The sequence below is a fragment of the Ostrinia nubilalis genome, chromosome 10, assembly GCF_963855985.1.
Source record: "Ostrinia nubilalis chromosome 10, ilOstNubi1.1, whole genome shotgun sequence".
Lineage (NCBI taxonomy): Eukaryota > Metazoa > Arthropoda > Insecta > Lepidoptera > Crambidae > Ostrinia > Ostrinia nubilalis.
The window spans coordinates 7,361,746-7,505,924 of NC_087097.1; the positions used below are offsets into that span (position 1 = coordinate 7,361,746).

Here is a 144,179-nt window from a genome sequence, read left to right on the forward strand (position 1 = left end):
CAACTTGGACTGGAGTAATGGGCATTATTCTCAAATTATGGAAATGAGAATAACCACAAGATTAATTTAAAAACAAAAAACAAAACGCCAAACCCTTACAACATTTAATATCTAATTTAAACTTACCCGTACTCTTTACGCTCCAACAACGGAATGCGTTTCTAGAGTCAAAAACGTTAAACAGAAGCATTTTTTTAAATTAATTTAGCCTCTTAACCCATATATGCCCAGAGGCACGAAAACGACCCAATGGTACATGTTCTCTTGCGATGCTAATTAAAAAAAAACTGTACGTTTGTTTTCTGTTTTAATGTCATAAATATAATCTTGAAAGATCTTCCTAGTCAAATATAACAGTTAATAAGTTTATTCGCCTCCAGTTTTTTTCGAATTTGACATTGAACTTCAAAGATTTTTTTGTTGTTGAAATTAGTGCACCCAGTCTCACAAAACTGTAAGTATTCTTTTGTGTATTCTGTTTTGAACGATTATTGCGATTGAAATAATGAAATGAATATATTTCCAAGGTAAATAAGTAAGAAGTATTGTGAAAATATAAATATGTGCTTTGTTATTTGTTACAAGAGTTCTGTTGGTCGAAAACGACCGCATGGGCATATATGAGACCAGAATGTAGGTTTTGGTAGTATAAAGTATTTCAAATAAAAGTAGTGTTTATTATATAATTAGTTTATAATTTCATTAAATTATAGCAAATAGTGTAAAATAATGATATTTGGTTAATTTAGGAACTTGTATAATTACACAGTTAGTACAATTTAGCCATGAAATGCTGCAAAATACTTGTTTGTTTTTGCATACTGCACATTTTCTACGAATCTGACCGGTGAGGATCAAATGCTAAGCACACACACCGCCTTTTAGTGGTATATTAGAGGGCATTGTGCGTGTTGAAGGTCCAGGCTGAGTTCGAGGAGATCCATTTGTTAGAAGCAAATTTCTAGCATTTACCTTCGAATCTCTAAAGCGATTACAAATTCTCCAAGTGATCTCGCTATCATGGCAGAGTTATTGATGAGAAGGAAAAAAACGGTTTATGGTATTCTCACATGGTTGATTGATGTCACCGTCAATAATAACTCTGAAGTTTCGAAGGTAAATTGCTAGAAATTTGCTTCCAAAATATGGATCTCCTTGAACTCAGCCTGGACCTTCAACACGCCCAGTGCCGTCTAATATACCACTAAGTGTAAGGAGGTATGATGCTGAGCATTTGATCCTCACCGGTGAGATTCATAGAAATTATGCAGTATGCAAAAACATTACTGTGAAGAAATGCAGTAAGTGCGGTATAAATCTCCATGAAAAATGTTTTACATCCTAAATTGTACTAACTGTATTATTATTCAAGTTCCTAAATCAACCAAATATGATTATTATACATAATTATGCTATAATCTGTTCAAATTTGTGAACTAATTATATGATGAATACGACTATTATTTGAAAATACATTATACCACGAACATCTACGAGGGGCGGCTGAAAATTTCGCGGCCTAAGGTACTTAGCGATGAGTAATTAGCTTGTTACTCATATCACTAGTTGCGACACTCAGTAGTACCTATTATAAAAAGCAACCACTAATTAAGTTTGCACTGATAGTTCAATTTCTATCGAACAAATGACATCACCATGTCCGCCGAATCTGGAGATTTGCGGAATTTCGACACCGCGCGCCGCGGACATAATTCCTCGTAAAGAAGGAAAATAGACCGAAAGACATTTTTGAAGAGATGTCATTGGTTCTTCAGGATTCTGGACCTTCATATACTATGGTTAAAAAATGGGCCCGACTATTTCAACACGGACGAGAGACCTGTGAAAACGACCCCCGCCCTGTCACGATACTGAGTGAAGGAAACGTTCAAAAGTCGAAAAAATCGTGCCGGCTGACCAAAGAATTAAATCGTGGCAGATAGCTGAAGAATATTTCTTTATGTTCGCGAGGCTATTGTACAGAAATGACGGGGGAAACTGACACGCGGATTGCTCTTTCCGCAAGACAACGCGCCCGTTCACGCCGCACGTGTTGCGAGGCCAAGCCCTGAAAGACACCGGGTTCTCAGAGATTGACCACCCACCATATAGCCAAGACCTATTACCTAGCGATATTTTCCTGTTTTTCGATTTGAAAAAGGACTTACGGGGCCGGAGATATGCAGATGACAACGAAATTAAAGGTGCGGTTGGTCGTCATTTTGAAAAAAATTTTTTTGGGTGGGTAAAAGGCATTGTATGCGAGATTTAAGAAATGAATTTCTTTTGAGGGAGATTATATTACAAAATAAAAAATAGAAACCATTTATTTTATTTCATTAAGTACCTTAGGCCGCGAACTTATCAGCCGGCCCTCGTATATTCTAGTCTCATATATGCCCAGGCGGTCGTTTTCGACCAACTGAAAAAAAAAATAGTTCCAAGTACTGAAATCTAAAAACTCATCGTGGTTCATGATTAGGGGCCTATATAGAGTAAATATACCAAATTACATAAAAATCTGGGACCTAAATAGTTCTGGGCATATATAAGGTGTTATTTTTTATACTGATCATACTTTAACAACGCATCTAATAAAATCATACAAATACAACCCAAGTGTTTTTAAAAAAAAATTCAGGCTAGTTTTTGTTTTTACTTTTCCTAACAAAAAAAGATATTATTTTTACAACCATCCTTCCTTCACTCACTGCCTCTCTCTCTTTCTTTACTCATTTCATTCATACGAGTACGAACAATGGCCGCGCGCGTTCATTCAACGTTCACACACATAAAGGTTAGATTACACTAAACCTACGTTACTAAAAATTATCACTCGTGAGTATGTACGATGTTACGTCATGTTAATAGGTACTACGCGCTGGGAGAAACAAAATCTAGCCACATAAGTAGGTAAATAAGTGTATTTTCATTAGTGTAATAGCGGGGGACTTTTCCAACGAACCGAGGCGAATCATCCTTCTTTAAACTAGAAAACTAGAAATTTAAAAAAGGATAGAAATTGGAATTCAATATCTACGGTTTCGTAATGCCAACGCAATTTATTTAGAGACGTAATAAAAAATTGATAGGTACATACCTATTACTACTTCGCTTCGCGTCAGTGGAAATGCACCCTAATATTGAATATGAATAAGTGTTGTAAATAAAACTCACTGATCAATTTTCCTGGTTTTAATTCCTAAATTATGCATTGATTTTACTTATTCACACATTTACCTATTTTGAATGATGTTATTTAAAGTTTCTAGGTTATTATTACACTAATCACAATACATTTTGAACGTCAAGCCTTTGTTGAATGTTCACGTAAACACTGTCTTGCACTGTCTAATCTAGCCACGATCGAATTGAGGTAATGCTTCTGGGCTGCACACTTGCTTGCTGTTCACTAGACACCACGTCGGATGTTGTATTCACAATTCGCGCACTAACTTTTTTACGGAAAAAGTCCCTTTCGCGTAAACAAGCACTCATCTGTCCAAATCACACTGTAGGTATGTAGGTACCTAGGTAGACTTCGCAATATCCATCGATAGAACTCGGTCGCAGTCGTGGCCCTCTGGCAACAACTCCTTGTTAAGGCATTCCGTATTTTTACGCAAAAGCCGCCGTCTGCGGCGCTCGCATCTGGGTACCGCCAGCACTGTGCCGGTGATTGAAATTGAAATCCAGAACTTCGTCCTCGAAGCGCACGGGATCTCGTCAAGTCAGGATACGGCTGCGCTCCCTGAAGCGCTGCGCGGCTCCAAACAAGCAAGGTGTGAAGGTTTTCGACTCGTCAATGTTTCTCGTCGGCCAGTTAGTGTGCCCGAAACATAATTTCACCTGCGTTTTGTTATTTATCAAGCGCGGCATTGTAATAACTCGCACACACACACTGCAATACGTTTGGGCACAACATTGGACTGACTGGGACGATTGTTTATGTTGTTGCGCTCCCGCATGCCGATCGGAGGCTCGGCGCGGGCTGTGGGCGCGGAGCGACTGGCAGCGATATCAATATGGCCGACTCACGCGGCGCGGCACGTGGCAGCGGTCGTTGCCCTCGGCCGGCTACTACGATAGTGCATAGAGAAAAGTATATAGTGCGTAAACGAATACTCACCGCGCTCAAAGGATGATTTATTTTTTTCGAAACATTCTTTGTCGTTTTACTCGAAAACTAGCCTGAATTTTTTTTTTAAAAACACTTGGGTTGTATTTGTATGATTTTATTAGATGCGTTGGTAAAGTATGATCAGTATAAAAAATAACACCTTATATAGGTTAAATTAACAAAATCAAATGTTCTGTTAACATGTCACACGAAACTTAGGTATACAACACCTATTTGGCCTCATATCTGGTTGTTTAGGCTTGGGCCAAATTCCGTGCCGCTGAGTGTAGTTATTATATTATGTATGTAGTCCTCGTCAAAATATGTGTTTTGTTATGATAAACATGTGACATGCTGTCTAGTCAGACGTTATAAAATATTCTTAACTCCAGCATTTTGCATAAATTGGTTTTCGTAAATTAATACACAGAAACAAATTATGTATCTTAACAGCTTGCCTAATAACATGATCAAGAAAACCATGAAAAAAATAATTCAATCTTGATGTTTGTCAGACATTATGAAATGTTGTTTTGTTTATACAATTTACAGATCATACCTACTTAAAAATCATAATAATTAATTAATTAATATTAAGTAAATAAACCTATTTTAAGGTTTTGACTTAGCAAATCCTAGATTCATTAAATTATTATAATGTTAGATAGGTACCCTAAAATGTGCACAAGTTGCTAAAAAACTTCATAAGGAAAAAATAGCTGATAAACTTGAATTCTAAGCCTTTTTTGCTTGCTAAAAATATGCAAAACTTGTAATCTAAAATTATCTGTGTATAAAAAAACTATATTTGAAATGTCACAAAAATTATTTACTTTGACTTCAAATCTTGTTTTCTACAGTTAATAATGCTGTTTATATTGATTTATATTTTCCAATTTAACTCAGAATTCGTTCACACATTCCATCAATTTTGTGGTATGTATTAAATAGCACATATTATTATTTGGTAATATTCGGCCACATTCCAAAGATAAGTGTTGGAGATGAGATGACATTATTTCTTTGTAGTTGCCCTTGCTTATCATTGGCGTATCTAGTTTGTATTGCGCCACCAGAACTGTAAAACTGATATGCATCCCACCTACTCATATGTATAGACGGTGGGCAAAAAAGATCAAGACACGCATAGCTTGTCTATAGGACAAATGATCATTATACATTGCTAGATGCTGATTAATTCAAATAGTAACACTATTCATTCATTTCATACTTTTGTTTAATATAAGTCATAAAATTATAGATGAAAAGTCAGCATCGAACAAATTCAGTGGCTAATGTTTAAATGTGGATTAGTAACAAATACATACTCACATGTCTACCCAGAATTGTGAACAAACTCTGAGGGTTATAACAACTCAGCAAGAGCCAAAAATGGCAGGATATCTTGTTTATTGTATAACTTGACATTAATATATTTTTTAATGTAAATAAGGCAACTAGTTCTATGTAAAATTAGGCTGTGATGTCACTAATATCTTGTCCAGTTTCTTGTTATTAAGACACTTATTCTTTGGCCTTATTTATAATAAATTATTATCTAATTAATTCACTAAACAGTAACAGCGTGTTGGTGTCTCTTGATTTAGTAAATTTCATGCTATAAGACTAAGTATAAAATTGGGTATACCTATAATTTTAGTTTTTACCCTTAGCTAGTCTGGACTTCTACTTCTAGGCAGTTCTTGGCCAAAGCAATGTTTATGTGTTGGGTCCTTGTAGGAATTTTCATGTAGAACACTATGGGAACTGGTGCGGCATTTTGTAAGGCACAATTCATAATCATCGCTCAAAGTTCGGAATAATACACTCTCTTCTGCGGAGAGTTTTGATAATACCACCTCCAATAGGTCTCTCTGAAAACATATTTAAATATTATTGATATTTCTAGGTATAATTAATAATCCATTAAATTTTGCTCTTTGTATTTATGTCATACCTTTTTTGGATCCAAACAGCACGACACGCAGTATTCATAAATAATACAGCAATTTGTGTCTGTGCAAGTATCACAGCTGTATCTCTGTGAAGAATCTGCATAGTGATCACAACATCCATTCCTCATCACATCATTTCTGTGACATACATACCCTGAAATAACAAATTAGTCTACTATTAACAAACTATTGAAAAACTTGTACAAATCAAAATGTCTCTACCAATGAGGTACGCAATAAGAGTTGTCCAGAATGAAGAATGTTCACTAATTTTGTTTTTTAGCTTTCTGTATTCTCTGTTAAAAATAAAAAATATACGTGAAAGAATTATTTCGATACGTTAATTAGTTTCCAAGATATTGAATTTTAAAAGTGCGGGCGGCGGCCGGCCCGCCATTTTATGCGCGTGACGTCATATTACAACGACTGGCTCATATTTGTATGGGTGGAATCTTGCAAACTGAATTAAGACCCACTTCCAGGCAACCGATTAAGCTGAAATTTCGCAAACACATGTGATTTGGATGACCATGCAATATTATGATGACATGGAGCTGATCTGATGATGGAGCTGGAAGGTGGCCATAGGAACTCTATAATAAAACGACTTAAATGCATCGAGTTTGGGCTCGTTCGTTTTGTATTGATGAGTATTTTAATTCTATATAGTAATCGGGGTCTAATGATGGAGCTGGAAGGTAATTCGCAATAAAACGACACAATCGCATCAAGTTTGGGTTTGGTTCAATTTTAATTTCTGTGATGGGTCTGGGTGTTAATATGTATAATAAGTTTGTATTTACAAAAAAAAAATATTTAAGTATGTTTATATCCGTTTTCTAGTGAGCGGACGCTGTGAATGTACGTCACACGGGGTCACGTGACCGTCGGCGGGACTCAATATTTAAGCGAACTTTGAATGCCTATAAAATCATAACTACTGGGTATTTTTGAATGAAATAAAAACTAATGTATTTGTAAATGTAAAAGCTTAACTGTAACATAGGTTTCAAGTGATTTTGCATACCTAGTAACATTCTCAATTACCTCTATCATCAACCAATAATGATCTGCCTTGCACTGAGTTCCTACAAATGATACTGTCATTTGAGTCCTTGTGTTCCTGCAGGGCTCGCCAAACAAAGGGCTTTCGTTCGATCATAGTCTCTTGGTACATCATATTCCTGCTGCTGCCCTAAAAATATCAAAGACATTACCGGCATGTTCTAAAAAATTGTAAGGGTTTATTTATAAAGTAAATTACCAAATAAATATTTTTTCTTTCTTTAAAGTAAATTAGGTTTTTTATTTTGCTATTACTAACCTCTCGAAGGAAGCTCACGATACAATAAGTGAGTGAAGAGGCGAATATAATGCCCAGGACAAGTCTCCGTCTTATAAACCTTACCAAAGCGGCGTACCACATTTTATAACGAAAGGAATAGCCATTCAGAACTAAACAACATAAATTACAAGTATGGGGGCATGCATCATTAATTAATATCATCTTCAAGCGTAGCACTGACGCGTTGTTTTCGGCACTTTCTCTAGACTCATTTTAACTAATGTCTTTGTACGTATACCATACAAAAATCTCGTGTTGTTGAGATTGTTTCAATTTAATTATGAAATCTTTTTATCATAATAATATTGTTATTTGTTTTGTACAGAAGGAAAGATTTTAACAAAAACTTTCGTAGGCTGGCTGGCGTACGCGTATTTCTGCTGACTGACTGACAGCGGTGACAGTGACAGATATCAAAAAAGGCTAACAGTATTTGACATTGACAGCTTGAACAGCTGCGAGGCCAAAGATTGTATAAATCTATCTACATCCACCAGGCTTGCCTGTATTCCCCTGTCTCATCTGTGCTGTATTTAACGAGTCAACGACTGCAAATGGCGAATATAAAGAATTTTGTTTAATCAAATCAATATACAGGGTGTCCCAAAAACAATGGATAACCTTGTAACCATCGATAGGCCTCGCCATGATCTCCCTAACGTCCATTTTTGACCCCGGTAAAAATATCACCGATTTCAAGATTTTCAAGTTTTTGTGCATTTTTAGAAAATTGCCACCTGCGATTACTTTTTCTCATGCCATTTCTACAAATGAGGATACTTTTCAATCTAGTTTTTTTCCTTATTTATCACAAGGGATAGTTGGGCTATCAAAAGAAAAGATCAAAGTTCAACAAACTAGTTTTAAAGTATGAAAATTTTAAGAAATTGCAGAAGAGGAAAAATTAATTCATTGTCTTGCACTTTTGATCAGCCATCGTGTAAAAAAAATGTAGGAAGACCATCGTGCCCATTACCTTAAAAACTTCCTTGGTTAATTGAGATTTTAAAAAGGTATCACAAGCCTATGTATCCTGTATTATTTTTATCTTATGGCTACTTGAATAGCAACTAGTATGAAAACTGCAAAAATGAGTTTTTCTCGTAATAGTTATGTGAATGAATTAATTTTTCCTTCTTCTCTGCAATTTCTTAAAATTTTCATACTTTTAAACTAGTTTGTTGAACTTTAATCTTTTCTTTTGATAGCCCAACTATCCCTTGCGATAAGGAAAAAAACTAGATTGAAAAGTATCCTCATTTGTAGAAATGGCACGAGAAAAAGTAATCGCAGCTGGCAATTTTCTAAAAATGCACAAAAACTTAAAAATCTTGAAAACGGTGATATTTTTACTGGGGTCAAAATTGGACGTTAGGGAGACCATGGCGAGGCCTATCGATGGTTACAGGGTTATCCATTGTTTTTGGGACACCCTGTATTTTATCAATGTCAAAAATATGAATGCTGACTTTCCTTTCCTTCTTTCCTTGCACAAAGGCCTTGCTATCCAGCGAGGAAATGCAGCCAGCATCCTCGCCTCTTTGCTTCGCGGACACTCTTTTATTTTTGAGTAGGTAAGTAGGTACACATTCAATAAGGTTTTTGTTTTTATCTTTGTTTAGTTAAATGGCAATGCCAGATTTTGTATGGAAAGTGGCGTCTTTTTTTTTTCGCGCGGCCATCGACCAAACTTTGTTTTTTGATTACAAAATAGTATAATAAACCAAACTTACTATGGCATGTATACCTCTAAACTCAGTCTGAACTGAGTTACGAGCATTAGAAGTTTGATGATTTTCATACTAGATTTGCTTTTTGTGCGCAAGTTTTGTAAGAAATTGCAACAAAATATTGCGCTATTTTTTTATTGCGCTGATTCTGCTCCATATTGATGTCTGGAGCCTTTAATGGATGATATTGTTTGTTTACACATACAATCTCACTATTTTGTTGCAATTTCTTACAAAACTTTGCGCGCAAAAAGCAAATCTAGTATGAAAATCATCAAACTTCTAATGCTCGTAACTCAGTTCAGACTGAGTTTAGAGGTATACATGTCATAGTAAGTTTGGTTTATTACACTATTTTGTAATCAAAAAACAAAGTTTAGCCGATGGCCGCGCGAAAAAAAAAAGACGCCAATTTCCGGCATTGTCTTTTGCATTTGTTGTAAAAATATCTGTTTAAAAGTTTTCAGTTCTACTGAAAGCGTGTTTAGGCTTATTGTCAACAAACACTACATTTTTGTTGCAATGCTATTCAGAATTAAATGTGCGAATCACAATGTTAAAGCGGTTGTTGAATCTAAAAACTACTGGGGCAAAGAACATGTTTAAATTTTTACATTCAATGAGGGTTTTCGCGAATGAAAAATCCGCCAGATGGCAATACGTAGACGCGAGGTCCAAATGCTGCATGATTGGTTATTTTTGACATGACATTGACAGATATGTCAAAATCCACCAATCACGCAGCAGTCAGACCCCACATCCACGTCCCGCCTTCTAGCGGATCTTTCATTCGCGAAAACCCTCATTGTCACAGAATAGTGCTGTAGTGCAAGATATTCAAGAGACTCAGGGCAGATTTTGATAATTAAAAATTAATCTAGCCAGGATTCGAACCTGGGAACAACTTAAGTAAACACTATTAATGACACTAATCATCATCATCATCATCATCATTTCAGCCATAGGACGTCCACTGCTGAACATAGGCTTTCCCTAATGCTTTCCACGTTGATCGATTGGTAGCGGCCTGCGTCCAGCGCTTCCCTGCTACCTTTACGATGTCGTTGGTCCACCTTGTAGGTGGACGTCTCACGCTGCGTTTTCCGGTACGCGGCCTCCAGAACCTTGCTGCCCCATCGGCCGTCAGTTCTGCGTACTATGTGCCCTGCCCATTGCCACTTCAGCTTGCTAATCCGTGAATGACACTAATGATAGTTACAAACTGATGATAATTTTAATAATAAGTAGGTCCCAACCCAACCTCGTATTATTATGCCTACCTACATAATAGGTATGTCACATAGGTACCTAAGTGCCAACAACGGCACGGCACATACCTACCTATGTGCCAACCACCACTCCGGTGGCAAGCCCGAAGGGGGTAGATGTGATAGGACTAGTTAGAGGTCTTCGTCGTAGAATTCCTTTAAATTCATTACCGCAAATGCTTCCACAGCAAACTAAAATTACTGTTGCCTTACAATTTCTTCAAGGGTTTATTTTAAGGGTTACCTAAATTATAGCATAGGTACATTACTTTAAATGAGGTATAAGTAAATAAAATATTCTCATCCAGATCAACGATAATTTAATTCACGGTAGTATCGAAGACAGCCACGGTAGCTTTCCCGTAGCTTTAAAGTTTCGCCAGTCGTATAAGAACTTCCCTAACACCATCATGATTAAAGCTAGAAGCACCAAATTGACGACGTTGATGGTGCTAATGGGCATCTCCATCTCGCTATTGCAAACGTTTCCCAAAGGCATCGTGCTGATCTGGAATAAAACAATGTTATCGTTAATTTTTAATCAAGAAAGCTATGTAAACTTTTATAAAAGATTGCCCTTGCCTATTCATAGCTTTTCGAAATTCCACCATTTACTTAATTTCGCGAAAAGCTGTAATACCAAATGAAAGCTACGATTTAAGAAAATTAAATAATACTAAGTTATAGGTAAATAGTTATATTTCAAAATTCAGTTGGTTACAGCAAGATTACTTATGAAGGAGGACTTTTAAACAAAAGCGATCCAAGTGATCCTCAGAAATAGACCCGTTACTTCTAACTTAACTTTTTTAAGAAAAACAAAGCCAATAAAACTAGGGAGTTTTTAATATTAAATAGCACGCTTTCAGAGCCACTGTAATATGATCGGCAACATAACATTATCCCTGGTATTCTGAATAGGTACCAGGGCCGCGGGCAAAATGTGAATACCGTGTAACAAAAGGCTTTTGCCCGCAGCTCCGCGGTTTTTCACAAAATAAAAAAGTTATCGTGAATATGTACTTCGTGTCGAAACTTCGTAATTATGTATTTTGCTGTAACAAATTATATCGCCTACTTTAATCAGAGACAATAGAAATTAAAGCACCCTGCGGTATATTAGACAACCTGCTTTTGCCTGCGGATTTGCTCGCGACGTAGTCTTCAGTGTGCCATTGAAAGGTGCTGAAGAAAGGTTGAATAGCACGCGCTATTTCCTGTCCCATACAATACTACGTACTACTAGTGCTGTGTGGGGACGGCCGTAAAAGAATACTTTTCCCCACCGCCAACAGGAGGCGTGTCGTAAGAGGCGACAAACTCCTGTAGCACCGGACGGGCAGCAGCGTCTGCGTGCGAAACCAAGCAAAAAAACTGCGATCGCCAACCCGCCTGCCAAGCGTGGCGATTAGGGCAAAACCCTCCAAATGGTGGTAAAAACAAAAAAACGGCCCCTAGTCCCCGGCGGCCCCACTATCCCGGACCACGGTAGCGGTCACGGTAACGGTGAGGCAAGGGGTGCGAAGAATCCCCGGGGGATGCCAGGCTACCAACACCGACGACCTCTGGCCCTGGCAACCTATAACGCTCGCACACTGCGTACAGACGTGAAGCTAATGGAACTCGAGGAAGAGTTGAGCAGGTTACGGTGGGATATCGTAGGATTATGTGAAGTCCGAAGAGAGGGGGAGGACACCATAATTCTTAAATCCGGAAACCTGCTCTATTTCCGGGAGGGCGACCAGCAGTCCCAGGGTGGTGTCGGGTTTATCGTCCACAAGTCCCTTGTCAACAACGTGGTCCAGATCGAGAGTGTTTCGGCGAGGGTAGTGTACCTGATACTCAGAATCACCAAACGGTATTCGCTGAAGGTCATACAGGTATACGCACCGACCACGGAACACCCCGACGACGAAGTGGAGACCATGTATGAGGATATTTCCAGAGCCATACATGGCTCCCGGTCCCATTTTACCGTTGTGATGGGGGACTTCAACGCGAAGCTAGGTAAACGAAGCGATAATGAGCCGAAAGTGGGGCAATTTGGGTACGGAGAGAGGAACGCACGTGGCCAACTGCTGGCTGGCTTTATGGAGAGGGAGGGCCTCTTTATGATGAACTCCTTCTTCAGAAAGCCAAAACAGCGAAAGTGGACATGGCTGCATCCCAATGGCGCTACAAAAAATGAGATAGACTTCATCTTGTCGACGAAGAAGCATATATTCAATGATGTCTCTGTGATCAATTCGGTCAAAACAGGAAGCGATCACCGAATGGTAAGAGGCACATTGAATATCAGACCCAAGCTCGAGAGATGTCGACTGATGAAGTCTACGCTCCGCCCAGCGCCCATCCAACTCCAAAACCCCGAAAGCTTTCAGCTCGAGTTGCAAAATCGTTTCGAATGCCTAGGAGACTGCGAAAATGTGGACAAATACAATGACAGGTTCGTGGAAATTGTCCAAACGACTGGGTCTAAGTTCTTTAAAACCCGTCGTTCAAAAGGAACCAAAAAGATCTCTGACCTCACCAATCAACTCATGGAAGAGAGACGGAACTTGGTTCTGCAGTCCTCTGAAGATGCTGCTCAGTATCGGCGCCTTAACAGACAGATCTCCAAGTCTTTGACTCGCGACCTACGCCAATTTAATACAGACCGTATTAAAGAGGCGATTGAGCGAAACAAGGGCTCTAAAGTGTTCGCAAGAGATCTGTCTGTTGGCCAAAGTCAACTGACCAAGCTGAAGACAGAGGATGGCAGAGCCATTTCGTCGGGGCCGGAGATATTGGAAGAGGTCGAGAAGTTCTACGGACAATTATACACGAGTGTACGTGCACCTGTCACAAATCTAGCCGAAGACCCAAGAGCTAGACTGACCCGACACTATACCGAAGATATCCCGGACGTCAGTCTGTACGAGATTAGAATGGCTCTCAAACAGCTGAAGAACAACAAGGCACCGGGTGATGATGGAATCACGGCTGAGCTTTTGAAGGCAGGCGGAACGCCGGTACTGAGGGCTCTTCAGAAGCTGTTCAATTCCGTCACCCTCGAAGGAAAAACGCCTACGACATGGCACAGAAGTGTGGTGGTACTCTTCTTCAAAAAAGGTGACAAAACCTTATTGAAGAATTATAGACCCATCTCACTTCTGAGCCATGTCTACAAGCTGTTTTCAAGAGTCATTACGAATCGTCTCGCTCGCAGGCTCGACGACTTCCAGCCTCCCGAACAAGCCGGTTTCCGAAAAGGCTTTAGTACCATAGACCACATACATACGCTAAGGCAGATTATACAGAAGACCGAGGAGTATAATCAACCACTTTGCCTGGCGTTTGTGGATTATGAGAAAGCCTTCGATTCGGTCGAGACCTGGGCAGTGCTACAGTCTCTCCAAAGGTGCCAAATTGACTATCGATATATCGAAGTGTTGAGGGGTTTGTACAAAAACGCCACAATGTCGGTCCGCCTTCAGGATCGGGATTCGAAACCTATCCAGTTGCAGCGAGGGGTAAGACAGGGAGACGTCATATCTCCAAAACTGTTTACCACCGCCCTGGAAGATGTCTTCAAGCTTCTGGACTGGAACGGATTTGGCATAAATATCAACGGCGAGTACATCACCCACCTTCGATTCGCGGACGATATCGTAGTCATGGCTGAGACCTTGGAGGATCTAGGCACAATGCTCGATGGCCTCAGTAGAGCCTCTCAACAAGTGGGCCTCAGAATGAACATGGACAAGACAAAAATCATGTCTAATGTCCGTGTTGCACCCACTCCTCTGAAGGTTGGAGACTCTACACTCGAAGTTGTCGACAATTATGTATACCTGGGACAAACAGTCCAGTTAGGTAGGTCCAACTTCGAGAAAGAGGTCAATCGTCGAATCCAACTCGGATGGGCAGCGTTCGGGAAGCTTCGCCATATACTCATGTCCGAAATACCGCAGTGTCTCAAGACGAAAGTCTTCGAGCAGTGTGTGTTGCCAGTGTTGACATATGGATCCGAAACGTGGTCGCTTACTATGGGCCTCATAAGAAGGCTCAAGGTCACCCAAAGGGCGATGGAGCGGGCTATGCTCGGAGTTTCCCTGCGTGATCGAATCAGAAATGAGGAGATCCGTAGGAGAACCAAAGTAACCGACATAGCTCGCAGAATTGCTAAAATCAAGTGGCAGTGGGCGGGGCACATAGCTCGTAGAGACGATGGCCGTTGGGGCAGGAAAGTTCTCGAGTGGCGACCACGGGCTGGAAAACGTAGCGTGGGCAGGCCTCCTACTAGGTGGACCGACGATCTGGTAAGGGTCGCGGGAAGAGCCTGGATGCGGGCAGCGCAGGACCGTTCATTGTGGAAAACCTTGGGGGAGGCCTTTGTCCAGCAGTGGACGTCATTTGGCTGAAACGAACGAACGACAATACTACGATCGAAAGAACGAAAAATTTGTTTTAAGTATATATAAGTTTAATGGTAAAGGCTGATTGCTGGTTTTGGCGTCAACAAGTAGCCTGATCCTTCACCCGTCCTCGTGTTCGCTAACTAAGTATTTAAGACGCTTTAATCAGAGATTTCGGTGATCTAATTCGGGTACTACCTAAGTAGTAACAACACAAGTGTGTTGTTTAATTTTTAAATAGTCTTTTTGAAATAGCTTTTGTTTTAGTAGGTACTAAGAATTTAAAGTAATTTCAATATTGGATTTCCGTAATTAACACCAATATAGGTAGTCCGCTATTGTTTCCATTAATTAAAGTCTTTCAAGAATGATAGAGTGTAATACACGCTTAGATGGTTGCCTTGATTGATTTACGAAGGGTCCCACTTTCAAATCTTTGGTGATAGTCACGGGTCTTCGATCTTTGAAGATATCGTATAATTTAATATTGAAAATGTTTGAAGATATTAAAGTAAATTAATAGAGTAGTAAAGAAATACGGAGCGGTTATCTTCAAAGTTCGTAACCGTTGAAGCTGAAGCCCATTATTTATGAAGGATCGTACACGAACAAAACAAAGACTACTTATATTTTTTCGAGAGAAAGAAAATGTCATTCTCGGAAAGGAAAATGGCTAGAGTTCACTGTAGGTATAACCTTGCCGCGAATAGCTAAAAATGTGGTCGTCAGGTCGTATGAATTTTTTTGACTGACTGTTTAGGTTTAAAATTATTATTTTCATTAAATATTACTTCAATAGAGGTCGTATGTCTATACTTATAGAATAGGTATTTCAAAAGCAAATCAAACCAGAGGTGACGGGAAGTCGTAAGCTTTTAATTACAACATTTATATGATTGCGTTTGAACCGATTTTACGGTTAGTCCTACATCAAAGAGATCTTCGAGAAATTTATCGAACATTGAACAAACGTCAGAATCGTAGAAACTACGAGTAGGTACTTAGCTTGAACACTCGTACATTTTCGTAAACTTAACTACTTAATAATTTGTTTAATCTTTATTTTAGGAATTAGGATTAAGACCAACATTACTATTTGTAAAGATGTCAGTTCATTTGAAGTTGATAAAACAGAATGATAAAATTTCATCCAGGGCCCCGATTGCGCTAAATATTTTCAACAACAACGCGACTAGACGACGAATGAAAATCACAAATTCGTATCGCGGTGTCGCTTTGACAGCTAGTTCAAACGAAAACAAAACCCAACTGCTTCTTTGTGTAATAGCTGAAAGAAAGCTACTTTTTCTCAAACTCAAGTCAAACGCCTTCACGTACATTAAATTTTGCTGTTTTTTAGTAAAAAAATAAGGTTCTACTACTTTTATTGGAAAGTGATTAAATCCGTTATTTTGTCTTTGTTTGCGCGTGAACTTTACCGCGATACTGAATTTGCACCTCAGCTGGAATGAAAAACGGAGCACAACTGGTGAAAAAGCGCCAATGTATTGGAGACGTTAAAAATTAGCGCAATCGGCACTGATTTTATACGAAATTCGGGTAAAAAAACCATTTTGTAAAAATAAGCTGTGTGAAAATGAAAGTGGGAAGAGTGAATGTAATAAGAGGTAGTTACAATTACAACGAAATACCAACTCAATGGGATTCATTTTCCTACCTGGCATTTCAAATAAATTATGAATAAGCAATACAATTTACCTGTACGAAAGATGTCGTTTTGTCATCTGATTTCGAGCACCTGATGTCGGGCAAGTCTCGTATCACCCTTCTGTACTTCAATAGGAGCCCTTGGAAGCGCGGGATGAAGTGGCAGTCACACCTCCAAGGGTTGTGACCGAGGAACACGTGCATTATGTTGTTGTTCACCTGAAACGCCTTGTCGAAGGCGTACACAGGTATCTGAAAAAATATTTTTCTCGTAACCTCAGTCTTTATAAAGACACGCAGGAACTTTGGCAAGGAAAAACGTACCTACTACAGTTAGTTATGCAGGGATTGTGTGTAAGTAGAGAGCAAAGAGTCTACGATATATTTTATACGAGTATGAGCAAGTGCTTCTTACCATGCCACGAAAATGGACAAAAACTTTAATCCCCTATTTCAATCGAGCATAATGGGGCATTTCTAAAAATAAATTTTTATAACCTTTTTATAAGCCGAAATACCAGTATAAGTTATCTTGGAGTGATGGATTTATAAACAAACTTTAAGCCCCGCTTTCCCCCTTAATTCAGCACTCTCTTCAAATCCATTCTTACCTTCCGATCCTATCTATAGATAAATGTAAATAAACTGCCTGCGTACACATAAAATGCTGTTCTAGTTACTGACAATATTGTATGTCTGTTGTTAAGTCATCAAGATCGTTTAAAGGTATTTAGCTCACATCAGCAACTACGCAATCATCCTTTATGTCGAAACGCAAGGTGCCGATTTAGCTATTTCTGTCCCGAATAAGTAATAGTTAGTTTAAGTAATTAGGCAAGTAGGTAGACGAATTTAATGTTTTAAAACGATTTCTTGGGCTACTATTCTGTAACCACCTAAGTATTTTATTATTATTACTTAAAAATATATGTGTGAGTAAATAATCTTAAGGTTACAGTTTTATCTTTCTGTGATCCTTTTGAGTTAAAATGCGAGATTTTGGTCTCATACTTATAAAAGGAAAATCCATTTTCAATTTTCTCTTCAAACGGCTTATGCGATATTTAGGATCTTTTGAGCAATAAAAGCAACAACGTCTTCGTACTGTACAACTCAGTTAGGTTGCTCTATTAGTTAATAGAGGAGAGATCTCTTGAAAATTTCAAATATTGGTGCGATCATATTTTATTTATTACCCAATTTTACGAGTAAGATGTATCTTTGAGTTAATTTTACGGATTTCCTAGATTTTGGCGTAACTCCGAAATAACTACTAACCGCTGTAATAGAGTTATAGAGTCTCATACTGCACCTGTTTTAGCAGATTCCCACGGAGACTCAGCACGCGAAACGTGGTGAACCACTCAGATCCTTCCAGCTCTTTCACAGCTGATATGCTGTTATTGTCCAGCACGAGGTCTGCCAGTTTTCTGTACTGGGGATTTTGGACTATAGACCGTATTGTGTTTATCTGTGGAAGAGAAAAAATACTTTAAAAGCTTAATTAAATTAATCTAACTATGTATACTGACTTGATTTTTTTATTATCCCAAATTTTCTCTCCTTCTCCTTTACTCTTCTTTACCTATTATTGAACGAAATGAAGAGGTTTATTAAAGATAAAGGTAGAAAACTAAATTATGCAATTGATTTTCTGTACCTGTACCTGGCCGTACCATCCTTTTCTCGAAGCAATTCAGGCCATTTTCGACCCCCTGTATCATCGTTGTGGATAAAACTAGAAGACTGAATTTTCAGTATCCATGCAGGCATTGTAAAGACACGGTATATTTCAAATTTCATTCAATTTGAACCAGTAGTTTAAGAATTATAACGGGTCAAAGTTTCTTAATTTTGTCACTCACTGACTGACTGACTGACTCACCGATCATCAAAATTCTAAGGCACTTCTAGCAGACCTAGAAGCTTCAAATTTGGAATATAAGTAGTGTTTGGTGTATGAATCAAGGAAAAACTAAAATATTTGGGGGCACGGTAGTGCAACCGCTAAGTCTAGCAAAATTTTTCAATTTCGGTCCAGTTTTATAAATATTTAACTACTTACCTAAATAAGTTTGTAATATCATATAAAATTAAATATAAAGGCACACGGTAGTGTCCCCGCCAAGTCGTGTAACATTTTTCAATTTCGGTCCAGTTTTCAGCTCAAGAAGTAGAACCGGAAAAGAGAATCCCATCAAAAACAATACTTGTCCAGGCCAGGAAATCTTTAACGTTTTACATAAATATATTGACTTGGCCATCGCATGAAAACACGTGTAAATTAAATTATTTAGTGCGATGGCCAAGTCAATAATTTATGTAAAACGTTAAAGATTTCCTGGCCTGGACTTGGTATTACATGGATCTCACAACTTTTTACCGTAGAACAAGTGAGTTGCGAGACTTGGTTTTTTTGACAAGTAATGTTTTTGATGGGATCTCATTTCTTTTTGTATTTTGTAGACAGCAGTTATGTATCTAGAAAACTGGACCGAAATTGAAAAATTTTACTCGACTTGGCGGTTGCACTACCGTGCCCCCAAATTTTAGTTTTTCCTTGATTCATACACCAAACACTACTTATATTCCAAATTTGAAGCTTCTAGGTCTGCTAGAAGTGCCTTAGAATTTTGATGATCGGTGAGTCAGTCAGTCAGTCAGTCAGTCAGTCAGTGAGTGACAAAATTAAGTAACTTTGATCCGTTATAATTCCCAAACTACTGGTTCAAATTGAATGAAATTTTAAATATACCGTGTCTTTACAATGCCTGCATAGCTAATGAAAATTCAGCCTACTAGTTTTATCCACGACGAAGTTACAGGCGGTCGAAAATGGCCTGAATTGCTTCGAGAAAAGGATGGTACGGCCGTGCCGCTTTTTTGCTCGACTTGGTGGGGGCACTGCTGTGCCCCCAGAAAAAACGGAAGGCTACCTACAAAAATAAGAAAATTTCATAAGTCAGAGAGAGGACTTTAAGAAAATTCGTTGCTGGTTAGATATACATATACAATAAGTAGAAGGTACCGAAAAGGAAAAAAGTAGAACTGTTTACAAAATACAAAAAGAAATGAGATCCCATCAAAAACAATACTTGTCAAAAAAACCAAGTCTCGCAACTCAGTTGTTCTACGGTAAAAAGTTGTGAGATCCATGTAAATACCAAGTCCAGGCCAGGAAATCTTTAACGTTTTACATAAATATATTGACTTGGCCATCGCATGAAAACACGTGTAAATTAAATTATTTAGTGCGATGGCCAAGTCAATAATTTATGTAAAACGTTAAAGATTTCCTGGCCTGGACTTGGTATTACATGGATCTCACAACTTTTTACCGTAGAACAAGTGAGTTGCGAGACTTGGTTTTTTTGACAAGTAGGTATTGTTTTTGATGGGATTTATGTTTTCCCAGAATGCTGTGCTTAAAAGCTTGGTTTATATGTATTCCTTAACGATGAAGATTATTAGTATATTACATTATTAATTATTACGTTACAAATTAGGCGTTAGGTATCATTTCCTAGAAAAAGTATAAGCTGCAGATCCTAATGCGAAGCCTAAATTATAATTAGTATGTTGCGTAACTTGAAACTAATTGAGTAATTATCCCCTATGGATTATGGGTGGTAACTAAATCGTGTCCCCTCATTAACATGACTCCACCTCTACAAAATCAAGTAAGTAGGTAGAACTTATTATGTATAGTATTGTTACATTCACGAAGGCGAGTGAGCTTTACATGTGTGGTGGCTCGCTACTATTCGTTTTTTCAAAAGTTTTGATAGACATTAAACTATCGTATGTGCATGTACACATTCATACACAAGTAAAGCTCACTCGCCTTCGTGAGTTGCAAGAACTATAATGGAAATGATCCTCACACATTTATTCATCAAATGTTTTCCATACTTTATAGTCCGCTTCAAATGGACCATAACTTTAGTGACCATTATTAATATTAATGGAATATTAAACTAATCATGTAAACCCAACTCATCTTGTTATGTAATTCGAAACTGCCAATAACAATGGTCTGAAACTGTCAGCTTTCTATTTACACCTAAAATGGATTTTAGATTTTTGGGGACAAGTCGAGGAAATTTAATTATTATTTAAATGGAAATAGCATTCAAATCTAAAGGTTTGGTTGTAAGGCTTTTATTTATTAACAGAAACCGTTGAGACTTTTGTAGATTAAAATTGTATAAAAGCTGGCTTACTCTTTAGAGTAGGAATTTTCTTTTGATCTGCGACAAGTATGGGTCACGATCCCAACAATGTTTTAATTAAATTCAAGAATTTTAATACTAAAGTTGACGATTATTGCTACGATACAAGATTTCCGATTCACGAGTTTTCCAATTAACGTAAAATGTATGATGGCCGACGCTAAACACGCGTGGTTGCCGCGCTTGTTCGTTTCCCGCCGAAGTATAATATGGGCGTAATTACGTGGCGGTTTTGATAAGGTGCTGTTACGAGAAGACCGCAGACCGTTTTGACAGTGGGATAACGATTAACTGCTTTCTAATCTAGTACATATTTTCATGGCACTATACTCGTAAGTATGAGTTTCTCTACCCTACATATGGTAGCATAAACCATTTGTGCCGCAAAAAGATCAATTTTAGGCTAAAGACAAATGCTTCATGGTTATTGGTTACTATCATCAACAACCACTGATTTGTTGCAACCAAAGACTGTAGCGACTGTGCCACCCACCCACCACCATATCGCTGCAGTCGAGAACGGTTTAGAATCTTTGGATGTGTATTCAGAAATGAGTAATGTTGCTCAAGATTATCTTAAAAGTGTGATGGCGGCAGGTCAAACACAAAATATAGGACCTTATTTAATTACACTCTTTCTCAGGTGCTGCCAATGGTCTGTGGTCATCTTCCAAGTAAGATATAATCTGCGACTCGATTATTCAGGGCTCTGGGCGCGACATTTAGCGTGGGCCGCAAATCCTTGAAACTTCGTACCATTTTACCTTGTTGCCCTCGAGTCGCAACGTGGTGGTGTTGGGAGGCAGCGACGCCGGCGGCGCTGCAAGCTGCTTGCTGGCACAGTTCACGGTTATCAGCGGAATGACGGCCCCTGCTGCGTCGGACACGACGTGGGTCATGGTGCATGCGCATGGCTCTGGACACGTTTGGTGCATTGTCTGGAAAAATAAGCTTATTGTGATTGAGAATTCATCATCAATCGATCGATCATCAGGTCATTTATTTAGTCACCACAGCAGGAGCACGACCCTCTCTAATTTACCAGAGGCTAATGGCGGTTTTTGACATTCTCCATGCTGACAGTACGGGTTGTGAAGGGAGAAACTCATATTGTTGGAGAAAAATCATGAACAAAAGTCATCATTGTGTCGTTCTGAAATAAGTTTACTTCTTTTCATAAAACATCGTCGAAATACTCGCAAATATACTCGTAATATTGTTTAGTGTTCTTCACTACCTTTTATTTCTTTCCTGAAATGTTTCATTTTGTAGGAAAGTCAGTCTTCCGACAAAAGCAATTTTGATGGATGGTAATCAAGGACGTTGGCTCACTGGATATTAAGAAAAAGTATTACAAAAGGAATCCTATAGCTTAAAGTTTCATTGTGTTAAATTTAATTTGAGTAACAACAGTAATACCTTATTTATTATTAACAACTGTTCCTTAGACTAAAATCGTGCTTGTTAAGATTTGGTTCACATTATGCTAGAAAGTACCTTTGCTTACTCCAAACATAGACAAGGTTTTTACGTTGAGTAAACTAAGCACAAAACTAAGATTCCTGAGATACGAAAAGTCATGTAAACGTGTCTGAAAAAGAAGACATTATAATCTGGGCCTTTTCAAGGCGAGAGTGAATATGTACCTACTTACAGGGCAGATATGTTCCACCCAGACTGTATCTCACTTAACACCAGGTGCGATTGCGATCAAATACTTGCCTTGTTATGCATAAAAAAACATATTTACGGACGCAACTAAATGTTATATGTATAAAGTTATAGTTCCGAGCAGAAAGTGCCGGGTTCAATGAGTCGAATATTATTAAGCCAGTGAGGACAGAAAAATACCGAAAGTCACACAATATTGAAACTTACTGTATTATAATAAAAGCGGAATCTGTATATTTTCCGCGCAACGCAAGATGAGCTGTGAGATTTGTGGGCCCGCATGGAATGCTCAAAAGGCTCGTGTTGTAAACAACGAAATAATTCCTAGCGAGGTGGTTTTTGTTATACAAACAAATTTAAAGTCTATTTCTCACATCCTAAAGCTCATTTCGCTGAGTACCGAGCGATCCAATAAACTCAAGTGCTGACAATTTGATGAAGGTGAATAATTACGCCTTATTTATGTATTACATCTCATTCACGAGGAGAACCTTTTAATTGGTTATGTCAACGTATAGATACAGGATGAGAAGGAATGGTTGGCAAAATTATAAACATTTAACTCAATGAGGGCTATCGTTTTTATACTTAACAGTTGGCACCCCTGACGATTGACAGGACCTTACTCTACAGTGGCGCCATCTTGATGAGTGCAAATACGATAGTCCTCCTACCACTTTCGCGCTCACCAGTTGGTGCCACTGTCTTCGCTACTAGCAAGTGACAGGACCTTACTCTACAGTGCCGCTAACTGGTGAGCGCTAAAACGATAGCCCTCATTGCACACACCTCGAAGTCTACATTATTTGTTTTTGTTCCAGGGTAAAAGTCGAACCTCTTTTAATATTTTTATATACCGCAGTACCTGTTACCTACTTTTCCGTTCGATAAAATTATTTATTATGTATAGTAGAGTCACGTATGAATGACACGTTATTTAATTTTCCTGTACTTTCATAGATTACATAACCATATTAACTAGGTACGGGCACCATGGTACGGGCACAATAGAAAGAAAAGGGAGTTAATTTCGTGAAATTGCTATCGTCTTCAGATTTTCGTCAATCTGATCTCTTACCCTGTATCATATTGAAATTAGAATATTACAAAACATTGAGGGTTCACAAGCCTCTATGTGTTACAATATCAAAAATACTTGAAATAACTTTTACACAACATAATATGTTTTTAAATAGATCATGTTCATTATTTGTAAAATTCAGACATCTTGTGAAGTGGGCAGGCAATTCAATCCTTTCATTGGCATTTCGAGATAGTAAAGATAAGATTAGAATCAACATCTGGATTTGGAATGATCGAAGATTTAAGTCAATAAATCCAAAATAAATAGACTCAACAGTCAAGAGAGTTCTGAAATCTATCTCCATGAATTGTATAATTAGAGACTACTCAGATACCTACCTAAGTACAGTAGAGATTTAGTTAAGTACCTACTACTTATTTTGTACATTCTTTGTTTGTTTCACGCCAAATTCCGATTTCTACTTAGATAGCCACAGAATTGAAATTCCCAAAAGCAAAACTAGGTTAAACGTGTGTAGGTTTTGTGCCAAGAAAATCCCTTGGTGTTAGATAGATTGGACTGTCATATTTTAGACAGGAACATTATGTTACAAGTTACGATAAAAATGTTTAGGTAGTGAATCTTAGACAAAACAACACTGACCATCAATGTTCTAGTCGGGATTTTTGCAGTGATTTAATTAACTTGAACATTTAAAATTAAAATTTTGCTCTTGTCTTTTTCATCTCCTAAAACGCTCACCAAAATCCGAATAATACGTCTTTAAACTGTGCAAAAGTGGCTTCTGTCACTTGGCGAAATGCCTTTCATTTATAAAATAGATTTTAAATTATAACAAATTCCAATAAAATATGTCTTGTGGGGTTCATAATTAAATTATGTCGAAGAATAATACGGCAGACACAGAGTTTTGATGGAGACGTGATTATGGCCATTCCTCTCTTGTATATTTTTAATCCAGTTTCACAGTTTTATTCGTTAGCAGATTTCATAAAATTTAGAAAAACAGACACCCGTATTCACAAGCATTATTATGAGGTCTCCCACTAAGCTTAGATGTTTGGTATGTCATTGGTGACACACGAACCAATCACAGAGCTCTATTCAACGCTGTGCGTTGTGCGTTCGATTTGCAAGTATCGTTTGTGAATACGGTCGAGAGTAATTTATGATTACTGTAGTAACTTCAAATGTAACAGAAATAATATGACATTCCAAGAAATATTATTAAGTTCTTAGTTGTTCCTTCGTTTCAGTTACTGCTTAGTTTAATTCAGGCAAAACTTAATAAAGCATTATTAAACTTTGAATAGGCTGAGTTTCCAATTAATGACAAGGAAAAATATCGAGTAAATTAAAGTAAGCGTTGTTTTGCTAAATACTTAATTTGTTTGTAGAGGAACCAGCGTTTATTGCTACAAATATTATTCTTTATGATTTATGAAAACAATATTGTACTCGTAAAATTTCTTCTTGTTTTGAAAAAAGATTTCATTAATACAACAATTCGGACCTTAAGTCCGAATTTTTGTAGCCAGAATTGGTATACATCAACGAAGAAGTGCGTTCAATATGTCGTATGGTGCTCATTGACTTGAATCGTAAAACAACAAAAGTGACATTTCTAACACGTTGAAAAAGAGCAACACAAGGGTTACCTTTATAATATCCATGACTTTGTGCAGCGGTTTCCCTCTATACAGCTGTTGGTGGCAGACGAGCTGCTCGTAGTCTACGATCCTTTTTCTAGCTGCACTGTGCTCGTCCTGCATGGCTAGCCAGTCCAGTCCTCCGTCACTGCAGTCCCATTGGTTATCTAAAAACATAAGAAGAAGTTATAGTAAGAACAAATTAATCTGAACTGGATGGGCACACCATACAAAAAGTTACTTAGAATTACTATTGAAAATATTGGTACCGCTCTATTAAGGCGGTATATTTTTAACAGATTTCCTTTTTCTCAATAAGAGTAATTTTCAATTGAAAACATTGATGTTACTGAAATCTAGTTTTATTTTCCTTCGCAACACGCTCGTATCGAAAAACGTCACACTCTGTGTGAAACACGTGTACACCTACATTGCTTATTACGTAGAAGTACTTTTGCTCCATTACAATTTTAACTTGAATTGAGATTTCCTCTTACTGTTAGAAATTGAAATCAAAGGAAACGAGAAGAACAACAAAGTCAAAAAACCTAAAAATTCGTGGCACGTGTTAATTACAACTGTAATGACCTAATTATACAGGGTGACTGGAACTGAACCCGCCATAGCTAATACGCGTATAGAGGAGGTCATTTGCTAATTATTGAACCTTACTTTCTATGACTAAAGTTTTATAGTTTAGGAGATATGTAAATTTTTATACTTTTTCCTAAATTTTACCTAAAAACGGCTTAAATTTTTTTTCTCGCATGATTTTAACCGATTTTTTTATTTGATACTAATATCGAATAAACCTTTAGTCAAATAAAATAAATTTCAGATCCAGATACTGATTGAATAACTAGTTACGAGCCGCCAAAGTTTAACAAAAGTACAAACCACGATAAAAAAATCAAGTTCGAATTCGATTAAAAAAAAAACTAATGGTGATAATGGATTGCCAATGATCTTAAAAATATCTTTACCTTCTCTTCTTTCCAATGATATATCACACGTAGTAATTAGATATTGAAATTTATTAAAAATTCGAAGTTTATGGAAGAAAATGGAGTAATAATACGAAAATTATCCATACAAAGTTTCTTCAAACATCTCATATTTTGTGCTATACTGAGTCTCATACCTATTTTTGTGTGTTTTTTGAAAAATTAATTTAAAATCATAATCACATTATGAAGAAAACAGTTTACAAAAATTCAAAATCAACTTTGTATGGATAATTTTTGTATTATTACTCCATTTTCTTCCATAAACTTTGAATTTTTGTCAAATTTCAATATCTAATTACAACGCGTGATATATCATTGGAAAGAAGAGAAGCTAGAGATATTTTTAAGATTATTGGCAATCCATTATCACCATTATTTTTTTTTAAATCGAATTCGAAGTAGAATTTTTTATCGTGGTTTGTACTTTTGTTAGACTTTGGCGGCTCGTAACTAGTTATTCAATCATAATCTGGATCAGAAATTTATTTTATTTAAATAAAGAAATATTCTATATTAATATCTAATAAAAAAAACTTGAAATCACGCGAGAAAAAAAAATTAAGCAGTTCTTAGGTCAAATTTCGGAAAAATCTGAAAAAGTTTAAAAATTGACATATCTCCTAAACTATAAAACTTTAGACATAGAAAGTAAGGTTCAATAATTAGCAAATGACCTCCTCTATACGCGTATTAGCTATGGCGGGTTCAGTTCCAGTCACCCTGTATAGTTCTGACCCAGTTTAAGAGCGTTTACGCGAAGCGCGGCGTTTCAAGAGGCATCATTGGAAATGATTCGCGCGCGGCGTTTTTTAATAGTTTTCAAATGTTTATAGCAAAACAATAACAATGAATTAAATATCGTTTCAAAGTAAATATTTTAAAGAAGATGTTGTTTTATTATATTGAGCTATTTTTATGTTGAATAAAGGAAGAATATTGGTGAAAAAATCACTTTGATTTTTGGGTATTTCACGTTCTTTTAATTTGTGATTTCTTATTGTAAAATGCTTAAATCTAAAAACTTTCTCAGATAACTATTTGCCCAAGGATCTATGCTATAGGATATAAATGTTTTTTAAATCGTTTTCACAGTATTTTTATAAAAATTTCAGCTTGTAAACTAACGCTAAAGTGGAAATTTACAAAACCTGTGTGGACTTATCTTGATAGAATTCTTAAATACTAAAGTAATCGCAATATTTTCTCAATTAACCTTTAACTATGGACGTCGGGTCTCAGAGGCCCACCCCCCTTTCCAATTTCTCGGTTTAAACACCTTCCCGCCACGTGCTGCTCTCGACTATCTCAGTAGCTTCAGTTTTAACTGTATTTGGACCGAGGAGGCATAAAGTCGCGTCTTCCGGCACTTATTACGTGAGTAATAACCATTCAAAATTTTGTCCGGGTCTCGGAGACCCGATGACTATAATTTCCATACAAACATACTTGTATGGATGTGACTTGTCAACTATAATTTTTTAATATTATATTATTATAATATTAAGTAAATTGCTCTAGTTTAAGAATACTTAATGGCAGAAAGTATCTGAGTACATCAGCTATATTATTAGCCCAACTATCTAAAGAACATTTCAGGAGTAAGGTATTACTTGTAGACGATTCTTCTTTTGAGTTTAGATGTCTTAGAATTCACCATTGCTGCAGATTCCGATTCTGAATAGTGTACATTTTGTCTATCAAAGCTCTCAAAGAAAGATAACACATGCCTGTAGAGAAAATCTGTTTTTAGTGTTCTAGGCCACTGTGTATAATTTTAGTAACTTTAACCCTTGTCAAAATTTTTAATTTAGGTCCTTCAGAAATTTTATTCATGTTTTTATGTTACATGGCTATTAATTAGCAAGGAAAAAAATATTACTTTCATTTATTAATAATCGACTGTAATCAAGGAGCCTATATGTGATGGCAAGTCAATTAACACTGAAAATTGTCTAAGTTTTTTAAATTTGCAAAAAAGTAATTAAATTATGGTTAAAATTTGATTACATTTACCACTAAATCCTTTATTAATAGTTATTAGATATATATCAACTCTTTAATAAATTCAAATTAATTCAGATATGAAAATAAGAAGAATTTTAGATAGGGGTCTGTGAGACCCGACGTCCATGGGAGTGTGATTATTTTTTCACGTCCATAGTTATTAACTATTTAGACGACGAAATTGTCTAACTATTTATACCTATAACATATTTGTAGTATTACTGGTTAATGATTGTAACGAGTTGAAAAAGTACTGTTTTTGCGCCAAACGGCAAATGAGAGAATTTAATTTATGTAGTTATACCACTGGGTATTTTGGTCGAGAAGACATAAGTAAAATTAAGACTCAATACGTTTAAGTACGGAAATAAATGCTATTCTAGACCCTTTTTATCTGTAAGTTATCAATTCTATTTTCAACACCATAGATTTTCCTTGCTGTTAATAAAGATCACCCTTGTCAGATGTCCGGAGCAGTTACACGACGGTTTAATAGAGATAATAGTGTTAAGCAAATAACAGACGCTTTCAGTGTATTTTGTGTTTATTCAATGATGTTAGGCACGTAACGGGATGTTTCATTTTGCTCTTTGGAAAAACGTTACTATTTTGGTTTTGTACTTATTTGTGCTGTGAACATTCTCTTTAATTTATTATTGAGAGATAAGAAAATAGAAGTGAAAAACACCTAAAACACGTTTCTTGTATGGGGGCCGACCGTAATTTTATTGGTTAGCAATAGTAATCCTGAATTTTCAAGTATCTTCATCGTCTAAAAGTAACTTATTATTTTCCGATGCGTTGTGTACGAGTAATATAGGCAAATCAATAGAGTGCTGCATTGCAATCCCTAATTTTTAAGTGACCCCTATGGTGAATTTTGTTTCATAAGAGTCACTTAAAAATTAAGGGTTGATGGTGATCGGGCATTAAACTATTTAAACGTGTTCACAAAGTGTATCTACACGAGTAGGTATACTTTATGTACGTGTACCTACCTCAAGTACGAACTTGAGGTATGTATTTCAAACATTGGTGCGAGTGGGAAACGCTTTACACCCGAAGTATAATAGGTATTGTTGTGATTCTTAGCCTTGTTTTGAGGTAAAGAAAAACCAAAATATTGTTTTCTAAAAGGTAAGTCTTAATTAGGGCGATGGTCGACACAAACATTTGTATTTGTATAGGCGCGGCCACTTAGACGAATTGTTGCCTGTGTACTCAGGGTCTAGCCTACTAAAATATTAGTTTCAAAATAGACCGTATTTCAGCTATTGAGGAAAAGATACGCGTATCACGCGTATTGACTTATAATTTAGTACTCGCAAACATTTAAATTAAATTGGTACGTAGGCCCTTTTCTCGGCACTTGATCTTACATGTCCCAAATATGAGTATAGATTGCTCTACCACGACAAGACATTACACTATCGTTATGTGCATAATGCATATACACGTACACACACAAGTAAAGCTCACTCGCCTTCGTGAGTTGAAAGAACTATGTACACTTTGTATTACAGTAGATACTGCAATTTACAAGAATTATTGTGTTATAGGTGTGAAACCGGCTTTCTAAAGTCTGCGCAATTTTACGGTAAAAATATCAATGGTGGTTTGCATACCACCTCTTGTAACATTATGGATGCAATGAAATTTAGCGTTGAGTAGGTATTGAAAGTTAACACTATACTTAATTAAACAATATGACAATAAGGTACCCGATTCCATTTTCACACTGTGGACTGTTATTAAGCTTCATTTTGTGTATTCTTAGGCTGGGTTGCACCATCTTACTTTAACTTTGACAAACGTCAAAAATCTGTCAAAATCCATACAAAAAACACCGGTTATCGTCAAAGTTACGGTCAAAGTTAGGTGGTGCAACTCAGCCTTAGAATTCGTTTTAAACTACGTTTATTACAATTTAAAATTGGAGGGGATGGGATGAATGATGGACAAATCTAGACATTGAATGCGAGATAAGCTCTTAAAAGGAATTGGTTTAACAATTTTTTCATAAAAAAATTAAAAAGAGGAGAAAAATTGGTTGTAGGTAACGAAGATCCATTAAGAAGTAGTTTTACATAAAATATGAGTTCGAAATAAACGACATAAAAAGAAAAAAAGTACCTATTACGTGTGATAAGATGTTTTTCACGTTACGTAAATCTAATAAGGTTATAAGTTACGTGTCACTCCCACGAAATAAATAGGAACGCCCATATTCATTGATAGTAGCTGCTTACTTGGATGTTTATTTTTATGAATCGTATCTTACGCTGTCAGACCGATCTGCGCGCCTCACTGAACACAGAATGCTTTCTACTAAGTACCTACCCTTCTGATTACAACCCGAGTACACTAAATACAAACATGTTAAACGCTGCTGGCTTGGTACCTATCTTATCGTCGGTTATGTTCTTTTCACCACGTAAGTCATTTTGGCGGTTTTGACACTTTGATGCCATTCGATAGAGAATCGAAAGACGCGTGTCGTTTCGTCTAATCTCCTAAAAAGTTAAAACTACCTTACGTGGCGTGGTGGTGATAGAACTTAAACGACGTTTAAATGTGATTTTGTGTTATTTTGCAATAATCTGGTTGTTTAATTTAACTGACTGTTGAAAAATCGGCCCCAAGTACTATATTTTGGTTACGTTAGTAAGTTATATTTCGGTAGTATCAAGTTCTAATATAAAAGCGCCAAAATCCTAAGACTTACCTAACAGTAGGTATTTAGGTACTCGTACTATATCAAAGATGACTTTAATATAAAATAAAGATTATTTTTATTATCAACGTAAAGAAAGCTTCCAGAAAACACTATATTTTAGTTAGATCTACATAATTCAGGCGATCTATCGGCAAAGAACATAGCTGGGCACCGTTAATCAAATAGTTAACTTCGTTAATCGTTAAACCGTTAATAAAAAAATTAACTTCGTTAAACGTTAAATCGTTACATTTCGTAAGATTTAACGCAAGTTAACGTTAATCGTTAATCCGTTAACACATGATAATAAAACGAAAAAAATAATTGTATGCAAGGTTCAAATAATTTCGAAAGCTTGTATCGCGCATGGAATTTATTCCACTTTTATATTTGCGCTACAAGCTTTCGAAATTATTTGAACCTTGCATAAATAAATAATTTTGATTTTTTTAAATTATTTTTTTCGTTTTAGTACAACTGCATTTCAGAATAAAAGCTTGTTTTTAAAAGTTTTTTAATTAATATAATTTTATTTTACACTTTTTAGTAGTATCTCAATCTCAGAGCCTTGGTTCAATTACAATACAATTTAGCACCAAAGTGCTCGAAAAGACAAATCCAGCAAACCCAAACTCGATAAGTTTCCACCGTTTCGTTTAGGAATTCCTATGGCCACCTCCTGACTCCATCATCAGGACCCTGGACATCATCTAGTACTAAAGTGCTCGATAAGACAAATCCAACGAACCCAAATTTGATGCGATGCCGCCGTTTCATTTAGGAGTTCCTATGGCCACCTCATGACTCCATCATCAGACCAGCTCAATGGTACCATAACATTGCATTGTCATCGTACTTACATAAGTATATCAAATTTCATCTCAATCGGTTCAGGAAAACTGGTCTTAAATTCAGTTCCAAGAGTTGTCCCACACACACATACTAACAAGTGTCGTTAGTGATTGTTGTTTTGGGTTCTGGAAGTTCTGGAAGCCCGAACGTACTTGTCAGAACGCGTTTTTCTAGCGTTTTTCAGCGTGCCTGCTGTATCTTTTTGGTAAATAGTAGGTATAGGTGTACCAGAAACTCATGGCAAATGGGGAAAATAAACTTTGTTGAGTGCAATACTGGGGAAATTGGATTAAATGATCTTGATACTGTTTAATTTTTATTTATGACTAATATTAATGAACATGAAGTACGAATGCCTACCTATACATTTTAGGTATGTGTATGAAGAATGTTGTTATACATCGGGTTTTTAACATAGGAACATGGTCTTGAAAAATAAGTAAACCGTATATTAATGTAAATAATTTTATTAAGTATCATACTTATAACTTATCACTTCATTCAGAACTAGAAAACGATTCTAAAAACTCCACTTGCATTTCTTGTTCTTCAAATAGATGATCAAGTTAAAGAGGTATTAATATAATATAAATAGCTTTTTCAGCATTTCAATTACTCAAACTTGCTTGATGAAATCTTTTTCAATTTTCTTTACATGGTCATAACATTTTCACCATTCCTCTGCACCAATGCATGAAATACACCTGAAAACCCCGATAAAGCAGCTATTAGGTAAGAATAATATAAAAATAAACATACCTAACCCTCCTTCTGACTGTAATAAACTAAATGTAGGTAAGTATCAAAACATTTCACTCCAACTTACTGTCAACTCAACGACGCGCTTTAAAATCAAAGATTGACTTTGAATTATGCCTTATTTTACAATACACTTTGAAAACAATATGACTTGCTTGAGTTTTTTCGTCTTTTTCACAAAAATAACAAATAGGCATGAAGAGATTACAAAATTTCTGCAGCGGCTGACAGATCTCTTGATTTACTTTGACAGGTGACAATAAAGCCATAGACAATGGCCATATGAAAAACACACTTTTCCAATATTTTTGTTTGCCATGAGATTCTGGTACACCTATACCGGATTAACGATTAACGGACTTAGGATAATTTAACGGAAGTTAACGAGTCCGTTAACATTTTTTAAAGTTAACTTAAAAGTTAATCCGTTAATAGAAATGTTAACTTCGTTAATTAACGATTAACGGATTAACGAGTTAATGCCCAGCTATGGCAAAGAACTATATTTTACAAGCAACCCAGGGACAGGAGAGTTGTTTAAAGTAAAAGGGAAAAGCTGAAGAATATCGAATTACAGTGTTGCACGGACTCATCAAATATCTACTGTGGCATCTTGTATTTTGCAACAAAAAAGTAGGCTATAATTTGATGTGATGACAACTCTACGTAATAATATCAGATTAAAAAGGTGGCATGTCCCGCATGTAGTATACCTTTTGCAAAATACGAGTAGGATTATGTTACGTAAGATGCCATAGAGTTCGTGTGCGATCTTGCACCATCATCGTTCATAATTTATTTATTTAGGTAAGTATATGAAAGAATTTACTATACATTTTTGGTAAGTATAGTATTGCGAATAATTGAGTAGGCTCCTGCGGTAGTGGATCATTGTGGGAAAGGTGACATGTGACGTCACACTGTTACGATATAAGCCTGAAGCAATCTGAAGTCTCGCTTAAAACCACCGTTGCCGCAAGAAGATACAAAATACTCAGTTTATTCGCTATTTATTTATAGTATTTGAACATTCAACATGATGGAAAGGCAAACTTAATGACGTAATATGGCATATTCTCTCAATCAATCTTAGGGCTAAACTAAAATTAGAGTGGGCTATATTAGTCTTAGATTATTAACACCTAGATAGATAGTCTTACGCGCTTATTATTCATCTCAGCCTGTCTGTAGTAGCTATTATACTGTTATGTAACCCACCACTCAAATGCTCCCGTTCTAAAGATAGGGGTCCGCTCAGTAGGTCCTTTGGGATGTGCCTAATACCGTTCCCTAGGAGGGCCAGCACCTTGAACTTCGGCAAAATAATGTTTCTGGTGGGATCTATTAAGTATTAAGTCTTACCACTCAAATACACCCTTTCCAAAGCTGGGGCCCGCTCAGTAGGTCCTCTCGCATGTGCCTAATGCCGTTCCCTCGGAGGTCCAGTACTCACAGCTTCGGCATTAATAATGTTTCTGTTGGGATCTATTAAGTATTAAGTCTTACCACTCAAATACACCCTTTCCATAGCTGGGGGCCCGCTCAGTAGGTCCTCTCGCATGTGCCTAATGCCATTTCCTCGGAGGGCCAGCACTAGAAGCTTCGGCAAAATAATGTCTCTGGTGGGAGCTATTAAGTATTAAGTCTTACCACTCAAATGCACCCTTTCCAAAGCTGGGGGCCCGCTCAGTAGGTCCTCTCGCATGTGCCTAATGCCGTTCCCTCGGAGGGCCAGCACTAGAAGCTTCGACAAAATAATGTCTCTGGTGGGGATCTATTAAGTTTTGAGTCTTACCACTCAAATGCACCCTTTCCAAAGCAGGGGGCCCGCTCAGTAGGTCCTCTCGCATGTGCCTGATGCCGTTCCCTCGGAGGTCTAGGTCTCGCAGTTCAGGCATATGCATGATGACTCCAGCCGGCATCTCCCATAGCGAGGGAGAGCCGCGAATCACAAGCTCCTATAACAATAGAAATGATCAGGGTAGAAATACCGGTTTTAGGTATTATTACTGTTTTTAGCCACTAAAAGTTTAATATCATATGATATTATGCTGCGTACATGCTATCCCATAACGAATAAATAAATAATACCTGGCTATGTAGAAAATTATGAAATTGCTACAGTGGGTGGTTCTCGCCACAATCGAGGTCGAAAGAAAAGCAAGGCATGCTGGTTAGGTCGTGGGCTCTCCTTTAACTTAACTAGAGTTGAAAATACAATAACAGACATTGATCGAAACCGCAAATTTTTCGCAAACGAATATTATTGGAAGACGTTTCTCACAATTTCTATAATTATTCAATCCTAATCCAAATCCGCCCGTCAATTGTCAAATTTTAATGTTTTTGGTAAAAAAAATATCTGCGGTTTTCGATGTTTTTACTCTTTTGTATTATTTATAAGACTATTTAAACAATATTAAAATGTAAACGCATCGAAAATATTGTGAATATTTAATTTAAAACTGAATTAAATTTGATAGTTGAAATCCGGATTTGGACAAGGATTGATTAAGGAAAACGGGCATAAAAACGTGCGGGCTTTAAATGATAATACATTATGGCTGGGTTGCACGGTGCACCATCTTACTTTAACTTTGACAAAGGTCAAAAATCAAACTCCATACAAAAACACCGGTTATCGTTATAGTTACTGTTAAAGTTAGGTGATGCAACTCAGCCTAAATGTAATAAAAGATCGTTTTCAAGACACACCCGTATCTCAGTGAATGTTAAGTGATGCTGACGATGAGTCTAATAAAGAGCTCGCTTACAGAGTAATTGTAGGTACATTTGTTCGTGGCTTTAAGGCTAATCAAATAAAGGAGCGAAATATTTTGGAAACGTGATGTTAGTGTTTTAATGAGTTCCATTTGACGTGTTATTTTTAACAGAGGTCTGGAAAATACCATTAAGATTAATATAAATACAGGGAGGAAACGATAAGTGATCTCACTCGATTATTTCTAAATTATACAAGATATCGAAAAACTAGTTACTGATCCTGAAAGGGCTTGACGAGTTCTTTCAAACGGTACCAATAATAGGTTACAGAATAAACTGGAACTATCAGAAAATTCAATGTTTCCAGCTTCCATACATTTGGTAAAGTTACATAATATTAAAAACTACACAAGATATCGCAAAACTAGTTACTGATCCTAAAATGCTTCACAAGCTCTATCCAGCAGTATCAACAATAGCTTACAGAATAAATTGGATCTATCCAAAAATTCAATGTTTCCATCTTCCATACATTTAGTACTATCACAGTCATGGCACTCATCTCTTGATAATATTATAGCAAGTACAGCCTAAAACTAATGTTTTCCACAAATTATCCTGCTTTCGCCTCCGAGATTTATTTTACCATGTAGTACCCCTGTACGACAAGCCAATCCGCACACAATATTCAGCGCAGTAGTAGTAAAAAACAAAAGAGCGGGCAACCCCACCCCTACCACGCTGTGGGCTCGGTGTCCGAGCGGTCTCATTCCTTTGTGCGCACGCGCAACGACCGCACGCAGTATAAGAAAAATGCTTAAGTGACGTCACCAGGACGTTTTTACCGACAAAAAACGTAATTATTTTAAGTTGTGCAGTGTAGTGACGAGAATTAGACCCAACACAAGGTTGGTTGTAACAACTATTTTGTGCAAGTGCTCGTACATTTTTATTATAAGCGTTGTGACACGACGCGTAACTTTGACCCATTTTTAGCTCCAAGTTAACGCGCGATGTTAACCAGTAGCCATTTTTTGCTCCGAGGTAATGCGAGATGTTACCCAGTAGCCATTCTTTTGCTCCGAGGTAATGCGAGATGTTACCCAGTAGCCATTTTTTTTCTCCGAGGTAATGCGAGATGTTACCCAGTAGCCATTTTCTGCTCTAGCGAGTTAATACGAGATATTAACCAGCAACCACTTTATATTCGGTCATTTTTGCGGGTCATTTTTTAACCAGTAGCGTTAATACGAGATATTAACCAGCAGCCACTTTATGTTCGGTTATTTTTTAACCAGTAGCCGTTTTTTGCTCTAGCGAGTAAAAACGAGATATTAACTACCGAGATAACCAGGTATTGTAATATTATTCACTTTTACGAGTTAAGTATCTTCTTTTCGGCCATTTTAAAAAGCCGTAAAAACAGAACATAATGAGCTCATACAGAAAAATGTTGCGTTTGTACGAAACTACCCACATTAAGAGCTTGCCTTCTTGGCCTTACACCTTATGAACCATCAACCGTCTTGGAGCCTGATGACCCGGCGCCGCGGACGCACTCGCCCCAGTCGAGCCTCCGCCTGCTTTTATAACGACCGATGACCCTGTGGCCATACACATTGTTCAATGCTACAAAGGGTAACTGAATAATTTTGTTGTTTCGTATTTTTATACATTACACCAATCGATATTGGTCTAAATACAAAGGCTAGTAAGAAAGAAATAAGTATCAGATCAAAATTCAAAGTGCATTTATGTAGATTCATTACTTGCTATTATAAGGTCAGAATAAAAGATCCTAAATAAACCTTAGGCCGGTTTGTTGACCGAACCGAGTCGAAGTGGAAATAAATGCCTACTTTATATATGAAGTATGACAATATGTCGTTTTTTCTATGCAACGACTCATATTAACTGACATTGTGATTTTGAGTACTTATCAGTCTCACATTTTTTTTGTTAGAAACTTACAAAGATCTTTCTACATTTCCGGTCCGTCGACCAATTACATCGACGGTCGACAACTATAACTCATTATAATCCTCTAAAACGGGAAAAGAGGTATTTATTTGATATGACAACTAATCCAGGCTGCTGCACTGAATATATAATTAAGCTTTAGCCGTTCGCATAACTGTGTGAATCGAGGCTTTATACAGAGGCCGTACCGACAAGCTACGCCCTGCTGTATGGTATGATGGGCTAAGACCTATCACCCGCCCGCGGCGCAACCACGCCACCTTCCACAAGCGCAGGCGCCGTTATTTACGCCGCAGCGCCGCGCCGCCGCTGCCGCATGCCCAGCGCTGCCAGCGCAACGCGGGAAGCGCCATTAAAGACCGACCAGAACACCAAGGTAACCCGCGTCCCTAGACGACGCGCCATCTATGTACAGGTATGTGCTGGCCGCTTAAAATATTGTTATTTTAAATGCAATGTACCTAATATCCGGTTACAGAATTTATTGTACCGAGATACCTATTCGATTCCCGATTCGAACCCAGATGATTTTTTTCATAATCATCATAACCATGCGAGTAAACATAATTAATTATACATAACAAACAATTATACACGTCGGCGCAGAGACGTTGATATTAAAAATATTCTTAATCGCACCCGTCGACACGAGTACATTCTGAGATTACCCACTTGTTAAAAAAAAAAAAAATGTTCCTAGATGGTGGACTTAGATAGCGTTTATATAAGATGCTAAACAAAGTTTATGTGGTTTAAGCACTTCAAAAGGGATGATATTTTAACCGCAATTAAACTTTTAACAAAAGATTCATTTATGGTTTAAAGAAACTTATTACTAATATAATATGTTTATTACATAAACACGATAACCACTGAAAAGCAAATAGAATTATGGTCTTATTTTAACGGATGCTTGTTTTGTATCTGAACAAACAGGCAACATTTTTGTTTGTCTCTTTGCGGCCTTTCTTTAGCCCTGATATTTTTACAAAGTTTATTTTTTTATTCATGACGTCTCACCAGCTTGTATCTATAAATAATAGATAAAATCTAAGAGCTTCCTTAAACTGTATCGGTATCGGTACATAAGATGACGTCATTTTTTCTTGTATTGGAAAAATATTATTATGTAGGTTTGTACCTACTAATCAATGTATGATTAATGCTAATAATACTATTGATAGTCTTACAAAGTAAGGCTTCATCATCATTATTATTATTTATTTACTAAAAAAAAAAAAAAAAAAAAGGTCAGTTTTAACTCCATGTACTGTTTTACAATTGGTTCGTATAAATTATTTATGTATAACGTTAGAATTCTCATAAGAAGAGATGCGACATCATGAAATACATTGAATCATTTCTTATCTTGCTAAATCTTTTAGACAAGCAAAGTATCTTATTATGCGTTAAAGCGATAATAACTATGCCTTTATAAATATAACACAATAATAATTACATTGTAATCAATGTAATAGAAAATTATTGACGCATCAAAAAATAAATCGGGCCGCTTGTAATAACAACCGGACTAGTGGACTTTGGTCAGTCAAAGAACGAATCAACCACATAAAATAAACTATGTATTATGTAGGTACCTACCAGTACTACCACTACTTGTAACCTTTAGTTTAGATTAAGGACATTTTTCAATAATACCAAAAAATAATGCGATATTATTTTACGAATTGATAACGCTGCCACAAACTCATAATAATGAATGAGTCTTTCTTCCCTTTCTATGAAGTATAAATTGAGAATTAGTATTTTGTTATTTTTTCTTAGCATGATTATAAAAATTCAATCATCACAGTTATAATACTGAAGCTGACTGAATCAAGGTGTCTGAATAAAGACACGGAGTAGGAGCTTGGTTTAATATTGTCTCAGAAAATGTTAGACGCTTTGGTTTCTGTACATGACATAAACCTATTTTTTGTTTCTTGAACTTTGTTTGATATTTAGTCATAATTCATATTTTATCGTCTGGCGTAGAGATTTCTACACGATTAACATGAATTAATTCCAATTAATTCGCCTTAGAATGGCGACCATTTTTTTTTAGACGTTAATACGTTTTTCACTAAAAAATAAATAAATAAAAAAAAAAAAAATAATAATAAAAAAAAATTAAAATTAAATAGAATGCTGGGGCAACAGGTACATCAGTAGTACCATATTGCCCATTTAAGCTTACCTTTCCTTTGCAGTAAGTTTTGTATTTGGCAGTCGTGGATCAAACAAAACGTACCAGACTCCGCTATACACTCCGCAAATAATAAATAAATATCCTTCCTTCGACATTTTACACTACGCTCCTAGTCCCAAACACTGAGCAAAGCTATGGGTCCTAGACAACGGATATAAACATACTTAAATACCGTTTTTATATACATAAGTACATATTATACATAGTAACACCTAGACCCATCACAGAAATTAAAATGTATCAATTCAATTTCTGCCCGGCCGGGGATCGAACCCGGGACCTCTCGGCATAGTAGTCCGTTTTGAAACCACTACACTAAATGACTGACAAATAAATATTTTTACAATGCTCAATTACATCATTGTACCTACCTTACTCTATTTTCTTAGCATATTCTAAAGTCGGGTGCATGCTATAATAACATTAAATAACCACCGCTTAGCAATATCGTTAGTGAAATCATATAATTTATTGAAATATATAATTATTTAAATAAATAATATAATTTATAGGTCAGGTTTCAAGAATCAAAAGATTGCTATTAAAAGGTGCTATTAAATAGAAACCAAACTTTTTCCTCGCAACAGTGTTACTTGGAATCCAAATTAATACTGTTTTGGAATACTGGTCAAACTGTATCCAAATAAATTAATAAGTTTTAATTAACCACATTATTTATTTATTAATTAAAATGCAAGTGAACTTATGTTTTACAACAATCAGAGTGTTAGCCTTGCAGTCACTGTGATCGATTCGGTGTTAACCACTACCGTCGTCAAGCTCAGTTCTGAGATGAAACTGGATAAATATAGGAAAGGAGTGTCGACACGAGGGTGTTCGGCCCACACAGCACGCGACACGCGGCAGTATTGCCTGCGGTTTGCGCCGCTGTCAACGTTGATACAATTAGCCAGTGTGCTGGATAGACAGGATGCTCTGTCAACTGTCTTGGCAACTTTTTACAATCAGTAGTCGTACTTAACAGTTAATAGAAGTACAAATAAATGTATATAATAATACTCTATAATGAACAAAATCTTGTCGAGACCGTGATACTTGTTATTGTATGAATAAGTGATGCAATACGATTATAATACAAAAATATTGCTTTATTATGTATTTAGTACATTGACATTTACTCTCTTAACCATTTAACATGGACATTGATCCATGCTCTAAACATCTACATGGTAAAATAAATCTCGGAGGCGAAAGCAGGATAATTGAATGATCAAACGAACTTACCAAGTGAAGTTCGATCTAAATTATCCTGTTTTCGCCGAAGAGATTTAAGGTCCCTCCCAACCCGAAGATTTCTATATCTTCTTCCCTGGAGGTAAACGTCAATGTCATCTCTTCTCTAAATATAATGAGACCGCTCGGACACCGAGCCCACAGCGTGGTAGGGGTGGGGTTGCCCGCTCTTTTGTTTTTTACTACTACTGCGCTGAATATTGTGTGCGGATTGGCTTGTCGTACAGGGGTACTACATGGTAAAATAAATCTCTTCGGCGAAAACAGGATAATTTAGATCGAACTTCACTTGGTAAGTTCGTTTGATCATTCAATTATTGTAAATAAGATGCAAGTTACGAGTTTATTTAACCGACTTTTGAAGTTTATTATTTAACAAAAAATAAATGACATTTCTAATATTGTGTGGTTGGCATACAATTTAGTATGGAAGCTGGAAACATTGAATTTTCGGATAGTTCCAGTATATTCTGTAACCTATTATTGGTACCGTTTGAAAGAACTCATGAAACACTTTCAGGATCAGTAACCAGCTTTTCAATATCTTGTATAGTTTAGAAATAATCGAGTGAGATCACTTATCGTTTCCACCCTGTATACCTCCTTCCATGAACAAGCATAAAATTACAGTGAAAATTTCATAGACATGGTTTATGTTTGAAAGCAGTTTTTGAGAGGCAAGTAAAAAGTTTATAATGTTATCAAAACCAGCCAGACACAAATAAAACAGCCAAAGAGATTTTATTATAAGTTTATACGTAGGACTTTATGTACGCCCAAAGAGTTTTTCCCCGACACAAAATTCAAATCCACACTCTTTCTACATATTTCAATATATTATTTTATGTGAATAGAAGACCAGCATGGCAGGTACTTTTTAGGCAGACTGTATAATTGAAACAAGGATTCTATAATCTATGAGTTCAGTAAAATCTGTGGGTCTAGACAATGTGCAAATTATAATCGCAAACCAGTCGAAAAGTGGTCGAAAAGCCCCTTTTTTGTATGGAGTTTTGACGGATTCTATTTTCGATTCGATCAAAAAGTGCGTTTTGTCTAGGGGGGCCGGTCTAGACAAAACTAATTAAATTATCTTTCAAAGGTTCAGGTAAAAAATATTTGTTGTGGAAAACATGAGGTGTAATTAAAAGAGCGCCAAAATTGTAGATCATTAATTTTATCATTTTATCTAGATTTAATAAACCTTCGTCGCTATTATTATTACTGTGTACTACAGAAAAAAGAGCTAAGTATTACATTACCTACCTACTTTAGGCACAACTGTTACAAAATATTGCTTGCACAGCTACCTTAAAGTTTGAGTTGAGAAATACTCGTATATCAAAATTGTTGAGTGTTCCTATATTATATTTGTCAACACAGCACTTGTCGAGTAGTTATTTGAGCTGAATATTAATTTTGTAGTAGGTAAATGTAATTTCTTAAAGTTAAGCGTAAAATGTTTGCCGATGCCACAGAATTCCAATAAAACGCAAGTACACGTGCTGAAACAAAATGCTGATTTAATTACCAAAATCTGCGCTACATACTTACCTAATGCTTACAGCCACGGAAAATCGTTTCATTATTTCCCAATGGTGGTTTAAATATTATAATAACATAATAGGCTGATACATTTATAAAATAAGGTCAACATGTCTCAAGAGTATCTTTACCAAGCTCTAATACCCTTATCAAGTGTACTTATATCACAAAAACCTAGATGTTTTTAGAGTTTTATAAATAAAATCGGATCAAAAACAGGTAACGAACAGAAATAGACAAAGTAAGCTTTAAATGGAACCCTCTTAAAAGACGTCTGCTGAAATTAGAATAAAAATGTATATTGTAAATTATTATAATTTGGAAAGGGCCGAAACACATGTTAGTGACGAATTTCGATAAGAAGATAATATTGATGGTGAAAATCAAGAGAGATAACTTGATCGCCTGTGCAAAACAGTAGGCGAAACTATATTGTTTCGACAGTTTGAGATAAGGTCAGGTTAGTATATATTTTTTCTGTATTCTTGTTTTTTTAATAATGATTTCTAAGCATAACATTTATTGGCATCTAAACCAATGCCATAAATATTACCATTCATAATATACAAAATACCATAATGTTAACAAATATAAATAGACAAGCAAGCATGCAAACAAGCATGCAAGCAAGCTGCAAGGAAGCATGTAAACATGCATGCAAGCAAGGATGCAAACAAGCAAGCCTGCAAGCAAGCAGCAAGCAAGCAAGCAAGCCTGCAAGCAAGCAGCAAGCATGCAAGCAAGCAGCAAGCAAGCATGCAAGCAAGCAAGCAGCAAGCATGCAATCAAGCAGCAAGCATGCAAGCAAGCAGCAAGCAAGCATGCAAGCAAGCAGCAAGGAAGCATGCATGCAAGCAAGGATGCAAGCATGCAAGCAAGGATGCAAGCATGCGAGCATGCAAGCAAGCATTAGGATTGCCTTATCTCCGGCGCTGCGGGAAGTGCGGTCCTTCCGCTCTGGCGTAACATATACCCGGCATGCCATGCTCGCTTCCGCAGTTTCGGTTTGCTGGTCGCCTTCGGCGCCCAGCCTCAGCCGCTCCAGCTCGCACGGCTGCCGGATATATGTTACAGCGAGCGAGGACCGCACTCCCTCCGCGCCTCCGGCTTTTAAATTACACTCTAGTATAGGGCAGACTAGTACCACGTGGAAGAGACCACGGCCAGTCGGAATCTACATAATTCCAGACCAGGCAAGCTTAATGTTGTAAAAGAAATGTGGACTGTATAATATGTGCGTTATAATAGATAAGAGGGATTCGAGACAAACAGAATGTATTTTCACGAGCTTAAGTTTTCTAAGAGACAGGTCAAAAATTAAGAACAAAAATGACAATGACACAGAGAATTTACTTTTTACAAATCTATAGGCCGAAAGAGTATAAATAAAGGTGGAGGGATCCTCCCTTTCGCAACATCACAAATACATAATTATTTACTCTTCAATTTTGGTTGCTCTTATAGACAATATTTAATTTTATGACTTTAAATGTTATAAATAATTACATTATGTTATCGTATTTTATTAAAAACAAACTTTAGGAATATAAAAACTATGTTCTTTACATTTATGATTATTTAAATTATGGTTTTGAAAATTAGAGAAAGTTATTATTATGCCTAAGAAACCATTATGCATTTAGAAAACTATGCATATCAAAGTTTATGCGAAAAAACTTTATGCAAATACTGTTATGCCAAACTAAATTATGATGAAAAATGTTATGCGTCTGAGAGGGCACCCCTGTCAAGGTTAGGCGCAATTCCATCTAATCCACTTAACTACAGTAAGAGCTGAACCAGATAGCGGACTTAAACGAAATTAGGCTGTCACGCATACAATGGCCATTTCATTTCGCTGTTGATTTTGTGGTGACTTCACACTAGAGCTCCTTCGTCCGTGTAATTCAGCACTCCTTATTTAGTTGAAAAGAGCACGCAGGAAGATTTCTATTGACAACGTCACTTTTGTCGTAGAGTTTTGGACTGGCACTGTATACTTTTGCTGTCGATACGACAAGAAGAAGAACTTTAAATAAAGAATTTTTTAGTGGGACTCCTTGATTGTTGAAATATAAATTGTACGTTGCGACGAAAGCTCAACGCCGTCGTAAGTGAGTCATGTCGAAAAGTCAAAATATTCGGTAGAGCAAGAATCTTTACCTAATGTTTTAGTCATACTCATGTAGTACTCGATAATATAAGAAAAAAAAACGTAACCTTCAATATTCAAGCGAGTAATAAACCTACCTTTATCGAGGATCGTCTTTAATGTTTGGTTTGTGAAAAGGTAAGAAATACAAATAGCGTATGCTCTAGAGAGTAGTCACCTTAAGACATTTTGGCCTAAGGCAACTTGTAAATGTTACATGAGTCCAAAGGTCGAATTCATTTGGACTCGGCTAAATTAGTCTCGCTACAGGTATGCCGTGTAATTTTAGAGCGATCGTATAAAATTTCATGAAACATAATATTTGCTGAAAACGAAAGTTTGTAACAAATAAACTAGCACTAATTTACTCAGACGTAAAGCTATTGTTTATTTCTGTACTCTACATAGGTACGAGCTCTATGGGTACGAGGTATTTACTTACTAAATGAGCATTTCATGATTACATAATTATTATTATTAACAATTCTGCATGGTTATGGAAAAGTTGATGCTTTATATCCGAAAAACAAGCCAAAGTAATGGACATAGTCCAAAAAATTTTGATTACGTTTGAAATTGAGTTTTAATTTTTTATTTTATACAATACAATATAGGTAGGTAATAGAAACCTACATGTTACTTTGTTGCTTTAAAATTTGCGGTATTTCACTATGTGTATAATACCTATGTCACCTTAAAATTGTGAATTCTGTCAGATTATAAATCTGACGTAGAGACGTTATTTGAATGATCAAACGAACTTACCAAGTGAAGTTCGATCTAAATTATCCTGTTTTCGCCGAAGAGATTTATTTTACCATGTAGTACCCCTGTACGACAAGCCAATCCGCACACAATATTCAGCGCAGTAGTAGTAAAAAACAAAAGAGCGGGCAACCCCACCCCTACCACGCTGTGGGCTCGGTGTCCGAGCGGTCTCATTATATTTAGAGAAGAGATGACATTGACGTTTACCTCCAGGGAAGAAGATATAGAAATCTTCGGGTTGGGAGGGACCTTAAATCTCTTCGGCGAAAACAGGATAATTTAGATCGAACTTCACTTGGTAAGTTCGTTTGATCATTCAATTATCCTGCTTTCGCCTCCGAGATTTATTTTACCATGTAGATGTTTAGAGCATGGATCAATGTCCATGTTAAATGGTTAAGAGAGTAAATGTCAATGTACTAATTACATAATAAAGCAATATTTTTGTATTATAATCGTATTGCATCACTTATTCGTAACAATAACAAGTATCACGGTCTCAACAAGATTTTGTTCATTATAGAGTATTATTATATACATTTATTTGTACTTCTATTAACTGTTAAGTACGACTACTGATTGTAAAAAGTTGCCAAGACAGTTGACAGAGCATCCTGTCTATCCAGCACACTGGCTAATTGTATCAACGTTGACAGCGGCGCAAACCGCAGGCAATACTGCCGCGTGTCGCGTGCTGTGTGGGCCGAACACCCTCGTGTCGACACTCCTTTCCTATATTTATCCAGTTTCATCTCAGAACTGAGCTTGACGACGGTAGTGGTTAACACCGAATCGATCACAGTGATTGCAAGGCTAACACTCTGATTGTTGTAAAACATAAGCTCACTTGCATTTTAATTAAATAAATAAATAATGTGGTTAATTAAAACTTATTAATTTATTTGGATACAGTTTGACCAGTATTCCAAAACAGTATTAATTTGGATTCCAAGTAACACTGTTGCGAGGAAAAAGTTTGGTTTCTATTTAATAGCACCTTTTAATAGCAATCTTTTGATTCTTGAAACCTGACCTATAAATTATAATATTTATTTAAATAATTATATATTTCAATAAATTATATGATTTCACTAACGATATTGCTAAGCGGTGGTTATTTAATGTTATTATAGGATGCACCCGACTTTAGAATATGCTAAGAAAATAGAGTAAGGTAGGTACAATGATGTAATTGAGCATTGTAAAAATATTTATTTGTCAGTCATTTGGTGTAGTGGTTTCGAAACGGACTACTATGCCGAGAGGTCCCGGGTTCGATCCCCGGCCAGGCAGAAATTGAATTGATACATTTTAATTTCTGTGATGGGTCTAGGTGTTACTATGTATAATATGTACTTATGTATATAAAAACGGTATTTAAGTATGTTTATATCCGTTGTCTAGGACCCATAGCTTTGCTCAGTTTGGGACTAGGAGCGTAGTGTAAAATGTCGAAGGAAGGATATTTATGTATTATTTGCGGAGTGTATAGCGGAGTCTGGTACGTTTTGTTTGATCCGCGACTGCCAAATACAAAACTCACTGCCAAAGAAAGGTAAGCTTAAATGGGCATAAATGGGCAATATGGTACTACTGATGTACCTGTTGCCCCAGCATTCAATTTTTTTTATTTTTTTATTTTTTATTTATTTATTTTTTAGTGAAAAAACGTATTAACGTCTAAAAAAAATGGTCGCCATTCTAAGGCGAATTAATTGGAATTAATTCATGTTAATCGTGTAGAAATCTCTACGCCAGACGATAAAATATGAATTATGACTAAATATCAAACAAAGTTCAAGAAACAAAAAATAGGTTTATGTCATGTACTGAAACCAAAGCGTCTAACATTTTCTGAGACAATATTGAACCAAGCTCCTACTCCGTGTCTTTATTCAGACACCTTGATTCAGTCAGCTTCAGTATTATGACTGTGATGATTGAATTTTTATAATCATGCTAAGAAAAAATAACAAATACTAATTCTCAATTTATACTTCATAGAAAGGGAAGAAAGACTCATTCATTATTATGAGTTTGTGGCAGCGTTATCGATTCGTAAAATAATATCGCATTATTTTTTGGTATTATTAAAAAATGTCCTTAATCTAAACTAAAGGTTACAAGTAGTGGTAGTACTGGTAGGTACCTACATAATACATAGTTTATTTTATGTGGTTGATTCGTTCTTTGACTGACCAAAGTCCACTAGTCCGGTTGTTATTACAAGCGGCCCGATTTCTTTTTTGATGCGTCAATAATTTTCTATTACATTGATTACAATGTAATTATTATTGAATTAAATTTATAAAGGCATAGTTATTATCGCCTTAACGCATAATAAGATACTTTGCTTGTCTAAAAGATTTAGCAAGAGAAATGATTCAATGTATTTCATGATGTCGCATCTCTTCTTATGAGAATTATAACGTTATAACATAAATAATTTATACGAACCAATTGTAAAACAGTACATGGGAGTTAAAACTGACCTCTTTTTTTTTTTTTTTTTTTAGTAAATAAATAATAATAATGATGATGAAGGCTTACTTCGTAAGACTATCAATAGTATTATTAGCATTAATCATACATTGATTAGTAGGTACAAACCTACATAAAAATGTTTTTTCAATACAAGAAAAAAAATGACGTCATCTTATGTACCGATACCGATACAGTTTAAGGAAGCTCTTAGATTTTATCTATTATTTATTTATAGATACAAGCTGGTGAGACGTCATGAATAAAAAAATAAACTTTGTAAAAATATCAGGGCTAAATAAAGAAAGGCCGCAAAGAGACAAACAAAAATGTTGCCTGTTTGTTCAGATACAAAACAAACATCCGTTAAAATAAGACCATAATTCTATTTGCTTTTCAGTGGCTATCGTGTTTATGTAATAAACATAAAATATTTTATATTAATAAGTTTCTTTAAACCATAAATGAATCTTTTGTTAAAAGTTTAATTGCGGTTAAAATATCATCCCTTTTGAAGTGCTTAAACCACATAAACTTTGTTTAGCATCTTATATAAACGCTATCTAAGTCCACCATCTAGGAACATTTTTTTTTTTTTTTTTTTAACAAGTGGGTAATCTCAGAATGTACTCGTGTCGACGGATGCGATTAAGAATATTCTTAATATCAACGTCTCTGCGCCGACGTGTATAATTATTTGTTATGTATAATTAATTATGTTTACTCGCATGGTTATGATGATTATGAAAAAAAACATCTGGGTTCGAATCGGGAATCGAATAGGTATCTCGGTACAATAAATTCTGTAACCGAATATTAGGTACATTGCATTTAAAATAACAATATTTTAAGCGGCCAGCACATACCTGTACATAGATGGCGCGTCGTCTAGGGACGCGGGTTACCTTGGTGTTCTGGTCGGTCTTTAATGGCGCTTCCCGCGGTGCTCTGGCAGCGCTGGGCATGCGGCGGCGGCGGCGCGGCGCTGCGGCGTAAATAACGGCGCCTGCGCTTGTGGAAGGCGGCGTGGTTGCGCCGCGGGCGGGTGATAGGTCTTAGCCCATCATACCATACAGCAGGGCGTAGCTTGTCGGTACGGCCTCTGTATAAAGCCTCGATTCACACAGTTATGCGAACGGCTAAAGCTTAAATTATATATTCAGTGCAGCAGCCTGGATTAGTTGTCATATCAAATAAATACCTCTTTTCCCGTTTTAGAGGATTATAATGAGTTATAGTTGTCGACCGTCGATGTAATTGGTCGACCGACCGGAAATGTAGAAAGATCTTTGTAAGTTTCCAACAAAAAAATGTGAGACTGATAAGTACTCACAATCACAATGTCAGTTAATATGAGTCGTTGCATAGAAAAAACGACATATTGTCATACTTCATATATAAAGTAGGCATTTATTTCCACTTCGACTCGGTTCGGTCAACAAACCGGCCTAAGGTTTATTTAGGATCATTTATTCTGACCTTATAATAGCAAGTAACGAATCTACATAAATGCACTTTGAATTTTGATCTGATACTTATTTCTTTCTTACTAGCCTTTGTATTTAGACCAATATCGATTGGTGTAATGTATAAAAATACGAAACAACAAAATTATTCAGTTACCCTTTGTAGCATTGAACAATGTGTATGGCCACAGGGTCATCGGTCGTTATAAAAGCAGGCGGAGGCTCGACTGGGGCGAGTGCGTCCGCGGCGCCGGGTCATCATGCTCCAAGATGGTTGATGGTTCATAAGGTGTAAGGCCAAGAAGGCAAGCTCTTAATGTGGGTAGTTTCGTACAAACGCAACATTTTTCTGTATGAGCTCATTATGTTCTGTTTTTACGGCTTTTAAAAATGGCCGAAAAGAAGATACTTAAAAACTCGTAAAAGTGAATAATATTACAATACCTGGCTATCTCGGTAGTTAATATCTCGTTTTTACTCGCTAGAGCAAAAAACGGCTACTGGTTAAAAAATCACCGAACATAAAGTGGCTGCTGGTTAATATCTCGTATTAACGCTACTGGTTAAAAAATGACCCGCAAATATGACCGAATATAAAGTGGTTGCTGGTTAATATCTCGTATTAACTCGCTAGAGCAGATAATGGCTACTGGGTAACATCTCGCATTACCTCGGAGAAAAAAATGGCTACTGGGTAACATCTCGCATTACCTCGGAGCAAAAGAATGGCTACTGGGTAACATCTCGCATTACCTCGGAGCAAAAAATGGCTACTAGTTAACATCGCGCGTTAACTTGGAGCTAAAAATGGGTCAAAGTTACGCGTCGTGTCACAACGCTTATAATAAAAATGTACGAGCACTTGCACAAAATAGTTGTTACAACCAACCTTGTGTTGGGTCTAATTCTCGTCACTACACTGCACAACTTAAAATAATTACGTTTTTTGTCGGTAAAAACGTCCTTGGTGACGTCACTTAAGCATTTTTCTTATACTGCGTGCGGTCGTTGCGCGTGCGCACAAAGGAATGAGACCGCTCGGACACCGAGCCCACAGCGTGGTAGGGGTGGGGTTGCCCGCTCTTTTGTTTTTTACTACTACTGCGCTGAATATTGTGTGCGGATTGGCTTGTCGTACAGGGGTACTACATGGTAAAATAAATCTCGGAGGCGAAAGCAGGATAATAGTTACAATCACTTACATTTTATTATAAACTGACGGAGTTCACAATTTCACCAGTACATTTACTAATCTTACTAATAGGTACTTATTATAAATGCGGAAGTTTGTATGGATGTCTGGATGTCTGAATGTTAACATGTTTGTTGCAAACACTACTGATTTTGATGAAACTTTACAGTATTGTTGTTTATAACCCAGAATAACATATTTATGACGATCTATGACAAACTAAATCTCACGCGGGTGAAGCCGCGGGCAAAAGCTAGTAATAACATATTGTTGAGAATTGCTTAGATGTTAAAGGAAACAATATAGATTACTTGTAATTTAGTTTGTCTTTCTAGATCAATGGTTCCATTGAATTCGATAGAAACGATAAGAGCTTCGACTTGTGATCGATGTAGCGTATCTATGAACGAGACGTATTTATGAACCAATCGAATTCTATTCGTACACGAAATATATACGGTATTGCTTTGCATTCTTCCCACATTTACAGAGGTAACGACTATATCACTGACACTGAACACAAATCAGTAAAAAAGAATGCCCTATAATTTTGTTTCTTAATCTTGAGTATTTTATTTTATTGACAATTTATTATAAACATCGCTAATTAACGTACCTATCACATGCACATCACTTGTTGGCGACGGCGACGGAGACTCTTTTTACTTTTTATTGTATTTTTTTAAATTCTATTGAAATCTATTGTTTTTCAAATTCTTTTTGACAGTTTTGTAAAAAGCTGACGCCCACTAGGTTGAACGTGCGAGACAAAATGGGCTTATTCCAATTATTTGAACTGCAAAACCAAAACTAATAACTTAGTGTGCTTTTTTATAGGAGTCTCTTGTTTATTTAAAATAATAGGTATTGTTCGCTACTTTTATCTATGTGAATATGGCAAGGATGCGGCAAGGATACGTGTATATCATAAACATTTTGTGCACATTTTATTGTTATAGAAAGTGAAGAAACAAAAAGACGATTCTAAACAAAAGAGCATAGCCTTATTGTATTTATTAATTTAATTAAACAACTGCCAATATTTTATGACAGTTACTTTAAAGCGGTATAAACTATGTTGATGGTATCAGAATGAAATAAATTGGTAAATGTTTAAAAATAGTAATCAAATAAATAAGCAAAAATTTGCAGTTCAACGACACGAAATGAATATTGTCTCCAACAACTGGGAAATGCTTTATTTAGTGAAAATATTCTCGTAGGTGTAGTACCTATCTGAAGTACAGCTTGTACTACTAGCAGTGCATTTAATTGTGGCTTACTCTTATAAATCTCAAGCCATACAATGAAGCAATACGCTATGTTACTTCTATCCTAATTTTTCAAACATACCTTAATTTTACTAAGAGTCCCGAAGTGTCCCTTAAAGGTATACAGGGAAGTGCAGTTGATGAGTTCCAGAATCCTTAGCTCTGGGAACTGTTGCTGTATTCTGGTTATATTGACGCAGGGGCCTGGACAGTCCAGCACCCTGAGATGTGATATGTCATGTCTGTGAACAAAACAGAGAACTTGAGAAACGGAAAGTTACACTAGTGACTTACAAAAAGAAATTAACACCCGTTTTCATAAACGAAGCTTGATTAAGTGAAGCAGTCGAACGCACAGCGTTGAGTAGAGCTCTGTGATTGGTTCGTGTGTGACCTTGTGCGTCCACGCGCACTGTGAGACCTCATAGTAATGTTTGTGAATACGAGTGCTAATTTCATCTAGATAGCTTTCCATTTAAAAATGCTTCGTATTGCTCTTGGCCCTCGCAGAAATGTACTACACAAAGAACAGAATATACTTCTGGCGCCTATTATTTAGCCTAAAGTCTATAGCTAAGGCTTTTCTTATCACAAACTGGTTAAATTCTTGCAGTAATTGTCTTTTACAAACACTCTTTATCAAAAGATGACGATTATACGAAATAAACATTAGATTTTACTACCTTTACCAGAGTATTGTTGACAAATAATAAAGCGGTGTCTTTGAAGATAGATCCTTAGAGCTCAGGATTCAGGCATTTTTGTGTATTGATGTAAGAGCGTACAATATGTCTCTTATAAGAATATTAAACTGTATGAGTTTTGTAACGTATTCCTAAAAATAAATAAATGCATTTCTTTATAAATGGTAGACTTGTAAGTAGTTTCATAGTATCTAATGAAACATTATAATTCTGATTACCTTAATCATTATTATTATTGCTTCATGTACTTAAATTTAAATATGCCTACAGGTCCATCAAGTACTATTATGGGAGTTAATATTTAAGTTAGACATTAAGATCTTAATGAAATACTTAATTAAAAAGACTGATTGTAATCCAATTTGATTATCTTCAGTTCCAGCAATCGTGGAATATTTTAGATTAAAAGAATTCCGAGTATCTAGATTGTAAACTACGTGAATTTCAGAATTCTTCAGTTATATACAGGGTGGAATTTTGTAATGCCACCTGGAGGGAAAGTGCTCTTAATATTGTAGATAGAAAACTTTACTCAAAGAAAACATTCCTTTATTTTTTTTAAGAAAGAAAACTGTATTCAACGATTTACGAAAATTCTCTTCCAACACCCGGGAATTGAACCGACCAAAATCTGTTAATAATTAAAGAAAGAAAGAAAAAATATTATTTTGGTATCAAAGATATTACAAATTACACTCTGTATTTTTATTGCATCGATGGCTAGGGTTAATTATGAGGATAAAACCTCTCTCACAAACTTGATAAAGCAAATGAAAGGAAAATCATGAAAAATTAAATTATTTTAATTATGTACAAAGAATGGTTGGTATGATGGTGAATTTTCGGAAATCTTTGAATGCAGTTCACTTTGTTTTCAAAAATAAAGCAATGTTTTCTTTGAGTAAAAATTTTACGTACTTTCCCTTCAGATGGCATTACAAAATTCCACCCTGTATATAGTGAAGTAAAGTAAGTTGGAAAATGCGAAGCGAGGACTCTTAAGAATTCTTGAATGGTATCTCCGGTTCTCTTGACTTTATTGAGATGCTTTTTGGTACATTATATGTATTGTTAAGTTACATTTTAATATTCCGGGAAAAATACAAATTTTTCAAAATGTGATTAAATATCTTGTCATATTGCTACATTGTAGAGTTAGAGAGTACAATAGGATATTTTTTTTTAGTTTGAGCTAATTTTCATTAAAACAATGTTGCATGGTCTTTATTGAACAACAATATGTGACAAATGTTTTTTGAAAGATTTATAATTTGAGAATTTAATGTAAGGCACTCATGTTCAATAAGCGTTTACGCTACCAAGTGGTTTAGGTAGAGCTGTGTTTGAAGTCGTGGCGGCTTTGTGATTGTGCTTTTCTTTCATAATGTTCAATTTCGTAAGGAGAAACTATTTTACAAACGTTCACAAAAATGGCAGCAAAATAAATAAATTGTTTTTGCTTACAAAAAGCTTATGATAAACCAATTTACCTATCCGTAGTTCGTAGCGCTTCTCGTAGTATCACGTAGCACTGTAGGGCGCTTTTCCATTACAGTAATAGGATCTGAAAGGCACGCGGTCAAACACATTTTGAGACGCCGTTCAATTTTGTTACTGCCGTATGGTTTTGGCTGAGTAGAATAGAGTTTATGAATTCGTGAAATGTTAGTTTACATTTTACTATAGATTCATAGAACCTACCCTAGAATAGAACCTACTCTTTCCGTGTAGTGGTCACGTAAGGGCCCTTTCTCACGGAAATCCAGTTATTATGGTTATAATAATATTGTTGCCATCGGAGATTTATCCACTCCTTTTGATATTTCTTATTTATTTTTCAAATACACACTGTTGATATTTGATGAATTAAAGACGGTTTTTGAGAATAAAAATATACTTTTATTTAACTACGCCATGACAGGACGCTTACATGTTCGAGAAGAGCGCGAAAAGCAAAAATGACCACAGACAATGAACTTAAGAAAAACAAAGTTTGGCAACCTACGCCAATAGATGGCGCTATGCGTCCATTATATCAATTAAGCATTAGAAATTTATCCTAAAATACAACACGCCTCCTTAAATTTATAATCTTAATTAAGAAGACTAAACAATACTTTTACATTCTTAATGTAGACTAAACTAATCTTAACTCTAATCTATTTTTCAAGAACTTTGTCTTGTCTAAACTTTTGGTTAACATGTCTGCTAAGTTAAATTCTGAATCAATTTTAACAATATCAATTATTCCTTTTTCATAGTTTTCATTTATATAATGGTACTGCACTTCAATGTGCTTTGAATTTTTTGTGAAATTACCAAATTTAGCAATCGAAATTGCACCTGAATTGTCTTCATATAATTTAATTGGTTTACAAAACTTTACATCAAATGATTCAATTAGTAAGTTTCTAATAAAAAGTACTTCTGTCACTGCCTCTGACATTGCAATATATTCTGCAAAAGTTGAACATTTCGTTACAGTACTTTGTTTATGTGTTTTCCAAAAAATTAAGTTACCGAACAATCTGATTATAAAACCTGATGTAGATTTTCGATCCACATTATCTCCTGCATAGTCAGAATCTACCATACAATCTAATACTTCAGTAATTACATTATCATAATAAGTTAACTTCAAATCCTTTGTTTTATACAGATATTTTAAGATTCTCATAGCATATTTGTAATGAGTTCGGTTGTAACAACTTTGGTATCTACTCAGATAATTAACACTGTACGCTACATCTGGCCTTGTGCCTGTACTAATATACAATAATTCACCTATTAAATTCCTGTACTTAATACTTTCATCTATTTCCTCAGCCTGTTCTAATTTCAAATTTGTTTCCATTGGAGTATCATATAATTTAGTATTTTCCAGATCATATTTTGCAGCCAAAGATTCAATATATTTTGTTTGATTTAGAGTCATTACATTTTTATCATCACTATAGTCAATATCTATTCCAATATAACTTTTAATTTTTCCTAAATCTTTCATTACAAATCTTTCCATTAAACAAGTTTTTACCTCTTCTATTTTACTTTTATCTTTGCAACAGATTAATAGGTCATCAACAAATATTAATATGTATATTGGATCTTTGCTTGTTCTATTCACATATAAACAGTAATCATAGTTACTTTTAACAAAATTCAACTTTTTAATATATTCATCAAAACAATCATACCATACTCTAGGACTTTCTTTCAGACCATAGAGAGCTTTTTGCAATTTATAAACTTTATTGTCTCCAGTTTCATACCCTTCTGGTTGATTTATAAAAACTTCTGACTTTACATGACCATTCAAAAAAGCTGTTTCGACATCCATCTGTTCGATAAATAGATTATTTTTACAACTGAATGACAATAAAATTTTTAATGTTTGCATTTTTCCTACTGGTGAGTAAACATTTTCAATGTAATCTTTTTGCTGAAACCCTCTTACAACTAATCTCGCTTTATAAACATCATTGCTTTTCTTTCTAAAAACCCATTTAACATCTAAAACCTTTTTAGTTTGTGGCTTTTCAACAATTTGCCAAGTATTATTTTTATTTAAGCTACTCATTTCTGAGTCCATAGCCTTTTGCCATTGCTTATAATCATGAGAGTTCATCGCCTCCTCAAAGGTATTAGGTACATTAGCATCAATATAGTTTACATAAATAAAATGTGAAACTGGATTACCATATCTAGAAACTGGATTTCTTTTTCTTTTTGACGTGCCCTCTTCTACATACTTGTCCCTATTATCATTTTTCACAAAATCTTTCATATCATTATTAGAAATAGTCTCACCTGAATCTACATAATTTTCATCACTTTCATACTCTGTTTTACACTTATCATTTGACACATTTGAGGTTGGGTCACTGTCTGAATCTATACATTTTTCTCTTAGATCATCATGTTTTTCTAAGCAAATTAACATAGTATTTTCTTCAACAACTTGTACATGTCTAGCATTAATTATTCTGTTATTCAAAAGAACTCTGTAACCATTTTCATTATAACCCACTAAAACTCCTAATTTGGCTTTGTCATCCCATTTACCTTTTCTTAAAACTTCAGGAACCCTGACAAAAACTCTACTTCCATAAATTTTCAAATGCTCAACATTAGGTTTTATTCCAAAAAATATCTCGTAGGGAGTCTTGTTTTCTACTGTATTAGCAATTGTCCTATTTTTCAGATATGCTGCTGTTTTTATTACTTCAGGCCAATACCTCCTGTGAATTTTAGCTTCTCTCATTAAGCACCTACCTATATCCATAGCAGATCTGTTGTATCTTTCCGCTACTCCATTTAATTCATGGACGTAGGGAGGACATGGTAACAACTCTATACCCTTTTCCTTTATGAAATTATAAATTTCTTTGTTCAAATATTCCTTGCCATTATCGCACTGTAATTTCTTAACTTTTTTATTAAATTTGTTCTCTACTAAATTTACAAACTCTTTAAAACAAGCAGCAGTTTCATCTTTACTTTTAATACAAAAAATTCGTGTACATTTACTATAGTCATCGATGAATGTCAAGAAATATTTTTCTCCACCATAACCAGTTGTGTTATGTGGGCCATTCAAATCAGTATGAATTAGTTCTAAAATTTCTGTAGACTTAGTTCTATTATTTTCAAAAGGTACATTAGCCATTTTACTCTGGATACAATTCGAACATTTCATTTCCGTGCTTTCAATCTTGTCTGGCAAACCATCTACTAATTTATCTTTTATTATCTTGTTTAAATATTGAAAATTTACATGACCAAGTGCCCTATGCCATTTCTCTTTGTGAGTCAATTTAATTGAATGTACATACATCTCATTATTACAGTTGTTTGTTAAGAAACTTTTTATACAATACAAATTATTTATTTTGTCAGCAACAACTATGAGTTCTCTAGCCTGATTATAAATCTTTGCATTTTCATCTTTTGCCACTATTGTACAATTTCTGGTTATCTTTGAAAAACTCAACAAATTTTGCTTAATACCTTTCACAAAATAAACATTCTTTAATTCCACATGTTTTTGGTTGTAATAATTCTGAAAATAGATTTTAACAGTACCTACTTTAGTGGCTTTTAACATTTTTCCATCTGGCAGTTTGACATCAACAGGGATTTTCAAGTCTATATAATTATAATAATAGGTATCATCATTTATTATGTGATCAGTACACCCACTATCTAAAAGCCAGTTTATTTCACAGTTAATATTACTTTCTTCATTTTGAATACACCCAAATACCTGATTTATTTCCGGATTACATACTTCAGCTGTCCATGACTCCGATGAGTTGTTGGATGTTTCACCTCTCGAATGACCTTGTCCTCTGCCACGGCTGCGTCCCCTGGAGAATGCGCCTCTGTTGTAACCTCTCAGATGTCCTCGCTGACCTTGACCGTGTTGATATCTTTCTTGGTAACTCTGTTGTCCTTGGTGACTCTGCTGTCCTTGATTATTTCTCTGCCCATGCCAACAATCCTTCTTGAGATGTCCAGTCTTTCCACAGATGAAACATTGTGGTTTGGTTTTAGCTGCAAATGTACTCATATTCTTCCTTTTGTCTAAGTCATTAGTAGTCATGTTCTTCTCTTTTATTTTAGACTGTACGTAATCAACTGTTCTCTGTTCTTCTGGTATGACATCAAGAAAGTCTCCAATATAGCTATAGCTTGGTGGTAGTGCTTTGAGCAGATATCTTAGTTTCTCAGATTCATCTATTTTTCCTCCGGCCGCTTTGAACTCATTTGTAGTTTTCTCAAAGTCGACAAAAAATTCTTCAATTGTGCTGTAGTTGTTCAATTTAATTTCCTCAATTTTACCTCTGCATATTATTTGCATGGCTGTAGACTGCGTTAGATACATCTTGTCAAACTTATTTACCATTTCAAATGCTGTTTTGCATTCACTGACATACTCCAGTTGTTTATCTGAGATTGTACTCATAATTATTGTTCTTGCCTTCAGATCTTTCTTTTTCCAGTCCGCCTCTTCTTTCTCAGTCTTAACACACACAGGTTTCATGCCAATAGCTGGTTCATTGCATTCTTTGTACTCAAGTAATGTCAACAACCTTAATTTCCAACTCGAATAACTTGCCCCATCAAATATAGGCAGCGTGATGTCTTCTATTCTGGCTTGTTTAGCCATCTTGATGATTATGATAATAACTTCCTTGTATGAAAATGTATTTTCACGTTATTTCTTGCTTCACATATCAAATAGGTTACCTCAACCTTATTTTGTTTGTTCTCGACTTGATTTATGTTTTACATAACACACTGAGTTTTTACTCGCAACTACGCTCTGCTACCATGTTGATATTTGATGAATTAAAGACGGTTTTTGAGAATAAAAATATACTTTTATTTAACTACGCCATGACAGGACGCTTACATGTTCGAGAAGAGCGCGAAAAGCAAAAATGACCACAGACAATGAACTTAAGAAAAACAAAGTTTGGCAACCTACGCCAATAGATGGCGCTATGCGTCCATTATATCAATTAAGCATTAGAAATTTATCCTAAAATACAACACACACGAAATAAAGATGTGTATTATTTTCTAGATTGTTATTGTTTTATTATTATTACACTTAAGGCCTCGTTCACCATCTCCGAGTAAAGTGTCAATATGCTATTCGCTGCTTAAAGTCACGAGTAGCAATATATCGAATTTCAACATCTCTGAGTACCTAACGCTAAAATACTCTTTATTTTACTTGCTAATTAGTCGTAATCAGGAACTTAACTGATTGGAATTTACTCGGGGGTGGTGAAAGAGCCCTTATCACAACAAATATTTATTCAAAAATTATTTCACTCTTTTTGGGAATATGTGGGTGTGGGTTTTTAACTATGTCAATGCATTTAGGTCACAGTTAGGCAGGTAGGTAGAAGATTCATTACAGCGATATTTCATATCGCCTTTGATAACGTAACTATGGAGAAGTTTAATCAAAGAGTCGCGACCGAGTTTGTCTTTACTTATTGTTAAACGAGAATGCTCTCAAATTGCTTCCGTAATGTAACATTATTCTTAGAATAAAGACAATTATCGGCACCCTTCTTATAACCTCCAGGAAATATTTTTGTTTAACAATAAAATTATAAATGAAACGCTCATGTAGGTATTTACACGAAGCCAAATGCAAGCTCGTGTGACTCGTGTTGACGTTGTGACTTGTAAGTTCACTCAAATGCCATTAATTAGCAATTGTAGAATACAAGGTTTTTTTTAAATAGCACAAAATACTTTTTAATCTATACTTATAATAAATCTGTAGAGAGGTCAATTCTGTACATGAAATATATTTTCAAAATAACTATCAGGGGGTGATTAGTTATCGATACTGATGCCAAAAATGCAATTAGTAAAATTTTTGTCTGTCTGTCTGTCTGTATGTTCCTTATAGAAACAAAAACTACTCGACGGATTTTAACGAAACTTGGTACAATTATTTTTCATACTCCTGGGCAGGTTATAGTATACTTAGGGATTCCCACGGAAACGGGAATTAGCGGGAAAATTCTTTTGTATGAAAAATCTAAACCGCTTAAGTTAGACGCTTGAAATTTGGCATGTAGGTACCTTAGTAAACTTAAAGCTTAGTTACAACAAGGAATTTCCGAAATTCTCACGGGAACGGGAATTAGCGGGAAAATCCTTTTGTATGAAAAATCTAAGCCGCTTAAGTTAGACGCTTGAAATTTGGCATGAAGGTACCTTAGTAAACTTACAGCTTAGTTACAACAGGATATTGCAAAATTCCCACGGGAACGGGAGTTAGCGGGAAAAAACATTTGTATGAAAAAATCTAAACCGCGTAAGATAGACGCTTGAAATTTGGCATGCAGGTACCTTAGTAAACTTAAAGCTTAGTTACAACAGGATATTGCAAAATTCCCACGGGAACGGGAGTTAGCGGGAAAAAACATTTTATGAAAAAATCTAAACTGCGTAAGATAGATGAAGAGGGTAAAACGGGATCCACGCGTACGAAGTCGCGGGCGGCCACTAGTAATAAATAATAATAAAATGGTATTTATTTCTCACCACAAATAAGTAGATACAATATGCTTACAATTAGGTATAGAATAAATACATGTAACTTGTTTGTGGAGACTGGTGATCTATGGTAAGTAAAAAATACTTGTGTTACAGACCACAGACCTTATAGCCCCGTTAACCTCTTCAGCTAGGCTAAATAAATGTTTGTTTAGGAGTAGTTGTAACGTAACAAGATGTTAATTTGGCCACAAATTGAACCGACAACCGAATTTCAACTTCTACGGAATCTTTGATTTCACTGCGCTACTCTGTGGCTTTGCCCAAATACAACGGAAAATTCAGCACAAAGGAAAATCCAATTCACAATAATAAGGATTTCCGAATTTTTCCCTTTTACTTACTTTTTTTTCACTTTTATCTTTAAACGAATAGGTATACAGAATTCAGATCATAAAAGTTACTTGTTTAAATCCCTAATTGTTTGCTGTTCGTAATGTTCGAATGAATGAAGAGCCCAGTCCCATTCAAAATCGGCTTCAGTTCGTGTTTAGGACGGAACCTATTATTAATGTCAGACAGAAGATATACAGGGTGTTAGGTAAATGGGTATATGAGCCGACACTAGCCCATGTTAACATGGTCATATAAATGGTATGGTGAAGTCAGAAATTTGATATTATCACTTAATTTTTTTAAATTTTCATACAAAATAAATTTTATAAAATCCGATTTGTATGAAAATTAAAATCATTAAAATGAAGATATCAAATTTCTGACTTCACCATACCATTTATATGACCATGTTAACATGGGCTAGTGTCGGCTCATATACCCATTTACCTAACACCCTGTATAGGTACATTTTAAGCACTTGTATGTTAGTAAGACAATGACTATGTATAACATTTGGAGTATAATCGTCAGGGACTAAAGTTAATAAATGTCTGTCCATGAAATAGAAATATGTCTGTCTATAAAACACGATATATGAATCAAATTCGACGTAAAATCAAGCGGACCGGTTAATTGATATATTTTTGCTGGACCTAGTATTTTTATAGTTTGGATGTTTTTTATTCGTTCATTAGTAATTTTCTGGATATACATATAAATACGATGCGTATAAGTAGGTAACCTAAGGAGGTTTTTGAGTAGTGTTGTACAAGATATAGCACAGAGCTTTTTTTGCTCTACGTCATGGGAAAATGCAATAATGGTGTTCTAGTAAATACATGAATTTGTATACCCACCAGCCGCACGGTGGGCTGATATTAGAGCTTCATAGACTTAGCGTCGCTCAAAAATCAAGTGCCTAATTTTGAAAAAATAAATATGCCAATGTGTTCATTTACCAAAAAGGAATATTTTATGTTATGTAACGTTTCTTGATAAAGTTATTATTTAATAAGTTATTGACAATTTCCTTTTTTTTTGTATGGAGCTCAATATTTATTTTTATTTTACTCGTTATTCTTAAGCTTTCTTAAGAAATTGACTTTTGTATTATGTAATGCAGCATATAAGCTATGCTATCACCAAGTGTCGCATTTCGGAAATCTTCGGAACATTGTCATTTTGGACTTTAAAATAAAAAAAATAAAAAATTTAAATAACTGCCAAATTTTGTAAAAATAACTACGCCAATGTGTTCCTTTGCCAAAAAGAAATATTTTATGTTATGTAACTTTTCTTGGTAAAGTTATTATTTAATAAGTTATTGACAATAATAACTTTTTTTTGTATGGAGCTCAACATTTATTTTTATTTTATTCGTTATTCTTAAGCTTTCTTAAGAAATTGCTTTTTTTATTATGTAATGCATCATAAAAGCTATATTATCACCAAGGAACGAATCCCGGAAACCCTCAGAACATTGTCATTTTCGACTTTAAAATAAAAAAAAAAACAAAAAAAAATAACTGCAATGTTATGTACTTTCTTCCGTACTACCCTAACGAGGTGAAGAACTAAGCACGTTTTTTATAGTGGTGTTCCCAGGAGGCCTAATCCACTTGTAAGATTATTAAAATATGTTTATGGAAGTTAAGCCAGTGTGAAGTTAAGTTTATTGGTTATTCAGAGTCAGTTTCTGAACCGTGAAATAGGCTAATATCTACAAAAGTAAAGCTTTCTTTCAGTATCAGTATCAGTATCAGCCTCATCATCAAATTGATCATTTATTAATTAACTTTTTGCTGCTGTTGATAAAACTTTGTGTTTTCTATGAAGTTTATATTATTATCTATATCTGAGAATCAGATTTTAAAAATAAATTGTGTAAAATATCTTCATTAGTTGCTCTCCTGCAAAATTCGAGCGTGGTGTAGTACTTTCTGATTATAAGTAAATATCTTTTCCGTAAGCAATAATTTTGTATGCTTGCAGGCATAAATATAGGTGTACCAGAATCTCATGGCAAACAAAAATATTGGAAAAGTGTGTTTTTCATATGGCAATTGTCTATGGTTTAATTGTCACCTGTCAAAGAAAATTATGAAATCTGTCAGCCGCTGCAAAAATTTTGTAATCTCTTCTTGACTATTTGTTATTTTTGTGAAAAAATCGAAAAAGCTCAAGCAAGTCATATTGTTTTCAATGTGAATTGTAAAATAAGGCATAATTCAAAGTCAATCTTTGATTCTAAAGCGCGTCGTCGAGTTGACAGTAAGTTGGACTGAAATATTTTGATACATTTAGTTTATTACCCAATTACGTCACAAGGAGGGTTATGTTTTTTTTATATTATTCTTAATTGCTGCTTTATCGGGGTTTTCAGGTATATCTCACAAATTGGTGCAGGGGAATGGTCAAAATGTTATGACCATGTAAAGAAAATTGAAAAATATTTAATTTTTATCTCTTTATTTTGATCATCTATTGAAGAACAAGAAATTGCAAGTGGAGTTCTTAGAATCGTTTTCTAGTTCTGAATGAAGTGATAAGTTAAAAGTATGATGCATAATAAAATTAGTTACTTAAATTAATAATACGATTTATTTATTTTTCAAGACACTTTCCCGATGTATAACAATATTCTTCATACACATACCTACCTAAAATGTATATTCGTACTTCATGTTCATTAATATTAAAGTCATAAAAGTAAAAAATTAAACAGTATCAAGATCGTTTATTCCAATTTCCCCAGTATTGCTCTCAACAAAGTTTATTTTCCCTATTTGCCATGAGATTCTGGTACACCTATACGTATGTAGAGCTCCATGTACGTAGTATAGTTTGGTCTGCGAAACAAAATTTGCGAAAATGATGATTCTAGCGTTTTAGGGCAACTTGTAAGTGCCCAAATGAACGTTCGGTTTGATGCCTCCAGATAAAATGGATAAGGGAAAATAAGGTTTCTAGCTCCACTTTTTACTATCGACTCATTTCTTTTTCAAATTTATGAAGGAGACCCATTATTTTTATTCAAAATAAGCTGCATTTAATTATTGTCGACCTATTTTAATGTTATCAATGAAAAAAACTTAATGGACGCGGAAATTGAAAATTTAATAGATCGTAATTCTGGAAGCAAAACAATCTCGTAATAACTGATTCTCACTTGATAGATAGAAAAATAATATCGTTGATAAATGGCAGCTCTGCACAAGCAGCGATGTGATATTTGTAAAGCCATATCAAAAGAAATGAATAATTTAGACGTAATTGCCATCAAGAAAGGTTTTCAACACCAGCAAAAAGTTCATTATAAGTGATCAATTTGATGTCTAGGCTGATACTGAGAAAGAAAGTTTTACTTTTGTAGATTCAGAAAGTCGCTCTTGAGTCTAACCAATAAACTTAACTTAAAACTGGCTTAATTTCTGGCTTATTATTTTAGTAAAATATTATATTTTAGTAATCATGTGGATTAGGCCTCCTGGGAACACCACTATAAAAAACGCGCTTAGTTCTTCACCTCGTTAGGGTAGTACGGAAGAAAGTACATAACATTGCAGTTTTCTTTTTCGTTTTTTTTTATGTTCCGAGGGTTTCCGGGATTCGTCCCTAGGTGATAATATAGCTTATATGATGCATTACATAATAAAAAAAGCAATTTCTTGAGAAAGCTTAAGAATAACGAATAAAATAAAAATAAATGTTGAGCTCCATACAAAAAAAAGTAATTATTGTCAATAACTTATTAAATAATAACTTTACCAAGAAAAGTTACATAACATAAAATATTTCTTTTTGGCAAAGGAACACATTGGCGTAGTTATTTTTACAAAATTTGGCAGTTATTTAAATTTTTTATTTTTTTTTATTTTAAAGTCCAAAATGACAATGTTCCGAAGATTTCCGAAATGCGACACTTGGTGATAGCATAGCTTATATGCTGCATTACATAATACAAAAGTCAATTTCTTAAGAAAGCTTAAGAATAACGAGTAAAATAAAAATAAATGTTGAGCTCCATACAAAAAAAAAGGAAATTGTCAATAACTTATTAAATAATAACTTTATCAAGAAACGTTACATAACATAAAATATTCCTTTTTGGTAAATGAACACATTGGCATATTTATTTTTTCAAAATTAGGCACTTGATTTTTGAGCGACGCTAAGTCTATGAAGCTCTAATATCAGCCCACCGTGAGCCGTAGGCCAGCTAGTGGGTTATGTGGGGTTATCCCTGCCAGAAGTGCAGGGCCTACCCACTTAAGACCTGACGTTGCCCTCGGTAAGCCAGGACACCACTATCGGCGTTTTGCCTTAAACATTCGTCCGCGTTATAACAGAAAAGACAAGAGTTACTCACTTGACCTGCCTCATCCACTCTCTGGTCAAGCCGCCTCTGCAGAGCAGCCGGTACTGTGTCTGCACACACTGGGTGCTTAACGAGTGGTCTACCAGGCTGCAGTGTTTGTTGAGTGAGCCCGTGGTGTTCCGCCGGTGCCAGTTGCCTGGTGTTACTACTGAGACTGCACTGAGGAACAGTATGACTTGAGCGGGGACTGTAACAAAGAGAATGTGTTACGGGAGTATCGATAAATGTCGAGGCTGTTGTTAATCATATTACGCTTGTATAAAGTACTAGTGGGTTCATCATAATGGTCCACCGGCGGCGGCGACGTTCGAACCAGCGTTGCTTGGATCTCGACCGAACGACACCGTTGGACTAATAACGCTTCTTTAAGAAGGTATTTATGAGGTAAACTGTATTTTAAGTAGATAGTAGCAATCCTTTTCGTATTTTAAGGCTAAGAAATGAAGTATGTGTCTAATATTTACAGCATTTTAAAAGCAACCTTTTGGGAGAGGTTTTAAAACGGTACCTAAGCATACCTATTATGAATAATAAATGAAAGCCAAAAACATCAACGCCCACGGTCACTCCACAACGCTGAATTTAGTTTATCGGAAATATAACAATCTGAAGAAGGTAGACCAATATTATTTATTTACTGATTATTACAGGTGAGCTTTATTTCAGAAGTTATAATTCCCCGAAAATGGTACGGGTAGAAAACACATAGGTACCTATCAAAGGTAAAAGGCAATCACTGAACTCAAAGGGACATTGTTATACAACGTTGTAGGTACATTAAGGAGTGAAATAAACCTCCTTCTGGCGCAGTCGGGTAAAAAGAAATCAATAAGAAAATTGGGCTTTCATTTCCGAGAAAACGACCACTGATACTGAATTCAGGATGATGAAAGTTTGAATTCACTGATAAGAAATGAATTCGTTGTTAAACTTTTGTCAAAGTTTTTCTGTATAATTTTATTAAAGAATGGCATTTCGAATGCTTTAATGCACTCTGTCAGAACCAGAACAGATGGACAATAATGCTTAGTTGAGCAGAACATTAATTTTGTCTATTTTAATCTTAGTTTAAAGGGTTTCCACACAAGAATCGTCTGAGTTTATCGTAAAAGTTTTTCGCTTTTATTAAAAAATACTATAGGGTCTTTTATTGTCTAATATCTATATCTACTCAAAAGGTCACTGATTGACTGACTTATTCATCACGGAATCTCAGAAACTACAAGTGCTAGAAGTCTCAAATGTTGCATGGGGGTTCCTTTTAGAACGTAGGATTTTGCTAAATTCTCGCTAAGGGGGTAAAACGGGATCCACGCGTACGAAGTCGCGGACGGCTGCTAGTTTCTTATAAACATGTACTAAGGCACTAAGTAACTTCTAAATATAAACCTGGTATATTTACGTTTCTATTGTCATATAAGGCGTAATTGTGTTAACATGTATGTGAAACTCGAGTGTATTCTCGACTTGGGTCGTGACAATATAATTTACGGGAAATCATATTCGTTGAGCGACCTTGGCAATACATTCAACAATGTATCGATAACTGATACTCATTATGTATACCATTTCAAAATATAGCGACATGAATAAACATACTATTTTTAACCTTTTTTGTCTGTGAAATGTTTTTGTGTGGCTCCTCCCATTGAAATTAGAGCAAATTTAATAAATACTAAAACTGCATCAGTCTCACAGCACAATTAATAGGTAACATTCAAATGATTTTGTAAACATAACGATTATTGAGACATGGTAATGTAATATAGTAACATAGTTAATGTAATGAAATTGTGTATAACGGATAACAAAACTAAAAAATAATTCGGTTTTCTGTAACCCCCTACATTTATTTAAAAACTAGCGGCCGCCCGCGACTTCGTACGCGTGGATCCCGTTTTACCCCCTTCATCTATCTTACGCGGTTTAGATTTTTTCATACAAATGTTTTTTCCCGCTAACTCCCGTTCCCGTTGGAATTTCGCAATATCCTGTTGTAACTAAGCTTTAAGTTTACTAAGGGACCTGCATGCCAAATTTCAAGCGTCTAACTTAAGCGGTTTAGATTTTTCATACAAAAGGATTTTCCCGGTAATTCCTGTTCTTGTGGGAATTTCGGGAATTCCTTTCTTAGTGCACCTCTACGGTACCTAAGCTACGTCCCTTATAAATTTCAAGTGCCTACGTTTAGCCGTTTAGGCTGTGCGTGGGTATGTCAGTGAGTCAGTCATACAAAAGGAATTTCCCGCTAATTCCAGTTCCCGTGGGAATTTTGCAATATCCTGTTGTAACTAAGCTTTAAGTTTACTAAGGTACCTGCATGCCAAATTTCAAGCGTCTAACTTAAGCGGTTTAGATTTTTCATACAAAAGGATTTTCCCGGTAATTCCTGTTCTTGTGGGAATTTCGGGAATTCCTTTCTTAGTGCACCTCTACGGTACCTAAGCTACGTCCCTTATAAATTTCAAGTGCCTACGTTTAGCCGTTTAGGCTGTGCGTGGGTATGTCAGTGAGTCAGTCATACAAAAGGAATTTCCCGCTAATTCCAGTTCCCGTGGGAATTTTGCAATATCCTGTTATAACTAAGCTTTAAGTTTACTAAGGTACCTGCTTGCCAAATTTCAAGCGTCTAACGCTAATGCCCGTTCCCGTGGGAATTCTTAAGTATCCTATAACCTGCCCAGGAGTATGAAGAATAATTGTACCAAGTTTCGTTAAAATCCGTCGAGTAGTTTTTGTTTCTATAAGGAACATACAGACAGACAGACAGACAAAAATTTTACTGATTGCATTTTTGGCATCAGTATCGATCACTAATCACCCCCTGATAGTTATTTTGAAAATATATTTCATGTACAGAATTGACCTCTCTACAGATTTATTATAAGTAATAGATAACATTTGTAATTTGTAAATGCAAATTACTAACCTATTAACCCTTCGTGGTAATGTGTTAAAAGTGGGCGCACGACACGACATACAATTTTAGTCTAGCGGACGACTCCTCTGAAATAATAATTGTATAATACTACTACTAAAATACTAATAGACTCCTAGCACGAGATTTCGTGATGAGTGAGTCTGTCAATCAGTGACCTTTCGCTTTTATAGATATTGGATTTTACAAGTTTTTTCGATCAATCGGAAATTGTCCTAAGTTTTTTTATCATGATTTTGCGAAGCAAAATTTATACGCAAAACAAAGGGCGGTAGAAGAATATTTTAAAAAGTCAGTGCACGTTTTCAATCTATAGACGAAGCCTTTGTGTTTCAAAAAACGTTTGTAATAGGAAATGCGGTACTGGACAATATTTAGTTTGCATGTGTTGCTGGGGTCAAAATTCTATTGAAAGTATTATTTTTATGTTTGGCTTGCAAAACTGTAACTACATCTTTAAAATTTCAATTTTTAATTCAATAGAAATTAAAGACTTAAAATATAAAACGTTTTATAGTTTTAAACTTTTTTAAAGTAATCGGGAGTACAAGCACATAATATCTTGTGTACTTAAAAAGTTATTGCAATTTTAAAAGTGTGACACTTTGTTTGGCAAAGGTACAGGATGTAATAATAACAAACACGTTAATAAAAATTGCGTTTTTTTTCAACCTTATGCAGTGATACACACCACTGCTGGGCAAAGGTTGTTTTGTAATATGGACTTTATAATCCCGGGTAAATTGGCCTGCTCACCATCCTACTCGCATAAATATAACACAGTCAACCTTAAACTGATTTGCGCACGGAAGTTTTGATTGTTCTGGCTTAAGGCGATTAGAGTCCTCAATCCGCGCCAAATGGGCATTTTGTAAAGCCTACTCCTCTTTTACTGCTGGATAGAAATAGTTGGAAAAAATATATGTTATACAACAGTTCAAGGACTACATTTGTGACGTTTGAATTTTCGCTACGTCTCTTTGTTTTGGATTAAAAAAATAAATACGGGACATCGATTTTTTACTTAAATTCCCTACTCCTCCAAAACGGCTATGTTAAATTAAAAGATTTTTGCACGAATAGATTAGGAATTCTTTAATCTTTAAATGACACGTTGCGTTTTTCAATCGAACATTACTTTCATTCATAAATTTTACTTTTGATAAATTCCGAACGTTTTGCTGTTGAGGGGGCCTTCGCGGGGTGCGGGCGGCAGTCGGCCGCTGGCCTTCAGACGGGGAGGTTGTGTCACTCGCTGCAAACTGACATTAGCGATCAAAATGAATTTTTTCTTTGGCTGAGTTGCACCACCTGACGTGACCTAACTTTGACCGTAGCTTTGGCGATAACCGGTGTTTTTTGTATGGAGTTAGACAGACTTTTGACGCTTGTCAAAGTTGAAGTAAGATGGTGCAACCCAGCTTTTGTTCGACAATAGATTTTATGTCAGAATTGTTCATAGAGTACGTGCAGTCAGATGATACAATTGAATTATGACGCGCTCAGACGCTATTTTCTACCTGAATAGAATCTAATAGTGTAAAAAAACTATAATTGACTCCAAAACAACTGCACTAGATAAATACAAGTAGAAAAATTATTACGTTATTTATTTACTAGGCCTTTGCAATCAGTATAGTCCAGTAGAATTAGCTTTTAAATCGGAAATAATTCCTACAAAAGACTTTATTGTTTTAATGGCTTCATTGGTTGCCTATTAAGACTCTCCTAAGTTTTCGACTTCGACGGAGTTGTGCTTAAGTGGTGGGGGCCCCCGAAAGGGGCGTTTTTTCGGTTTTCCGGTTATACCGCGTAAAGGACTTACCCTATCAAAAAGTGGTCTTCATGACGGTTGAAGGGCACTTAATCCTGCATTGAATAAGACCAAATTCATATGTTTTGGACAAACCGTTCTCGCGCTAAAGTTCGGCAAAGTAGAAAATATACGTATAATTAATGACCCTCTCCACGTCCAATGGTTTGTTACCCAAAGGCTTCCAAGTCTTGAAAAGGGCCACCTCAACCAGTGTAACCCTATCAAGGCTTACGAGCTTGATGCGCCTATCCTTGTTCGTCCCAGCCGTTCCTTAACTGCGGTTGCTGCACCTCTTCCTGGCACTCACCTGAACGACTCTGTGTTACCTACTGTGGCTGCCCCTCTTCCTTGTATCCTCCTGCATGACTACGTTGCCTAGCCGTATGCCTGGTCTAAGGTTCGACGCCAAAAATCAACAACAACAAGTTCATATTAAAACGCTGAAGAGTTTTTTGTTTGTTTGTTTGAACGCGCTAATCTTAAGAATTACTAGTTTGATTGAAATCATTATTTTTGTGTTGAATAGCTCATACATTGAGAAAGGCTATAGGATATATACAATCACTCTTCGACTAATAGAGGCGAAGCAGTAAAGAAAAATGTTGCAAGCACGGGAAATAGTATTTAAACTATTTTCACTCGTACGAAGTTGATTTTGTGGCGTCGAACCTTGGACCAGGCATATGGCTAAGCAATGAAATCGTACAGGAGAGTACAAGGAAGAGGGGCAGCCACATTAGGTAACACAGAGTCGTTCAGGAGAGTGCCAGGAAGAGGTGCAGCAACCGCAGTTAAGGAACGGCTGGGACGAACAAGGATAAGCGAATCAAACTCGTGAGCCTTGTTAGGGTTACACTGGTTAAGGCGACCCTTTACAAGGCTTGGAAGCATGTGGATAACAAGCCATTGGACGTGGAGAGGATCATTAATTATACGTATATTTTCTACTTTGCCGAACTTTAGCGCGAGAACGGTTTGTCCAAAACATATGAATTTGGTCTTATTCAATGCAGGATTAAGTGCCCTTTAACCGTCATGAAGACCACTTTTCGATAGGGTAAGTCCTTTACGCGGTATAACCGGAAAACCGAAAAAACGCCCCTTTCGGGGGCCCCCACCACTTAAGCACAACTCCGTCGAAGTCGAAAACTTAGGAGAGTCATGGGCAACCAATGAAGCCATTAAAGCAAAAAAATCTTTTGTAGGAATTATTTCCGATTTAATCAATTTTTGTGTTTAATTCTACTGGCCTAGTATCCAAATTCTATAGGGCTGTATAAATATTATAGCGCTGGACGCAGGCCGCTACCAATCGATCAACATGGAAAGCATTGGGGGAGGCCTATGTTCAGCAGTGGACGTCCTGTGGCTGAAATGATGATGATGATGATGATGATGAGTATCCAAATTAGGAGCTAGTCAGAATCTGTAACTTAATCGATTTACGTGAAGAAAACAATTTATATTTTCAATAAATGTTTCTTCGCGAAAATACCACAATTAAAAATAACACCTGTAACGCCCCTGGGTCTGCGGGTGTCTATGGGCGACGGTAATCATTTACCAATAGGTGATCCGTTTGCTCGTTTGCCTCCTGTCACATTAAAAAAATTTAAGATAAAGTGATATTGAATTGTTCTATAGAGCTTATTAAAAAATTTGGATACTGATTACAAAATTAGCCATTTTCGGAGTCGGTGGCAGCCTACCTTTTGGTGAGTCGTTTTGGAGTTGGTTTTAATTTTTAGTGAAATTAATCTATTTCATGCCTTTAGTAGACTATAGGTACTCAGTAGACCTTGTTGTTGCCACTGAAGGTGCATAGGTACACAGTACATTGATACCATATTTTTCATGTTAAGTGCAAATAAACTTCCCTAAATTACCAAACCATGAAACGTACCTATAATATTAAAAAGTTTCGCAGATAATAACTGAAATCCTCTTATAAGGTGATGAATTTTAGGAGCATGTCATGAAACCAAAATTATTAGCATACAAGAGCTTGTTTTAAAAAAAATCTTTTTATTTTTGATGGGGAATTTACTGCGGCGTAGTAGCAGAGATTTTCCGTTTGTAGATCGTAATAATTTCGAAGAATAGGGATGTTTCGTGGATAAAGCAAGAAAGTAGCAAGAGTTTGAATTAGTTCGTCGGTGAACTTACTAAAAACAAACTCTAAATGTATTTTTCACATTTTTAAACTTATGAAAATATAAAGAGATGAAGCGCACCAAAGTTCAGAAGATGAGGCACATGACGTCAAGGCATGCTTAAAAATGTGGCGATTTGTGTCGTCACGCGGAATTTCATCGCATCATATCTTCGTAATTACTTGTTTAATTGACAAATAAAAATATCCTGTGTCCAATATTTTTGATAATGTAAAATTGACGGACCAAAAGTCTTTTTTTAAGAAACTAGCCTATTCTTATGGCCACATTCCAGCTCCATCATCAGACCCTGCAGTTTACCTTAGAGAATTGAAGACTCATGATTTTCAAAGTAGCGTACTTACATAACATTAGGTAACTACTTGCTTATACAGGGTGTCCCAAAAACAATGGATAACCCTTCAACCACCGATAGGCCTCGCCATGGTCTCCCTAACGTCCAATTTTGACCCCAGTAAAAATATCACCGTTTTCAAGATTTTTAAGTTTTTGTGCATTTTTAGAAAATTGTAATGAAATTATTTAGGTATTATAATAAATAAATACAAATCAAACGAGCCTAAACTCGATGGAATCGTTTAATCCCGGAGTTGCTATGGGGCCACTGGCATTCCAGCTCTACCATCAGATCAGCTCCATGTCATCTGAATATTGCATTGTCACCCGAATTACATGTATATCCGAAATTTTAACTCAATCAATTGATGAAGGATTTCTAATAAAAAGACAAATACATTTTCAGTTTATTCTTCATAAGTGACACAGAGAGAATGACAATAGACAAAAGCAGAAACATTTGCTTTTTTAGGCCATAGACAATACTAGGTACTAATGCGTTCCAATAGGGATGATGACTGGGTAATGAAATCGAAATTCTATTTAGTCCGTCAGACAGATAATTAGAAAATAAATTAGACTCATATTTTTTAATTTTTTCCATAATCGAATAATTACAGTATTATATTGAGTTGAAATCTCGCGTGACGTCACATTTGAGTAAAACTTCTACTCAAGCGTGGCGTATCGCGCCATTTCAACTCGATGTAGCACTGTTATTATTTAATTATGAAAGAAAATAAAAAATATGAGTCTAATATTTTCTAATTATCTGTCTGACGGACAAATAATTGAAATTTTGTCATCTAGCCTAGTTGTCGTCAGGAAGTTGGTCAAACATTTATGTAGTTACCTACATACATCATAAATTGCAAGCTAAATAAAAGCTTGTAATAAAGTCGGGTTTGTTCAAATTTCGAGAACGACTGAACCGACAAAAGCATTAGAAAATTTACGAAAAATAAAATAAAATTTTATCCCGTACAAAATGTTCATGGATTTTGTTATTTTTATTAAATACCTTTACGCCTGAGTTAAATGACACCGACATCAAGGTTCATCAATTTAAGTTTAAAATAATAGGCAGTAATGTATGAAGAAAGAGCTTCTATTCTGTATCTACCTATGCCCGTGTATTTTTGATCGGTGTCAAATCGGAGTTTTTGGTGCGGGGTACGCGGGTGTTGCTCGCGGCGTGAAGGTCAAACGCCCAAGGTCATTGAGGACTCTAATCGCCTTAAATGTCGGATTTGATTTCAACGTAATTTAATTTCTTGGCTTAGAAGACATTTACTTAAATTACATAAGTAAAAGGTCATTGAAGTATTCTTAGATCGTGTCGAAAATATGACCCAACAATGTATAGGAGGTTCCTTAAATCAATAGCATTATAATTAAACGGATTTGAATCTATTACCTTACTAAATCTCAACTGTTGATGTCAACCCCGAAGGATTCGACCTTAGATTTATGGTAAAAAATACGGTGGGTATGTATACTTAGATTTAGATAGGTATATTAGCACTATGTTTGACTACATCGACACTTTCAGCTTTAGATTTCAGCAATACCCTCCCTTGTAACTAAAGAGTTTTTTATTAAAGAGGTTGTTATTGTTTTGATTTTTTTTACATTGCAATTATTTTGCTCTGAAATATGTGAAAATATGAGTAGCGATTACCAATAATAAATTTTGTATGACCTAATCTATACTTATAATGAATCTGTAGAGAGGTCAATTCTGTACATGAAATATATTTTCAAAATAACTATCAGGGGATGCCAAAAATGCAATCAGTAAATTTTTTGTCTGTCTGTCTATCTGTATGTTCCTTATAGAAACAAAAACTACTCGACGGATTTTAACGAAACTTGGTACAATTATTCTTCATACTCCTAGGCAGGTTATAGTATACTTAGGAATTCCCACGGGAACGAGAATTAGCGGGAAAATCCTTTTGTATCAAAAATCTAAACCGCTTAAGTTAGATGCTTGAAATTTGGCATGCAGGTACCTTAGTAAACTTAAAGCTTAGTTACAACAGGATATTGCAAAATTCCCACGGGAACGGGAGTTAGCGGGAAAAACATTTGTATGAAAAGATCTAAATCGCGTAAGATAGATGAAGGGGGGTAAAACGGGATCCACGCTTACGAAGTCGCGGGCGGCCGCTAGTATTAAATAATTTGTAGGTCCTCATTCATCGGCAACAACGGGTGGCTATTCTCCACGCCATCACTACCTTTGGTCATAAGATAAGCAAACGCCTTCGGATTCTTTATCTGCATAGCCCGGCGCCAAGACAAACGATTTCTATTCTTGTGTATTGTCATACTATCTTAATTGTTATGGATACCCGATTCTTGCTAAGTTATATTAAGATAACTTTTCGACTTTTCACCCTTAAACTTTTTGTCTTGTTAGTTTTGTCTCATTTTATTGAACCTAACCTTTTAGTATAAATTGGACCCGCCAAGCCTGAACGATTACATTTTTAACTGTCAAATAGATAGGATACCTATTTTAAAATAAAAAGTGAGAAAATAGCTTACAGCGTAGTAATTTTATTACTCGTTACTCTCAAAATACAATCGATCAATCATCCACCTAATTGAAAAATAACGAACGAGTTTAGTTAATAATTTGTCTTAGTCACAATATTATAATCTAATCTAAATTACACATATTATTTGTAGTAGGTATAATATCAAAACAGAAAAAACAAAGAAGTTAACCAATCTTAAGCATAATTGAAAATAAACATTGGCAAAAAAAGAGTAGATTTTTTTGTCAGAGGTACCTAAATTGAAAACGTTTATTCACCCCGCAGGGCTTTTCAAATGAATTTTTTCGTACTTACCAAGTATTTTGATAAAAAATATCCTATTCTTTATTATGCATAATAAAACTGAGCAGCGTGTACATAATGATTGTTTTTTTTGTGTACATGTACATGTACCTATTCTTCTTAAGATTTATACAATTGTATTGGTGTAATTAACTGTTGGTGAACCAAATAAATAATATAAAATAAAATAAAAATAAAATACGAGTAAGTATATCACATTAAAAGGGATTGTAAATGATTGTCTGAATCAACATACAATACTTCTAATTACTAACTATTAATGTGATGTGAATTGCCCCTTCACTAGACGCAGTCATCAATGAAGTTCTAACAGTGCGTAAGTAATTTTTTGAAGGTTTTAACATTTTGATGCCATTGGATGAAGAAAGACCGCCGCGTGTTTTTTTCCGATCAATCTCCTGTAAAATGCATTTTTTTGACATACACACTGTTAGAACTTACTGACGATATAAATAAAAGCCTTAACGTGTCTTCACAAGGCTTAACGTGTCTTCCGACTTCCGAGATACAAAATATGCTATCGACCATTCCCTTGATTCGAAATGAATGGTTTTATTTAATAAGGAAGTTTTCACTTCTCGCATTATTTGGTTTAAAATATTTTTTTAATTATTAGGTATCACCTGCATATACAAGGTGTGGTTTTGTAAAACAACGCCTATCGTTCTGCCTCCTTCCAAAGGTTGCTGTGCCCTAACTGGGTCCACATTGTTCTGCTTGAATTGTAAGATGCTAATGCTAACGTGGTGAAGCAATAAAGTATTGAGTATCACCAGAGTAAAGGACAATGACCAAAAGTGGTCCAAATGTCCACCACTAATGAGACCTATATTGGCTTATAGTCCATTAAATAGAGATTAACTTTCAGTATGGGACGAAAAAAAAAGAAGCTGTCAGTAAAAAGTTACGACTGTAGGAATAATTGTAGTAGTTTACGCGCTAATCTCAGGAACTACTACTGGTCCGATTTGAAAAAATATTTTTGTTATGGATAGCCCATTTATCAAGGATGGTTTTAGGTTATATAACATCACCCTACAACCAATAGGGACGGAGCAGCGACCACCCTACCATAATTCCAATATTGTTGTCTTTCTTCTGAGTTTATTTTTTTTCTTTTAGTGAGAATCTAACACGGCACACTAAGCGACATGACATAACATGCATAGATTAATCCAAAATGTGCGATGGGTAGAATGATATCAAGAACATTTTTCAGATCAAAAGGTAAAAAACATGACTTTTCATTCAGTCATAACTTTTTACTGACAGCATATTTTTGATTCCGGTTTGGTTATAATGAATCAGTATTTAGTAGACTATTTTACTACATAGGTCTCGTTAGTGGTGGACATTTGGACCACACTCCATACATTTTTGGTCATTGTCCTTTGTTTTGTCTATGGTATGACTCGCTTCAAAGTAAGTCGGGATATGCGGTGAGGACAATAATCAAATCATTTAGAAATGGCAATGGTTGTGGCAATGGCCACAAAGATTTAAGATATATTTTTGGTTAACGTTATGTGTTTGCCAAGTACCTAATATATTGCATTAAGAGGAAGTTTACCTAGTAAATTGTGTTTGAGTATACGTTAGAAGAGATTAGCCACACTTTGTTTTGCACTAATAGTCTACCGCACCAATAGTCGTAGGTATAATCTGTGTAAACCTCCGAGGTTATTATGCATATTGGAAACTCCCAAAGTAGTCATTAAACAAAAACAATGAATTAACTTAAAAACATCATCAGGCGTTTTACGGTTTGAAATAAGCCTAAGAAGCGAACCCATTCATTTGAAATTAACATAAATTGGTACTGTCTAAATAAATAATACAACATGGAAAAATTTCAAGAATTGTTCACTGATCCGACTAAATCAATTTAAAACTAAATTAGTAATTAGTTTTAAATTGATTTAGTGTGTCCCTTTTTGAAGTTAATAGAAACATCTTATTAAAACTTTATATTAAGTTCTTATTTTATTTTTCAAAGTTCGGCGATGATAATAAGGCGGAAAATTATGAAAGATTCATTATTACTCACCCTTCATGATTTCATTACAGTTTAGAACTCGTGACTGATATTAGTAGGTAAAGATGAATTGATTTTAAAATATTTTTATTTTAAAACTAATAAAAATTCACTGATATAAATATTTGCACTGAATCATTAAGGATTCTGATAATTGAATACCGTGAACTTAATTGGTTACCTATAATTTCAAATGGACTAGAGTAAGTACGAATTATGTATATTATTATTAATATAAAAGATATACGAAAAGTGTTTGTAATGTTGAAAACCGCGCGGAAAACTTGACTGTTTTTCCCGGAGCCAGAAAAGCGGCTGTGTCTGAGGCGGATCGGGCTCGACTGAAAACCTGAAAATCTTGAACAAAACGTTTCGCACGTTTACGATCCCATATCATCTCAATATGGCTTTTATCTCAAACCAATAAGGTTCGTTATCTTTGCCGAACTAGACCTGTATCATGTTGCCATTAGATTAAACGAATGGTTACTTTTATGATTACTATGGTTTGCACCAATTCTGGCTATACGATAATAAGTAAACATGTGGTCACTAGTTTTGGACGGTTAGAGGATGTTCAATGTTGTTCGAACTTATCTTCTTTTTAAAGACATTAGTTTAAATACATTTAGATTGCTACAGTGCTAGGAGATTCAAATCGCACTACTTTGTGGTAGATTTAGATAGATAATTATATAATTAAGAAACTTTAACTTTAATAGACGATTTTACTGTAATCAAGACAATTGATTTAGGTAATCCATGCCATCCCATCATATTACAATTTTTCAGTAGGTAGGTCAGTTTACTGTAAAATGACAATAAATAGACACGTGAAATGAACTATCCAGATGTGTTATATCTAGGTATAGGTAGGTACTATTGTTTATTTAAATAATTTATTTATCACTTATGTGAAGAAAGGTCATTTGCAAATATTTGCATTTCGCATTATGCGAAGGCATGTGCCTACTCCATTTTAAGGCATCATTAAAGGGACGCGCTTCGGACCCAGCCAGTCATAAATAAATAACGGGCAGATAAAGCTAGGCTTCCAAAATTAAGCTTCTTTTAAGATTTGGGTGTTCTGCTGGATGTTTTTGCTACCGTCTCGATATTTTTACAGGGAACTTTCATTAGGGACCAACTCCTAAGTCCCAAAAAAAACGGCTGTTTCACATACCGCACCCTTAATAATATAGGGGCACAACTCAAAATTTTTGGTTTTTTACTTTTTGTACTAGAGAGGCATATTTTCGTCAGTTCTACAAGATGGCTTTCACAGAAATCGAAAACAATGATCAGATAAAAGAGTTCTACATTTTGTGCCCCTTCCATACTTTCATCTATCTTCCCGCTAGAAGGGCTGAATCAGAGACATGCCGATATTTGTCGAATCCGGCCCCCGCGACTGTGGTCCAATTTGGAGTTGTGCCTTTGTGTGACAAACTTTTAAGTAAGTGTTAGTGAGCTAAGTCTAATTAATTCCATATATTTCTAATAATATGTTACATTTTCATTTTTATTACATTGATAAAGTCCCGTTAATCATAGAAAATTATAAAATATAACTTTAACTTTAGTTAGGCGGACCATGGATGGGTGTTTGTAGTTAAATTTACAACTCTCCTATAAAAGTAATTTGCTTCTTGGTATTAATTTTCATACCTATTGGTTGATTAGGAGCCTATAGAATGTTTTATCGCGATGCTAAGAAATAAAGCGGTGGTTATGAAATACTTCCCGACAAATAAACTAATGATTTATAAAATAAGAGACATACCTACGTGTTAAGGCTATTATTAACGTTCACTCGGGGCTCGGGTTGGCTTTTTTCTTTGTTTATTTCATGAATAAACGCACTAGTCAGCCAAAAGGTGAATTACTTTAATATGTTAGTGTTATAATTTATAATTATATTCTTTAATTTATTACGGTCACATAAATTGATGCTAATTAATCACTCAGATTCTGAGGACTGAGGATACATCGAATTTGTTTTAAAATTATCTTTTCACGTATTAAGTTACTACAATTTTACTGATCAGCTATTAGACCTTGAAATTTTCAGTTTGTCTAAATTTAAGTTCTAAAGTGCTTTTTGTCTTAAAAATATGAGTTCGTAATGTAATCTTGTGTTAACACCAGTTTTTATTAATATGTGGCAAATATTGTACACAAAAGCAAAGAAAAAAGATCACGGAGTTTGTGATAACAAACCAAGCATACTCTGGGATTAAAATTTTACAAAATAATAAATATTGGGTGTCCAATATCGTCGTAAACCTTGTGTACCTAGACTCTTTGCAATACTGAAGTCAAGCAGGACGTAAAGGGCTTCTATTTGGAGGGCCAAAGATATGTATTGAGCTTTCTAATCACTAAAATGATCAAAAGCAAAATGATGATGAGTACGGAAAAATTAAAAGCAGCTATCTTCGATGGACTGCAAATCCGTGCACTTATAAAAGACTGTATTTGTAAACCATATAACACAAATTGAATCTGAAGCATGGCTAAGGTGCTTTAGTAGTAAAATATTTTTTGGGGAATGTTAGAACACCAGAATAGATATTCTTGTGTTCAAAATTGGTTGCTAAAATCCTTCAAAAATTACACACGCCAATTTGAGTATTAAATTGTATTTTTTACAATAGCCATTTGAACTGATTCCCACATAATGTGGGTGATTATAGTAAGGGATAAGGAGAACGGTTCCTTCCACCAGGACAGCAGGATAGTGGAAAAAAGATACCAAGGTACTGGCTGTTGGACTTTAATAAGTGATTATCCTGAACAAATCCATAACAGAAAACCTTACAGAAAAAGTTTTTGTAGGTTTTTTCTTTATTTGATAAAAAGCATATTTTTTATAGGGTTAGAGTCCCTATCTATCTAAGTAAAAATATTTTGAATGCATAAAATTAGTATTTTCATGTCGGTTTTCTCAGAGAAATAGCTAATAGTCTTTATTTTAATCTAATTCGACATATCTAATAATTTTCTAGTATTCAGCACCCTACTCTTATACTGAATTGGCTATAAGCTACTATACCGCACAATAACTGTCCCCAATGTTATTGGGCGTAAATCAATATAAAAATCGAATAATACACTTATTTTTAAATATTAGAGAGCAATATTAGGGAATATGCCATATAAAACAATTCAGCCTAAGAATTAGATGGGCACAAGTACAAGTAATACCCAAAATCACAACAACAGAAATAGTAAAATAAAGGCCTAACTTTGAAATATTTTTTTAAACAATTTTTTTACATACTCATAATCAATATTTTCAAAAATGTCTCATGTCAAATTATATAACAGATACCAGAGATGAAGTATGCTTCATTTGAAAGTTGTAGCTGATAAAATAAAGATTTTAGAGCCAATTATGTAAAAAACCGCGATCCGCCGATTGGTTTTTTGGCTTTTCCCAAAAAACTGAATTTTGGAGTTGTGCCCATTCATTATTAAGGGTGCGATACATTCTAATCAATCTGTATTGAACTTTTGTAATAAACTGATTTTTTGTGATTTCAGAGTTTGTCCCGTAGTGAAAGTTGTTTATTATTCATGGGTAAAACATCCTGTAAAAATATCGAGACTGTAAAAAATTCACCAGTATGTTGCTATCTCGGCGAGATCAGAAATAATGAAGGATTCTAAATAAAAACAAACATACAATCCAATCTTTCCTCTTTAATTAGTGTAGATTAGTACCTTAATAATTAATTACTTCTTTACTGAGGTATTCAGAACTTTGTCATTGTCTAACCGTTCCCCTTAATTTTATTTACTAAACTATTGAATTAATGAACTACATAAACTAAATATTGAGAAATAAAAATAAAATATGTCCTAAATCGCTGTCCAAACAACGCGATTTTGTTTATTTACACTTTTAATCACTAAGTTTGAGATATTGACGACTATGTTTAGTCTTTAATCAATTTATTTACAATAACCTAATTATTATTTATTATATGTATTTGTCAAAATGGTACTATCTAAACTATTAGTCAAAATTAAACTATTATAGTGTTTGCTTTCCCAGCTCAATATTATTTGCAATACAAGTCAAAATATACTCATTAAGTAAGCTGTTTACTTCCTCATATAGATAGATAGAATAGAACACACTATATATTGTATACCACACAAGACAAGATAAGAAATGTGAGTAGAATTACTCACAGAATTACTACACTTGGTATTTAATCACTTTTTATTACAGGACTAACGGGACTATTCCCTGTCGTTCCCCACCGCTGCAACTCCTGTGTAGTCAGAATCTACAGCTTGACCGCCAATAAAAACCCAACTATAATGAAGATCAAGTTTAACCCGGCGGAAAGTTAAACTGTCATTGGACCCGCAATAAACTCAATCAATGAATATAGGAGGAGTTCGAAGTAGGTTCAACTTATTACAGGACTAGCCCGTTTGACAATGAGAAATGGAATGACCATGTGGTTTGGCGAGTCCAAGCTTTTATACATGTCTCTATAAAAAAAGGATACCTGGGACTCATCCCCATTAAGTCTAAACATTCGGAAAACAATTTAGAAGGCGTGGGAAAGGTTGTCCAAAACAATTAAGATAGGACAAAACAAAATTGCATAAAGGTTGTGTTTATATTGACGCGCCGGGTTGCTAGTAGGTACTCAAATGAGGGCTATCGTTTTTATACTTAACAGTTGGCACCCCTGGCGATTGACAGGACCTTACTCTACAGTGTCGCCATCTTGATGAGTGCAAATGCGATAGTCCTCCTACCACTTTAGCGCTCACCAGTTGGTGCCACTGTCTTCGCTACTAGCAAGTGACAGGACCTTACTCTACAGTGGCCCTAACTGGTAAGCGCTAAAACGATAGCCCTCATTGCAGGTAAACATTTCGAAGGCAATAAACAAGTCAGTTTTTCCCGGGGGTAAACTAAAAGACGTCTACTTCTGGACAAAAGCCAAGAATTTCCACAGCGACTGGCCCTGCGCTCCGTAAAGGAACTAAAGTCGCTGACATAGCCCAACGGATTAGCAAGCTGAAGTGGCAATGGGCATGGCACATAGTACGCAGAACCACAGGCAGAACTGACAGCCGATGGGGCAGCAAGGTTCTGGAGTGGAGGCCATGTACCGGAAGGCGCAGCGTAGGTCGTCCACCCACAAGGTGGACCGACGACCTCATAAAGGTAGCAGTAAGGCGCTAAATGCAGGCCACCAACCGGCCATTGTGGAAATCATTGGGGCAGACCTATGTTCAGCAGTGGACATCCTATGGCTGAAATGATGATGATGATGGTCCTGCGCTGCCCGTATCCAGGTGCCTTCCGCGACCTTCACCATACCAAATGTGTTGGTTAGCGCATAACTCAACAATGCCTGGATCAATGAAGTACAAGGATGGTTTTTATGGCGAGAAAAAATCGAATAATTTCTGAGAAAACTCAGGGCGAAGCCAAAGGTGGAAAGCTAGTACAGAATAAAAGTCCAGAGACTGGTGAGACGATAACTATATTGTGTAACTGATGATACTTAGCGAGGATGAGTCTTCAATGCGTCCGACCGGTACCGAGGTTGCGTACTGACTGATTGTAAACTATCCATCCCTTAATCCTCACAACGGTCGATTGCTCTTGAAGGTAGCAAGCAGAACACAAAGTGAAAATAAAACAATTAACTAGAAAGACATTACAAAGGTTAGCGTTTCTTTTGCCTTTTCTTTTTTCTTTTGTTGGTCTTTCACCGATGTAACATGTGGTCCATAGAATTATTGTAATAGATACGTAATCGTAATAGATTATTGTAATGGATGCAATAATTCTATGGACCAACAATGGACCACATGTTACGTCGGCGAAACACTGAAAAGACTATGACAATACTGTATTACGTCTTACAAACAACTTATTAGTGTCGTAAACCCTAAAGGGCGCAGATGCGTTAAAAACTACTATTAAAATTACTTAAACTAACATGCCTTAAAATTGACACGTTAAAACGAACAAAGTATTTTAGCTGTAAATTTGTACAAGAAGTAAGTATTTACAATTATCTAGTGATATCTGGGACGTAGTCGCCACACATCAGATAGTACCGAATGTTAACCAAATGTCCTAGTAAATGGGACTTTATATTTACAAATTCATTAAATTCGCATTATCACAATATAATTATCAGTCTGCTGGACATTAGGAGAGTAAGCTATTTATTTAACAAACAAGCTAGTTTAGAAATGTCCATCACTGCAACTATCTAAAGTTAATAAGGTTAATGATGATGATGATGATCCATCCGACCGATTTTGGCCATGGCGACCACTCCGACTCCTAGCTGTCTTGGTGACGCTGGTGTCCCCGAAGACGCTTACATAGCCGATCTTCGCGGCAAACCTCCTCGCACATTGAGGGCATCTGAGCACGCCGCCAACATAGTTATAGTTAATGGCGTCAGATGGATTATTAGCAGATAAGGTTACTAGCAGTAGCATTAAATAAATGTTAAAGTCACATTGCACACTGCGTATTTATTCCGCCAGACGGTGTGGTATTTTATTCGCATGTTTTTTTGCATATTTCTACCATGTCGGTGACCGGTGACGGACCCTGGCTTGAATGAAACCTCGTAGGGCACCGGAGGCCTCAGAGCAGACCGGTTTTAGAAACGAATTTGTGAGCCATGCCATAAGAAAACAATGACATTCTTTATTTTTTAAAATTATAATCAGTTGCAGTTTTTAGCAATTTTAAACTGATTAAAATTTAAACCACCCCTTAGTCGCCTTTCAATCATCTACGAAGGTGATTGAAAGGCGACTAAGGGGTGCGAGTGACGAATGCTATAAAACTCCGCGATACCTAATAATTAAAAAAAAATATCTACGAACCCTGCGGCCCATCGAACCCTAACCGATATTTTTTAAGTTTAAGTTTAAGTTTTGACCTAATCTAACGATTTCGACTTAACAGTAAGAAAAAAAATACCAAAAAAATAAAACAATAACAATATTTTTTATAATTTACTTTTTTTATCTTGACGCGGGTTAAAATGCAGCAATCCCATTTGTTGAAGGTCATTCTGATGGTACATACCATAATCTAAAAAAAAAAGGTTTGACAGTTTTAGAGCGACACTGCGCCATCTACGAAAAGCTTTACTGCGGAACCCCAATTGTTCTGCTGACTCCAGTAATTCCCTTCCTTCGCACGTGCGACGCCTGTGCGAGCGCAAGCGCAACGGCATATAAACATTCAGTTTAAAAAGGAGCGGTCGTGTCACTGTGCTCCTAATTTTTTTTTGTAAAATGATGTAACCTAATTGATTTCTATGTATTTGTGTAGTGATAGTTGTGTTGAGGATTGTGTTCATCTTAAACTTTAATCCAAAGGATTTATCATTAAGAGTAAGTGTTTATTTTGATCATTAATCAGCTCGTTATTTAATTTGTATTCAGATGCGTTATTGTATGAGGAATGCTGCTGATTTAGATAAGGACTTTATAAAAATATTAAAGTTTAGTTAAAAATTAAATCTAAGCACGTGCAGCAAACGTCAAAATTCTGTCAAACTCCATACAAAAAACACCGGTTATTGTTATATTTACTGTTAAAAGAAGATGGTGCAATTCAGCCTTCAAATTCTGCTGGAAATTAATTAGCAAGTCATCAATGATTGGTCAGTTTTATTACATAGATCGCGGTCGATCTCTAATACTATAAATTTTAAATGAAGATGTAGGTAGCTGCGGTCTCCCTCGACAAAGTGCCATAAAACACGATATTATTATATTCAATTGTTTTTCTTTTTTATTTGCATTTATAAATACATAGGTATATTTATGAAGCGTGAGACTACGGATATTTTATTATGTTGCCAAAAAGGTTTAATCACAACTGTGGATACCAATGTGTTTATGATGTGCTGTTTTCTGTACAAAAAATACCGGTGCCCAGCGATTTATGAGTTAAACTGTCATTTGTTAATTTATGTTCTCTCAAGTAGTAAGTACCTACGAAGGGTCGATTATCTTGGCAGCTCATTAACAAAAAATAAGGGTGACTCTTATAACACATTTAGTGGAAACAGCAAAAAAATACTTTTGAATTTATAGTTAGTCTCAAGTTTCAAAATACTTATGTTTTTTGAAACAAAAAAAAAATGAAAATACATAATTATAGAAAACTAGCTTTCCGCCCGCGGCTTCTGAACCTGAATTTTGTCTGTCACAGAAAAACTTTATCGCGCGCGTCCCTGTTTCAAAAACCGGGATAAAAACTATCCTATGTTCTTTCCCGGGACTCAAACTATCTCTATGCCAAATTTCATCAAAATCGGTTGCGAGGTTTAAGCGGGAAAGCGTAACAGACAGACAGACAGACAGAGTTACTTTCGCATTTATAATATTAGTTGGGATAATTTAATTAAAGTACGAGTACACAAAAGTACTATTACCTATCTTGTTAAATGCTTGCCGATATTAATTAATATTATTAAATAATTAAAATTGATACACATGTAAAAATAAGATCTTTGTATGGTTTTAATAAAGTTGATAAATGGCATTCTACTTATAATATGAGCAATACAATGGTGACCCTTCATTTAAAATTAAGTAACACACGTCCCTTTGATTTTGAGACGAAAAGTACAGATAACAGCACAACAAGCGAAACACTGTGGCCACTGTGGTCACCACAAAAATGTGTAGTCAGATTAGTCAGACGTGCTATCGTCTGTGGGCTGACTGCGAGTTTACATCAAACGCGCTCACTAGTAAGCGCATCGCATCGAATTTGGGTTCGATGGATTTGGCTTTTTGAGAACTTTAGTGCTAGATGATGTTCAGGATCCTGAGATTGATAAACAACTAAAAAGTGTAAAAAAGAATTATAATTGTCGGCCGTTTGGTGTAGTGGTTCGAAACGGACTACTATTCCGGAGGTAGCGGGTTCGATTCCCGCACAGTACAAACATTTGTGTTCATAAACATATTTGTTTGTATTGGACTGGGTGTTTTCTATGTATAATAAGTATGTATTAACAAAAAAAAAGTATTTAAGTATGTTTATATCCGTTGTCTAGTACCCATAGTACAAGCTTTGCTTAGTTTGGGGCTAGAAGCGCAGTGTTAAATGTCCAAGGATATTTATTATTTTTATTATTTTATTTTTAATTAAAAAAAAACTTTTTTAAAAACAAGCTTTATTCTGAAACGCAGTTGTACTAAAACAAAAAAAATGTATGCAAGGTCCAAATAATTTCGAAAGCTTGTAGCGCAAACAGAAGAAAAGAGGAATAAATTCCATGCGCGAAAAGTTTTTTTAATTATAACTTTATTTTTTGACGCGCTCACCGTTTGATGAAAACTCACACTAAGCCCTTTGTACACTCGAAGGGTCGCAACACGTGCATGCGGCTATTAAGCGCCGGCCTTCATAAATTACTTCCATAGATTTGTATACCCATTTGTATCTCACTCAATCTGTTATCAGTGAAGTTGACAGTCTTTCACTGGTTTTTTGTTTGTGACAGACCAGCTTTTTTATTTTCTTGGTGAGGAAAGATATATTCGTCATTTGAGTCAAATGGCGTCCACTGCTGGACAAAAGCCAGAGAAGATAAATATTTGTTTATTTATTATATCATAACTTTGTTTAACAATTAAGTTAAGGTAACTTTTTTACACTTTACAAGTTTTACTCATCTAAGTAACTAGATTTTGCAAAAATGTAAACACTCTTTGAAAGTCACTTATCTTAATTTCTTATTAGGTAGGTACTTGCGTACAGTCGTAACTCATAAGTTACCTATAACACAAAATATTTTGTGCCTATAATTAGGATTTTACTGAAGCAACTTATAAGTGTAAAGGCGGGGTAAAAGTTTGTGCGAATAATATTTAACATATACTATATTTAACACCTTTGCTGCGGCAGTAACTTTCTAATACTTTCCATTCCTTCGGTACAAGGTCAGTAAACCTGGTATTAAAACTTACATTGTGGCGGCACAAGGCTTAAAGACCTTGTAATATTTAAGATATATTAATTTTATTTTTGGCTTCATGTTAATAGATATTGTGTTTTTTTTCTTTGAATATTAATAATAATGCATTTATTGACATACACCTGAAGGCGTTCGTGAATAACTTGTTTAGTATAAAAATTATAGCTATATTCAAAATACAAGGCTTATGCACCCTGTGCCGCACTGAAGTAGGGAAGTCTGGTGGATATTCTAGGGATGTGAAATACAAATATCGATAGTTTAAATTAAGTTTTAATAAAAAAATTAAAAAAGTAAAAAACAAAGATGTTTTAATAATTTAGTCTAAATATTTTACAAATAAGACATACGTGCATAAATACTTAAATAAGCTATATTTAAAGAAAACATATTATTTAATAACATTTAGTTACAACTTCAAATGTTTTTCACGAAAAACATTATTTAAATTAGCAATCGTGTAGCAAATTAAATTATAATCAATTTGCAGTTTTGATTTTGTTTGTTTCTCTTGACGCCATGTCAACATGTGCATTTCTTACGAATGCGAGGCAACACTGGCTGCACGAAGCTAGCGTGGGGTGCGGTACCAGGTGCGCAGGGTACAAGGTGCTTCGACCTGGTTTCGCATTGTGAAGACATTTTATTACTTCCGTGCGGTACCAGGTCTAAAAACCTGGTATTAAGGTAGGTACATCATTGGATTCTATTTCAAGAATACATCGTAGATATATATTCATCACTTTCCTACACCGGACCCAATTGAAGTTATGCCTTTCGCACGACAAGGAAGACTATAATTTTCTTAGCCGCACGGTAAGCGAGACGTACACAAGGTCTATAGACCTGGTTTCGCACTCAACGTGTTAAGTTGCACAATATCACAAATAATATACCTACATGTAAACTAGTCAATGAATGAATCAACCGAAAACGCTAAAATATAGTATGTATTGATAGTACCTACTTACAAGATATACATTCCGTGGCATCATTGATAAACCTTTAGAAACAGAATAATCCCAACTAATATTATAAATGCGAAAGTAACTCTGTCTGTCTGTCTGTCTGTCTGTCTGTCTGTCTGTCTGTCTGTCTGTCTGTTACGCTTTCCCGCTTAAACCTCGCAACCGATTTTGATGAATTTTGGCATAGAGATAGTTTGAGTCCCGGGAAAGAACATAGGATAGTTTTTATCCCGGTTTTTGAAACAGGGACGCGCGCGATAAAGTTTTTCTGTGACAGACAAAATTCCACGCGGGCGAAGCCGCGGGCGGAAAGCTAGTGACTTAATAAAATCGTGTTTACCTACGTCATCTACATACCGCTGACCCATCGAAGAGACACTATAAAATAAAGTCACGCTCTCTCTAGTAGGTACGGTGTTCACTACTACGTGATCCTTAGTTAAGTTAGTAACTCATAAGTATACGTTAGTAATAACAGGTAAGTACGTAATTATAATTTAATTAAAAAAAAATACTTTCACTCACGGGGAAAAGGTTATTTCACACGAACACGACAGAAACTGGATTGCCGTGGGAGCAAGTCCTTAAGTGTTGTTTTCTCCCTGAACGAAACACATGTGCACGCCCCATTACATTCAGGCACAAAATATAACAGAAGACAAACTCCATACTAAACGCGCTCGAGCCACGCACACATAGACACCGCTCTAGCAAGACTGTCTTGGACGAATGCGAGCGCGACGTGGCGCGAGCGCGACAGACGTTCGCCACACGTTCGCTGTGGTTGGCTTGAGTCACGCGCCGGTCAACCGCCTGTGATATTATTTTGTTTTGCGAAATTGACGAAAATGAGTGAACAGAAAAAGTCGTATTATAATTGTTCGGTATTTGGTTGCTTAAACTCATCATTAAATACCGAATTTTCATTTTTTAAATTACCAGTTGATTCGGGGAGGTAAGTAAGTTATTTATTTGAATTTCAATTGAAATTGAAAGCCAACTCAATTATTAGGAATATCGAATTGTTTTAGAGAGGTTTTAGGAATTATTGAATAACTAGCTTTTGCCCGCGGCTTCACCCGCGTGAAATTTAGTTTGTCACAGATCGTCATAAATTATAGCCTATATGTTATTCAGGGTTATAAACAATAATACTGTAAAGTTACATGACATCAAAATCCGTTCAGTAGTTTTTGCGTGAAAGAGCAACAAACATCCAGACATCCAAACTTTCGCATTTATAATATTAGTTGGATAATAGTGTCAACCACTCAACTAAATACTACTTCCTTCTCGTGTATTTGTTTGCAAACTATTACTATAATAACGTACTAAATATAAATAAGTATACGTGGATATCTGTTATTGTCTTTCTTGCATAGTATTAAGAGTAACATTTTTCTATCATAACGAAATAAACCCAACACATGACAAGACAACCCTAGCGCGACGGCCGAGCGTGCGAGCGAGAGAGGTATGCAAAGCGAGGAACATACATGAGTTTACCTTCTGTTATATTTTGTGATTCAGGTCAGACATTTTTTTTTCTAAAACAGTCTCGTTCAATGTCTGCCTGAACCGGTCGCGATCTCCTCGTTTTATATCGTACGCAGATCATCGTAGTGAGTGCGTGTGAGTCATGGTTACCTGCGTTTCAATAACAACAATCCGAATCCTTCGCGACGAGACACAGAGTACCTTACGAGATAGAGGCAGCTGGTAAGTACACAACAATGTATGTAACATATTCGACGAATCTGTTGAGGCTGAGCTGTCTGGTGAAATGAGCATCGATGGAGCACTGCTCGACAGAAAATTGCGTCCTGCATTCGTGACTCTATTATTATGTCCGTTATCCAGATACGATGACGGCACAATGTCAGTCCTCACGAAAGACATTTTATAAGACTTAGGCTGGGTTGCAATAAGGCTCAGCTACACCGGCTCCTGCCTCTGCTCAATAAGATGGATATTGGTGCATTTTTAGTGGGTAGGCCCCTCCCTTCTGGAGAGGAGAGCCCCACACACAGGAGAGCCTTTATTACCACAGCGGCGGGTATGCAACTCAATGCATTTTTACCACCTAAAATTAAAAAAAAAACGGGGTTGCACCATCTTACTTTAACTTTGACAAACGTCAAAAATCTGTCAAACTCCATACAAAAAGCACCGGTTATTATTACGATTAAAATAATATTTTAATAGAAACTGTAGTAACACGTACCGGAAAACCGCAGCGTGGGATGTCTATCCACAAGGAGGATCGATGAACTCACAAAGGTAGCAGGACGGATTATTTGAACGATGGTGGTATCTGTTGTGTGCATTGCTCTGTGTATCGCCGTTTTAAAGGGTTAATGGACATTTCGCCTACGAAAAAACTGGTCTGCGGGCGATAATGTCCACTTTTAAGAATTGAAGCAAAAAAGAAGAAATATTTTAACGAACACTCCACTTCATTGTAAGCAACCTTTTGTTTATACTAATTTCTTGTTTGAAAGTATGGAAAAACGAATACAAGTAGATGCACTTTAGTATACAGATTTCTATAAAGCTTTCGACAAGGTGGACCATTGCAGATGTTTGGCTATGTGTCCGAGCTAGCAATAACTTTAATGAGGTCTCTATCTTTACCTTACCTGATTTTATATGGTCACTACTGGACAGATTGCAGATGGAATATGAAAATTATTATCTGGAAACCTTTTTATGCTATATCGTTCAGTTGGAACATGTGCATTGTGCAACGCAAATTCCTTAAAACTAATAATAATACAAGTGTTTTCATGGGAAGTCTTACGAAAGACTATTGTTAAAGTTTTCACTCATGTCCCTTGAGGCGAGAACCAATTCCCAGTAGTCCCGGAGTTATTCCCATGGATGGGACTTCAGATTTTTTTCCTAGAGGTCCCACTGATTGGACTATTGGGATTTAGTAAAAAAAACTTGATTGTAATGATCTTGCAAATCAATTATTGTACTATCGCGTCCCTAGCCGGTCTCAACGAAAACGTGACACACAATGTACAATGTAGGTACCTACATTGTTTATTTATGTCCGTATTATGTCAAAATAATGCTGTAAGACAGGTAATAATATTCTTTCCTGTTACGATATACAGTACAAGGCATGTCTCTTATAAATTATTGAATGAACTGTATTACAAGTATACTAGGCGAACTTATTTATCTACTAAGTATGTACTTAGACAACCTTTGATAAAAGCATAAATCTGAAAAGGTCTATAGATCCAAATAGTAAAATAGCAAATATTTAAAACGAGGGTCTATAGAATTTGATAGAATTACTTTAATGCGCGGGACTCGAGGGGAGGGGAGAGAGGCTGAAATACATAAATGATGTGTTGATTGTTTATAAAACACGAGAAGTCTTAGGCTGGGTTGCACCATCTAACTTTGACCGTAACTTTGAAGATAACCGGTGCTTTTTGTATGGATTTTGACAGATTTTTGACGTTTGTCAAAGTTAAAGTAAGATGGTGCAACCCAGCCTTATTGTGCCTTGTAAAGTCGACCCCTCTACTAAAGACTTCGAAGAGTCGTTCGGTCATGTTCAGTTGACAAGCTATGCCTTTGGCAATTTCAATTGAAAAATTATAAACTGAAAATTTTATGACAAACATAATAATAATTATAACGTAGTACCTACTTACAAATCTGAAATCTCACTTCACATTATCAGTTTTTTCCTATTCCACATAATTTGCGAGCAGAAATTGAGGTATGGGAGATGAATAAGGATGGCCAATAACATAATACGTCTTTTTCATACTTGGCTTGAGGTATATTATAGGTACTTGACGCAAAGAGAACCTATAATATACCTCAAGCCAACATAAGCCTGAGTCTTTGGGCCGAGTATAGGTACCTATGTCTGTTATGGCTTTAACCTACCCATCAGTTTCCTTCAAACTGATTACACGCATTATTTACTCACTTAATTTGTATTGTTTCAGGAACTCTTATGATTGAATTGATGAAAAATTGTCCAAAGGCGTCCAACATGGTTGAAGGCATGTATTCTAATTGGCAACTATGATACTAAGCAAAATAAGTATTTTATATTGTTTTAATTATTTTCTTTTATTGGTTTTTAGAAATCACTTTAAATAATATGGCAGCTTATGACTTCAGCGAAAAGATGAAGGTTACAATTCTTTATGATGATAGTGATGAAGACGATAAAGATACCATAATATTATTCAGTGAAGAAGATTTACCAAAAAACTCTGATGAATCAAAGGATTTGGATCAGGAGAATCGTGATGACAGAAAAAGAAAAATCGATTTAAAACAACCCGACAGTTTAAGCACGGAAGATGCATTTCCAGAGAAAAAAGTAAAATCCACTGAATTTGTTGATTGTGATGAAACACAATCTGAAACAAAAAAGTCTCACGGTGAAGAAAATATACCGATAAAAGAGGTGGTTGAAAATGCAAAACCCTCTTCAGAAGAAAATAATATGAATAATACTAACACAGAAAAAACAATAAATAATAATGATGTAAACATAATGAGAAAAGAGTTTCAGGAAGTTAGCAATTATATACAAGACATTTTAAAGACTGTGTCTGAACATTTGATTCTGGTTATCAATGCTTTTCAAGAACACACTCGAATTGTAAATGAATATCGAAATCGTGTTGATGGCAATTTTCGAATACAACAATCAAAAGCACGATATAATAGTATAAAGACCCATGTTTTCCATTTATCTTATTCTGCTGTAGTATCAGTTATATTGGCACAAGAAAACAGCACTGAATTTATCGATGCATTCTTGAATAATACAATGAAAATTGCAGACAAAAAAGAACTGAAATATACACCGCAGTTTATTCAACCATTTTTTTACGATTTAATTTTTTGGACAAAACAGAAAAGAAATTTCATGGACAGTCAATCGGCTCTTGCTGTGCAGAAAAATAATGAGACCAATACTGATAATAATCCCATGCTAACAAAACAACTTTCTCAGCCGGCTGTTGTACCACCATCAAAATTAACAAATTCATTAAGAAAAAATAGAAGCAGAGAAAAACGTAAAGTAACGAGTCATAATTCAGATCAATCGTCAACATGTCCTCAAGTAGCCGTTAATCGAGAGCCGCAGACCATCCCCATATTTCGCGCAGGTCCTCCGGAACGAGAGGTTAGAATTAGTGTCCAGCCAAATATTCTTCAGCTTCAAACCAAGCAAATTACTCAAATTGCAAGTATGATAGATCGTCCGCCTCCTCCTTATCAAATGCCGACTTATAATTGGCCAGAGAATCATCATCATCGTGTGAATCAGAGCATTCAATATGCAAATGGCCATGTTGTGAATAATAATTTTGCACCACCAAATGCGGTTGTAGTTCCTCCTAATGCAACTGGTAATAGAAGTCAAGTCACTAATGATATCAATAATAATTCAAACAACCAATACATGCATGAATATCAGAATTACCATAGGAATTCGTGGCCACCAAGAAATATGGATCTACCAAGGCAATACCCTCATTTAGCAAGGGAGTTGCATCCATATTATGGTCCACATCAGCAGGACTACAGAAATTATCAACCGCAACCGGTTTCAAGAGACCAAAATCACCTTAGTAATGTACAGAAAACATGTGAACAGAATCTACGGATGGTATCACAAAATAATGTTGCAGAGAGCGGTCGATCCCTTTCGACTGACAGTGGCTTTATAAGCCCATTGCAGTTTAACAGTGGAGGATCGGTGAGTAGTTATACACAATTAATTTAAATATTTAGTGCTAAAATCTGGGAGTTATTCTAAAAACGTCAATACGTTTTTAGTTAGTTGCACGATTGCAACTAACTCAGTTCAAACGACACCGATTGCTGATTTTGAGTACTTTTACAAAATCCTTCTAATACGAGTACCTACCTATTAGTGTGAAGTTTGTATGTAGAGGATATTTTGTTTATGAATAATGTTTTTATGGAGAACGGTACATCAAGTCTGATAACCATTGAACTGACTAACAGGATGGTCACATTATTGGTCACAACCGATTTATTTTTCTAGCCAACGGAACCAGCTGCGCAGAGTCCTCACTTCGCGCCCCTGATAACCCACGTGACGTCCCTAAACCCTAACGTCGTACAGATTGCCCAAGGATCCTGCCATGTCTGCGGGAAGCCCTCGAAGTCGAAATGTATGGGCTGCTACCTCATCTACTATTGCAGCTACGAGTGCGAGGTACGAACACTACGAACAGCGTCATATTTTTATCGATGTCATTAGGCGATCTGTGGAGTGTGAGTTTACATCAAACGTCCTCACTAATGAACGCGTAAAAAAATGGAATTAAATGTATGACGGATTGTACAGCGCCCCTAGCGGAAACTTTCAAGAACTAAAATTTTCATATATATTTTTTAACGCGCTCACTAGTGAGGATGATCGATTTGATGTAAACTCACACTCAGCCCTCTGGGGACGCGGACGTAGTGTGAGTTTACATCAAACGCATTCGATATCGATTGCGTTAAAAAATATAGAAGATTTTAGTTCGTGAAAGTTTCAGCTAGGGACGCTGTACAATCCATCATACATTTAATGCCATTTTTTAACGCAGTAGATATTGAATGCGTTTGACGTAAAGTCACACCACTACGCCCCCAGATAACACATAGGTTGTTGATACTTGTCAACAACTTGGTGATCAATATCTAAGTTTAGTAAAATCTGACGATTGTGCGTATAATAATCTAAGTAAAATGTATATCATGCAAAGTACAAAAACCTAACTACTTTTAAAAATGATCCATGAAGTTCAGTTTGAGACGACACGACGGAAAATGGAACTGTAAATTATCTGTAGGTAGGTAGGAAACGGAGTATTGTACGTAAATCTTGCTGAAATCAGTTCATGGAATCGTTTGTAGCTACCTACCTACATGAATGACTCTTTCTTGGTTCACATTTCACAAGCGTGTTCACTTTACTACCTTTTCGTGCCGACCTGGGAGTTTTTGTTAGGCTAGGTTCACACTAGGCTATTTAATTATCACGCGTGTCGAGTTGAACGTGCCGATTGCTGAGTTGAACGAATACCGTTCGAACGGATGTTTGTATTATGTCACTCGTCACCTTAGTTTCATTAATTATACCTAAAGCTAGAATGTTTATATAATGTATTCTTAGTAACGACAGATTCATCTATTTTATGCCTACCTACCTAACTACACAGAACAATACGGACGATGTCACCCGAAGCTGAATAAGTACTAATGTACGGCATCTTAGGAATTTAGTAGTAATATGTGTTATTTTGCAATAAAATTGGACAGTCTGATGTAAGTAGACACATCAGAAAAACAAGTAAAACAAAATGCTACAAGGAAAATGCCTAAAAGATTACTCGGCCATTTCCGATGGCATGCAGGTCAAATTGGTTTTACGACCCCAAAACCTGTTTGAAGAAGCCTGCATCCAAATATTTAATTGCTCAGTTTACTCGTTTTATAAACTAATTTAAGTAAGATAAAAATACTTATTCTAAAAAATAATAATAAGGTACTTGGCTGTTAAGATTCTCAATAAAGTAAACAATTGCTATACAACCAGCAGCACGATGGGCAGCACGTCAAGCTAGAACTTGTATGACAAATAAAAATATTTGTTTAACTATATGATTTAGTTGTTAAAGAAAGGTTAGCACTTATGTCTAATGTGATATTGCTGTAATAAATCTTGCACAGTGGACATAATTTCTTAAGTCGGCCGTTTGGTGCAGTGGTTCAGAACGGACTACTATGCCGAGAGGTCCCGGGTTCGATTCCCGGCCGGGAAGAAATTGCAATGATGAATTTTAATTTCTGTGACGGGTCTGGGTCTGGGTGTTACTATGTATAATATTATGTATGTATTTAAAAAAGTATGTAAGTAGTATATCCGTTAAGCTAGCACCCATAACACAAGCATATTAATTGCTTACTTTGGCTTTGGGGCTAGATGTCGCTGTGTGAGATTGTCCAAAGATATTTATTAATTAATTAATTTATGTACAGTCAGCGTCAAATAGTCCGTGACACCTGTGTCCAAAAAGTTAACAGCATATCCTAATTCCAAAGACGTGTTGCGAAGTTTTTGGCTACTTTGGGTGTCACAAACTATATGACGCTGACTGTACGTAATCTGTTCGATCCATCCAGTCCGGTATTTTTTTTCTTGTTTCAGAGCGCAGACTGGAACAGACACATGTATTTTTGTAAGAAAAACAAAGAAACTCAGTGATTTCTGTAAAACGTTATTTTCAATAGTCTTCCAAGTTGATTGTCACTCAAAGTACATTTAAAAATAACTGTATAACTGTGTTGTATTTTTTTTTACATTTGTATGACAAATAAAAATGTTTGTAGGACAAATAAAAATATTTGTATAACTATCTAAACGGGTGCTTTATTCAAAACTCAAGATTTATTTATGCTTCGCTCCTATTGATCGTGACATGATGTTCCTCGATAAAATATCCAAAACAAAAATACAAAAATACTAATAGCACAAGTATGTATTAGTTAGTAGTACGTTACTTAGTACTAGTAGGTACTACTACCTGTGATCAAGTACCGCGTTCAACTGGCCCATTTTATCCCGAAGCAGAGATATGGTTATTTGAAAATAAATTACTTTTATGATTACCAAACCAATAAGCAAACTCTTCAAATATATTATTTGTGTGTCCAAATTTTTCATTTTTATTTCTTTGTTGAATTTTTTTTCTTATTATTATGGTCATTCACGCCAATTTTTTTACCTCAAATCGGTCACTAGAGTATTTGTTAGCAATAATTATATTGCCCAATCAAAGTACTCCAACAATCTGCTTATAAAAATAGTATGCTTTACTTATACAGGGGCCCAATAGTGGAGAATTTATAGCTAATAATTTTTAAAGGTTACTTCAAGTTGTTGGTTAACATCAATTTTAAGTGAAGAAAGGTGGGGCGGTCCTAACTCCTAGCATCTGCAATAAATTGTGTTACTTGAACCTGTCAATCGAACAGGTACTTAACATTTTTGGGTTCTTTTATGACTATACGAGTAAGCGTATAAGTGCTCTAAAAATGGCCTAGATATTAGTATACCAATAAATATTTTTTTGAATTGAATTTCATTTGCGAAGGTTTGTTGTGTAAATTGTGCAACTAAGGTAAGCACAACAAACTTAAAAATGAGATCTTATAATGGGTATAAAAGAATACGAATTCTTTTATACCCATTATAAGATCTCATTTTTAAGTTTGTTTTAACAAACCACGTTCAAAAAGGATGTTTATATTCAAGGAAGTCTTTAACTGGACCCTGGGCATTTAAGGATGAAGGGTGCCCTTTGCTTTATCCCATCTGGCGTCATGGTCTCCATATAGTTTAGGTGAAAAAAAACTTTTTCTTTTTTGTTTTGTACCTCTATAGTAGTCTGCGTAACATTTGGGTTACACGTGTGTTGTTAGCCAGTGTTACAATACGAATATTGTTAGTCTCTAATAATAAGTCTCTTTCATTAGCTCTTCTTATACTTAGGCCCTCTTACCATAATTTATTGCGTTAACACAAATAACATTCTGATTTACGAACTACAAAAAGGAAGTGATTATATCACTATCTATTTATTTATTTATTTATTATTTATTTATTTATTAAAGACGCAAAACAGATTACAATTAAGGTTTCACAAATTATATAGCACGTAAGCTTATGGACTAAATTGTAACCTAACAACATGCATCCTATAAAGTATAGGTTAATAATGAATGTTACATCAAAACTTCAAAAACTCAGTTTACATTTTACGTTTTACAGAAAATTAAGATGTTAATTAATATAATATTATGTGTGTGAGAGTGAGAATAGTGAAAGAGGAAAATAAGATAAGATTGTTAATTAAAAATGGTAGCGATACTCCTTCGAAAGGCATTTGGACTAGACGTAAAAATGTCGATGTCCGGTTGGGCCAGTACGGTGTCATTGTAAAGGCGGCACATTCTGACGACTGGGTTGTAGTATGATGTATTGTTACGGAAAACATGAAGAGAAAAAAGCTTAGGGTGATGATACCTTCGAGATCTGTATACGGTATTGAAATTGAGGGATGATAGTATAGGAGGGGAGTCGATGAGCGAGTTAACAATCTTATGCAGAAAGATTAGTTCACTACATTTACGTCTCCCCTCGAGTGAAATCATATTGAAATAATCTAATCTGACCTGGTATGAGCTCAGTTTGCGATGGAGTCCCTGCCTAAATGAGAGCATACGTAGAAATTTTCTTTGTACGCTTTCAATATGCTTTGTGTGTATTGCGTAGAAAGGTGACCAGACAATAGCTCCGTATTCCAAGTTACTTCTAACCAAGGTATTAAAAAGATGAATAAGACTCCGGGACTTTTTGAAATGTTTAGATGCTCTCAGTATGAAGCCGAGGAGCCGAGACGCCTTATTACATATGAAATCATAGTGTTCCCTAAAGGTCAGCCGTTCATCAAAAATTACCCCCAGATCTTTAGCTTGACTGCGGCGCATTAGGATTTTATCGTTTATTTTATAGTCAAAACTGATTTTATTAATTTTTCTAGTAAAAGTTACTGCAAAGCATTTTTTGATGTTAAGAAACATTAAATTACTGGTACACCAATGAGACACCGCATCCAAGTCACCTTGCAAGGATCGGGCGTCCTCGAGATTAGAAATAGTCGAGTATATTTTTAAATCGTCAGCGTACAATAGACATGGGCACTTCAGGTGGTTGATAAGGTCATTAATAAAAATATTGAATAAGAGTGGACCCAAATGAGACCCTTGGGGCACTCCCGACGTTACAAATACTGGCTCAGAAATCTCACCCTTAAGGGCGACCAGTTGGCTTCTGTTGGATAGATATGATTCGATCCAACGGAGCAATGACCCGTGAACCCCCATCGATTGCAGCTTTGAACACAGTATTGCATGGTTAACCTTGTCGAAAGCTTTTGAAAAATCCGTGTATACGGAATCGACTTGAGTATTTTTGGCAAACGCCCCACACAAATAATGTTTATACTCTAAGAGATTTGATACCGTAGACTTCTTCCTAACAAAGCCATGCTGTTTGGTCGATATGAGAGGATGAACGTGTGAATAAATTACTACATAAGCAAATACTTTTTATACATGACACATTCCTGAATTGTATTTCTACTGATAAATTGTAGATGAGATTTATAGAACTGCATACCGTCTACTCAGTCAATTATTGAGGTCGATTTTATGACGTGAGGTGTCGAAGTATGTACATAAGTATTTAATTTATTTGAATATTAACCCAGATACTCCTGAAACTTTTTATCCTTGTCAATTTTTATAAATTTTTAGTATGTTTCTAAATAGAGGTCAAGTATCCACAGAAAAATATTAGAAAAATTCTTGGTCAACTGGAAAAGCCGGAAAATGGGTGGTGTTTTAACACCTGGTCGGAGAATGGACTACTACTACGAGAAAAAACTATACTATGATTTTGTTAGGTTTAAGAGTTAAAAACGAGTTGTAAGTTATACACATTTATTTAAAAAATACCAAAATCTTATTCAGAGGAGGTAGGAGGATGGTGGACACATAAATCATAACCCAGGATACTTTAGTACGTGGCGCATTTTTTACACCAAATTGATTTTTTCTTGCAAATTTTACATGTCAGTTGCATGTAGTACTCGTAAGTACAGTAGTACATACATAGGGATGTAAGCTCCGTAGACCCTGGTTGTGGCGCCATTCTTCATAAATATTGTTTCGAGTATAACTGCTTTGCCATGTATATTTTAGACATTTTGGCACAAACTTTAACAGGAGGTACTTGCACTATATTGCATTGTTGTAATAATTGTGATTGCGGTAGGTAGGTACTTTCATGGCAGAAGAACTAGCTGCATTGGAGGCATCATTAGATTCATTTCGTCTTACTTTAAAAAATTCAGAAAGTGGGATGTTATCCTCTTTGTCTGAAGAAGACTTGTCCTTCTGTACTTCTGCCTCGGCTCTAAGTTGAGAACCTGGAAATTCACGAAAAATAGCAATAGAAAACTTACACGCTATAAGTAACTGTAGTTATATAAACGGAAGCAGGCTAACCTGGAAGATTTTGTAAGGTAACGTGGTCTTCTTCACCAGAATCTTCATCTGTTGCTTCTGCATTAGCATTTTCTGGTGGTAAAATTGCTATGTAATTCGGTATCTGATCATCGTCGTCAATGTTTTCTAATATTTCCACTATTTCGTGAAGTCTCAGCGGTCTTTTATATCGTGGCCTAAACTTTTAATGAATATACAAGTTAGACGTCGATTATGCGACCAGGTGTTAAAACACCGATCGTAATTTTGTCATAAAAAGTCTCAAAAATGTAAAGCTTTTCAAAAACATAAGTTTATTGTTTTGTAGCTAACAGTAGTACCTAAAATAATAACTAGTATAATCTGAGGTATTACTAGCAAGTTTATGAAATATCTTAGCTTTTATAAGACGTTTTTGCACAAAACTAAATAACAGAATTCAAAATAGTAAAATACTAACAAAATAAAGCAAATATGCGATATCGAACATACTCAATTACAGCTTGATTCGTAATGAAGAGAAAATACAAGGAACAGTAAATAAATTCTCGATATTTTTATAATTTATCTGAGGATATTCCGAACTACTTTTTAGCGGTGTTATAACACCTGGTAGGAGTAAGTGGGTTAATTAATTTATTATTATTATTTCTGTTATTCGGATTGGAGAAGAATCCAACAAATCAGAGATCATTGATATCGGTTTATCAGTTTCTTGAGTTTTAAATAATGTAAATAGTTACAAAGTAGTTCATAGGAACTACATCACAATCATCAAATCCCAAACTAAATCACGCACTGCAATTGGAGTGAGTACTCTACTAGCTCCAACCAATTGCAAGTGCATTTCAATAACACTACAAGAAAAACCGACTAAAAGTCAAAAAAAGTCAAAATTTCTTTATTTGTTTGGACTAATAAATAGTTCTTACAAATCGTCATTTTGCTCTTAAGGAGCCTCTACATGTCTCATAATCTTTTTACCCTACCAGCGCTTCGAGACCAACATTTGGCAAGTGCTGAGAAGAAGCGCCGCAACAAACTCAGTCACCACTGTCTGCCGGTTAATATAAATAAATAGAAATAGTAGTAGTAGGTACATTCGATTCAGGAGCAGTTCACTGAATTTACCATGCATTCTTGTATGGTGTTATCTTATAAGAATGGGTATACAAGATTGCGTGGTATATTAAACAAGGTAGTGACGTGCTAATATCTAGACTTACATATTAAGATACTAGTAGAAATGACTCGCATACATAAATTTGAATAACTTGGATTGACCAGTCCCCGAAAGCAGCGCCTGTTCACAGACATGACGAGTGAACCAGCCATCGCTTCACTCGACCATATTAGAGGGAATGTAACGACCCGCCTCACTACGCCACCACCCCAGAGACATTTTAGTGAGAATGACAATTCCAAGTTATCTCTTTAAAAAAAAACTAATAATAAAGCTAAGTAACAGTCCAGATTGAGAAGCATGACACTATAACATTTGAGAAATTATTATTAGTTTATACATTACTTTTCATTTTAATTTCTTTTTAGTGCGAGCATGAGAGGACCATAATCCTACTCCCAGGATGACTTATCATTAAGAAAATCTCGAGTTGTATAATAGACTTTTTTAAGCATGTGATCTTTAACTATATCTTTAAATTTATTATACGGTAGCTCTTTATATTTATCAGGGACTTTGTTATAAAAATGGATACCTTGTCCCATAAAAGTAGCAAACACTTTATTAAGTCTAAAAACGGGTATAGCCAATTTATTTTTATTTCTAGTGTTAATTTGGTGAATATCACTTTTCTTTTTGAATTCAGTAATATTTTTTTGAATAAATAGAATACAGTTTAAGATGTATTGTGAAGCGGCCGTGAGAATGCCAATTTCTTTAAACAATTCTCTAAGGGATGCTCTTGCTTTCATTTTATACAAGTATCTTATCGCACGTTTTTGCAAAATAAATATTGTTTCAAAATCTGCAGCTTTGCCCCACAGCATGATTCCATATGACATTAGGCTATGAAAGTAGCTAAAGTAGACTAAGCGAGCTGTTGAAACATCGGTTAATGACCGTATCCTTTTTATTGCAAAAGCCGCTGAGTACTTTGACTTACTGAGACTTTGTTTTTAATTAGGACACTGCGCAAGCTTGGACATTATTGACGACACTGCACAGTGCACATTATCATGTTTCATCTTAGGTTGCTTTGAATCAATATACGTACTTACTATACCTAATATGAGAGCGGAATGTGTGATTGTTTAGACTAACGTAACATTTCACCATTCAACATTCAACCAATCGTAGGGTTTTGTTTCAATCCATGTTCCATTGCCGAGTTGCTATTTAATTAATTTTAAACGTTATGGGAGAACAACAACGGTGTCTTTGTTAAATTTCAGAAGTGGTGGTGACTAATTTGTGAAATATGTAGTCCCGTTAACCCCTCGTGGTGAGCAAATATTATTATGCTTGTGTTACGTACGAGTGGGCTAACCACAATGGTCCAGCACATGGGGATGGAATCTGCGTTCCTCGGATCCGACCCGATACACTATGGGCTTTTTGAGTATAAACATTATTTGATGGGCTATCCGCTGATGTGTGAAGCAACCCTAATATAAACGTGTTTACAAAACCGACTGTAACATGACATCTGTATCAGTAAGCGATATTTAATCCAGTAAAGCAGTTCCTAGAATGCAAGCGTCAAATTATTACTGTTTCAAGTTCTTAGAAACGCTCATTGTAAGCAGTAATCCAATACAATGAACGAAGCAACTGAAGATTAGGTTTTAATTAAATTACAGATTTTAATCAATTTAAATCAGAACCTTTTGTTAAAATCACCATGATTGATTTGCTGTGTGTAATTTATGAAATAATTTTAATTAGAAAACCCTACTAAAAATACATGAAATTGAAGCGATAAATACTCGTAAAAGTAAATATAGATACATACATTATAAGTAACTCTTCTGTAAATGAAATATTCATTATATTGACAGAATAATATATCAAAGGAAGTGATATGTGTAGGACGATATTACAACGCTTCGAAAGTAAATATCACTAAAAGGTTAATACAAAGTTTAATTATCTCTTATTCAGACAAACCTACGAAAGTAACTATTAGTGTGGGTAGAAGTCACCTTTATGAAACTAAGTAAGTCCCTACGTAAGGGTGTGATGAGATTGGTAAAGAAAATTGTTCCATACCAAGTCCTTTTTAACAAGAAATGTATGTTTTCTGTATTTTTAGAATATGCTTCCTCTATTTTATCGTATGGATCACAACCCGTGTCTATTTTTTTATGCAGAACAAGGCATCAATCGCTCGCATCGCACATTCAGACCAACTAATGCTTCATGTTTTTCAGGATCAGATTAATTTAAACTTGCAGATTCTCAAGAGTTTTGCAAATCGTGCCCACCAATTTCAATACGTAAGTATCCTTAGAGTTAAATTGTAAATGTAACTTAAATTACTAAACAAAATTGAATGTTAATGTTTACCAAAACTTAAGTAGGTAAAGCCCTTTGATGGGCCTCGAATCCTTTCGTTTTCCGGGCAACTAATGTTATTATGTACCTAACCATGTTATCAACGTTCATTAGACCCAAACTATACTAAAACCTAAAACACTATAATTCAATTTTATTTCCTTGATCCGTTTATAGAGAGTGTTTCATGAATTCTGTTCCAATACTCAACGATCCTGCAATTTTTTTTTGGTGTCTCTGATCACATTATCATCGGGACATCGGGACTTGATAGGGTACTTGATAACAAAATTAAAACCAATAATTTCAAAGCAAAACTTATTAAAAGAACATCAAAATCTTAGAAAGTTTTCTGGATGGAATTTTTTATAATTATGGGTACCTTTGAAACTAATTCAAGAAGTTTGCAAGTACGAGTACTTAATAGCATTGTATCCTTCCCACTACTGTATGATCCCACTACTGAATCCCTTCTATGATGAGGTCAGCACCATCAGCAGCTACTACAGTACTACTGACTTAAGTTAGTTACTTCACCCATCGATTTCTCGTTTGTTCGTTCGTTTCAGCCAAATGATGTCCACTGCTGAATTTCCAATTTCCATAACGACCGGTCCTGCGCTGCCCGCATCCTTGTATACTTCCCGCGACCTTTACCTGCAGCTCGTCGGTCCACCTAGTGGGGGCCTGCCCACACTGTCTTCCGGCCCGTATATCGTATCTATACTATACTAGCGGCCGCCCGCGACTTCGTACGCGTGGATCCCGTTTTACCCCTTTCATCTATCTTACGCGGTTTAGATTTTTTCATACAAATGTTTTTTCCCGCTAACTCCCGTTCCCGTGGGAATTTTGCAATATCCTGTTGTAACTAAGCTTTAAGTTTACTAAGGTACCTGCATGCCAAATTTCAAGCGTCTAACTTAAGCGGTTTAGATTTTTCATACAAAAGGATTTTCCCGCTAATTCCCGTTCCCGTGGGAATTTCGGGAATTCCTTTCTTAGTGCAGCTACGTCCCTTCCAAATTTCAAGTGCCTACGTTTAGCCGTTTAGGCTGTGCGTTGATATGTCAGTCAGTCAGTCAGTCAGTTTCTCCTTTTAGGTACCTATATATTTAGAAGAAAGAAAAGCGAAAGGACTCACTTACTCATCACAAAATCTCAGAAACTACAAGTGCTAGAAGTCTCAAATTTTGCATGGGGTTTCCTTTTAGAATGTAGGTGCTCACTAAGGCTGGGTTGCACCACCTAACTTAACTATGACGGCGGTGCTATTTGTATGGAGTTTGACAGATTTTTGACGTTTGTCAAAGTTAAAGTAAGATGGTGCAACTCAGCCTAAGACGGGATTTTGCAAAATTCAAAGGGGGTAAAACGGGATCCACACGTACGAAGTCGCGGGCGGCCGCTAATTTAGCTATAAATGTTATATTTTATGAACCAAACGTCATTTAAGGTATAAAATGGTAAAAAAAACTACACCGGAAGTAGACGCATCTCTCACCAGATGCTGTGCATCGTCACATACCGAATAATAGTACAAGTTTTACAAAACAATAAAACTTGTATTATTGAGCAGAGACGATGCACAGCATCCCAAGAAGGCCTCCTGGTGAGCTCTCTATGAAGAACTCCGAGCAAGCTCGCCCCCAGGTGACTAAAATGGCGGCAAACGGAAGTAAGTCAAATCAATTCCTATTAAATAATTGCGGAAATGACGTCATTTAAGGTATAAAATGGTAAAAAAACTACACCGGAAGTAGACGCATCTCTCACCAGATGGTGCATCGTCTCTGATCAATAATACAAGTTTTATTGTTTTGTAAAATTTGTACTATAAATGTTATATTTTATGAACCAAACATCCTGTATTCATCTATACTTGTATTTGTTGTTGTCTGGGATACGAACGGATCAAAGTGGTTAATGTTACCGTATTTGCAATTTCGTCCGGATTTCAATTTAATTGGATTTACCTGAAATCTGATTCAAAAGAAATATTAATTTTCCTGTGTTTGTTCATTTTCTAGTAGGTACACGTATGTGTTGACTGACAGGTTTATTACTTTTATCTGGAACATGAAAAGTAGGAATAATAATAATGTATAGTGTATAAAATAATGTATAAAAACTACATATTGACAACAAACACAAATATTATACGAGTAGGTAGGTGGAATTAAATTTTCTCAATGGAGAGAGGTTTAGGTACCTGGCACACATCCAGTAAGTTGTTAGCTCCTTAAAAATAATTTTAAACTGATAAGAAATAAGTACGCCATCTTTCTTTTGATCTGAAATTCAGAATCTTCCCATTTCAAACAATCTTGGTTCTAATGGGATGGCGCTAGAAGCGACCTCTACTGACACTTTTGGAACTTACTTCGTAAAAGCTTTCATGATGCTTGAGGCTGGGAATTAAAATACGCTTTACGCACATAGATGGCAGTATGTAAGGAAACAAAAAGATTAAGTTAGTTCAATACAGTTAAAATATTTTTCAGCTGCTTCTGTGACAATTAAAAAAAAAAGCTATATTATAGTTCCAAAATATTGGACTGTCCTATCGATGACATTGACAGTGGGGCGCCACCGTCAATACCGGATCGCTGGTTCCGATTTTTGCCATGTTGGAAACCATATAGTTGAACGATGGTAGCGCCCCCCTGTCATTGAGTTTGGCGGGACAGTTCAGCGTGGGTCATCTATATTTTGTTTTATGAATATTGTGCTGAGTAGGCAGAAATTCTTGCCATAAATTTAAACAACGGGTAATAAAAGGATAGATGAGTCTTACAGTACGTAAAACAAAATTAAGTTTTATATCGTGATATAAAATAAATAAGTAAGATTTGTATTATTATAATACGATGTTTCGATACGATCAGTGTACCTAGTAAAAAGTTTTGTTAAGTACGTATATCCATGAAATGTCAAATTACAAGTCAAAAAGATTTTTAAGTCAAACAACAACCCAAGACTTGTATTAGAACAATTTAAAGAATTTATCTAAATAGAATTCTCTATCAGAACTAAAATGATAAAAAGTTGATATTAGACACTAAAAATTACAATAAATTTAAATGTGTGCAAACAAAGAGTGAATTTGAAAATAATTAAAATGTCGGGAAACCATGACGATGCTAAATCTCTCCAAGTAGTTTTCCAGAGGAAATATATATTTAGTGATGATGAGAACGATTACCAGCATCACTATGTAAGCAAAGTTAAAATAGATCCGAAAACTACTGAGGCTGTTAAAAGTGTGGCTAAAAAAGCTTTGCAAAGGAAACTGGAGTCGATGAGAGGTGATTACGATAGAAAAAAATGCAATAAAAAGGTAACTATCACTCATCTTATCGAAGCAATCAAAGATTCTAATGCCCAAGAAGATGTAGCTACTGATAAATTCGTGGATGGTGTCGAATCTATGATGACCCGTTTTAACAGTGATCTGGAGAAATTGCAAACAATCTACGCTAGCATCATGAGTAAGTTGCCAAAAGTGGAAGCCAAGTGAATGAACTTTGAACCTGTTACCATTGTGACCAGTATTGAGTTGGAAATTGTTTTAAAACTACGAAACAAAATGCATAAAAGTGTACCGACTACTATTAAATGCGTTTATCTAATGAGGGCTTTTTTGTTTTGTTGAGAAAATTCCTAGTAATTTAGAAAGTTAGTGTCCAAATGAAACAGGATTTGTAGCATAATCACAGCCTTAACGACGTATTTTTGGGTCTAAGTGTCTGTCGCTGTTGCTAGATTCATTTAGATGTGAGAAATTACTTTTCAGCCAAAATCTTATAAGAAATTCATCTCTCATCTCATCCTTATTTCTATATCCGAATTGTAATCTGTATTGTTGAAATAAAATTACGAAATACTTGATTGATAATAAGTTGTAATAATATTATTGGTTCAATTGGTAGAAGAAATAATACAATAAATCTAAAATCAGCTTGAAGGAAGTGTGCAGAGTTATCCGGTCACAAATAAGCTGAGGCTAGTTTCCGTCATTCGAGTCCAGCTCATTTCCTACTTCCGAATGGCCAGTACTGCCAAATTTCTTTTCAGCACATTTTATTGTGAATTTGTAGCAGAAAATGTACCTTTAGAGCGCTTTCACATATAGGCGATTTAGCAGTAGATTTAGTAGCGCATCGACAAACGCGCGACAGACGGGCTGCCGAAAATTTCATACTATGTGACAGCTGATGCCTCCCTTCACATTATAAAAACGCCGCTGCCGCGCTGCTATCGCGCTATTGATGCCCTAATGTGAAAGCGCTCTTAATATACCATTTACTTGCATGGCATTTGCTATGTAAGGCATTTATTAAAAAACTGTTATTGCGAACTTAATGCCACACTGTATCCTCTGCCAGCTAACCTTTGGGCAAAGCAGAAAAGATTTGTTACAATTAATCGTTAGATAACGTTTTCAATATCCAATGGTTAGAGAGATGAATAGTAAAATAAAATGTTTGGACCCCCTTGAATAACAGGGGTTTGGTATCAGAGTCCGATTCTCAAAAACCACTTTGTGTATTTCTATTTAGTTTTCTGTCTCGTCCTTACTCCACTTATTTATCAGTATACTTCATAATAATTTTATTGCTAATAGTCTTGTACGAGAATCTTCATATTTTACTTCCCAAGAGGTCGCAGGGGTTAATAATAACACTAAAACGCCGTCGCCCATTAAATCCAATATTGTAATTGAATCTGCCCATGTGCCAATAAATTGTTGGGCGAGTGATTTATCTGGCCCGGCTGACAGGCTCTTCCCGACGTGCTCCGTGCCAGGATAGACATGCTAAAAGTATGAGTTATTAATATGGATACGTTAAGACAGTGTTTCAGATTGCTCAGCTAATAATATTGAAGATAAAACTACAGGAAACAAAAAGCAATTTGATAGAAGTATCTTTGTAAATGGATAATGATTTAGGATTCTGTTCGTTAAATAGATGAAAGGAACCTTAATTAAACCGTTCTATCTAGATTTTGAGTGTGTATTTTTTTCGATATAATCAGGCGAATTTCATAATTTCACCGGCCAATAGGCACAAAAGTAGGTATCTCAATCTCAAAATAGACTAATGTAAAAGTAAATATTTTCATTTTTAGTCATTTGTATGCTTGTTCAGGTTTTTTCAGGCCAAAAAATTGAAACTGTTGAAGTATGCAATTAGATACTGGATAAAGAACTAACACATTTTAAGCGATGTTGCGATTGCAGTTCGTTAGCATCGTCCTACTTAATCCCCATCGGTCAGCGATACTTACTGGCAGCTAAATCATAAGACGTGTTACAGTCGCGCACAAAATACCAATAAATCGAGTTATCCCCACGATATATCACATCGGTGGCAGCTGAGTCGGCGGGGCTGCACATAACGACGTCACCCGTCGGCGTATACAGTACAATGCCTTCATTATGCTCTAACAGCTTGCTTACCATTACCATTGTGCCGACTGTCTGCTCGGTAATGGAAATAGGCCGGCTCTAGTACACCATTTTTGCACTTTAATCTGCGAGCGAGTGTACAAAGAACAGTGGAATCGAAAAAAATTGAGATGTCTGAAGTATTTGATATCGATATGGTGGATGTTTTACTACGGCAGCGGTTTTGAAAAAGTATTCGTTTGCTAAAATGAAATGTAGGTAACGAAATAAGTATGATCAATTTATTGATGACTTCAAGAATTTTACAAATAATCCATTCTAATACAGGGTGAATGATACAGATGGTAAAATAAAATTGTAGAATGTAGTGTAAGAAGTGAAGTAGGTACATAGTATCCAATTAATAAATGAGCCGTGTGTGCCACATTTTATTACTTATGAATAATATCCGTAATTAATTTTCGTCGACCTTCAAAAAATCTATGATTTATTCGTAAAAAGGGAATGACTTCCCCAAAAGATGAACAAAAGGTTTCTTTGTTACGTTACCTGAACAATAAGAAGCCAAGAGGCCCGATTAAAGAAAGGGGTCGCACAGGGAAAATATTGGGAGTAAATTACCGACCTTTGTACCATCAACGGAATACAGATGAAGACGTTTATCTGAGGCAAAGGCGGTTTATGATCATGAAATAATGAAGCAGTAATTTATTTTGGCCCAACCGCTGGGCACCGCTAGGTAAATCATTATTTAGGAGTTCTGTTTAGTAGGTACCTGGAATACGGATGCAATATGGAACTTCAACTGAACTCAAAGTAGGTATTTATCGGCCAAATACAGATGAAGATGTTTAAGGATGCCTTTTCAAGGCGAGCGTGAATAGGCACTTACAGGGCAGATTATGTACCATCCTAGACTGCATCCCACTTAACATCAGGTGCGATTGTAGTATGAGGTCAATTTGTTTTAAAATTATACAGTAGGGATTTCAAAATGGCCATACCTCGACATTCTTGCAAATGCAAAGTTTTTAAAGGATGAAAAGTAAAATACTTCAGGAACGGGAAGATTAAAGTTCAAAGGTGTAAAAAGGATTTTTAAACTTTATTCAACTGAAACGTGAAATTATCATAAAGATTTTGATTTGATTAAAACAATGTTTATACAGTCTGCGAATATCCGAAAGCTCTCAGATGTATCCTCATTCAAGCCATCACTCCGTCCGCAGTCAGGTAGAAGTTTTAATGCACTTTCTGTTAACTTAAGGGATATTATGAAGTTTTCCAGGCGTTCGTACGCTAAGGCTTTGATGTAGCTGAAAACACATGACAATGACAGCAGAGTAAACTCTTCGATATACCTAGATTAGGTTCCGGTTTATGGGGTTTACACAAACCAAAAAATATTTTACTGCGCTCAAACGGTCTCTATAGTTTTTTTGTTTTTATAAAAAAACTCTCAATTTCCACGTGCGTATATCCATATACTCTATCTATACCTACCTAAGGATAGTAATAGTCTTTTCGAAGAGATGTGACCACGGCGATATGATTTCCTACAAGGTAAAAGCCATGAGTCACTAATAATTCTCTCCCTCGATTTATGATAGGTATGTTAACAAAAATAAAACTGAATTCTGGCGCGGTACACTCTAAAAAATGAAGGCCAACTAAGAGCGTTTTTCTCTTGGTTGACAATAAATTGTATAAAACAATTATAATAATACATAAATCAAACAAAGCTAAATTGTTAGAATAACATTTTCATCTGTGATTGATTTAAACATGTAGGCACTCTTATTAATTCTAACAAGTATATTCGTCGTTTCTATAATTTACTTATTTTTTTGCTTGATTCAATTATTTTTAATTATTTAGCTCAAACAATAAGTAATGTTTATCAAGATGAGTTAGTTAGTATAGTAATTTATCATGCTAATATTAAATAAGATCTTAGATAACTTTATAAAGTAACAACAGTGAGAGTAATCAAAACCATCTTATTTGATGTATCTAACGTCTTAATAGGTTCGTATGGAGTCAAGAGATTTGGTCGCAATAATCACAATATTGTTTGATACAACAAGATTTTTTTAGAGTGTAGAGCGACATATCAATAGTACGATTGCATCGGCTTTAATAGCAAGAGCATTCTTGGTACTAACTGGGCGCAAGATTAGCAGTAAGATAGACATTTTTTTCTTTAATTGGACAAAGTCAGTATAAATCTAATCCAAGGCATATCAGCAGTTTGTGAAAATCAGAAAATGATGCGTGATATTTTATTTTACCCCGAGTAAGTCATATAAACGACTCGCGTAATCTGTCTATGCGACCCAACTGGGTTTGATTGATAGGGAAGGACATAGGTAATGCCCTATCTCCGATCAATCAGCATTGTCCTTGGCAAAATGGTAGATTAATGACGCGGCCCGACTGACAGCTCACTTATTTTGGGGTTTTGCGACACCAAACCCTCAATTTAGTAAACTCTCGATTTACTATTATTATACTTCGTATCTCTCCCGAAGATGATTACGTTTTACATGCAGCAGTACCTGGGATGATGCCGTCCTTATCACACTTTTAGAGAATATTTATTTAAAAATATAAGTTTTAAATATAAAAAAGTACGTGTTTTGACTCCTCAGCACCGTAGTACATTCCGCGGTCCGCCATATTTCTTGTCATTACTTGTGTTGGTGTTCGTCCGACTCACACGTACTTTTTCAAGAAAAATAACTTAGCGTGAAAGTAAAAGGAAACGATCAAGTAATGGTGATAATAGTGATATGGTGAAGTTTGTTAAGAAACCTCGTATGTACATAGACAACGACAAATTATAGTTTTGTCTGATGATGATGAACCAGAAAAAACATCGTTGTCTCCATCGTGCAGTCACTGCAGATTTGCAGACAAACATACATACATACATATTTAAAACATTCTGGTAAGTCGTGAATCGTGTATTTTGAAATTGTTATGAAATAATGTGAATAATTTCTATTTTTTGTATTAAAAATGAATATTTTTAACTACCTACCCTCCGTGGTAATACTTTGTGTCCCGACTTAATTGTGTGTGGATACTAAACTACACGTACAAAAATCGTGTTATACAAAATACATAAACATCCCGACGTATATCGTGTGTGGATGCTTTATTGCTTATCCCGGCGTATATCGTGTGTGGATACTAAACTACACGTACAAAATCGTGTTATACAAAATACATAAACATCCCGACGTAAATCGTGTGTGGATACTAAACTACACGTGTCGTACAAAAATCGTGTTATACAAAATACATAAACATCCCGACGTATATCGTGTGTGGATACTAAACTACACGTACAAAAATCGTGTTATACAAAATACATAAACATCCCGACGTATATCGTGTGTGGATAAGACCTTTTTAAACTGATTGCATTTTGCTTAGATTATTTTCCTAACGTATTATCTTATAACGTGGGTAGACGTATCAACACGTCGTAAAATAGTATTTACATAATTATAAATATAATAATATACAATATACATGGGGTATTTATAATTTGTTACCCTATCAAATACAAAAATCTTTATTGTGAAGTATCACTAAAAGAGCATACAATAATTACCTACATCAGACAAAAATATCGGGTATTTTTAAGACAAATCCTTTCAAAGACTTTCACAAGGATCTAGCAACAGGTTGGAAAATATTGATTAATGGATTACCTACCTACAAATAAAAAAGACTTGATGAAACATTATTTACTTGCTAAAAATTGCGCATAATAATTACTTCAACAAAGGCAGCAATACAACTGAACATCTGATTCTGCTTCTGTTTGCTGTACGCATCCTTATTGCAACTGATTTCACCGAGCCTGCAATATGATTTGATGACCTAGCTATGTCACAAATGGACATTCCGTAAGGACCGAATATTCCGTAAGGAATTATGAAAACCTTGAGCGATGCTGGCGGTTACTTTGTGACACTCATAAGAGAATCACTGTCAAGAAGATACGCTATCACAAATTCCATTAGCAAGCAAAAAAGAGATATCATAAAAGAAATCAAAACGAATCTCTTGTTTGGTTCAGATTTATCAGACCACTCGAAATCATCTATGACTAAATAATATAATTCAGTAATACCAACCCAGCACGTCTACAACTCATCAGACTTTAAACGCAAGGGGGGCATTGTGAGTGGCAGCCGCTGAGCAGCGAGAGAACCCCGGCCAGCCCAGCAGCCGCCGGCTCCGCCGCCGCCACCTGCGCCGCGGGGCTGTCTCCGGTTAACCCGAGACCCAACTATCATCAACCGAATCGGAGACGATAATTTTCTTCAGCAGATAGGCACCAAGGTGCTAGTAGCTGGTAGACTTAAATACTACTAAAATAAATGGCTTACCTAACATAACAAAATTAAATGACACTACTATTTTGTCCTGGATCAGGGTTATAAAATTCCATTTTATACTTAACCATGCCAAGTTGGAGTACCCCAATGTAGGTCACATACTACACCTGAGGGGAGTAGTAGGTATATTCGACAACTGTACAAAAGCCAAATTGTAGGCATAGATTTATTCTAAATTTAAAGGAATTAGATAAATTAATTAATATTAACTAATTTAAAATGCAATGCTACCACTGACTTTACATTATTAATTAGACAACAATATATTTTATTATGTAAAAACCTTAGATTTGAAAGACTCCTATCTTTTATTGCCAATTGCTGAAAATGGATGAATTTGGCTTGGTTTGTCATGGAACTCCAAGCACTTTAATATTCAGTTGCTTGAATTTCTTCGTGATCGATCGTTTTTGTCTGACATCCGCACGGATGTCTTTACAAAATTATTAAAACCAGTTTTACACTTTTTGCGATCACTCGGCCATCTATCTGTACCAATACCTGTACCAATTTGTATGTATTGAAACGGTCAGAATGCTGGAATAATATTCAAACAACGGGAGATTTATAAGAGCAACTAGGGTAGGAGGACAAAAGAATTTTTATCCAATCAAAATAATAATGTTACCTACATTTCTAAAATTTACATTTAATACGATAGAAATGAATTTAACTGAACAAAAGTGTAAGACACTAGTAATGCTAAAAACTACAAAAAATATCATTCGAGTAATTTGCTTCATTCTTGGGGTTATTGACCTCAGCGTGCCCCGCCGTTAAAATTACGGCTGGATGTACACGAAGTTACCGGGAAAAACATCTTGGCACTCAATTACTCAAATAACTACAATAAACATTATAATGCATCTGCCCAGTATTTAAAACATAATTTAGCATAGTGGAGACTGGAGAGATTACATTGACACAGCACATCATGTAAAGTGCAATCAAATGATTTGTTTCGATGCCTCAACCACTGGTCAACCTCAACCGCAATCGCGCAACGCGTAACAGCCATCGGAAATTGGTCCCAGTTACAGTTACTTTTACATTTAAATACCCTGGAATTGCTCGCTGCACTCTATGATCTTGAAACATTTGCATCTCACCTACTTATTAAGAATAGACAATACAACGGTTATTGCCTAATAAAGAAAAGGGGTAGTATACAGCACACAAATTTAAATAATATTGCTCGATAGTTATGGAATTGGTGTGTTTGGGTGTGAAAACGTGGTCACAGATTTCGAATCTCGTCAATCAAATATAGACACGTACTAGGAATTTAGCAGACTACGCATTTACAGAAATTACATTACTTTTTGGTATTCCAGAATTCGTCTTATTTGCAAGTACATTAATTTACTATTCAAAATCACCAATGTTCTACGAATGCATCTTGTTAGTTAGACCCTATTTCCGAAGCTATTGATATTTTCACATTCAATGTAACTCTCTAAAGTTTTATACAAAACAAAAAAGAATGGCGCTAAGGGCATAGTAGTAAGTACCATTCTGACCTACTACCGTGGTACCTATTGTGGTCAAAGCTCCTCGTTTCAAGTCATACGTTTCGAACCTAACAAAAATCTGTTGTGTTCGCCCTTCAGAGTTGATCATCCTCTCCATGCGGATTTAACCCTGATGGTCGGCAACTTATCAGGCAATCGCTGTTGAGGCGGGGCGCACCTACTAATTCTCCGGATATGTTAATGACATCTTTCTCATCTTTCTCACATAGTACATACTAATATTATACAATATATATTTCAGGTCTAAAATCATGGTTGTAATTCAAATTCAGCTCATTTATTGGAATACTCAACGGACAAATTCAATTATTCTGGTGTTAGTTACAGTACAATACTCTCAATGGTTACCGTTTGACTTTATCTATACTGTTATATCAGGATATTACTACTAATGACTGTATCAAAAGTTTTCTCAAAAGCGTGTTTCGCCTCAGACCGCCTAAATATGACACTACTTGGTATTAAATTATCATTTCCCTGAAAAAAATTACAGTTAAGTGTATAACTCTTCTAGTTCTGGTTTCTGCACAGATAATGAATACTCCGAGTTTATCTAATAATATTTCACTGTATCCAGACTAAATATAAATTAAAGTAGGTAGATGAAATTGATGAAAACATTAAAACTGGACTCGAATAATTTTATCAACCATTTATTATTGTACACTACTATAATTATATTACCGTACATTATGGAAAACCTTGTACTATGCCCAGCCTCAACACTTAAATCTTACATTTGACAGGACTATTGGTTGGTATACGCACAGATGATAATATTTTTGTCAGTTACCAAAAACCACTTTAAAAGTGGTAACTCAGTGGAACTTCAAATATAATATCTATTTTTATAGCGCTCATAATACCCGCCATTCGGGCTACGTCTGCGCCCACCGGGCTGGCGTTAATTTAATAATAATAAAAATTAATTTAAAATTTGTAAGTCATTCGTAAGGCTTGCAAGCTGGTGGACCGAATCTTGTCAAGTAGCCATTTCTTAAATATTAGACTAGAAACTTACTTAATTTAACTTTTTGTGTGATTGTGATTTTGCTAACTGTTCGTTTCAAAACCATCATTAATTATTATGAAAGTAAACAATGTTTTGTTTATTTACTAAAATACCTTGAACAAGTTAATAGTTTCTACGGTTGTAATTTTTTCGATGCTCTAAACATCTGCATGTAAAACGTAATCATCTTCGGGAGAGATACGAAGTATAATTAAGAATCAAACGAACTTACCTGTGATGTTTGATATCTAATTATACGAGTGTCTTGACCGAAGATGATTACAGTCCCACCTCACCCGAGAATAATTACCTACCCTTAACCGATCGAAAAAATTTGCTCTAAAATAATGACAAGAAATATGGCGGACCGCGGAATGTACTACGGTGCTGAGGAGTCAAAACACGTACTTTTTTATATTTAAAACTTATATTTTTAAATAAATATTCTCTAAAAGTGTGATAAGGACGGCATCATCCCAGGTACTGCTGCATGTAAAACGTAATCATCTTCGGTCAAGACACTCGTATAATTAGATATCAAACATCACAGGTAAGTTCGTTTGATTCTTAATTATTGCCGTATAAAGTTATTGAATTTAGGTGTTTTCCACCCAGTGAATACAATATCTACAGCTGTTAGCTAAGAAAGTAAGCAATAAATTACCTTAAAAACTAATCGGACAAAAACTATTTTATAGTTTAACTAATGCTGAAGCAAATAATTTGCTTTTAAATTGCGCCAAGTTAAGTGTAGTTCTTAGCTGCGCCCTGTGAAGGATGTTAGTGCTGACGTTTCATTTGCTGAAAATTACTAAATAGGGTTTCAGCATTCGTTTTTCGAAACTTATAAGATAAATTGAGTAGCAGCGAAGCAGCGCAGACCAAAAAAGAGTTGCAGTCCTTGCTTCAAGAACTATACATACAATTTACAACTCACTGAAAATTTCAAGTGTCGACATTAACAGTTCATTGGGTTCAATTTATAGTATAGGTAATGTTCTATTGCCATTCTCTAATAGCTTTCTAAACTTAAAAAGTAGGAACAAAAGCTAAGGGACACAGCAAGGTAGTGCCTATGTAGGAATACTCTCAGGGTACATATCTCTTCCCAACTAAGTATGGGGTGGTTGATGCCAGCAGATTATTGAAACTCGTGAACATTTTGTGTCATATATGTAGGTCAAACTTTTCTGAATCTGAAGCTCTCGAAGTAAACAGCGATAGCGGATAATAACAAGACATATCTAATCAAACTACGTAACTTAGAATTTCCGTCATGTTTATACGAAATATTAGATACGTGCGGCTCGTGTAGTTTCAGAGACATTAATTAAAGGCGGCTGCCATCGCAAGAAGGCGTCTACATGCTGCACATATCCAAGATATCTAGATCCTTCTTGGCTACAGACTCCGCGCGTCAAGCTATCAGATCCTCGCACAGGGCCCGCCAGTTCGGGGGCCACGGTATAATGGAAAATCTTGATACAAAAGCGTCCGATAGATTAGTTTAATTATAACACGCTCTTAATAAATGACACTATCTTTTCTGAGCTTAGTTCGGAAATTATCTATTCTAAGCGTGCTATTGGGATTTTGTGGTTAGATTTGAAATAAATCAATTGCCTTTCTTAGTCGCAGTATTTTTTTACGAACACCAATTAACTATTCTGCCTACTTATATGTACCTATGATATAAATAACTTATTTAATGACAACTTTTATATTTTACTTCAGGTGTGGTAGGGTTGTCCGGCCTTGAAATAGAAAAGTCGATCTGTTCATCAAGTTTACCTAGACTTGTCCGTGACATAAGGATGACCTAACGATGCTATCAATATCGAATCGAGAGTAAGATAGGCCGGACTCTATATTTCAGACAAATCAACATTTTTTTATTTTTTTTTATGTGACAGGAGGCAAACGAGCAGACGGATCACCTGATGGTAAGTGATTACCGTCGCCCATAGACACCCGCAGACCCAGGGGCGTTACAGGTGCGTTGCCGGCCTTTAAGGTGAAGATACGCTCTCCTCTTGAAAGCTTGCAAATTAAAGAAACATTTAATAAGTCTTACTATATTGTCTGCTTATATTCAAACGCCTCGCAACCCTAGGTGATAGTAAGCTGGATAACAAGGGTTACGTACGAATTACGTCCGCGCTCGAATTAACTAACAAAACTTTGTAGCAGTAACGATAACATTGTATATTTGCTCGCCCTTAAAATCTAATTAGCGTTTTACATGATTTCTCATGAATTTCAGCTTAGCTAAATCCGCTTTGATATGCAGTTGATTGGCATTGGCAGCTTACTACTCGTTTGCATTATGGATATTATTCACGAAACATCAAGTAAGCTTTAGCGATTCTATTGAATACTATCGTTAATTCAAAATTGTTGAGCATTTTCAAGTAGATAGTGTTCAAAGTACAAAGCTAAAGTATTATTATGAAACACATCCTAACTTTACGTAGAGTATTAGTAATTATATTTTAGAACGGGAATAAATTTACATAACATTATTCTTTGGCGAAAATCCATATAACTTTTAAAATGTTATAATAGAGTAACAACTAGATAAAGCAATGAGTACTTAATTCAAATGTCAAGCGCCTAAACCTCAACGTATCGTGTTCTAAGCTGGGCTTTTCCTGTATTTCCAATTCTCACCCGGTCAGTGTAGGTCCGAAGCCGTCAGTAAGACGTACTTAGCGCTAAACCGCCCGCCCTATCTCCGCCCGCCCAAACAGCTGCGTGCGCGCGTGAGATACGCTCATGTGTGGACATGCCGATAGCTTGTAAGCAGCTTTTTGAGGGTATAATAAGGTTACGATGGTAAATAGAAGTGGCAACGATAGAATATTCCAATTTGGGGAGATCATCATAAATTATTATTTGTCTACCTTTTTTTGAAAAACAGTTATTACGGCACTTTTCAGCACTTGCCAAAATGTGTGTTTCCAAGCACTGGTATAACAAATAAATCAAGAGGCTTCTTAAGAGCAAAAGCAGACGAGGAAAAGTGGAGTTTGTAAGCTTCTTAACATTAGCGTAAGATTTTGTATTTGATTCCCAATCATATGCCTCTCGGCTCATTTGAAAAACTAGGCATCCTTAATTCAAATGAGCGTATCTTGAACTGCCAAGTTAAATGTTCAGGCTCATTTGCGAAGTAATAACAGAGTTAAAATAAAACTTGGCAGCAGGGAGTTACTGCGGTATCAGAGTTAAAAGACAATAAAAGCTGAGAGTTCCGTACCTTTACACTTAACTTGAGGACAGAAGGTTCGCTTACGAGTTATCTACTTTCAACACTTTCATACGATCATTATCAAAAGAGAATGATCAAAGAAAAGTGACGAAAGATTGCCAAAAGTAGAAGTACTTTCTTTGACATTTCGATAGTAAGTTGTAACATATACATATACAGGGTGTCCCGTAATGTAACGTCAAGCCGAAACTGGGTGTTGAGGCAAGTTGTGCTGGTTATCAGAAAAATATAAAAAAAAATCTATGTGGCATATTTTCAAAATAATAGGCATTTAAAAAAAATCTAAAAATTCTTCTCCAGGTGACGGTCCTTTTACTCGTGTTGCCACAAATCTTCACTTTTTCCAATTTTTTTTTGTTATGTAACCCTGAATAATGCTTCTCTAAATTGTTATCAAAATTACAAAACCAGCTGCTCCAGCTTAAAGCTATAAAGCGTACCTATATATTATGTATTTTCATCTTTTCTGGGCTAATATTTGCGCTATCCAGCCATATTGTCATCTCTATGGACATTGGACACACTAATCGTTCATTGCTGAATAAAGGTCTCTGCAAGTCACAAAGAGTGTCACGATCTTTAATAAATAAATAAATAATTTATTTCATAATATAAAAAGGTTTACAATACCTAATTAAAATATTGACCAAACTTCCTTTTAGGTAAAAATATACCTGTGCCAGGAAGTGAGGCTCTTCTATATCTAGGTATTTTGTTACTTATCTAAACATTTGTTTTGGAATAAATTAAAAACTAAGTTACATTACATAAAATACATATTTAATAAACCTATTTTAAATCAATATTGAGCGGGCGTCTGTCCAGTGGGTTTCACCGGGCTTACTCTACTTATTTATATTGTGGTTTTTATGACGCGTTCGGTTAAACGAGGAAAAACGTATTTAATCTCCTTAACTCGCGTACCCTGCTAATGCGCGCCATCATACTTCTGTAAGAAAAAATGGAAACTCGCATTAAACGCACCCTGCTAGTTATTTAGCGATCCCAATGTATTTTTTTTAAACGAAATAAAACTGCCCTGTTTTTCATTTGAATAAAAATGGCTCTCGTCACAATTGATTTGATTTCTCAGAATCGGAAACTCAGAAGTATTTTTTATACTCACTGTTATTTTTAGCCCACAAAAGAAACCTGCGCAATTTGTCCGAATTTATCAGTTGATTCGGAAGAGGAAAAAAAATTACTAAATGTGGCTTTTGAATGTTTTTATAAATAGCACATTGCGAGATTTTTGTAAATGGCAAATGGGGTTACAAATAGGACAGTGATCTGAATTCACTGTATTACCATTATTTCTTTATGCCCTGTATTTATTATGTCAACTGGCAACATCGACTGGTCCAGGGTTGCCAACACCTCAGCCGTTTATTTGTATTTGCCCTGCTAAGTCTTTCCGTGAACGCTTGTAACGGACAAAGCCGTTTTCTTTAGTAGCATAATGTAATTAGGTGTAGTAGAGTCACTGAATGTGTGCACAAGGACTGACATGGATCCCTAAGAAACTATCCACACGCCATAATACGAGTAAAACTTTGTGAAATTCCACACTCAAGTTACAGAGTAATTTTTTAAATTGTGTGTTAATTTTTGTTCTTTGATTTCCATTGCAAAAGCAAATGAAATATTATTTGGAATACAATTAAACAAATAAAACTAGACATACCTACTGACATTAAAACAACAAAATTTGATAAGCACTTCATAGTTGAAGTGTAATTAAGCGTCTATCACCACGAGTTGAACCAGAATTTAGAGAAATCTGTACTTTGCAATCCCTGTAAAAAACGCTCTCACTGTTTCTACTCTCAGTGTGTTATGGGCAAAGTCGTTCCCTTTTATTATCCTCACCTGTTGTCCCCCCTTTGTTGCAAAACAGAAGATTTCGAAGACAGTGACACATATTAATAATAACACGAATTGTTTACTTTTGTAACCAAGAAGAATTCTCAATGATAATGCTATTCATCTACTTTTATTCTGAACTCAACTATTATAAGTTTAAAAACTAAAATAGTCGCATAAGCTTTTTTAATAAGGATTCCCTAAGTTATAACAATATTCATAGAAAATAGGATGGCTGAAATCGTAAGTCAAAGCACGGACCCTAAAAGCTAAGATGAACATACACAGAATGCCTAAAAAATTCTTACTTTAAGGTCTTTCTCGAACCATGATTTAGGTACCTACGCCATAGGTATATGCTTTCATCTTTGACAAAGGACAGCACGTCAAACTAAACATTGTGGCATCTTATTTACAACTGCAGAGGGCCAATTTTGCAACAAAAAATATTCTGTTCTGTAGGTTGAGGGCATAAGAGCGCGCGGCAGGTCGCCAATGCGCTGGACTGACAGAGTCAAAACGGCACTCATCTACTCCATGAGTGCACAAGAAAGGCTGCAGTGTGGGAGGAATGGCGGATTGTAAGGCTTGCCACCGGACCGGGTGTGACGACCATGACTGGCAAGAGTGTAAAAAGAAGAAGTCTGTATACTATAAATTTAATGTAGTCACTGTTAATACCAATTACAATTATACTAAACTTACGACTGCGTAACTCACCCAAAACGCGTCACGTTTGACTGAGAAGAATGTTCCGTCAATACATGAGAGCCTGATCGATGACGCCCCGCTATATTCGCTGACAGCATCCACGTGAAATATGCTTTGTCCGAAATGCACCAGTGTGAAATCACCCTTGCAGTGTGGATTTTTATATGAATTTTCAGAGCAAAGGTGACTTTTTAACATCATTCATTATAATTTTATAAAAAGTTTCGTGTATAAAATATAATTTGGTGCTAAATAACATTAATTATCTCTTTGTCTTTGTTTTCAGTTCCAGCGGTGTTGATTTTCGTTTTTCTGAGAATAGTATTGTTTATTAACCATGAAAAGCTTCATAAAGAGAGCAGTGTTCAAATTGAACTTCTAAAAATTGGTAAATATGCCTACTTACTTTTGCTATTTGCAGGCAGGCGGTAGGATTTTTTGCTTAATTGTTATTACTTTAATGTTATATTATGGAAATTGGAATTAAATTGGAATTTCTCTGAAAGGTGCTGAATTATCAGGTTTCAGCAAGCCCATTGCTGAAAAAAAAAACAATCTCATTGCTCTTACAGAAAGATCATCTGGACTGATGAGTTTTAAAAATAAAAACATAACAAATAATTAAAATAATAGTACACATAAATACCTATGCATTTATTGTAAAGATTAAATTCGTATCGTACCTACTTACTTTAACTTCGGAAATTAACCATGCTATTTGCATTATAATGGTTTCATGCTAAACGAAACTCAGTGTTGATACAATTACGTGGTATAATGAGAATAAAATCGTTATGCTTAATTACATTGCGGCACTACACAGTTCAATGACCTATTAACAAGCTACACGTATCAAGTTGCCTCGGCTGAACATAAGTAGCCACTTCGGTTAACTGCATGTGAACTGAGACCTAATGCACCCGATAGGGCTACATCGTTTGAGCCGGACGCGTTAAGTTAAAACTACAAGTAGCATAATTAAAACTTTATTATTATTATTTTGATATATTGTACTCAATAGACTAGTACTTGATACCTATCTTCGAACTCCTACTATGTTCTTCTGATTAATTTCAATGAATGACAGTTTAACTTTCTCCTGGGGCAAACTTGACCTCCACTGGTTGGGTCAAGCTGTAGATCCTGGCTACACAGGAGTTGCAGCGCGGCAGCGGTGGGAACAATAGGTGGGAATAGTCCCGTTCGTAATCTGACACTCTTGGCCTGCATCGCATCAATGCAAAGAAGTGAGTTTCACCTCCAATATTTGACAACAGAGGAACTGGCGCTATATTACCTCTAAGTCAAATAAACTCTTCAATGTCAAGAAAGGTGCCCATTTTCAAGGTCACATGACCGATGAAAAGTTTTTTTTATAAAATATGTTTTCGTTTTGGGCAAATTGAGAAATTAGTTCAATCAATTGAACAATTATCTAGTCTAGACTAATTTAATGTGTTTGAAATTTAACGATTTTAATTACTTATGCAATTAACTTATAATTACTTCAAGTATTAGTTTTAATGAAATAATCGTTGGAATAATTTGCTTAAGACTTTTATGTTTAAGTGTTAATTGCAAATTAGTTGTACCTAATATGAAACTATTTCTAATTCATTTATTTATAGTTACTTTTCTTTGAACGTATATGAATAATACTATGTACCTAGTTGTATTAACCTTTCATAATTCGTCAGTTGCCTCCGAATTCATAGCGGTCATAGTAAATTTTATTTGTCGTAAATAATACTTTAATATACGAGTAGAAGCTTTATGGATGAAATTAAACAGCAGGCTCCATAAATTGAAACAATATCAACAGAAAGGGTCGCTCGTATATGTTTGCTGTATTTGATTGTATCGAATTCGAGTGATCGTCAGGTACAATGTTAGTCCGAGGATTACGTGCCATTAGTCCGAACCACCTGATTAGATGGCTTACAATTAACACAGTTTGATGACCTCTTAACTAGCTACATAGAACCTTAACTATAAGTACGAGCAATAGCCTTAATGTCAAGACTTTCGAAGAAAGTGAACTTTCAATTACAGTATATTACCTAATTGGATTTAGGGCATTTTGTCTTAGGGTCTAGGTAACTTTTTAGGGTTCCGTAGCCAAATGGCAAAAAACGGAACCCTTAATTTCAGTGTGTAAATTGGTAATGAGAAAAGCGGCTATCACAAGTTTCTTAGGTCTCGTGATACAGTATCCAAGTGAAATGGAAAGTTATTTTACATTTCGTGATCAAAACTATGCATTAGTCACGTCTAGACACGTGATTACATTTTGCTCGAATCGAACAAGCTGTAGGTTACGCTTCTAGACACGTGACGTCACGGCGTCTTTCCATTCTATACATAGCCAGAACGCAAGGGTGTGAAACTAATCGAGTATAGTTTGGATATGACTTTTTTTACTAAGCTCTTCCAAACTATACAGTTTTGATAAAGAGTTTTTATGTGTTTCATATTCTGCCATAGAAAAGATATTTCTTTTGGGGCTGTATTTTATCAATTCTCGAATAACTCTTAAATTAAGAATTATGTACGTCAAAATGATTTTGTTCTTGACTCATGAATCTTGAGATAAAAGCTTATAAAGCAAAGCGTGTACTATGGGTACCTACTAGATAACGGATATAAACATACTTAAATACTTTTTTTTGAAAATACATACTTATTATACATAGAAGACACCCAGTCCAATACAAACAAATATGTTCATGCACACAAATTAATGTTTGTACTGTGCGGGAATCGAACACGCTACCTCCGGAACAGTTGTCCGTTTCGAACCACTACACCAAACGGCCGACAATTTTAGGTAATAATGCACGTTTAACTTTCTTCTTTCACTCTCTCTCATTTTAAATGAATTTATGATTACACTAATAAATAATTGTTATTTAATTTGAAATCTACCTAATCAATTTCATTTCAGAAACCAGAATCAGAGTGTTATAAATCTAAGTAGATTTATTATATGTAGATTCAGTAAAATAATAATATTTTATGTAATAATTAATGAATTTAAAAATGGCATCACCGTACGTGATACTACATAGGTAGTTCTTATTTCTAATCTCGAGGACAAATCACGAGCATAATATCAAATAAATGTAATAATTTTAAATATAATTCCATATTTTACTAAATCAAATCAACTAAACACACTCTAGTCAACTGTAAGTGGTGTAGTATAGTTTGGAGCGAAGACGGAATCCATCCACGATGCAAACTATACACGATCAGTACGCAAAATTTGTGTATAGTTTGTAGTGACCGATTTACAAAGAGATATTCCAAACTATACACGAGCAGTTTCCTATGGGTGCGTTCTGGCCATGTATAGAACGGAAAGACGCGACGTCACGTCTCAGAAGCACTATCGGAAAAATGACCCGTCAGTGCATCGGTTTAGAAAAACGAAGGGTTTTTCTTGCACAGCATACACATAGCTTTAAAAATACGTAAGTTGAAACTTGAAAATGTTTATAAAGATTACATTTTGCTCGAATCGAACAAGCTGTAGAGTGTAGGCTACGCTTCTAGCCACGTGACGTCACGTCTCAGAAGCACGCTCGGAAAAACGCCCCGTCAGTGCATCGGTCCAGCCCGCCGCGCTTGATCGATGGCACACTCTGATATTTGTCGAGCGCAGCACACGGATACATTGCTGCGTGAAACTAAGCTCAAATATATTCGTGCTTTTCAGGTAAAGCGGGACTTTTGCGATCGGGATTGGAAAATAGTCAACGTTTATAAAATGTAAAAAACTTTAATGTATCAAGGGAATCAAGTATTTGATAATTACCTATGTCATTAATAAATTGTTGACAAACTAACATTTTATCGATACCACCCGTACCTATAATGACTTGGCAAACACACAGGGCCATTAATTAGGTCCTAACATTGAACTTTACTACCACACCACGTTGGTATAGAAAACAATAAATGCTCGAGTATTGGATATAAAATTAATCAAGGTTACTATCGGACACAGTTTTCCAATAAACCAATTTCGCGCCAGACATTATAAGAGAATGAAAATCAGCGGCACAAAGGTAATCTTACGTAAGTTAAATATCAAAGTTGAGCCCAGTGAAATTGAATTCGTTCGCATGACACGATTCCAAACAAATAGGTATGGAGGCAATTTATGAAAATACGAAAATACATTTAAATTGCACGTAATACTCGGCTATGTCTTAAGCAGGCCTGCGTTCATCTTCGCGAGTATGCATCGAAAACATAACACGCACGGCGTACTCTCCTGGGATGTTTAATCTACAAGGCATTCACGAGCGAGTAGTGAGTGATGTAAGCATGCGTAGGTTCTTCACCCATTGTAAAAAAATATTCATTATGGAAATAAGAACAAATAGGTACGCGTGTGTCACTGACTTAAAAAAACAGTACGAATACGATGTCAAACGATACTGTGCTCGACTCTGAGACAAGCTTAATCTATACTTCTATACTAATATTATAAATGCGAAAGTAACTCTGTCTGTCTTGCTTTCACGCCTAAACCACTGAACCGATTTTGATGAAATTTGGCATAGAGAACTATCTCTATGCCAAATTTCATCAAAATGAGTCCCGGGAAAGGACATAGGATACTTTTTAGCCCGGTTTTTAATACAGGGACGCGCGCGATAAAGTTTTTCTGTGACAGACAAAATTCCAAGTGGGCGAAGCCGCGGGCGGAAAGCTGTTACACCATAAATTGTTGACGACATTCAGTAGACATTTTTTAAATACCTTCGCGAAGAAAACTTACATAATAATTATTATTCTGTGCTAAAAGTTCAAATGCTAAACATGTTGAATGACGTTTCATTACTGTGGAGTCAATCAAATGGAAAGATGGCGGGAGTAAGAGTATAATACCGGTGGGCCATATTTCAGCAGAATAACGTTCATTTTACTTCATATCGTGAATGGGAAAAAATTTCATTAATGTACAAAATGGAAAATGAGAATCATAAAATGTGTCGTAAATATTCGTTTGTTTTCACCTTTGCGTTTTGTTATTTTTGCTATTATTTGGGGACAATTGTGACTGACGAAATTAGGTTTGTGTTATATCACACTGGCAGATACAGTCATATCACTCATAACATATTAAGTATATGTTTATTGAAACGATCAAATGGAACATTTTCCGGGCCCGTAATATGAAATAGAAATAAGTAAGAGTAAAAAATTATGGTTTTCATGATAAAAAGGTGTTTCTTTAATAACAAACAAATTATAAGCTCGATTACAAAGGTAATTATTAAATGTAACTACAGAATTTGCGGTAAAAATATGTATAGGTATGGTCTGACAGACACAGACAGACAAGATACATTTGTGTTGGAGGTGTCGTGTACTTATTCAAATTCAATAATAATTTATTTGCTAGAATACATATCACATGCTCGTTTTACAAAACAGATCTTACACTATAAAATTATTCCCATGTACATGTATTCAGCCTGCAAGCAGACGTGCAAATATTATCAGTCAGATTTATTACTGAACATACAGTGTCATAAATTAAGTTATTGTACACTTTTAATTTTAAATAAATAGTAAAAACATTGAAACGTATCCTAAAATCGTTCATTTTAGTTCAAAATTATGGTCCGGAGATACTGTTAAAGCCCATCCCTGTCTTCATCTGTTTAAAAACCATCATTGACCTGTATTTCAGCTTCAATTAAGCATCGTGTTTCCCTAACCGCGGTAACTGTTAAATAATTTGTAATATTTTTTTGGCCTCATTAGCTGAAATTGAATTAATTTTATTAGCTTAATTGCAAGTAAGGGCGGCGCTTATATTCGTATTTCCACCGAGATTTATTTCAAGATCAATTAATGTTTTCATCAAAGAGATTCGTATCCTTCATTTGAGCAAGGCAAAGAGGCAACCGTGAAATTATAGAAAATTTAAAGTAAACGTCGTTTTATGGGCGCTCGTTGATAAGATGAAAAGGTTCTGGCATGATGGTAGATATTCATTTAACGCTCACCAGGTGCATTTTAGGATCTCCCTCGAAATATTTTTTGTTTGATTTCGTAACTTCAAGTCCCAGATTTACTTAGAAATCATGCTTGCTAAGAAAATTCTTGGTTATTTTTGTGTTCTGGTCTCTTTTTCATATGGGACTGCATTCAGAAAGGGTTCAACAACAAAGTTTATATTTAAAGTTAGAAAATGTTCTATTAAAAATGATTAAAATCAGCTTAATTGTGTTCGTGTTTATTATATTGCTACATACTTAGAAGGCAAATATTCAAAAATCATTTTTATAAAACCTTGGAAGAAACGATACTAGACCTTAAAACCCATGGAAATGAAATGAAAAATGTTCAGGTTATCATTCATTAACTTTGGTAAGTTTAAGGAGTTAACAATAAGGAGAGAATTACATTAATTGATTCAATGGTTCCATTGTAACATTCCCAATCGTAAAAGTCTTGCAGTTAAAAGGTATTTTTCACAATCGTCGACAAAATCGATCATTAAGATGACGACGCCATAAACTTTGTGACTTTTTGTCATGATATTCCGTAATAAACCAAATCGTTTCCTTTGATCTTGGACATTAGAAGCATTGGATGCCATTGCTTATTATTGGCGGTTGTTATATTAACGAAATTAAGAAGATACCGAAAGAAATACATCAAAGACATGAAAATATTTTTGGAATTCTCAAGCGAAAGGCAAAAATGTAGCATAGGGGTTTGTAATTTTTTACGGGTGCCAATTTTAAATGACTCAAAGTATTGAGAATATCTCAATAATATCAAGTATTATTTTTTTTTATAATTGGTCATACTCTTATGGGTATGGTACGAAAATGCCACTTTATAAAGCGTGAGTTTCTTTTCACTATTGGTAAGGTAGAGGAGAGAAGGTAATTATTCTTATTTCTAGTAAACTTCTTTATATAAAAGCATAATAATGCCATTTACGTCAAAATACGAATGACGTCAATGTCGTAAACATCAGCTTGGCAGCTGATGGATCGTACACAACATACACAAATAACTTTGTAAACATACCTACCTAATAAAAGTTATCACATACGATATGGATAACCCATCTTCAATATTAAAAGACGATACCTCTGTAGATATTGCAGTTCCGAATTCGGCAATCACTGAGATGGATTTACTTGGTAAGTGTAAAACTTGAAGATCTCAAAAATATGGCACGGTTTCGCTCATGCTTCATTCAGCTGGTTAATCAGAAGTTAGAACATCAAATAAGTTCTTCTAATTTGATACATAACTAGGCTAAGCTCGCGGATTTACACGTGTAGAATTTACTTTGCCACCATAATCATCAGGTCATTAGGTCACTGCTCCTGCACGACCCTCTCTAATCTATCAGTGGAAAATGGAGTAGGTATTTGGCCTACACTCCCCACGTTGTTTTTGTATTAGAGTTGAGTCGGAAAAGTAAAATCCAAGTAGCAACTGCTCGCCTGTTTAAATTATAAAGAAGAAGAGAAATCAAGAACGATTGCTCATTTAAATTATAAAAAAGAATATATTGCACCACTAAAATTCTTTAAGCGCTATCAAGTGCTGGCCGCAATAAAATTGTATTTTTATATTTTTCATAAATTCACTGCTGAAAAGCAATGCATTGTTCTGTATTATGTGCAAAGGTGGTGCATCGTCGAATGCAGCGGAAGGGCGAGGTGCGGGCGCCGCGCTTCCGCCGGAAGTCGCCCGCCAGCCATCGTACACCAACGATAGCGGTATTTACAACTGTTATTTTTCTTAACACGTTATTATAGTGGTATCTATACAGGCTGTAGGGTGCGATGCATGTTTCAATAAAACTGTCTAGCTGAATGGCTGAAATACTTGAAACATATCTCGTAAGTAATCTGACGCATTTCATTGTCGTTTGTATGTTGTGATTTTGTATGGAGCTTATACATTTTTGATCACCCTATTTGATTGATTTTAAAATAGGTTGTTCAAATTTATTACGTGAGAATCTTACATGGGACCATTCCAAGGGACTTTGTGAATGCATTTAATTTAAATGAAAACGATTTTGTAGGCCAAATTATTTCGTTAATTGACATTTAAATATAATAATTTGAATTTTAGTAAGTATTTATTATTACTTATAAAAAAGAAGATTCACTATTCTGAACAAAATAGTTTCAGTCTTGCTTTAATTGCGTAGAAACTAGTTTCCATTGTCCTGTCTAGTAACAATTAGCAAAACTTATTTGAGACTTAACGATCAATCGTTTGCAAGTTCTTAAATAAATGGGGCGAGCAGTTAACGTGCAATTTCTCTTGTTCGCTAATTAATTCGTCTTCATTTAACAAATTCCGCTTAACAAATTGAAAGAGTAACAAAGAACACTCTGAACATAATGTATATTTACAAGTAGGTAATAGAAGATTTTTTTCGGTAAAATCCTTTGTAAATACGGCCAGCGTTTTGTGTGTTTAGTGAAGGAAAGCGCTGTTTCACGTTCCATTATGGAAAATAAATAAAGCGTAAAGCTGAAATTATTTCAACTCTTAAACGGAACGGAGGTGGTCGCCGTGACGCAGCAACTTCGCTGCCTTGTATTTGAACAATAGTTGTAGCCAAATTGTTTCAAACAGTATCGATGGAAAGTTTTCGACTCTGCGAAAATATAATCAAGATTAATGTTTTCTACGAAACACTCCAAAAAAGCGATCGCTTTGACTGCGGCAACAGAAACCTTCTCCGAATTCGTGAAAATGAGAGCTGTGTTGTATTGTTTGAACCTGATGTCAAAAGTCGAGTGTCTCTATTTATATTTGATTTGTGTTCTTTAGTAAACCCTTGAGACATTCCAAGAGTTAAGCTAAGCTTATCTCAAGTATTGTTCTTAAGAATTTTGAAATATAAATGTGAAAAGTGTAAATACATACCTATCAACTTAAAGTCAAAGTTCTCAGAATATTTATCCATTATTACAATAATCAATGAAGCATAGCTTACAAATTATCAGACAGCCATTGACAATTCAGCATCGGATCAATACGGACTGCAAAACACAATGCAGAAACCGCGCCGACCGCACGCTCATTAAAACGGCCGCGCGCAAAAAACGCCTATCGAGTTTTCAGTGTAAAAACGCTCGACAATTTATTCTGGGCGGGTTGGGCATCACTAATCGCCGTCATCAATCAGCTGGGCGATCGGATCAAGTGACGGACGCCGCCCCGCTCCTCGGACCCCTTTAATGCCTCTATGGCAGTTAATACCGCGCACGATGATTCCGAGCCCGAGAAAAATACAGAAAGGTCTATGGATCAGCTTTGTGCCAGGTTTGCAAATCGTTTTTCCTAGCTGCAGATGGATTTGTGAGTGTTTTGTGCGATTTTGGAGTAACCAAAACGCTACCAGCCGGGCAATGTGGAAATCATTGGGGCCTATGTTCAGCAGTGGACGAAAATATGGTGATGATGAAACGCAATATTGAAAAATAATTACTTAGTGGTTTTTGCCCGCAACTTCGCCCACGTAGAGAATATTTTAAAAGAGTACCTAAACCTTATTAATTGTATTTTTATGTATAATCTTTATAGCACTGTAGAGTTTTATCAAAATACTTCCAGTAGTTTTTGCGTGAAGGTGTAATAAACATACATCAATACTCACAAACTTTCGCGACTTACAACTTTGATTTGTAGTAGAATGTTATCAAGTGGAAAAACAAAATCTTAAGCTTTGTTTCCACAGCGCAAACGCTACAAGCATAATGTGATTCCACCTCTAATAATACGGACCCAACAATAAACTCTGTCGAGGGGAAAAAATAAAAGAAAAATAATAAGAGAGATACCGAAGCAACATTCCGTGGGATTAAACAAAGAATACTTGAAATTTCATCCGCATAATATTTGACAAAGCCAATGTTTACCTCAGTCGTCAAGCTGGCCGTTCTGTTTTCTGTGACAACAGTCCCCCGATGGTTTGAGTAGCAGATAGTCGACGAGTGTTGAAATATTGTGTCGCAAGTAAAATTTATGTCGCACAGATAGGGTTCAAATCAATTTTGCACGAAACAATCGCGGTCGACCTCCGTTGACGCGGGTACTGTTTGCAGCCCGCTCCGAATTGATTTACCCACATCTGTTAATGTCACAGTTTTTTTTTGGTTAACGTCACCCCCTTTATCATTCGGTGCGCGTAATTTATCCATAATACAAGCAATAGTAGCTTTTGGAATGTCTCGGGGAATTGTCAGTTCTGATTCTGATTCATACTACTTTCTAATACTTTTCTTTGAATCACTTTCTACACATTTTTTGCAAAAGACTTATTTAAACTTGGCCTCTTTTGACCTTGAGACTTTCTGAGACTTACAGCATGGCTTAGAGACTAAATAATATGATAAGCACTTGATTTACGGGCTATTTATACAAATACACACAGTTACACATTTGATCCCATAATATTCTATCGAGCAAAAACTAGACTAGTTTTAAAATAAATTTTAATTTCCTACACTACCTACAGTTAGGCTAGATTGCACCATTTTACTGCAATTTTAACGGACGTCAAAAATCTGTCAAACTCTATAAAAACACCGGCCATCGCTAGAGTTACGGCTAAAGCAACCCAGCCTTAAACTATTTGATTATGCTACGTAACGTAACGTGATTCAAAAATGTATGATTGATTGATGACGTAATGCTCGTGACACCGCGCTTGTTAGGGAACAGAAAATACACTCTTAAAATATTAAATCTTTCCACGAAGTCGCAGTCAATGTGATTGTGGAGTGAAATGTGACTGATTGTGACAGCTGCCCTGATTAAAGAGAGAATTTGCTTTAAATCACGAATTTTCACGCGGAGTTCATCCTTGAGCGCTACATTTTCAGGATTTGTTTCACTAGTTGTGAACAATGATAATGTAGTGCCAAAAATTGTTAACGAGTATTTTACAGTGAAGTCCTAAAAGTAGATCCCAGTTGATTTTAAACAACAATAAAATTGATTTAAAGTTGTATTTTTGTTTCAGAAAGAGCAATATTAGATGGTTACGTGACACTGTTGCGGCAATGTATCGAGCTAGCAGAAAAAGTTATTGCAGCTAAGGCATAAGTTATTTTATTATTAACTAGCTTTCCGCCCGCGGCTTCGCCCGCGTGGAATTTTGTCTGTCACAGAAAAACTTTATCGCGCGCGTCCCTGTTTCAAAAACCGGGATAAAAACTATCCTATGTTCTTTCCCGGGACTCAAACTATCTCTATGCCAAATTTCATCAAAATCGGTTGCGAGGTTTAAGCGGGAAAGCGTAACAGACAGACAGACAGACAGAGTTACTTTCGCATTTATAATATTAGTTGGGATTAGTTTACATGAAATACATCTAATAAATTATTATAATTCCTGAAAAAAGGTGTAATTTATTATTCTGTTTATTATTTGTGTAATAACAAATTACTAATAAAATCACTTTCTTTTAGTCGGTCGATAGTTGGGTCGTCTTCCGATTATTACGGGACTATTCCCACCTCTCGTTCCCACCACTGCAACTCCTGTGTAGCCAGGATCTACAGCTTGACAGCCACAAAAACCTAACCAATGAAGGTCAAGTTTGTCCCGGGGGAAAGTTAAACTGTCATTGGACCCGCAACGAAATTAATCAGAAGAACATAGGAGGAGTTCGAAATTAAGGTTCGACTTCCCTCCATTGCAAAGCGGATGACAGGTGACAAACAAAGGTTCAAAACCTTTAAGAAAAGATTATGCACCACGGACAATAAATTAAATTAAGGGGGCCTATCTTATGAGCAATTAGCAACTACCTGCCAATAATATTTTTCACAAAATCGCTTAAAAGCACGGAAATTTTTCCTTGTCGCGACAAGATCGGTGTAATAAATTGCGGAAACAGATGTATGTTGTATTGAATTAAGCATTATATCACGTTCATGTCGTTCATGTTTCCAAAGATCACACGCACTCCCACAAGATATGATGGGCAGACTGCTCATGACCGACATCATCAGTGGAACACTCGCAAAAAGGATCCCGATTATTATGAGGAATCGGCCGATACCAAATTGGTGTAATGTGCGCACTTCCATACATGTTCATACTGATTAACAGCCCGACCAAACTATCGGCCAACAAAAAGTTTGCAGTCTGCGGGTGTGTTACTGATCTGTAGTTATGGAGACAGATACTACATGTTATGTAAGTAGTTGAAATCCTTTTCAACCGTAAGACCCTTTGTTAGACCTTGAACCTTCTTAAGAGGCCTTTAATAAGGATTTATGTCTTAGCTCCGTAAGTTCGCTAGTTCGATATTATACAAATTGTTCTAACAAATTATAATTGCTGTCTACTAAGTTTCATATTAACCAGTGTTCGTACTATGACGACTAGACAACGACAAGTATCTACATTATAAAATGCAAATACAAATACGTGCTTATTACAGTAACATCTGTCCCTATCGGGGTTTGAACCCGGCATTGCGGCTAGTGTTGTTCGGCAACGGCACGCGAATCACTAAGGCTGGGTTGCACCATCTTACTTTCATTTTGACAAACGTCAAAAATCTGTCAAACTTCATACAAAAAGCACTGTTATAGTTACCGTTAAATTTAGGTGGTGCAACTCAGCTTTAGACAGGTGGCCACTAGACACATAATCTACATATCTGAAGAAAAGTCTTAGATTCATTAAAACTTTCACCAGTTTCGAACCGGCTAAAATACCGTCTAATACCCGGAAATCTCACAAAGGTCTGCCTTTTGAGCTATGCATTTATGTATTCTTCATTAAAATGCCATTGCAAGGCATTAACTTCAAAGGGAGGAAAGGGAATGTCCGAATATTAGAGCTGACGTTTACGCGTTCGAGTGAGATCGTTTGGAAATTATCGATTTTGGAAGAAACATGGCGTAGAGTTGCCTTTGTACTAACTTATTATTGAACAAACAATAATAAAACATTTCATGGTAAAGAATATGCGAAAAATGTGAGATAAAAAAGCGTAAGCGTTGGGGAGTGTAGACCAAATCCTTAATTTACCTCTGGTTAATTAGAGAGGGTCGTGCTCCTGGAGTAAACACTGAATGACCTGAGGATGATGGTGATGATGAAATTATAATGTGGCGAAGCATGCATTTGTAAAGCCTAACCCCCTTATTAATAGTCCAGTAGAATTAGCTTTTAAATCGGAAATAATTCCTACAAAAGATTTTATTGTTTTAATGGCTTCATTGGTTGCCCATTAAGACTCTCCTAAGTTTTCGACTTCGACGGAGTTGTGCTTAAGTGGCGGGGGCCCCCGAAAGAGGCATTTTTTCGGTTTTCCGGTTATACCGCGTAAAGGACTCACCCTATAAAAAAGTGGTCTTCATGACGGTTGAAGGGCACTTAATCCTGCATTGAATAAGACCAAATTCATATGTTTTGGACAAACCGTTCTCGAGCTAATGTTCGGCAAAGTAGAAAATATACGTATAATTAATGACCCTCTCCACGTCCAATGGTTTGTTACCCACAGGCTTCCAAGTCTTGAAAAGGGCCACCTCAACCAGTGTAACCCTATCAAGGCTTACGAGCTTGATGCGCCTATCCTTGTTCGTCCCAGCCGTTCCTTAACTGCGGTTGCTGCACCTCTTCCTGGCACTCACCTGAACGACTCTGTGTTACCTACTGTGGCTGCCCCTCTTCCTTGTATCCTCCTGCATGACTACATTGCCTAGCCGTATGGCTGGTCTAAGGTTCGACGCCAAAAATCAACAACAACAAGTTCATATTAAAAGGCTGAAGAGTTTTTTGTTTGTTTGTTTGAACGCGCTAATCTTAAGAATTACTAGTTTGATTGAAATCATTATGTTTGTGTTGAATAGCTCATACATTGAGGAAGGCTATAGGATATATACAATCACTCTACGACTAATAGAGGCGAAGCAGTAAAGAAAAATGTTGCAAGCACGGAAAATAGTATTTAAACTATTTTCACGCGTACAAAGTTGATTTTGTGGCGTCGAACCTTGGACCAGGCATATAGCTAAGCAATGCAATCGTACAGGAGGGTACAAGGAAGAGAGGCAGCCACATTAGGTAACACAGAGTCGTTCAGGAGAGTGTCAGGAAGAGGTGCAGCAACCGCAGTTAAGGAACGGCTGGGACGAACAAGGATAAGCGAATCAAACTCGTGAGCCTTGTTAGGGTTACACTGATTAAGGCGACCCTTTACAAGGCTTGGAAGCATGTGGGTAACAAGCCATTGGACGTGGAGAGGGTCATTAATTATACGTATATTTTCTACTTTGCCGAACTTTAGCGCGAGAACGGTTTGTCCAAAACGTATGAATTTGGTCTTATTCAATGCAGGATTAAGTGCCCTTTAACCGTCATGAAGACCACTTTTCGATAGGGTAAGTCCTTTACGCGGTATAACCGGAAAACCGAAAAAACGCCGCTTTCGGGGGCCCCCACCACTTAATCACAGCTCCATCGAAGTCGAAAACTTAGGAGAGTCTTAAGGTTAGACCAGACCAACGCGTGCAGCCGGCGTGCACGATGACGATGGCGATGGCGACCAGACAGCGTGTATGAATTTGTAGCGATGTGTTCACATCAACGCGTCCTGTCATTGGTCGCGGCGATCTATGCAGCGTCTGCACGCAGCGATCAGCGATCATCGCGACATTTGTCACTGTGACGTTTCTGTTTTTTAAAATCGATGTAATAAATAGTAAGTAGGATCTGTTAAAAAGTTTTTACACAATGAAATATGAATTATTCATAACATACCACTAGTCTGACCTACTTAAATAACAAAAAAGGTTTTAGAATAAAGTATCAATATCAGAATTTATTTTTATGTAATAAACAAATTATTCTAGTTTTCTCGAGAACCTGCTTCTTCAACTTCATAAATAAAATTGGGATATTATCTGCAGAACAAAATAATTGAGAATGTACATGTCTGCAGCTTTCTCAAAGGCCCTAGAGCAATTCTAAGTAGGTATGCCATAAATAAAAACCTAATTAAAGTCATCAAACGTCTCAGTCATTAATTTAGTGCCATTAGAAACACCTAGTTGATCAAAACTGATGTCTGTTTGTATTTTTGGGTTATTATTAAAGACAAAAAAGATATTTGGACTATTATGTACTCTGTGGTTTGGATGCATAATGTAATTTCCTTTGCCTTAAAAAAAGTAAATGTCAAGATGACTGTTGCACCAAAAATGAAAATGAAAATTGATTTTGATAGATGTTGTGTTGAGTTCTGTGTAGTTTTGTGCGATTTAACGATAAGAACGACAGTGGTAAAAGGTAATGGGGGCAAATTTTTTCCCTCAAGGAAAAAGATGAATTGGTTATAATCTTACTTGACCACAAGGATACTGTACGAGCACGTCAGCATCGACCGCGACCTACAACACGCTAGCCGACTGGCCCATGCACCCTGAACGAACGTGCACCGTAGGCACTCTACACCGACGGACATTGGACTGGACACATTGAATTGTGTACATTATGTAAATCTTATACCTATATAGCAATAGCATAACAGTAATAAACCAGATATCAACCGTCCGCGTTGTGTTTTATTTCCCCCACTGAGGCCAAGAAAGCCTTAGTGCAGTCCTCCTTCCTATCAAACCTTTCTTTAAATCTAATTAAAAGGTATTGTTAGGGCTCTAGGGACTACTACAAACGAAGCCAGAAATACAGCTTGGTTATGAGTAACCAATACCTACTACCTATACCGCATGTAATCCTGTCTCATTCTATAATAATTATATGGCCGCCTGAATAAACTTGAGTGAAAAAGTGTTTCCACTGTCTCAATTGCATCAAAAGCTCCAAACAAATCATTTAATTCAGTTTCCATTTTGCCGAATAGGCGTGATTGACAATATGCGTGACAGTTGTGGTGACAGTGACAACCTGCACGCGCAGTGATCGCCATCGCGGTCGCGGCAGTGTGAAACAACTTTTGCACGCGCTGTGGTCGCCGTCGCCATCGCCATCGCTGCACGCGTTGGTTTGTCCGAACCTTTAATGGGCAACCAATGAAGCCATTAAAGCAAAAAAATCTTTTGTAGGAATTATTTCCGATTTAATCAATTTTTGTGTTTAATTCTACTGGCCTATAATAAAAAGTTACACCTAGGATGAACTCTGGATTAAAATGACATTTCCATACTAACTAAATTACAACTTAAGCCAGAGTTCATCCTAGGTGTAACTTTTATTAATAAGGCCCTAAAGATTTTAAAATAAACATCTCAAATAATTTTATACTAAACGTACGAGTAAAACCACTTTCAAAACTTAAATACCAGTTTAAACTTAAACGAATCGGTCTGAGTTAATGTGAAATAGTGGAGTTTCCTCTTGCCCTTTATTTAACGGTTTTTACAGCGAAACTTCGAGCGCTTAACCCAATCTAAGCGGAGTTGTAATTAAAAACCTAAAAACTATGTCATTAAGATTAAATCTGGTCGACGAGTTATCTGTGCAGGCGACTGGCGTAGACCGAAAGGAAATGACATGGCCGAAATGACGGAAGCTTCTCGTCGGCTGGTTGGGATATTTTCGGCCAGCGCACAACACTAGCTCTAAGGCATAACGGCCAGCTCATAATGAACAAAAATTTTAAGTAGTAGAACAGTTGTTCTACTATCCTACTATAATATTATAAATGCGAAAGTTTGTATGGATGTCTGGATGTCTGGATGTTAACATGTTTGTTATTCTTTCACACAAAAACTACTGAACTGATTTTGATGAAAATTAACAGTATTATTCTTTATAACCCAGAATAACATATAGGCTATAATTTATGACGATCTGTGACAAACTAAATTTCACGCGGGTGAAGCCGCGGGCAAAAGCTAGTCTACTCTAATATTATAAAGAGGAAATATTTAATTTTTTGTTTTTATTGAATAGTTGCCGAAACTGTAGGACCGATTTAAAAAATTCTTACACCATTATTTCTGATGAACATTGGCGGTACAACATTCGCCGGGTCAGCTCGTTCAGTCAAAGGCTGGTTCGCTAACAATTGATTATGTTTAAAATAGCCAATTTCACAAAGTTTCTAATTAAATTACTTACTGCTTAGGGCGATATTGGTTCGCAGTTAGTTTAATGAATATAAATACAATTGTCTAGATAATGAAACTTGATTTTAATTTCATAATCTTTCTTATTTGTAAGTAATAATATTTACTTACAAATAAGAAAGTTATTAATGATATAAATAATATTTGCTCAGGTTGATTAAGGTTTTAGGAATAAAACAGCTTGTGATTTTATTTTCTCTACATTTCATTGTACTCAGACTAATATTATATTACCTACTTAGTCTAACATTTTATCTGCAATGAGTTTGCTATGACGTCATTGTAGGAGATTATGAGGCCTCACATAAGAAGTGAACTTTGCTCTAAAATATAGAGGTGTATGTTCAAAATTCATAAAGGTAAACTATGTAAGTACTCGTAGGTACTTCACTTCAATAAGTAGATAGTTCATATATTAGTTACTTATGAGGTCACTTAATAAATGTCACGTTTAAGATCAGCTATTTTCAATGTTTAGTGAACTTAGGATTATAAAATAAGTTATATTATTTGTTCTGTTTGGGCTATCACATCGATTTGAACACGCAATTTAGCGTCGTGTATTTATCCACTAGTTTTCGTAAAACCGTTTATTTATCCAGTTTCATTTAGATAAATGTAAAATGTTAGACCGAACGATTAAATAGCGAACGTTTTCAAGAATTGAGAAATTGGTGATATAATAGAAGCATGTTTTAGGGGTAATTTACGTTAAATTAACCCCTGTATATTGGTATTAAACGTTACACTGTGTTAACGTGAAAATCCCATTCTAGTAGATTGCCCTATTATATTCGTACATTAATTAACTAATTCAGTTTCAGCAGACACCGATAAATAGATAAAATACGTATAACCTCAGATTCACCTCGTGAGAGTACCTAGAAAACATTTAAACAGAATTACTTAGTAGGTACTTTAATATAAACTTAATGTAGTGTAACGTAATTATCTGAACCTGCTATTATTATATTACTTTACTTGTATTTATAAACAGAGATAGATATTCTTAGTTATAGTTTTACTTCATTAAACAAACTTAAAAAATTACAATTAATCTCTATCTAGTTTTCCAGAGTAAAATTTCTGACAGCATTGTTTGAAATAAACGTTATTATTATGTTTGTACGCTTTGGAGCTCACGGGTCAAAAGTGGCCCGGTCCTTTATAAGGCTTGCGTGGGGATACATATTATTATTATTGTTGTTCTGTTTTATTATTATTATTAAAAAAATAATTCGGAATCGGAAAAAACCTACAATATTTGCGCTACAGTTTTTAAAAGCTCTTTATGTATGTCTCCTTTCTTTTCATCTCGTTAAGCCTGAAAAGCTAAAAGTTAAGAGGATTATAGGACATTAATGTCCCAAATAAGCTCATAAGGTGTGAGCGAAATAGTCGTTTTATCAGAAAATATTTAAATGCGTATTACGGTCAGAATTACGGGAAAATATGGCCACATTTACATGTGAGTAACGTTAAGTGAATATTAATATTTAATACATTCCACTTTATTTCTTAAACAAGAACCTACTGACGACTTATCTCATTTTTTATTTATATTTAATATTAAACAAGTAGCAATAGTCCGCGTCTTCGCTGCGTGAATTTTCTGTTACCTACAGAAAGACTTTATCATTATCATTTCAGCCACAGGACGTCCACTGCTGAACATAGGCTTCTCCCATGATCCAAAGATTAAATATTTTATCGCATGCGTTTAACTACTGTTTTTTGCGAAAAAGAGTTACACACTTCCATCCATCTTCAAAAAATGTCACATTAGTATTAGTGGGATACATCTAGAAATAACTGTATGAAGTATTAAATTCTTCACTGAAATATTATAACTCTTACTTAATGCTTGGTTTTTTATTCGAGGGCACGTAGTATTATGTTATCTGTGGAATTCTACAAACAAAAAACAATTGTTTTTTTAGCAAATGGTAACAGAATTCAGCGATCAAGGAAAGTGGTGGTTCGCGGCAGATGATGATTGAAGTTGGTGACGGTTAACCGAAGGAAACACCCTGTACCAACAAATTTATTCGAATCCACACCTTTCAACCTTATTCCAACAGTGTTTAAATTAAAACCTCACTGGTTTAGCGTCACTAAGACACTACCACAAAGCACCTCACAATAATTATTATTTCTCGCAAGGATTATATCTTTGAAATTACGACATCGCTGCAAACAATACGGCTCTGGGGGTGACAATCTGTTCAAAGAAAATATCTGTAATTGCCTCGTCGAGGTCAGGTACGTATTTGTCGGATTGAAAAGGTCCCTTTATGCCGACTACTCCTTGATTTTCTTGCTTAGAACAAAGGGAAAAGCCCCAAACGAATCCTTCAGATTCATTTTGTTATTTTAGCGGAAGGTTAAGGGTTAAGGTGGATATTTGTGTCTTGGTAAAAATATAAGTGAAATACTTTTTTTAGTTAACTTTTAACAGCCATGGTTTAATCTTCCTTTGATGCACCTAAGGCTCAATAAGTTATTGACTGAGATACCATGTGGGTGAAGTAGTAAAATTTGATGTGGTATCATGTTTTATCCAGGTTCTACGCTTATGTCGGTGACCAGATTTTGAGCTTTATTAATCAAAACCTAAATAACAAAGGTAGCAAGATTTTTCTGTGCTGCTATTTGCCCAATTAGGTGCAACAATATCCACTAAATCCTTCGCAAAGTTCCTCTGTCTGCTAGACAGGATCACAAAGGATAGTGTTCACACACTTCGTCATCCGTCGCCTCAGCCATGCCTAAATAACCTGGCTATTGTTGCATTAACTATAACACGAGTAGACTACGCAGTTACACCTTCCGTTACTTCATGATGCGAGTTCTAACTTGTTGAGTTCCACGCCGCGAATTCCCTAACAATTTTATTGAAACAGTCCTAGCAAAAGTTTTGAAACGAATAAACATTTGCACACAATAACACAACAAGCTAATAAAATTATATGTTGTATGTAACATACAATGCGAAGTACGTTACATTGTGAAAAATGGTCGCCGTTTCCTCCAGAATTCGGAGGTGAAAACTCTAGGTGCTTATTAAGAAATGTTGGTGCCTTATTACGAATAAGGGAGGGAGAATAATTTAGATTTAATGGTGCAGAAGATATTATAAGCTACCTCCGCTATGTAGGCATGATGAATTGGGCCAAACTTGTGAATTTTCCCCGAGTTTGAAGAATCCGGGTGCCCGCCAAGTGCCTCCTATCCACTCGAGTGTTTCTTTATGATGGAACTTGCGAGAATTTTTGAAATATCGATCCGAGTAAGTTTGAAGGTGTACACTTGGAATTTATTATTGAGATATATTGAGCCTGGAGGTGGTAACGCCTGTTTTAAATTTGCGAATTTGTATAAAAGTGTAAATTTTCACTTCGACCCGACGGGTATTGTTCAGACTAAGCCCAGATTTTGTTCAAGAAAGAAATTGAATTACAAGTTTCCTAAGTATGAAATGGCAAAGTTATGCTTATTCTAGATTACTTATACCAACTCTACTAATCATAGAAAAAATGTGCTCGGATTTTGTTTTGTTAGACACCGAATACTTTTTTTGTTGCAAATTGAATTTTATTTGAGTTCTGAGTCATTGCTGTTTGCTAGTTGTAAAATGTTTTTGTTGGACAAACATCCAATGAAAAAGAAAAACGAAAAGATATAAAACAATATTAACAATATTTCCAAGAATGTCGCCTTATCCTCCTTAACCTTTATACGGATGACAAAATATCACACAATGAGTCATTGTTCCAAAAAATCTTGCCTTATCGTTATCGACGTTTCAAGTCACTGGTTCTGTAACATTTTGTTTCGCCTTTATCGGCTTATTGTTCAGTATAGGGCAACATAGTCGTTAATTTCCACCTAATTGATCTCTTTGGTGCCCAAGAATGACAGGTAATCGATCAATAATGTTATTACGCTGTTTGGAAGATTGTCCTTTGAAAGTTTAATGGGCTACCAAGTAGGTAGCTACTTTAGATGTTGAACTTAGATAGCTATTTTTTCCTATTGTTTTATTAATTGTAATGCAATCTACACACGAAACCCAGCGACTCAGCGAAATGAGTCGTCGACTTGTGGACATGTTGTCAAAAGTCATAGTAAAGTAGGTAGATGTCGTCGACATGATTTTTTTGAAATAAAGCTGCCGGGCCGATGGCAAGCTTGCCATGTGTAGAGTCCTTAACCGATGTAGGACTTGATGTCATCACATAGACATTAATTATGTTCCTTTTTTATAAAAAAAACATGTTGATGTTCCATCATATATTTTTTTTAATATTCTTGGACGTTACACTGCAACATCTAGTCCCTATTATTAAATTATTAGGCTATCATTTGGCTAATGTGGTTTATAATACGGTCGTAATTAGTTAAATTCATTTTCGCTCAAACGCCCCGTGACAGTTGATTATCTATTATATCTGTTTACACTCACAATGTTACAATCAACGAGAACACCTCGAAACATCTGTTAATTCAATATACATAAATCAATATTCCAACAAAAATATTTTATTTTACTTTCTTCGCAAGCTGTGTACGAAAATGCTCGCAACTATGTAACAGAAGCGATAAGGCTAACTTCAACTAGATTGATGTATCAAGACAACTTCATGGTTGGGGCCGACCCTAAAAACTATATCTAAATATCAGTCGACTATTTGGTATAGACGATAAATCATCGTGACATTTCAGTAAGCGACGCCGACATCGGTCGTTAGTCGCGCTGCCGATAACACGTAGGAACAGGAAAAACTGGCTGGAATAGCTCGGCTTATTTCATGCTGTGATCATGGGACAAATCAGAAATGAGGAGATCCGTAAACGAACTAAAGTCACTGACATAGCCCGACGGATTAGCAAGCTGAAGTGGCAATGGGCAGGGCACATAGTGCGCAGAACTGACGGCCGATGGGGCAGCAAGGTTCTGGAGTGGAGGCCACGTAACGAAAAAACACAGCGTGTGACGTCCACCCAAGGTGGACCGACGACCTGATAAAGGTAGCAGGAAGGCGCTTGATGCAGGCCGTTATCGACCGTGCGATGAGGAAG

At 35.7% G+C, this 144,179-nt stretch overlaps 3 protein-coding genes and 1 long non-coding RNA gene across 4 annotated transcripts; 1 reads left to right on the forward strand and 3 right to left on the reverse strand.

The window, feature by feature from the left end:
* Positions 1-4,413: 4,413 nt before the first annotated feature.
* On the reverse strand, positions 4,414-7,796 carry LOC135075105 (SREBP regulating gene protein). The gene is made up of 4 exons (XM_063969445.1): positions 7,400-7,796; positions 7,123-7,270; positions 6,078-6,229; positions 4,414-5,994 (listed from the first exon to the last, which is right to left on the reverse strand). Exons 1-4 carry the CDS (start codon positions 7,580-7,582, stop codon positions 5,794-5,796), a joined length of 684 nt encoding a protein of 227 aa, XP_063825515.1. The 5' UTR covers positions 7,583-7,796; the 3' UTR covers positions 4,414-5,793.
* Positions 7,797-10,721: 2,925 nt separating this feature from the next.
* LOC135075102 (protein singed wings 2) lies at positions 10,722-77,465 on the reverse strand. Its single transcript, XM_063969440.1, has 9 exons — positions 77,148-77,465; positions 64,958-65,153; positions 51,543-51,702; positions 34,214-34,376; positions 25,090-25,247; positions 21,480-21,653; positions 17,796-17,954; positions 16,535-16,735; positions 10,722-10,926 (listed from the first exon to the last, which is right to left on the reverse strand). The coding sequence occupies exons 1-9, from the start codon at positions 77,152-77,154 to the stop codon at positions 10,744-10,746; spliced, it is 1,401 nt and encodes a 466-aa protein (XP_063825510.1). The 5' UTR covers positions 77,155-77,465; the 3' UTR covers positions 10,722-10,743.
* On the reverse strand, positions 31,963-32,752 carry LOC135075556 (uncharacterized). The gene is made up of 2 exons (XR_010258053.1): positions 32,486-32,752; positions 31,963-32,363 (listed from the first exon to the last, which is right to left on the reverse strand). It is a non-coding gene; the product is annotated as an uncharacterized LOC135075556 (long non-coding RNA).
* Positions 77,466-92,240: 14,775 nt separating the features above from the next.
* LOC135075557 (probable basic-leucine zipper transcription factor S) lies at positions 92,241-96,548 on the forward strand. The gene is made up of 3 exons (XM_063969976.1): positions 92,241-93,865; positions 94,178-94,351; positions 96,335-96,548. The coding sequence occupies exons 1-3, from the start codon at positions 92,249-92,251 to the stop codon at positions 96,389-96,391; spliced, it is 1,848 nt and encodes a 615-aa protein (XP_063826046.1). The 5' UTR covers positions 92,241-92,248; the 3' UTR covers positions 96,392-96,548.
* The last annotated feature ends 47,631 nt before the right edge of the window (positions 96,549-144,179 follow it).

What these genes read in the sequence shown, in the direction of transcription:
- LOC135075105 (XM_063969445.1), bottom strand. Translation starts at nt 7,582, where the DNA reads ATGATATTAATTAATGATGCATGCCCCCATACTTGTAATTTATGTTGT. An exon ending in ATTATTGGTTGATGATAGAG is followed by an intron (nt 6,230 to 7,122) that starts GTAATTGAGAAT and finishes TTGTTATTTCAG; the next exon opens with GGTATGTATGTCACAGAAAT. An exon ending in GCTGTTTGGATCCAAAAAAG is followed by an intron (nt 5,995 to 6,077) that starts GTATGACATAAA and finishes ATATGTTTTCAG; the next exon opens with AGAGACCTATTGGAGGTGGT.
- LOC135075102 (XM_063969440.1), bottom strand. An exon ending in GGACTCTTAGTAAAATTAAG is followed by an intron (nt 34,377 to 51,542) that starts GTATGTTTGAAA and finishes CTATTGTTATAG; the next exon opens with GAGCTTGTGATTCGCGGCTC. An exon ending in AAGTCATGGATATTATAAAG is followed by an intron (nt 21,654 to 25,089) that starts GTAACCCTTGTG and finishes TTATTTTTCCAG; the next exon opens with ACAATGCACCAAACGTGTCC.
- LOC135075557 (XM_063969976.1), top strand. Translation starts at nt 92,249, where the DNA reads ATGGCAGCTTATGACTTCAGCGAAAAGATGAAGGTTACAATTCTTTAT. An exon ending in AGTTTAACAGTGGAGGATCG is followed by an intron (nt 93,866 to 94,177) that starts GTGAGTAGTTAT and finishes TTATTTTTCTAG; the next exon opens with CCAACGGAACCAGCTGCGCA. An exon ending in ATTGCAGCTACGAGTGCGAG is followed by an intron (nt 94,352 to 96,334) that starts GTACGAACACTA and finishes TTCTTGTTTCAG; the next exon opens with AGCGCAGACTGGAACAGACA.